The 144,179-nt window shown below is 44.2% G+C and overlaps 3 protein-coding genes across 8 annotated transcripts in view; 1 reads left to right on the top strand and 2 right to left on the bottom strand.

The window, feature by feature from the left end:
• Positions 1-31,584, bottom strand: part of RBM25 (RNA binding motif protein 25) — a 66,858-nt gene extending 35,274 nt beyond the window's left edge. For 2 of the 6 annotated variants that reach the window (XM_068254112.1, XM_068254115.1), the window contains exons 1-8: positions 31,386-31,584; positions 23,672-23,786; positions 19,802-19,851; positions 16,162-16,329; positions 15,606-15,663; positions 11,551-11,711; positions 7,926-8,114; positions 6,595-6,675 (exon numbers count right to left, since the gene is read on the bottom strand). In XM_068254112.1, coding sequence (XP_068110213.1) covers positions 6,595-6,675; positions 7,926-8,114; positions 11,551-11,711; positions 15,606-15,663; positions 16,162-16,329; positions 19,802-19,851; positions 23,672-23,771 — 807 coding nt within the window. In that variant the 5' untranslated portion in view covers positions 23,772-23,786; positions 31,386-31,584. The remainder of the gene's footprint in view (positions 1-6,594; positions 6,676-7,925; positions 8,115-11,550; positions 11,712-15,605; positions 15,664-16,161; positions 16,330-19,801; positions 19,852-23,671; positions 23,787-31,385) is intronic. The other 4 variants (XM_068254116.1, XM_068254117.1, XM_068254114.1 and 1 more) reach the window with 3 other exon arrangements.
• A 29,734-nt stretch (positions 31,585-61,318) lies between these two features.
• Positions 61,319-96,035, top strand: ZFYVE1 (zinc finger FYVE-type containing 1). Its single transcript, XM_068254111.1, has 11 exons — positions 61,319-63,434; positions 66,186-66,690; positions 76,934-77,148; positions 79,200-79,306; positions 83,726-83,834; positions 84,896-84,993; positions 85,069-85,186; positions 86,356-86,526; positions 86,614-86,794; positions 92,389-92,502; positions 92,860-96,035. Exons 1-11 carry the CDS (start codon positions 62,943-62,945, stop codon positions 93,090-93,092), a joined length of 2,343 nt encoding a protein of 780 aa, XP_068110212.1. The 5' UTR covers positions 61,319-62,942; the 3' UTR covers positions 93,093-96,035.
• A 10,798-nt stretch (positions 96,036-106,833) lies between these two features.
• On the bottom strand, positions 106,834-134,631 carry DCAF4 (DDB1 and CUL4 associated factor 4). The gene is made up of 14 exons (XM_068254110.1): positions 134,475-134,631; positions 132,532-132,626; positions 130,326-130,411; positions 127,966-128,120; positions 127,783-127,865; positions 124,315-124,417; positions 124,036-124,179; positions 120,445-120,494; positions 117,290-117,366; positions 114,313-114,408; positions 114,105-114,202; positions 110,779-110,958; positions 110,530-110,644; positions 106,834-107,233 (listed from the first exon to the last, which is right to left on the bottom strand). The coding sequence occupies exons 2-14, from the start codon at positions 132,597-132,599 to the stop codon at positions 107,025-107,027; spliced, it is 1,464 nt and encodes a 487-aa protein (XP_068110211.1). The 5' UTR covers positions 132,600-132,626; positions 134,475-134,631; the 3' UTR covers positions 106,834-107,024.
• Between the last annotated feature and the right edge of the window lie 9,548 nt (positions 134,632-144,179).

Here is a 144,179-nt window from a genome sequence, read left to right as displayed (position 1 = left end):
TATAGATTATATTTCATTTTTTTTTATACATTTACATAGCATTGGCATTTTCTGCAGTTTTACCCAGAAAACTATGCAAATCTAGTCACTCATTATCCCCAAATGGGGAAGCCAACTTACACACCACTATGTTTATGGGTGAAAATCGACAATACAGGACAATTCAAACTCCACGCAAGAAGTCTCTAGGCCTGGATTCAGGTGCTACAAAAGTAACTGAGCACTCCCTGGATCTGATAAGACACTACAAATTTCTAGTTTCTGTAGAACTAAAATTTAGATATTGGTAATTTTTCTTTGTGAAGAAGGCTGTTCACACCTCAGAAATTTCATGTGTTGCACATTTTTTCTGCATTGCATTTGTACTGAGTTTTTCTGGTTTTTGTGCATTTCGCAATTTTCCAGTGTTTCAAAAATCGCACATCAGCATTGATGTGTTTAATGCAAGCCAATGTGGGATACAAAAAAATGCAGTTGTGTGAAAAATCGCAATTAGATACAGTGTCATGTAAATTAACTTGATTAGTAACTCATGGGGGGAGAAAAAAAACGGAGGAAAAAAATTAAGGAACACACCCAAAAAATTGTAATCACACATGCAAAAAAACAAACAAAAAAACCCCGTAGGGAATTGCATGTGAAATTCACATGGTTAAGTGTGAACACTACCCAACACTACTTGCACCATATGCAAGTAGTGTTGGGCAGTGTTCACGCTTATGGTAACTTACATCTAGGGATGGTAAATTAGATTAATACATCTGCGTTAATGCTAATTTATTGTATGTAGTTTTAAAGGACAACTGAGGTGACGTGTCATGATGAGACAGACACGTGTATGTACAGTGCGAAGCACAGAAATTACTAGGCGGTGTTTCTTTCTCTGTCTGAAAGAGTTAATAATCAAGTATACAGATTAATGGAGGTCTGGGCCTACCTGACCCCAAGACCTATTATAGAGCTATGGCACTTAACAGATTACTCGACTGGACCCATGGGCTGACCTCTAAAGGGTGGGTGATATTAGAGAAAACCCTGGCAGGAAGGGATCTGGCTAAAGCCCAGTGGGTACCTAAAGAATCTAGAGGATTCTCTAACTTATGCCCGCCATGGGTATTTCATGCACTAAAAATAGGGGACCTCTCTAACAAACACTATAAATGGTTCCCCCCAATCTCATTACTCTCCCCACTAGAAGGATTCCCATTATTCCCCCCGGGTATGGAAAGAGGATTTTTTGGAACCTGGAAGGGAGATCAACTATTATGCCTGGGTCATATCTGGAAAAGAGATAGACTCAAAACAATATTTGAATTAAGGGCTGAAAGAGGCAAATTCCCGCTAGACATATGGCGTTTAGCACAAATTAAAGCATGGTGTAGAACACTCAAGATCTCTCTAGACGACGAAGCCCAAGCAGGTGATTGGGTTGCCTTATTCATCTGCACCCAAAAAAAGGAACACGCAATCTCATTCCTGTATAAACTTCTTAGGGACAGAGAGGACTACTTCACTTTACCATACCTCAGAGCTTGGGAGAGAGAGATAGAAACCCCTTTGGCAGCTGGAGATAAAGAACTAATCCTGAGTAATGCACATACTACAACAATTAATACAAAAATGCAAGAAACTAATTATAAGATATTATCGCGATGGTATAGGACCCCTGCCAGGCTGGCTCAGATCTCCTCCTCAAGCTCTGACAGATGCTGGAGAGAATGTGGGGAAAAAGGGACTATGCTACATATATTTTGGGCTTGCCCCAAGTTAAAGGGCTTTTGGACGCAGGTATTAGACATCAGTAGAAGGGTGACTGCTTGGAAGGTAGAGGACTCCCCATGGCAAGCACTCCTACATCTTAACAGCTCCAAAAATTATAAGAAAACTGTTCTACCACACCTACTTAACGCGGCAAAAGGCCTAATCCCAATCAAATGGAAAGCAGCTAACCCACCCTCGGTAAGGGAATGGATTGCGAAAGTAAATGAGACGGAGGCTATAGAGGACACCGTTATGACCAGCAGAGACCAATACCGAAAACATTACACTAAATGGGCGGTATGGCTAGACTTCAAGGAATCCCAGGAATACCTAACCTTAACGCAACAATAAATCTAATATAACACAATGTCTGATACTAAAAACCAAAACAAAGTAAAAAGCCAGGGGAATTGGATTCTACGGTTCTGTTGTAAAGTTCATAGATTTAGAATGTTATAGATTAGAAATATTTTATAATGGAGTCAGTTGAGTGGTACTTCATCACCAACAGAAGCAATTGAGTATAAGAACAGGATAGATCAGGAGCAATGGGGCCGTATTTAATACTATATTAAAGAGACATATACAGGAGACTTTGCCTAAAAATAACTTGCTCTCTATGCAAAAGGTCCATGTATTAGCAACGTGTTTCTAAGATCACTATGTTCTCTGCTGTATTTAATGTAAGCAATTTATCCCCTGCGAGGGAACCTTTGACATGCTAAGACCTTGTACCATCTTTTCTACTCCGAATAAACATTACATTAAAAAAAAAAATAATCAAGTATACAAGTGACAGTTTCTGTCTGGGTCGGATTGGGTCAGACTATAGCATAACCCTGATTAGTAATTACATCCATAAAATATTTTTCTGTCAGTAAATGGCTTCTGAGAACAGGAAAGAAACAAAAAGTGTCAATAATTCATAGATTTGATCTCTAGCATACTTCAATGAAGGTGTCATTGATCAGAGACAAACCGTAAAAACTTAAAAACTAGATTTAAAAATAAAATAAAAAACTGTGGGAAAAAAAAAAAAGGTCCTTTTTAGAAGGAGGATGGATACAATGGTTTTTCTCATCAGTTTACTTTCACCTCGGATGTCCTTTAAAATGGAGCAATCCAAGCTGCATATATCTGCATAAAATTATGATAAAATATGCATCAAGTTAGAATTACTTCCAATCCACGGATCCTCTCTACTAACAAACATTGATACTATTCCGTTAGCCGGGCGCAACCACTAGGTGGCGTTAATTACTATTCCCCCTCCAGGCCGCCATGAATAGTAGGGAAAGATGTAACTCTGGTAAAGTTTTATCGCCACCTAGTGGATGCGCCCGGCTAACGGAAAAGAACCTAAACATTTTCATCAACTTGCAATTATATCAGCAACTGTTAAATTGCAGCAAATGTTAAAAATTAGGAAGGAATGCATATGGTTTACACTAGCCAATCAGCAGCTTTTATGTTTTCCTTCTAGTTGTGGTCAGGTATCTCAGGCAACCATATTGTGAAATCCTTCAGTGACTTTTTGATCAAATTACTGAAAAAACAAATGGTTAGAGAATTCCGTTTTTATGAATCATTGCAGTGCAGGAAAGCACGGAATGCAAGGGAAAGTGGCAAGCAATGAACAGTTGCATAGCTTTGCCACTGCAATGAGTAGTGCAATCCTAGCAGTGGCATCAGAAATCAGCTGAAGTCTGTCCTGAAAGGTATCCAAGATAAGATAGAAGCAGCACTCAAATGACCAGGTGTCAAATAGCGTGCCAAGGATCACACCAGTGTACCAGCAGGTCAAAGGTCCACACTGCACACAGGATCCGGCACAGCTTCAGTAAAAATAGCTCTCTTTACTGAAACAAGATTAAAACATTGGGAGACAAAAAGGCTGGAGAGTGACTACGGCTCTCTGTTTCAGGACTCTGCCCTGGGTCACGCCACATGGGAAAGGGGGTGGGCGAAGATTGATATTTCTATCAAGGATATTGATTGTTTAGCACCTCATGTGCATCTAGCTTTAATCTCAAATCTATGATTCAATAGACCAGATATTCTCATCTCTTGAGGGGATGCATAAAATGGTAGGGATGACATAGTGGCCTTCATTCAATTACCATACCCACGTGTGTACAGTACTTCGATTGTCAGTTAATGCACAACAATTTTGTTAATATCTCCGTTTTGCACTGAAAAGTGCAAAAACAGGACGTCATTTTTCATTAACTAGTCAACGGTTTCTTCTTTTTAAGGTGAAGATTACAGGAGGTGGTGAGTGAATGTATGAAATAAATGAGAAAGCAGAGTCAAACATTACTGCTAAGCAGCATGCTTGGTGAATGTTGTATGGATGTTGACATTGGACTAAAATATGTGTGTATAAATTGAGTATGGGACCCATGCCAGAGCCCTGAAATACTTCAACAGACAGAGGGAGTGATAAAAAAATATTTGGTCCAATTAAAGAAATTGAAACACCTTCCAGAAATGTAAAGGAAATTTAAGAAACAGCAAAGGCTCTTTATACCTTAAGTTAAGTGCCTGGAGGAGTAGAAAAGTACATCATTAAAAAGTTAGCGCAGTGATGAAGATTGAGGAGAATTGAAGAATGAAGTAGAAAGAATAGAGTTCATGGTACAAGCAAAAAGGGTGGACATGGAGGTTAAAAAGGAGAGCCTTTGTTCAGAGAGGGGAATGAAACCTGATGCAAAGCAGCAGTTTGGTCCACAGCACATTTTCTTGTAATCCTTGCCGGATAACATCCACATACTAATCCACCATCTAACAGTAATGTCTGAGGACGGAGATGGCCACTACTGCAGTGGAGATCAGGCTTTGCTTTCCCTATCACCAGCTATGTGGGGATTTGAAGTAGCCAGTGTAAAAAAGTGCTGAACTAGCAGTGCTAACCATTTTTTTTTGTTTCAGATTGGCTTTAACGTAAAAAGGAGCAATGTATTAATTGTTCTCGCCCAGGCAGGACCATTTTATTTAAATGTTCTGTTGGGAAAATCCCAATCTATTCAATTTTTACAAAGAAGAAAGTCCTATTGCTACTAATGATCGCGTATGCAAAAATCGCATTGCGCGAGATTTTTCTGCATGTCTCATCCGAAAAATATTAACATGCTTGTCAGTTTTTATTATGGATGCCAATTTTGCATTTAGTGGAAATAGTCCCATAGAAAATCATTACTGTGCAAATTTGTTTGCTGAAAAAAAGAGCAAATTCTTTCCTAGTGTAAACAGGCCCTTACAGTTGATAAGAAAAAGCTGACAGGTTTTGGACTATTCCATCTCCTCTTGGGGAAGTCTCAGGGTTGTCTTTCTTTCCAAAAGCCCTTACTGAGACGCAGTTGCTCAGTCCAACTGCAAAAATAATGTGCAAACGAAAAGGTTAGCATCTTCCTACGCATCCTTTCCAGGGAGTGATATTTGTAAAAAAGTAAAGGAAATACTGTGAATGCCCCATGAAGAGATTGACTAGTCCAAAACCTGTCATTTATACTACCTACTGTGGCAGTGACAGGAAAAAAATGTATAGTGTATTTTACACATTTTTTTTTTGCGATAATAGTTCTTGAAAGGGTACCTGTATGGAAAAAAAGTGCCCCAAATAGGAACTCGCTTGCATAGAGACAAGACTGGATAATCCAGAGGCTTCCCATGACATCCACCACTAAGCAACTCCAGTGCGGAGTCCCCAGAGAGGGTACACAAGGTTTGCGCAGAAGCACAGACCTAATCGGATTAGATTATTTTTGTCAAAGCCCGAGCGGGTTCGTGCTACTGAGCAGGCGCAGTATGGCCACAAGCTTCGGGGGTATCAGCGCTGGAACGGCCTGGCGGACGACAACAGGGGGCCTTTGGAGGATCCAGAAGCTTCTCTCAGTTTTTATTGTTTGCAAACCTCACTGGTGTGCTTTAATGTGTGTGCCATTTACATATTGCATTCTACCTTTATCAAAACCAAAAAAAAAATGTATTTGATTAATAATGGTCCTTGGCAGGATAATTTGGCTACAAATGCTGACAATTGTTAGCAAGTAAGTGCAATGAACATTTGCCATTGCTAGTAAGTGCAATAAACATTTTTTTTAAATGCTTGCAGCTTTATAGGAACTGAAAATTGGAAAAACAAAAATAAAAAAAGTCCCCCAGGCTGGTAAAACTTTCTGGTTATGCTGGCCATATAATGATCAGCTGTTTTCTAACAATGGTTGTTATGAATACTGTATAATAGCTACATTAAATGCTGGGCATAAATTAACCATATATTTTTTACTAGAAATTAGATTTTCAATTTTATGATTTAATCAATTATAAATTGACCCACCTCCCCTAAATTGACCGAATTTATATGCAATTTTCATACATGTGATTTCTTAATTAACTGAATAATGATTTGTGGTCATCGTTTAGTAAAGAACCACTTTCAGGTTTTAAAATGGAAATTGTTTACCATACTTGCTCATCTGTGACTAGTTCTCTTTAAAGCAAAGCTGTATCCAACAGTCAGAGTCAGGCTTGTACCGGCCCCTCCCACCCTTTATTAAACTGCACCCATTGGCCAACTGTCACTAGACTGGTGCCCAGTAATCCTATACCAATATCAGATGGCTACAGGTGTGGACAGCTGACCAATGGGAGCAGCTTATTGAACAAGGGGTGGGCACAATTTACCACTCAAGTCTCAGACTTGCTCCATAAATAGTTGGACACTGGTTCACCGTAAAGAGTATCTAGCTTCCATGGAGTAGGGCAAAAATCCTCCAAGGACAACCGTATACATTGCAAGGATTTTCCCAAACAGCGCAGCAGTGAGCTTACCTCTGACTGTAGCTCTCTTTCTGATAGCCTTTGTCCAGGTGATTTTCCCAGCTGTGAGTGGAAGTAGTAAAAAGGGAGTGTCTACAAAGAAATAACTTAGACTTGTAAAACATACATTTGACATCCACAGATCCCTTTAGCTGTTCAAGGTCTGCCACCAAATAAATAAAACAAACACTGCAAAAAGAAAAAAAAAAGTGTAGGATTTTCCTAATCACACAAGACAAAAAGACAACTTGAAAAGTTCTGCAAACCAAATTTTGTGCCAAATTGTTGCCACAGTTGCAAGGAAAACATACTTTGAATCATCTGTCATTTCGAAAAAATCTGTTATCTGCAGCTTGAAATGGAAGAGTTAGTTTAATAACATTCAATTGCAAAATACCCAGTGTGTCATTGGAATACGTTATAGCTTTTTTTTTTTTTTTTTTTTTAGTTAAGTTCCAAAACTCTAAAAACACTTAATACTCAATGAACAATGCATAATGCAATTTACAGACTCAGGGATACAAATATACAGTTCACATAACTGGCAGTGATGGGATACCATTCTCTGCTGGTGGACCTACCTCTGCCTTTCTAGTGGGTTGACTCAACAGACTTTTACTGAAAGAGTTAGCAAATAAAGATCACTGATCATTTCTAGTCTCTTCCTAAATGATTAATCTAGGCAGCTCTTTAGACTTAGTTATTGACAGTATAAAGGGCTTGTGTAGGAAGTTTACTGCTGCAAAAAATACAGCATATATATATATATATATATATATATATATATATATATATATATATATATATATATATATATATATATAAAAACTTAACACAGAATAATGAGAAGCACTCCTAAAACATGGAGACTGCTCTTGGTGGCCTATCCACACGTAGTTATCGGCTTGTGACTGTAGGCACTGTGGGATGTGCTTCAGAATGTCCTCGTTCCAGCTTGCATCCTCTAGTGTCCCCAGTAGCTCTCTGAACTGGTCACTAGAGAGCCAGGCTCACTGTGGTCACATGACAGTGAGCCTGGAGCTATAGTGGCCAGTTCAGAGAGCTGCTGGGGACACTAGATTAGTGACTAAAGGATGCAAGCCAAAGGGAGGAAAGGTAGATACACATGCTGAAGCATGCTCCTATGCAGGGGGGAGGTTTGCATATGCACGGGAGAGCTTATCTGCATGTCTACGCAGTAAGTGTTTAGAACACCACAGCACAACGATGTAGATCTACCTATATCTCTATGTATATCCATGATGGCAGCCATTTCTACACAGCTGAAATAAGCCTTCTTTACAATTGAACTGTTAACAAGCAAAAATGATGTATGCACTTACCGATAGTTCTTCCTTCTTATCCTTTCGTTTCTTTTTGGGATGGGAGTCAGAATCTAAAGATGGGGCATTTAATTCACTTGAATACTCTTTTATTAAGAGCTCTATAGCACCTTTAATGACTCCATCCCGTCTTTTTGTTTCCTCATCAAGATCGTCGTCATCCTCTGCAGTGGACTCAGGTCGAGCATTCTAATTTATGAAAAACAATGCTAAGCTTTTGGTCTTAAACATGAAACACATTTATTTCAAAAGTACATTCCAAGAGAAGCTGGTAAACACCAACTAACATTCTACAGTGTGAGCTAAAGGCTAGTGGTTGGTTGTAGATGCCCATAACTGGGTGTTTTGCGCAATGTACTGTCCCTTTTTTTAAGCCCTGTACAGATATTTGCAAGCCAAAGTGATTGTTTCAGCTAACAATCTGAACTCATCCCTGTACTTGTTCATGCACACTCTGCTTGGTTGAGTTTATTGTACTTTACCAAGGAGACCGGAAGAGGTGGCCAAAAATGTAGACGGGCTGGCTAATTGCGTCTTGTCTTTGCTTAGACAGGCACAGAATATGGGAGAGGCCTATACAGATATCAAATTGTTTGCTGCAATTCAGGGCTGTTGAGTCCGAGTTGAAGTCGGAGTCGAGGAGTCTGAGCAATTTTGGGTACCTGGTGGGTTCGTATACTGAGTCTGGAGTTGAATGATTTTTGTACCAAATCCTCAGCCCTGGTAAGTAGTAGACTAAGGTGTCGGAGTCATTTTGGGTATCTGGAGTTGGAGTCTGTGGTTTTATAAACTAAGGAGTCGGAATTGGATGATTTTTGTACTGACTCCACAGCCCTGCTGCAATTAGAACGATTGTTTCGCAGTTTCATGTCTCTGTGAGCTGGATAGTGTACTGGTTAAGTGCTCTGCCTCTGACACGGGAGACTTTCCCTGTTCAGTAAGTCAGCACCTATTCAATGAGGAAACCTTGGGCAACACTCCCTAACACTACTACTGCCTATAGGGGGCACCCTAGTGGCTGCAGCTTTGGCGCTTTGAATCTGCCAGGAGAAAAGCGCAATATAAATGTTCTGCGTCTTGTCTATTTCTTAATTGGTTAAAGGACTACAAATCACAGGAAATATCTGCTTTCACAGGCAGCACAAAAGACGGGGCTTTTACCAATGTCATCTATTTATCTCGCCATGTGCTGCAAGGAAGGGAAAAACAGTATTTAATCAAAGTTTATCTGAGAAATCATCTGTTTGTTTCCTGCAGCCTTAAGCTTCATACACACACTTTGACTAAAGCGGGCTGAGACGACCGATAACGACCGCCTCAGCCAATAATCAGGCGTGTGTACAATGGTGCCTGATCCAGTGTGCAAGAAACTCGCCGAGCGGATCAACTCACCTCCAGCAACGGCCAACTTTAATGTGCACGCTGCCTGCCAAGTGACGTCACACACGTTCCATCGTCGTGCCCCCCCCCCCCCTTTTGCATAGCAACACAGAGCATCAAAGCTACACAGCTGGCTCGTGTCTGTGCAGCCTTGCCTAGCAAGGTCACCCAAGGGGATCGGTTTCTGAACCGATGGGTGACATCCATAAAAGGTGTGTACACACCTTTGAAGTGGACCTTAACTCAAAATTTCCTCTCTGCTCTAAAAGATAATCAGCATAACCACCTTAAAATAAAAACATTTCTTTATTAACTCCTACAAAAAACTTGCAGTGTTTACTTCCTGTATATTCCTGGGAGCACAGAAAGGGTTCATCTGTTTACATATTAGCACAGAACAATGGCACACCATTCTGACAGCCCTGATTCAGGGCTGGTTTCCACTAGCAGCCACTTCCGATTTCTGTTGTATTGCGAAGACGCAGCCTGAATCGCTAAGCAGTGCCATGCACGGCTATAGTGATTAAGGTGCGTGCTTCGGAAATCTGCAGCATGCCTTTCAGATTCGCACAGCAGTGCAATTGGAACGGCAAAGCCGTAAAAAAAAGATAGCCAGATAGTTTCCCCGACCCTCTCGCCTGCGGGAAACGCTGAAGATTCGTACAGAATTCAGCACGAGTGGAAACTTGCTGATTACTTGCGGATAAGGGGGAATTAGACAGACTGTCCTCTAAAAACACACAGGGTGGATTTCTTAGCAACTATATGTGTTTTCCTTGTCTGCTGTGCTAGAGTTTAGGTCCACATTAATGCTCCACATAGATGTGGTACCTTTGTAGGCTCAAATGAAGATAATCTAAATTTCAGTTGACCATCTTCTGACAGAAAGAGCTTTCATTACTGGAACAAAAGATCTTTCTCCGCTAAAAACCCAATCTGTCAAGATAGGTCAAGCTTCAGCGGAAGGTCCTGTAATCATGACGGGCTACCAATCAGTGAATGTGAGTCACTATGGAATCTCCTGAGATACTAGGTGTACTGGGACAAAATGCCATGGGCAGTGACAAAGCCACACACTTCGTTTTAAGCAGAAAATAAGTATATCTATCACACACTTATACACAGTGCATTCGCAAAGTATTAACAGCGCATCACTTTTTCCATATTTTGTTATTTTTTCCCCAGAATTCTACACATAACACCCATAATTGCAACATGACAAAATTTTACTTGCGATTTTTGCAAATTTATTGAAATTTTTTTTGCAAAGCACATGTACACAAATATTTACAACCTTTGCCATGAAGCTCAAACTTGAGCTCAGGTAAATCTGGTTTCCCCTGATCATCCTTGAGATTTTTCTGCAGCACAAATTCAAAGGAATTATCCGTAGACCTCCGAGACAGGATTGTCACGAGGCACAAATCTGGTAAAGGTTCTAGAAAAATTCCTGCTGCTTTGAAGGTCCCATCGAGCACAGTGGCCTCCATCATCCCTAAGTGCAAGACGTTCAAAACCACCAGGACTCTTCCTACAGATGGCCGGCCATCTAAACTGAGCGATCGGGGGAGAGGGGCTTTAGTCAGTGATGTGACCAAGAACCCCGATAGTCACTCTGTCAAAGGAGAACCTTTCAGAAGGAAAACCATACCTGCAGCAAACCACCAATCAGGCATGTATAGTAGAGTGTCCAGACTGAAACCACTGCTTAGTAGAAGGCACATGGCAGCCTGCCTGGAGTTTGCTAAAAGGCACCTGAAAGACTCTCAGACTATGAGAAACAAATTCTCCAGTCTGATGAGATAAAGACTGAACTCTTTAGTGTGAATGCCAGGCATCACGTTTGTAGGAAATCAGGCATTACTCAGCCACAAGCCGATACCATCCCTGCAGTGAAGCATGGTGGCAGCATCATACTGTGTAACAGTACAGCAAACAGGAATATATATCCATCAGGTTTTAATCGCTGCCAAAAGGTGCATCGACAAAGTATTGAGCAAAGGTTGCGAATAAGTATGTATACGTGATCTCTCTGTTTTTAATAAATTCGCTTAAACCTCAAGTAACCCTTTTTCAAACTGTCATTATGGGGTGATGTGTGTAGAATTTTGTACATACAGTAGAATCTCATTATAGTTAATGCTAATATAGTAAACCTCTGGATATAGTAAACTCAGTGCTCAGCTCCCTTGGCGATTACTATAAAGGGATTCTACTGTATCTGTTTTATGAATTTGTTTCCTACCCCATTGGAAGCACGCCTGCTTGCCTTCCATTCATCCAGTTGGGCTTTAGTCTTAGCATCAACTTTCACAAGTAGTTTCTTCTCTCCAATCTGCAGGTCATGGAGCAAACGGAGGGCTCGAAGAGTAGACTCAGGCTCTTTATACTCACAAAACCCAAAAGCTGAAGAAACATAGAAAACACAAATCTGAGAGACATTCAAAGCCCAGTGCCATATCACGACAGTGCAGTTTGTGCCTTTAACACAGATATTAATATATTAATTGGAGAAAAGCATATATCCAGGTTACATTTTCTTTAAAGTGACCATGAAGTAGGGAGAAAAAATGCCCCTAGAAAGTGGTCTTCAACTGTGGCCCGCTGATGCTTTCTCACCGGCCCCCAGACAGACAAAATGTATTTTAAATATCGGCAGCCCGCATGTAGAATAGCAGTGCTGACACCATCCATCCACATAGAAGTCAGCAAGCAGTCACTTGCTGGCTTCCAATCCAATTCCGCGTCAGGTGACACTGCTGTCCAATTGGACGGCAGGTTGTCACCTGGGTATGCGTCAATGTTGGTTCAGAAAGACATTCTTCAGGCGCCGTGTGACTGAATGGCTGCTACTGGGAGTTCCCCTCTGGGCATGATTGGAGAAGAGGGGGAGGGGGAGCAGTTGGAACCAATACCTAGATTAAATGTAATGTTTTTCAACATCATTTTATGTATGCTCTAGCCCCCCAGCAGTCTGAAGTATGAAGGCCCTTGACCAAAAAAGTTTGGGGATACATACCATGGCAGAATTTATGATATGAATAAAACAAACTTTTCTTTCACTCATGATTAGTGGTTAGCTAAAGCCATTAATTGTCAAACAACCGTGTTTACTCTTTTTCAATAATTATCACTGTACAAACTAGCAAAATTACTCTAATCAAAAGTTTACTTACCCCAGTTCTTAAAGTAAAGCTAAAGTCAATTAAAAAAAAAAATCCAAAATAACCTAAATGGGGCTTCTACAGGCCCCCTGCAGCTGCCCTGTACCAGCGCCAGGACATACCAAGCCTCTGGTCCCCTGCAGCGATTCAGTTAAGTTTTCGGCAACACAGCTTGCTCAATCTACGCATGCGCAAGACGATGATGCACATGGCCAGGGCCGCACAGGCGCAGTGGCCATCGACTGGCAGAGTTGCCAAAAACGAAATTGGGTCACTGCGGAGGACCGGAGTATAAGTAAGTCACGGCGCGGGCACGGGGAGGCTGCAGGGGGCCGGTAGAAGCCCAGGTAAGTGAATCTGGATTTTTTTTAAATTGAATTTAGGTTCACTTTAATACAGTGTATTGCCCCCTTGAACATCAGTAACAGCTTGAAGTATTATGTGGCAGTTGTGGATGAGGATCTTTGTCTTATCAGACGGTAAACCTGCTAATTCTTCCTGGCAAGAACACTTCAGTTATTCTTGGGCTTTCTTGGATGAACTGCATGTTTGAGGTCTCCACAGAGTGGCTCAATGATACTGAGCTCAGGAGACTGAGATGGTGACTCCAGAACCTTCACTGATTTGTGCTGTAGCGAATGACAGGACAACTTGGCATTATGTTTTGGATCATTGACCTGTTGGAATATCCAAGTACATCCCATGTTCAGCTTCTTGGCTGATGAGCGCAAATTATCCTTCAGTATGTGGTTATTTACTGCATTCACATTGCCATCAATTCTGACTATCCTGTGCCTTTGTAGCTCACACATCTGCAAAACATCAGTGATCCACCACCATGTTTCACAGTAGGATTAGCGTATCTTTCATCTTAGGCCTTGTTGACTCCTTTCCAAATGTAGCATTTATAGTTGTGGCCAAAAATTAAAAATTTAGTCTCATCACTCCAAACCACTTAGTACCAAGTTTCAGAATTGTCTCTGCGCTGTTTGGCATATTGTAAGAGGGATTCTTTGTTGCATTCGCATAGTAATGGTTTTCTTCTGAAAACTCAACCATGCAGCCCATCCAATAAGTGCCTTATTATGCATCTTGAAAGTGCCACACCACTTTTTTTTTTCATAGAGTCCTGTATTTTACCTGAAGTTATTTGTGAGATTAGCCTTACATCACAAACATTTCATTCTTGCAGTTGTGGCTGAAATCTTAGTTGGTCTACCTGACCATGGTTTGGTTTCAACAGAAGCCATCATTTTCCACTTTAATTAAAGTTTGAACACTGCTGATTGGAATTCTCAATTACTTCGATATTTTCCTATAACCCATCCGTCTTATAGAGTTCACTACCTTTTCCCACAGATCCTTGACATTTATTTCATTTTTCCCATAACTTAGAATCATCTCACACCCCTCCCCCCAAAAAAAATAATGAAATCCGTGCAATACTGGATAAAAAATGCAAGGGTGTGTCAGGGGAACACGTGGAATACAGCGCAGGAGATTTGGCCGCAGTCGGCGCCACCATAGACCGTAATAGGAATTACGGCTATAGCAGCGCACAGGCGCTTAAATTACTTTTAGAATACTGTAATTCGGCCGCCAGCAATAGCTGCGATTTCATTTGTACACCCGTCAAGAGTCCAGAAAGCCATTGACCTTTTTATACACACCCACCAATTACTAGCAAATAGATCACAGGTAAAGAGGATTCAATTTAATAACTAGATTATGCAGAGTTGTGTGCATGTTATCAGGCCAAATCACCAGGGAATGTAACCTTATCAAGGTCATTTGAGTAGTTTGTAGTGATTATAAAAACCTACCGTTTAGCCGTGATCAGCCCCGGTAACTGGCTCAGTCACAGCCTTCTGCGCATGCACCTGCCTTTTTTTGTCAGCTAGAAGGGGACAGAGCTCTCATGCACATAAATTCTGGGATGATCGGCCCAATCGTTTAGTGTTGAATTAAAGATAATAGGCCTTCTACAATTGATAGGAAAGGGTATTTTTTTTTCTTCTTATCCGTTTTGTTATAAATATTAACAGATACTAAAATTTAGCGAAACACAATCAACTACCCACATTTTCAACATATTCTTTAGGGCACACACACACACACACTGAATTAAAAAAATGCATATGCAAGCAATACTCAGAGACAGACAGATAGAACTCACTGTCTGATGGTCACAGCGTTCAAAGAACACTCTGCTCCATACATTTTTGTCTACAATGGAAAGTCGTGAGTTTCTGTGACATGCACCGCCACCTACGTGGCATAATAGTGTGAAAGTGTGCTAAAACCCTTAAAAAGACTCTGAAGTCTCATAAAAATCATCTTTTTATTTCAAAAATGTCTTTAACATGATAGCCCTAACTAAAACACTGCATCCCCGTGGCTGTAATCTAACTAAATCCCCCTAAACTACCCGGGGGGAAATCCGGGCAGCGCTTCCGAGAGAGGCAGAGCTTTCAGCTGCAGCTCTGCCTCTCCACGCGTCTATCAGCGCCAGATCACCCTGCCTCCGCCCGCCCCTCTCAGTCTTCCTTCACTGAGAGGGGCAGGGGGTGAGGCGGAGATACGCGCTGATTGAAGCGTAAGGAAGCAGAGCTGTGGCTGAAAGCTCTGCCTCCTCCAGCAGCAAAATCCATGACCAAGAAAGTCGTGGATTTTGCGGGGGAAAGGGAGGGAGGGGGGGAGTTAGGAGGGATTTAGTTAGATTTCAGCCACGGGGATGCAGCATTTAGTTAGGGCTATCATGTTAAAGACATTTTTGAAATAAAAAGATGATTTTTATGAGACTTCAGTGTCTCTAAGACGTATTCACATTTGTCTGTTAGTTTTCTGCATGTGTTTTCTGCCGCATTTGTATGTGGATATAATGAGCATTTTTCACAGCAGATGTACCGTAATGGATTGGAAAAAAAACCAACACACACATTGTATGGAATTATGCTGCACTGATGTTTTTTTTTCTGCATGCGAAAACACATGTAAGTTTAAACTAGCCCATTGAGTAACATGGGTTCTCCAGTTAAATGTGTTTCCCTATGCAGAAAACACAAGTATGCTGCCCCAATTTTGTCACTAAAGGGTGGAAGGAAATAAAAACTAAACATTTACAGGCCCCTCATACCTTGCAACTTTCCAGAAGCACCTTGCACGCGTTTCCAACTTAAGACTAGGCCACATTTCTGTATAAAATACATACATGAGGTTAAGCACACACAAAAAAAAAAACTTGATAAAAACACTTATAAGACATGCTACACTGCTTAAAAAAAAAAAAAAAAAAAAAAAAAAAAGCAGAAATGGAAAGAGGAGAGAGAGGACGTAATGCAAAGTTGTAGTTTTAGGTTTTACCTATAAGGAAACTAAGAAGTTTGCATATGGTTCTCCCTATTTATTCTTGATGATCCTTTTACACTGAATGTGTTGCATCACGTCCCATTTGCCACTGTCACTGGTTGTCCTGATTGTACAGTATGCTGAACTGCGCATAAATCTATGCTATTTGTTTATTGTACAGCGCTACAAAATATGTTAGTGCTCTATAAATAAAACAATAACTAATAGTTACACCAAGATAAAAGTAGAGGTGCTATGCAGCTACGCTTTGTCTTCTCAATCTATTTGCATTAAAAATAAAAATGGAAAAGCAAAGTTGCATTGTTTCTTGAACATATACCTACCGCTAAAAGCTGTCTGATAAGCATGTCAGAAGCCTTCTCAGAAATGTTTCCAACAAAAACAGTGGTAGTTGGTCCACAGTTCTCATCATTTTCTTTGTTCTTAAAACCCATCAAATCCTTCCGGGGTCCGAGGTGTTTTCCAACCATAGACACTGTTGGTAACAAAACCTTGGGGTGCAAGAAAAAAAAAGTACACATTACACAGTTGACGGTTAATGTAGACCAAACATCACAGTTATTACTGAAAGATACAGAAAATACTTTATTCAAACTGGGTTGTATGTTAATTTTTTTTAACCTATTAGTAACCTCAATAGAGTTATCTCGTTTGAGATACAGTGGTTTGCAAAAGTATTCGGCCCCTTGAAGTTTTCCACATTTTGTCATATTACTGCCACAAACATGAATCAATTTTATTGAAATTCCACATGAAAGACCAATACAAAGTGGTGTACACGTGAGAAGTGGAACGAAAATAATACGATTCAAAACATTTAAAAAACAAACAAACTGCAAAGTGGGGTGCGTGTTACAGCTGCCGGTCTTTTAGGGTATGTCTACCAGCTTTGCACATCTAGAGACTGAAATCCTTACCCATTCTTCTTTGCAAAACAGCTCCAGCTCAGTCAGATTAGTTGGACAGCATTTGTGAACAGCAGTTTTCAGATCTTGCCACAGATTCTCGATTGGATTTAGAGCTGGACTTTGACTGGGCCATTCTAACGCATGGATTTGTTTTGTTTTAAACCATTCCATTGTTGCCCTGGCTTTATGTTTAGGGTCGTTGTCCTGCTGGAAGGTGAACCTTTGCCCCAGTCTCAAGTCTTTTGCAGACTCCGAGAGGTTTTCTTCCAAGATTGCCCTGTATTTGGCTCCATCCATCTTCCCATCAACTCTGACCAGCTTCCCTGTCCCTGATGAAGAGAAGCACCCCCAGAGCATGATGTGGAAAACTTCAAGGGGGCCGAATACTTTTGCAAACCACAGTAAGTGCACTGCACTTGACTTCAGTTGGGAGAACACATTGTGTTGTAAATTCTTGGAATGCTTTGATCTCTTTCTACCAGCAGAAAATAGAGAAACTAAAATCAGAAGTCCTCTGTTATTGTCTCACACTGCCTCCTAGTGACAAGTGGCCATAAATACACATTACACCACTACTAAAGTGGCCCCTACACTCAGCCGATTTTCGACCGATTGATCGAAAATCGATTGCTCGATTGATAGATTTGCGGCCATCTGACATGATGGAAAATCTAGGTCGATCGGAAGAGATTGCTTATCAATTTGCATGGGACCTACATACACATCAGATCGATTTTCAACAGATTTCATACTGAAATCTATTGGAAATCTGTTCATAGTAAAAAATGTTCCTAAACACATCAGATAGATCAGAAAATCTATCTGATGATCTGTCTGCTGCTAATCTAACGAGTGTATGGCCACCTTAACTGGAAGCAGGAAAATGTAAAAAATTAAAAAAAATTTCTAAAATAAATTGGCCTGGAGCACTTGCAAGCCTCCAAATTAATTGGCTGCTAAAGGGTTAATTAAATCTCATAAAAAGAAAACATTCTCACAATTGAACAAAGCTAATTTTTGAGCAGTAAGATTAAAAGGGCAGCACGGTGGCATAGTGGGCAGCCCGGTGGCGTAGTTGCTAAAGCTGTTGCCTTGCAGCCAGGGCCGGAGCTACCATAGGACAAAATAGGCAACTGCCCCAGAGCCTGTAGGGGCCCCCAAGGTGTCCCTCCCCGTGTTAACTGTTGCTCCCCAGGGTCTCTGCAGAGTCTGTTAAGTTGGGAGGTGATTGAGGGAGGGTCAGCAGCCAGCTCAGGGGCCCAGGAGGGAAGTTTGGCTGCAACAAAGGGCCTCTAATGACGCTTTTTGGTCGGGGGGTGTCTGTTGGGGGGGCTAATTTTGCCCTAGGGCCCAACTGTTACTTGAACCGGCCCTGCTTGCAGCGCTGGGTCCCCGGTTCAAATCCCAGCCAGGTCAACATCTGCAAGGAGTTTATATGTTCTCCCCGTGTCTGCGCGGGTTTCCTCTGGGCACCCAAGTTTCCTCTTACACCCAAAAAACACACAGATAAGTCAATTGGCCCTAGATTATGATACATACACTACACGATACATACATACAGACAGACATACGAGTATGGTAGGGATTAGATTGTGAGCGCTGCGTAATACGTCTGCACTAAATAAATTGAGTAAAAAGATGAATATCCGCACACAGCAAGTTGAAGTCATAGCATGTATACTTGCTCTATAAGCCAAATACGATGTCAAAATGTTATTTCTATTTGCATCCTGTCCTCTTTAAACACAACCAGAGGGCGGGTCATTTAGGTGTGACTCTCAAAGTAGGAAGAACACTAGATGCAGGACTAGATTTCAAAGCATCCCTGCATTCTTTGTTTGATCAGTGAGCAGGGCCTGCTTGTGTTCTTCCCGTAATATCGCTATCTCAGATCACAATTTTGGAAGCTCACACTGATAGTGTAGTGGCAAGATGGTAGTACAAGAATGTGGCGTTTACAGCCATATCAGGATAATAATGAAAGTGCCCACCTGCATGCTGGGCATGTATAAGTACTTACTGCACTAGGACAAAGTGCTAACTATAGTTTCTCATCCATACTGAACAGCATGTACAAGAAATGGGTGGGAGCGCAAATCAACCACTATAATAGCACTGCTTTAACTTAAAGGAAACCTGTAAAATGGAGAAGAAAAAAAAAAAAAAAAGCATTTAACTTATCTGGGGCTTCTACCGACACCCCTGCAGACGTCCTGTGCCCGCGCTGGGGCAAAACGATCCTCCAGTCCCTCGCCACGGCTCAGTTTATGTATGTGAATCCCCATGCTACTGCGTCTGCGCGACCCTGGCCGCGAACATCCTCGCTCCCGTCACCGGAAGCGACCTGCACAGGCGCAGTAAGACATTCTCATACTGCACAGGATGGTCCCGGCGACGTGAGCAAGGATGCGCACAGTGGCCTTCGACTTGTAAGTTGGAAGTAAAGAAAGGGAGCCATGCTGGGGGAATCGGAGGATCATTTGGTAACATCTCGTGCAAAGGGCAGCCCCAGGAAAGCGAAACTTTATTTTTACTTACTTCTGGTCCGCTTTAAGCAAAGATTTATGCTTTACAGTAAGTATTGAGCAATTGTACGACCTCAGCCTGCTCATAGAAAACTACTTGGGCTTTAGAGAACCAGCTCACACAGGATTTTTTTTAGATTGAAATGCTCAGATCCAAAAAGATCCAATGCTTATAAATTGACTGTATAAAAACCATGATTAATTTTAGAAATTGTTCATTATTGGGTTTAGGTGGGCTCTACAAAGTAAATGGTACCAAAAACCTAAAAAATAAAACACTGATTTACTGACACTTGTAATGGGAAAAAATAAATAGGAAATCGACAGTTCTGAACAGGATTTGTATTATATTTACTTATGTAACTTAAGGAACACTTTAAGTGATCTTTCAAAGTGGATTTTAAGCAAAGGATTAATAAATTGTGAACAACTGATATAACCCAAAATATACGTTTATTTAATGCTTTGCAAAATTCTTCTTTGGAGCGCAAGATCACCATATGAAAAAGCTAGAGTAAGAATAGACTTACAGTTGGTCCTGGAGCCATTAAACCCATTGGTACAGGTATCATCGGAGTTCCTATGTAAAAAAAAAAAAGTTATAAATATTTAAACCTAAATGTTTTTACAAATTATTAGTATATCACCAGCCATACATTTAGTTGAATGAGCATTTTCAAATTTTCATTTAAGGTCAGGAGCCAATGAAATCAGCTCCTGACAGGGTTACGGAGCTCTGCTGTCATAGTAATAGCAGAGCGAGTGGGCTTCTGCTGCACAATCAACATTAGTGTGCGACGCGGTAATTGAAATCTACGTCCTGGCAGGGATTACAGGTTTCAAACAGAGCATAGATTTCAATTAGCAAGGTCCGGAGACAGTTAACATTTGAAAATTGTAATTTTGATAACCAAACTATGTTGGTAAAATTCTAAATTAGCCGAGTCAAATAAGCACGTCTACTCCACCAAAAATCATCAGCCTGAAAAGCTCCTTAGCTAACCTTGTGCACAATATGGTTATCCAGAGGTTTCCTGCCACTGAGGTAAGGATCTAATTTTCAACTTTCATTTTGCATTAGGAATAAGCAGGCTGTCTCTGATACTTCTTTATTTGCACAACTTGCCGACCCATTCGGGTCTAAGCACCAGAGATGGGTGAGAGCTTCTGTCTGTCTCTATACTGGCCCAGTCTGTTTTACATCCAGATGCAGACTTGTAGTTCACAAGCAGCTCACCCCTGTTCTGTACTCTAATGCAAAACTGGTCTATGTTCATGTGGCCAAAGCTGTGGCTCCTGTACCAGGAAGTACACTTTCAGGTAGAGTCCTGTTAGTTTTTTTTTTAAAGCTATCACTGTAAGTAGGCATGTAAGACTGTGTACAAATACAGTCTTATGCTACAGTACAAATACCTCTTCATTAGAAAATGAAGTTAAAACTATTACCCTTTCTGGCACTTTTTATGAAAACACAAGTTTATACTTAGAATAGTGTAGTTAATCTATTGGAGCAAAGGGGGGAATTCTAAGTTTCACTTTAAGGCACAACTGATTACAATACAGAAACTAGTGGTAAGGCAGCATTCCAGGCTCTCAACACTGCCTAAAGTGAAGAACTTGACCAAGCACAGGGGAACTCTGCAAACAGGTAGATCTCCATGCAGGGAAATCTAGCCCCACCTACTATCCAAAGCCACATGGGTTGAATTGCATTTAGCTTAAGCATGGTGTACACTTTAAATTATGATTGGCCAATCAAACAATTTTACCACCTCCATGTAATAGTAGTAGTAGCCATGACAACAGTTAACTCGTCACACATTAACTACTTAGACCGCCTCACGCCAATGGGCGCGAACGCGGCGGCAGCCCCAGGACCGCCTAACGCCAATTGGCGTCAAGTCCTGGGGCTGCAGTTTCACAGGGAACAGCCGCGCGCATGTGCGATCATTCCCTGCCCGTTCATGGAACAGAGCTCCGTGATTAGCCTGCTAGCCGCCGATCGCGGCTAGCAGGCTGCTTGCAAACGAGAGAGGAAAGAAATCCCCTTTGTTTACATGCGTACATCGCTGTGGTCCGCGGCAGCGCTGTACGAGATCGACGATCCCCGGCCTCTGATTGGCCGGGGATCGCCGTCCTCTCATAGGCTGATGCCTATAAGAGGCGGAACAGGACGGATTGCCGTCCTGTTCCAATTCCAGTGCACGGAGGGGAGGAAGGAAAGGGGAGAGGGGAGGAGGGAAGGGGAGGGAGGAGGAGGGAGGGAGAGAGAGACTCATAGAGGCAAAAAAAAAACAAATACAAAAAAAAAAAAACAAATACAAAAAAAAAAAACATCAAACTGCTGCAGCAATCGGACCCCTCCGGTGGAATGTCCCCTTAGGGCCCTTTTCCACTAGAGCGATTGTGATTGCTGAATCGCAAAATCGCAAATCGCTAGTGATTTTTAAATCGCTAGGGTTGTTACTTTATCATATAAATCATGAGAAGTATTTTCCACTACAGTGATTCGATTTGGAAATCGCTAATCGCAAATCGCAATCGCTTGCTGGAGCGATTTTTACAATAATAATGCAATCGCAAATCGCAATCGCATAACAGAATTAATGAAAAATCGCAATCGCAATCACTGGCGTTTGTGATTTGTGATTGCGATTGCTAGTGGAAAAGGGCCCTTAGGGACAAAAAAAGGAGGCGAGTCTGATCGCTGGGCTCCTTTGCTGGGCTGTGTAGGAGGCTGAAAAGCCTGCACAGCAAAAAACAGCCTAGTCTTTAGAGGGGCGTAGCACTGTGGGCGTCAAGTGGTTAATGGGCTAAACTGGCCTGAACATGCAGTCAGTCACAGTCAAGAGTTCCCTAATGGGAGTTTCATCCTGCTTTAAAGTGGCCCTGAACTCAGAGCTCCTCTCTGCTTCTAAAGGCTCGTTCACACTAGGAATCGCAAAACGCTAGCGATTACCACTAGCGGTTGGCGGGCGTGATTTTTCCACAATAAACGCAGAAAAATCACTGGACAAATTAGCATTTTGGGAATGATCGTGATTAGCAGTTCTATACATGCTAATTGCGATCGCTCCAGAATCGCCTGCAAACTGTACAGGTAACCGGTTTGCAAAAATCGCATGGTTTTACCACCTCGCGTGATACCCGCTTAGGTGTGAACAGGGCCTAAAAGATACACAACAGCATAACCACCTTTAAAGGAAAACTTAAGTAAAAAAAAAAAAAAATGACATTTACTCACCTGGGGCATCCCTCAGCACCCCGAAGCTGGATGGTGCCCTCGCAGCCCCGCTCCGATCGTCCTGTCCCCGCCGGCGGCTACTTCCGGTTCAGCGACAGCCGCCGACAGGCTGGGAACGCGGCTGTTTTTCCGCGTTCCCAGCCGCTGCTATCACCCTCTATGCTGCTATAGCATATATATATACGCTATAGCAGCATTGAGGGTGATAGCAGCGGCTGGGAACGCGGAAAAACAGCCGCGTTCCCAGCCTGTCGGCGGCTGTCGCCGAACCGGAAGTAGCCGCCGGCGGGGACAGGACGATGGGAGCGGGGCTGCGAGGGCACCATCCAGCTTTGGGGTGCTGAGGGATGCCCCAGGTGAGTAAATGTCTTTTTTTTTTTACTTAAGTTTTCCTTTAAACAAAAAAAACATTTCTTTGTTACAACTGATACAAATCCTAATATAAATCTGCACAGTTTCTACTTCCTGATTCATGGAAGCAGACATATTGTTTACAGCCTGTGCATTCAAATGCGCTTATCTGCTTATCTTTTATTTAGGAAGAAGGTTTGCACACCTGACACACAATGCAGTTTATAATAACAATGGGTGCTTAGTCCATAAGTTGGGCCATAGCCCTACATGTATCAACTACTAAATATTGACTCACACAACAGCAAGTGAATTTGCAAAAGCATTTGTATTCGTTGAATATACACAATAGTAGCAAAAAAGCAATACATCACAAAAGAAGACAAAATATCAATGGGACATACACATGACTGACAGCAGGTCAGGATATAAGTGGAGTCAATACTGATATAAGTCACAGAGCAAAGTATAGCAAATCTGTAGCAAGAGCATGCAAGATACACATATGAAGCAGTTGAGCATTCAATTAAACAACAGTGTGACCCCATCTCAAAAAAGTGGTATACCCCGACAGTGCCGCCTCAGGGGAAACCTTCGTCAGAGGTTATATGCACAAGGCTCCCTCCTAGACAGTTATGTGACATGGGGGGAGATCAAATTACAACTAGTGATTAGACACAAATGAGGGGGAATTACACAGGCTAAACTACATACAGGGTGCATTAATGTTATTTTTTTCCTTGTGTCCAGCAGACGATGTTTAATAAGCAGTAAGGTAAACTGAAGAGAATATAAATATACTTACCAGGTGGAGGAGGGAATCCTGGAAACTGTGGGGGAGGTATTCCTGGAGGGAGTGTAGGAATTCCCATTGGGGGTCGATTCAGATGTGGTGGGTAAGACATGTTTGTAAAACCAACCTAAAGAGTAAAAAATATACGGATGTTAAAAATAAAATACTGGAAAACAGTTGATGAAAAACACACCGCTAATGATAAATTGGTCCTCCTTCAGATTTAATCAAAGCTATAATTCTTCATGCCATAGGTTTTACAAGGAGCGAGAATATTGAACCATGCTGATATAATAGCAGCTCTTAGTTGGTTCAAAGTGGATAGTAGAGCTTCTAGTGGCTCTTTCATGGGGTTAAGATGTAGTAACTATGCCAACAAATGAAGCAACAGGAAGTAAGAGCCATGTTCACTGAAAAAACTGAACACAGCGATAGGGCGCACTGTAGCTATAAAAATTGGTACACCTGGGGCTTGATTCTTTAGACGTGCTAACCACGGTGCTAAGTAGGTTAGCACCGAATTTCTGAATCAGATCGCGCGCTAAGTATCGTGCGCAAAGTTTTACGCACGCAAAGTCCTATGCGCGCGCTAAGTTTCATAGGCTTTAAAGGGCACTCCGCGCGGAACGCCCTGTGCAGTGCGTGCGTAAAGTTTTACGCAAATAAAGTTTTGCGCGCAAAAAGCTTGTTTAGACGTGCTAAGGGGGTTTTCATAGGCGTGCTAACAGTTAGCACCGCTTTGTGAATCAAGCACCTGGTCTGCAACAATGCCGACGTAGCCAGTGATATCAAAAGTTGCTTACAGGGCCATTTCCAAGGGTGTCCCAAGAGAATATTACCCTGACCATTTTCACCTACTTTTGGGGTTGTGTGTCTCTCAGCAATACGTTCTGCTTGTGCTATATTCTGATCATGGCATCTGCATCACGAAGAACGTACTTAGACTTTATGGGCCAAACAACTTCTTTCCCACTCATCAAGTGTCCAACTGCAATATTCCTGGGCCCACAGCAGATGTGTTTCCTGTTTATCTAGGATAGCAAAGCACCATCAATGGTCTCCAAGTGTTGAATCCAATCTGGGACAAGGTCCATTGTAGTGCATGTTTGGATTTGCTTTTGGTGTGCCTGTATTGTACTAGCACTCTCGCCCAGCCAGGTCACTACCTGCACGCAGTTTATATGTTCTCCTGTGTCTGTTTCCTCCCACGTTCCAAAAACATACAGATGAGTTAGTTGACTTCCCCCCCCTAAATTGGCCCTAGACTACATCACATAGAGACGACATGATACATACGTAGACATGAGTATGGTAGGGATTAGATTGTGAGCCCCTCTGAGTGACAAGACAATGTACATTACTGCATGAGATATTGGAGCACTATAAATACGAAATAATAATATCACAGTAAGCTGCTATCTGTTGAGCCCCTTGGGGTACTCCTGTCAGGAGGGGGAGGCCTCTGGATCCTAATGTGGTTTCCCCCTTCCTCCTGTGCAGCACGGATCCAGCGCTTGTCCAACAGACACGTTTTTACGATAGTTGGGCAGAAAAGTTGCACGCGTGTACGAATTTTTAGTGTGTTCTTGGCTGAGGCCATCTCTACCAAAAATTTAGTAAACTGGTCCAAAGTGTCACCAAAATATCTTAAGTGCTGGATCATCTTGGCAAGCACATTGCTCCCCTACGTATATCACCCACTCGAAGTCACTTTCATCTCTCCACCCCCTCCCTAGCAACAGAATCCATCACAGGGCCGAAGCTTAGTGAAGTATCTGTACGGCAGCTGGCCTTGCTTTGCTGCAGGTGGGATTGAACAACAATCACTGCGTGTGTACACACCAAGTGATGCCCCAGGTAGATTCAAAAACAACAAAATCAAAGCAATAACTTGGGGCTTCCCCATCCTGCTTGACCCCACCGATCCAGCCTTGGGACCCTCTGAACATAGTAAACAAGAGCTTGTTGAATCCGTTCACATGGCCACTTTCCCATCCATGTATGAGCGCAGCCATGCAGTCCAGGTGTCATTGTAGTCTGCAGCGTAAGTTAAGTATCAAACTTTTCTTTTTTGGCGCTCACAGAAGCCTCTGACTCCTAATGAGGCTTCCCCTGTCCTATTCACAGACTGGGATCCAGCACTGGCACACTAGCAGCTGAAATAATTACCTTCCACGCTCCTACACAGGCAAAGTAGAGGCTCCCCGTTGGGCCCCGGCCGAAATAGCCAAGCCTGATTGGGTCTGCAGTAGAGCGGACACGATCAGGCTCAACTATTTCAGCCAGAAATATATAATGGATATACTGTGCCTGCGCAGGAGGTAAATATATCTATTGCTGCTGTTCGGGGGCTGCCAGCGATGGATCCTGAAAGGTGAAGAGGACGAAGGAAGCCACATTAGGATACAGATGCATCCACCACCTGAGGTAAGTTGGGGGAACCACCCATCCCCTCCCAGCTGTTTTTTGTTACAGATCCGGTGGGTCGGGAGTGCGTCGTTAGCGGCGTTTGAATGCCCGACGACCGACGCAATACTGCGGGTATACATTACATGCTCCGGCCGGCGCAAGTCCCCTGGTCTCTGCGGTCGTCTTCTCCGCTCCGTGCCATTCCTGCTACACAGAATTTCCTGTCCCGGCAGGAAGTTTAAACAGTAGAGCGCCCTCTACTGTTTAAACTTCCCCTGGACAGGAAATTCAGTAGCGGAAGCGGAGAAGAAGACAGCAGAGACCAGGGGACTCGCGCCGGCCGGAGCAGGTAATATATGCAGGGAGGGCGGCAGCTCCACAGATTGTGATCGGTTTCAGGCTGAAATCGATTCATAATCTGTTTGCAGTAAAGGTGGCCATACGATCCCTCTCTGATCAGATTTGATCAGAGAGGGATCCATCTGTTGGTCGAATCTGATGGCAAATCGACCAGTGTATAGCCACCTTAAATGGTACTCTTCAGTACCAATCTAAATCAATCCAGAATCATTGCAAAAATGATCACTGTTCTTCACTCAATATTTCAAAGCTGGTAGATAATTTAATGCAGACTCACAAAACCTCACGGTCCACCCACAACCCTACAGCTTAATTCCAGATCAAACTCGTGATAAATACACTGAACAAATGTATATATTAAGTCTGTTGGTACATGCATCTTTATGAACATTGCCTTAAAGTGTACCAGAGCTGAGTAAAAATAAGTGTTATACATACCTGGGGCTGCCTCCAGCCCCATCTATACGGATCGGTCCCACGCCGCCATCCTCAGCCTGCTCCGGTATCGGGTCCCGTAACTTCCTCCAGTTGCGGCCAGTCTGACGCAAGAGAAGTGCGCTCTTTACATATCTCTCCAGCAGCCACCGGAGAGATATGTAGAGGGTGCACTTCTCTTGCGCAGACTGGCCACAACTGGGGGAAGTTACAGGACCCGGTACGGGCGCAAGAGAAGGCTGAGAACGTAGGCGTGGGAGCGATCTGTGCAGATGGGGCTAAAGGAAGTCCCAGGTATGTATAACACTTATTTTTACTCAGCTCTGGTTTCCTTTAATGAGATGTTCATAAGCTGTCAATCCAGCTATTATCAGTAGTTGACACCAGACTCCCTTACCACCTCAGGACTGCTGCTGAAACTGTCACCAGTTCAGGCACACTTTACGCAGATCCCTCTGCTAATCTCTGTAGAAAACATTTTGGCGCTAGTCTAGTTTGGGGAAGCCAGCAAGAAACCTCATAGGGAACAGTTCTCCAATCACAGCACTAAGTATTGTTATTGGTCGAATAGCGTAGGCATAGTTCGCTATAACCTACAGTATATGAAACCTAGCAGAGGATATCAAACGCCCAATCACGTTTGCAGAATTTCCTTATGAGTATCTTGCTGGGTCCGCTAAACTAGATTAGTGCCTTTCATTAAAAGGACAAATTAGCAAACAAAAAGGTTTCACACAAAGTCCATTATCTTAAGTAAAGTATGTTTAATAAGGAATAATTGCTTTACTTTTTTTTGTGGGTTTTGCTTTTATTGCATGTCTGAAAAATGCACTCCACTAAAAGAAGATTGCATTCCACTTGATTCAGCTAAGTGCACATTGTATTAGTGCACCTGCGGACTATATTTTTTATCATTTTTATGAGCACGTCATAGAGAGTTTTTGTTATAATATTGCCAACAGCTTCCCTGAAGACAATTTTTTGCATGTGCATTTTTTTTCCCTCACTGCATGGGAAGCACTTGTAAGGTGAGTGAAAGTCCATGGGTTTTAACTATCATCTGTATGCAGATGACACCCAAATCTACCTCCACACCCCTGACATATCCACCACTACCATGGACAAGGTCTCCTCCTGCCTATCAGCCATCTCCTCCTGGATGTCCGCTATGTTTCTGAAACTAAATCTAGAGAAAACGGAATTTATGATCTTTCCACCCCCGGCCATCCATGAACCTCCCAGATGTGCATGTCACTGTTAACCCCACTACCATTCGCCCTACCTCTCAAGCTCACTGTCTGGGTGTCACCCTGGACTCCACACTCTCCTTCACTCCCCACATCCAAGACCTCACAAAGTCCTGCAACTTTCATCTTAGTAACATCTGTAAGATTCGCCCTTTCCTGACCTCTGCCACCACCAAACTCCTCATCCATGCCCTCATAATTTCCCGCCTTGACTACTGCAATGCCCTTCTGTGTGGTCTCCCTATGACCCAAATAGCCCCACTGCAGTCCATAATGAATGCGGCAGCCAGAATTATCCACTCCTCCCATCGCTCCACCATGGCGGCTCCCCTCTGTTAATCCCTCCACTGGCTTCCTATCCAGTCCAGAATCAGATTCAAGATACTGTGTCTGACCTACAAATCCGTCCACAAAACCTGTGCAACCTACATTTCCGATCTTACTCAGGAGGTACACACCTAGCTGCTCACTCTGCTCTTCCAATGAACTTCGCAAGACACCCCCCCCCCCAGTCCCATGCACGCCTCCAGGACTTCTCAAGAGCTGCTCCAACACTATGGAACTCCCTACCTCCACCCATTAGTGCAGCCCCCTCCTTTAACATCTTCAAGAAGGCCCTCAAAACTCACCTTTTCACTCTGGCCTACTACCTCTCACACGTGCTCTAAACCAAAAACTCAACTCTGGTCCCCTACCTTTCGTGTCCCTACCTCTCCCTCTAGATTGTAAGCCTTTGGGCAGGGTCCTCCTCCTTTTGTGTCCTACCTGATCATGCACCTCCATTACTGTGAACCCATGCTATGCATTTGAGTGAACCTAACTTGCCTAATCTCCATGCTCCATCCCGTGACTAAGTATTACCTTGTACTCATATTGTGCTGCGTGATCTGTTTTTTCTTGTATTGTCATATTGCTGTATGTCACCCCTATATATTGTCTGTAACTTAAACTAATGTCCAGCGCTGTGTAATATGTTGGCACTTTATAAATACAATAAATAAATGTGTCTTTTGCTAGGACTTTCTTTTAGTTTAAATATACAGTATCTGTTAAGTCAGGCTAATTTTATTATAAAATACAAATATTTTATGAGCTCTCTGACCCTACGTGATCAGAATATATGTGCAGCCTCAGGTGATGGCAATAGCTTCATTTGAGGATATCTGCACCTACTTATTTTACCACCACAAACACATGCTATTCCACTCAACTCTAAGTAGGACAAGTCTAAAAAAAGTTGTGTGCCTGGAGTATCAATTAGTAGCAAAAATGTAAGTGAGATTCCATTTAAAATGATCTATGCACTGTTAGCAGTGCTCCGACAAATACATTTATCCTAGTCAAACACTTACCTATTTGGTCATCTTCCTGCTAAACTTCAACACGGTCTCTATTCTGTGCCCAAGCAACCATCTAACCACTTACTCTGACAGTGACATTCATATGATAGATATTGCTGTATCAGAACAATGTGGGCCAGATGTTATCAGAGACATAAGCGCTAGTCTAGTTGAGTGGTCACAGCAGGAAACATCAGAACAATCCAATCACAGAACCCTATACAGCATAAAGTGTCGTGATTGGCCAGAGTGTGGATGTAGTTTACTACAACCTATAGGTGTGTACACACGCACTACCAAATGCAACGACGGGTCCGCCGCACCCTCCCGCTGGGCGGTCTTTAGCCGACGTGTACACGCTGTCGGCAGATTGATAAGGCTGTTTCTGAACGATCCACTCAGCGGATCGTTTAGAAACAGCCTTATCAGTCCGCCGACAGCGCATACACACGCACTACTGTCGGCTGAACGTCCGCCCAGCGGGAGGGTCCGGCGGACTCGTCGTTGCTGGTGGTAGTGCGTGTGTACGCACCTTTTAAGTGCGAGCGGGCGCTGTCCACGCATTCAAGTTCCAGGAATTTCCCTGAGATTTCCTGCTGGGTCCCCTCAAGTAGCCTACCACAGTACCATAAACACCACAACACTGGTGCTAGCTTGTCCAAGTAAGAAGGCACATTTAGCACAAACACTGCACTCAGAGGCATCAAACCCATTGCTATATACCTCAGGCTGCTTTCACACATGCTGCGGTACAATTATCCTGCGGCAGGAGAGCCCATCGCAGAACAATTGCACTGCACCATTTTGTGTTAGATTGCTGCTGTACCACTGACTCCAATGCAATTGCGTCTCAAGCGGTACCACTCAGCAACGCACTGCAGAGTCTGCGTCGTTGGAAGCACTTTCGTCACACCCTTGCCAGTCTCATCGAGACTACAGGCTGCAGCGGGGCAGACTAAAAAGCGGTAAGATTGAAAGGGGCCTAAAAGGTAAACAAATGCACTCATTGGACCCCTTTTACACCTGATCCACTGCGTTAGTACGCGTTGTTTCCCCGAATGAAATAGAAAACCATTTGTTGCAATCCCCACACACTGGCATCCACAAAAACTGTACTTGTGTGAGGATTGTAACAAATAGGTTTTCTACACATTTGGGGGGAAAACACATACTAACGCATACGCAGCGGATCATGTGTTAAAGGAGCCTTGTTCCTTTTACACTTAATCAGTTGGTGTGCGTTAGTACGCGTTTTTTCCATAGCAGTGCATTGGGAAGAAGATTTCAGTTAAAATGCGTTAAGTGTAAAAGAGGCCATAGGAAAACATGGGCATTACATTGAAAATCAGTTTTCTTTCAGTTATAACTGAGAGCAACTGATTAAGTGTAAAAGGGCCCTTAGAGAAAAATATTCACAGTATCTATTCAAATTGATATATATTACTGAAGTTATACTATGCATGCATATGCAGAGGTCTAAACAGCAAATCACTGCTAGAATCACACACAGGTGCATGCAGTGAGCAAAAGAAAACCTGTGCTGAACTTTATGGGCGTAAAAGCTGGAAGCTGCTGTGAAGTTGCCTCTGCTAGAGGCCTCGTTGTGAGTTACATATTGCACAGGCCTGGCAGAGAGCAGGTCAGGAGCTGCACGGTGGATGCAGCACCCAGCAGAAGCACACAGGCGGCAGCACAGCTGCAATGTATATAGACAGGTAATGGGGCTGCAGCGAGGTCGGCCTCCCTCCCGCCATGCTCTGAAGATGCGGTCAGGCTGCCATCTCGTTTCCTCTCATACAGAGTAGCTGCAGTAAATTACATCCACTATGCTCCATGGAGCGCAGAATAATACAAGGCCCTCTAGCCATACGCCCGCCGCCCTCACAGCCTCACACAGAGCCAAGCACCGCGCCGTGCGGCCGCCTCATAACTCACCCGCCCCGGCTGGGAAGGAGCCGCCCGGCTGGCACAGATCTGAGCGCTTCTTCTCTCTCCTCACGCTCTGCCGGGGGATCAGGCGCTCCTCTGCTCCGGTCAGCGTTCGGTAGATTCGTACGAGAGGCGGGTCTGCAATACACAACTAGGCCGCACTCACGCCGCAGAGCCTCTCTCCAGGCCCGGCATGCACCGCGCAGTGAGAGGGTGGAGAGTGGGCGTTCACTCAGGCAGGCGGGACTAGCCAGTCCTGCTGTCCTACTGAAGGAGGCGAAGAGAAGACTGCAAGAGATGTGTTGGGAGAGGTGGACCATGGATGGTCCAGGATGGGTGTTGGTCCTCCATACTTAGGGAATGGAAGGTTTTTAGAACTGGCTTACTAGATAAGACCATATGTAGGCAGCAGAGATTAAAAAAGGGAGCCAATACAATTTGACATAAAGGACACCTGAACAGAGAGAGAGATATGGAGGCTTACATATTTCCTTTTGAAAAATGCAGATTGCCTGGCTGTCCTGCTGAGCCTCTGTCTCCAATACCCTTAGTTCACGCTCACAGCGCCAGAGCCGGGAAAAGGTCCTCCAGCACCCAAGGCTGAGACACCAAAGTGCGTCCCTCCATCCCTGCCAACCCAGCCATCACACACTGATTGCTATTAGACTAAGAGGCGCCACAGGGCCCACAACCTCCCAAACACCTTAATATCTAGTTATATGGCTTGCAGTCACTGCCATGTATCCCCTTTTCTTCTTTCTTTCTGCTTCAAACACAATTAGGAATGACAGCTGAATGAATTCTGCGCCCCCTCCTACACTGCGCCCTGAGGCTGGAGCCTCTCCAGCCTATGCCTCGGCCCGGCCCTGCACAGCGCACATTGCGCAGAGCTGGGACAAGGTCCTCCAGCACCCAAGGGTGAGACAACAAACTGCGCCCACCCCAGCCGTCACACACTGATTGCTATTAGAGGAAGAGGCGCCCCAGAGTCCCCAACCCCGCCAACACCTCAATCTCTAGTTATCTGGCTTGCAGTCACTGCCATGTATCCCCTTTTCTTATTTTTCTATGCTTGAAACACAATAGGAGAATGATAGCTGAGTGGGTTGTGCACCCCCTCCTACACTGCGCCCTGAGGCTGGAGCCTCTCTCGGCCCGGCCCTGGCATTGCGTTCCCTGTAGGAGCAGGAACAAAACGGATCGAGACAGCAGCTTCATGTGTTACGCTTGCGTTGCATCAGGTACAATGAAGAATATAGTAAATGAAAAGTATGGTTCACTTCTACTGTTAATGCATGTCTTTACCGGTAACGCACTACATGCAGTGCTTACCATACCAAGACCCATTAATACTGGAACACACCCACCACACTGCGTACATCGCATAGGTGGTGCAGTGCGGTAAGCCGCTTTACATTGTGTATGTTACAACGCAGAACAGGGCCTAACCCATTGTCCTTGAATCAGCATTCAGATCAGGTCTTTCTGGCTGAAGTTTGACTAGATTTAGGGGTGTATCTGGGCAATACAGTGCCCATTGTAAACGCTGAATTTGTGCCCCCAACCACACCAATACTAATAGGTAGCCAGATGTGCCACCAATATTAGGACAGAGGTGTCCCTCCAATATATGCATCTAGAGCTATCCTCCCCAGTATAGGTAGCCAAAGGTGCCCAGTATAAGCAGCCCCCACTCACGGTGAAGGTAGTGAGAGGTGTCCTCCTCCCCCCCCCCCCTTTTCCACCCAAGCTCCTCTTAGTATAAGTAGCCCCCTCCCTCCCCCCATTAGGGCATTGCATTGGTGTTAGTTGGATCTCCAGACCTCAGATCACCGGCAACCAAAGAGAGAGCACACAGTACTTGTGACTGAAGTCACAGCGACCTCTTTTTCTTTGGTCAACGCAGATCTGAGTTCTGACTGATGGGAAAACGCCAGAGCAGGCATAGCAGAGCAAAGTATTTTATGGCTGTAATTTCTTATCAGTAGTCTGACTGGGTCCCCACTGGAGAAAAACTGTCAGCTGCATAGTAGAATACAGTATTAACTCTTTTAGGCAGATAAAGAAGAAAAGCATCACAGCATATTTATTTGTGTGCTAGGCACTGTACATACACATGTCTATCTCATCATGTCAAATGTCACTTAAGGTTCCCTTTAAGGGACACAGGTATGTCTTTGCAAAAGACAGACCAAATGAATGACATTCATCCAGATGATATTGTGCTAAGTATGGATGCAGAGCAATGGTGGTTACTAATTAAGACTTTATTTTGATTTATCCCATCATCAAAGTAAATGTATTATTAATCTGCTCTGGTTGGTGTTACATTTTTTATTTTTTTTAGGCTTATTAATTATATTTTTTGTATGTGGTTAGCACTGTTAACTCTGACACTGGTAGTAGGCAAGGATCTCGCAGGGTGAGGATTTTAAAGAGGAACTGCAGTGAAAATAACATGAATACAATTGCTTATTTTTTGCAGTATTCATTTATAAAGTATTTACTCAGTGTTTGGCCATTGTAAAATCTTTTCTCACCCCGACTTACATTCTGAAATTTATCACAGGTGGCAACATCTAATAGTCCTGCCAGGTGATCTCTGCGGAATGTTCGTTTACTGACAGTTCTATGCAGAAAGGGAGATACTGCTTGCTTGGCAGTTGGAAACAGCCATTATGTCCCACAATGCAACAAGGTTCACTGACAGCAAACTGTCATCACACTGTGGGAAAGGTTTCTCCACGATATCAGCCACACAGACCCCCCCCCCGATGATCTAATCCAGAAAAGGTAAAGATTTCTCATGGGAAAAGAAGTATCAGCAACGGCTTGGAATGACGTTAAATCCTGGGTTAAAGTTCCTCTTTAAAGTACCCCTGAACTGTGGTTTTTTTTTTAATAAAGTTTTATCTGCAGTGCTGTTACATATGTCACAGCACCCCTCCAGCGCCCCCTGTAGTCTCCACACTGCTCAACTGTAATATTCAATTATGGATGGGGAGGAAGTGGCAGTTCCCCTCCTCTCAGCCCGTCCTTAGAAATGCCCCTTTCAATCCCCACTTATCGATCCCGATACTGTGTCACTGCAAACAGTGCGCAGAAGCGCTGCAATGTGTGGGTCTGACTATAAGGAACTATGCTGCACAAGCAATAACTGCACAGTATCGGGAACGATAAGCGGGGAGAGGAGGAGTACTGCCACTTCCTCCCTGCCCACAATCGACATTCTACTGAGTCGAATATGACAGCTAAGCAGTGCGGGGGCTACAGAGGGCGCTGAAGGGTGAGGACTATGCTGTACCATCATCATTATAGACAAGAAAAAAGAACTTGGTTCAGGGGGACTTTATGCAGCAGCAGGTCCTCACTAGAACATCATGCAAGGGTCGATGAGCCATTACCCTTAGTGGGCAATGGTACTGCATCTGGCTACTAGCTTGCAGCCCCTGGGATCACCCCACCAGGTACATGGAGAACAAATGAGCCACAGTAGAGAAATGGCTGGTGGGTTATAGATCTAAGTGTGAGGCTATCTTCACAGTGGTCAGTTGCATAGTGCACGCATTATAATGCGTCATAATGACTGAACTGCAATAGAGACTGTACATAGACTTTAATAAAAGACTGCATGCAGCGAGTTAAAATGATGTGATCAGTTACTATGCAGTGCTGTGTACAGGCCCATAGAATTGTATGGGCATTGAGTTGACATATAGAATTATTCTGCAATACAACTGACCACTGTGAGTCGCGTTCAAGCTAATGTGTAGGAACAGCTAGAGTTATTGTATAAGAACACAATTTTACACACAGGTCAAATCTTATGTCAGCAGTAACCTTCATAACATCTCAAATGTAGCTACATTTTTATTTCCTGAGGGTGAGTTTCTGTGCCTCTCTGCAATATAAAGGGACTTACAAAGGCTTACCACCCAAACCAAGACTATGCGATATATTTTATTTATTTAAGTATTTATATAGCACCGACATATTACGCAACGCTGTACAGAGTTTTATTGTCTTGTCACTAACTGTCCCTCAGTGGGGCTCACAATCTAGTCCCTACCATAGTCATATGTCTATGCATGTATCATAGTCTAGGGCCAATTTAGGGGGAAGCCAATTAACTTATCTGTATGTTTTTGGGATGTGGGAGGACACCAGAGTGCCCGGAGAAAACCCACACAGATACGGGGAGAACATACAAACTCTTTGCAGATGTTGTAGGGATTATTAAACTCCATATTATAGAAGGAAATAATGTGGTTTGGAAAACAATAGTGAAAATTGGAGAGACTCACACGCCATTTCATGTTAAATATGAATTTAATATTCATTACATAACTCCCCCCGAAGGTTATAAACCCCAGAGGTTGGGTTTAATTTGGGACACATTGACATGGCTAATCTTTGTCTTGCATATTTGTCCTCCATTGCATGTCTGTTATGTTAATGGAGGTTTTTTGGCATATAAGCATGTGTATGTGAAATACTTTCAATAAAATGTTTTGTGTTTTTTTTGTTTGTTTTTTTAAAAAGAAGCAGCAGGAAGTCTGGATATAATCGGAAAACGAGGTCGAGGCGCACAAAAGGCATAGTCCAATTACATGCAGAGGCTGAGACAGTAGTCAGGTAACAGGCAAAGGTCAGGTACTGGTGGCAGGCAAACTATAGTCAGAAACCAGCAGGAAGTGGCAACAAGGTATCTGGAATGCTATGAGTAAGGTTGTTTACACCACAGAAGCTTCCTGGTACTAACAGCATTGACTGCTGTGAGAGGGTGCTTTAAATAGGCAGAGATTTGCACTCAATCATTTATGCACGTTTGCAGGTGTGTAAATGTTTGCTCATGCGCATTTAAGGCTGGTTTCATATATTGTATGGTGCAATCGTCCTGTGGCAGGAGAGCCCGGGGCAGGACGATCACACCACACATTACCCTGCAGCAGAGCGTGCCGACTGGGTAATATGCGTAGCACCGCACCCCACTTAGTGACATAGACCCTACTGAACAGGCAGTACGTCACTGAAGTGGTGTCGCTTTGCTTATGTGCGCCGCTAACGCGATCAGGGATTTACACTTACAGCGTCGCCATAAACTTACATTGCTGCATAATGCTCTGCAGTAGGCATGCATCATATGGGAACGCAGGGCAGAGTTTGCAGCAGCCTTGTATCGATTTTGCTGCTTACATTGCACCACATTGCATCGCCATAGTGTGTAAGTCTCCATAGACTTACATTGCCCTTGCGGCGGGGGAGAGTACCGAGATGCAACAAAACACTGTAAGTGTGAAAGTAGCCTAAAGCAAACCTGTGACAGGCATCTTTGCTGCCCAGGACACTCTTCTTCTTCTGGCCACACTTCCAGCCATGTTTGAGTTGACAATTGGGTGGATCGCACGTGGTTTTTTCTCATGCAGAATTGCATCAGATGTAACAGACCATGCTAATTAATGGACTGGCTCGCATCAATTGTGGTTTCTGCATATGAGAAACAAAACAACTTGCTGCATGCAACATAAAATCGTTACGTTAAAACGTGTATTACAAACAGTAGAATTGTCTATTGAAAAACTGCAGTTGTTTTACATCGACATATATGTGAACCTTTCCTTTAAGTTGTCCGGGTATTACGTTTCCAAAACATGAAGATAAAGAATGTGTGAGTTTGTATACAATGGTTATGTAAAAAGGAGGATACGCTGGTAACTGATTTTGTTTGTAAATCTGACTGAAATTTGTTTCTGAACTGTAGAGGAGTCCATCCAAATTTTGTCCAGGATAACAGAACTATTACTTAGTTTTGGAGAATAAAATAATAGTTAAAGTGAGTCTGAAGTGTAATAAAAATAAAAAAACAAATACCTAAGGAGAGGGAAGGCTCTGATTGCTATACAGCCTTCCTGTTCCTCTCCTCGTCTCCTCGCTCCCCCACAGGCTCCTCTGTTTAAATCTTCCACCACAGGAGGCTTTCGGAAGTATTTAGGCGCACTGCAGTGTGTTTAAAATGCTGCCAGAAATCTCTCCCTGCAAGTACAAGCTCTCCAATCTATTCAGAAATCTCTCTTCTGTTATTATATTTTCTCAGTCCCCCAGACTCTTTTCTGTGCCATTGCCAATGACCCTCCCACCTTCCTGCTTCTCACTGATTGGCTGAGTAGACTGCTGTCCATCTGAAACATGATCCGCTGCTCACTCCTGTTTACAAGCAAGGCTGAGGTGACTCAGTGATTGGAAGAGAAAAGAAAAAAAGTTAAGGGAAGAATTGACATCAGGATTTAGCCTCAAACTGTGGGCAAAAGACATGGTCAACACCAAGAACAGAATTCTCTTCATTTACTGTATAAAATTCACAGAAATCAAAATGTGGACAGTACAATACATGTGTTATGTAAGTAGATCAAGTATTTATCTACTTATATATATGTGGGTTTTTTTCCCCTGGCATAGTATGGCTAATCCTCCTGCTTTAAATGTTTAGATGGTAGATTGGGCCCCTACAAAAGAAGAGAAAGGACAGGAATAGGGATGTATTAAAAATGAAGCATAATGGAATAAATACATACCAGTGGCCTGAAAAGAGGCTTAATATAGGTCTTTGATTGTAGATAGTTTTTTTAACTCGTGATTAAAGAAGTAGTTCATTATGGATATTGTTTGTATGTAAATAGATGACTTGGGCTTCAGTGCAAGTAATAAATGTTTCCAGCAGAGGGGGATATTAAGGTTTAAATGCATAAACCAGAACTAGAAAAAGAGAAGTGTAACAAAATTGGAATTTAGTCAGATGTTATCATTGTTACCTTTTAGCAATGGTACAGCAAAGTTTGGTGGCAAACTTATAGAGAAGCTTTTTTTTGTGGTACAGGCAGCTGTGAGAAATTATTATTATTCAACACTTGTTATAGTAAACTCTGATAGCTTTCTTGCCATCCTCAGGCCCCAGCAAATGCGTCTGTATAAATATACAATGTATGATGACCAATTCTTATATAGTAAACTTCTCACATAGTAACTACTGTTCCTTGTCCCTACTGTATTTTCTGCATCACTTTACAAAGAAGTCTTGTCACTGGTTTCTTTTTGAACAGATAAAGTAGGGAATACACACACACACACACACACACACACACACACACACACACACACACACACACACACACACACACACACACACACACACACACACACACACACACACACACACACACACACACACACACACACACACACACACACACACACACACACACACACACACACACACACACACACACACACACACACACACACACACACACACACACACACACACACACACACACACTTTATTGTATTAAGAAATGTGCATATGACTGTATTTGCAATTACAGTATTCGCAATTTGGAGGTGGTTTTCTTTTTGTGCTAATATGACATATGGGGTAGATATACATGCACCTCATTATTTGCATATTAAGGGTTTTAGTGCTTCATCTGGTCTGTTTTTAATTGTTGCAATTGCTGAGATGCAGAGAGATGTTTTAACACATGCATGTCAAACTCCGGCCTGCAGGCCAAATCTGGCCCTCAGAGCCATTAAATTTGGCCATCAAATGGTTTCCCCCACTTTGCATTATGTTTGGCCCACTCTAGACCACCAGAGAGGCTATATTGGAGGTGAAGCCCTAGAACACCTGAAAAGCCATATTGGGGAGGGAGGGGGAAAACTACTAAACACCAGGGAAATGCATAGGGGAGGGAGGGGAGCCACCTGGGGACTTTATAAGGGAGGAAGGTGGCCACTAGACATTGAGGTTGACCCGCGACTAGGTCCCAGTATACAATTTCGTCCCACTTTGTATTTGAGTTTAAAAACCTGTTTTAACACTAGATATGTGCACAAAAAAATGACTTCTGATTGCTACCATATATACTGTACTTTTCAAATTGTATCAACTCCTTTTTGGAGAAAAAAAGTTGTTTTGTTCTGTTAAGATTCTCACACAGTTAGGTATAAGTTCTGCAATTTTAAAACCAGTGCTTAGTAAAAGCAGGTTAGGGCCCGTTTCCACTGTTGCGACACGATTTCGCCGGCATCCCGACGCTTGTAAAAACGCATGCGTTTTTACCCGCGATTTCGCGTGCGATTTCGCATGGCAGGGTGCCATGCGAAATTAACCATGACTCTGCCAGGGCAAAATAACATTGAAAAAGGTGCAAAATCGCACGCGAATCGCGGGTAAAAACGCATGTAAAAAACGCATGCGTTTTTCCTATTAAATACATTAGCGGCGATTCGCATGGATTCCCGACGCAGGCGAATTCTGTGGGACCCGTCGTGCAGATTTGGCCCGCCGCCAAATCGCTCCCGCACGCCGCAGATATGGAAACAGCCCCGGCCACTTCAATGTACCAAGCGAATCCGCATGTCGGCGCCGCATGCGGATTCGCTATGGTGGAAACGAGCCCTAAAATGAAGATCGTTTCCCTTCATGTAGGACACAAATGTCGAACTCCAGTTCTCGATGGACATATTCATGATGTGTTTAGGATGGACTGAGCAATGGAGAAATGTTTTCTACTTGATGAACCACATCTTTCTTGCTTCAGACCCATCAATTAATTTGAGCTGTGCAAAAAATATGTGTATACCTTGGCCCTTGAGGACTGGAGTTCGACATCCCTTATGTAGGAGTATGTTGTCAATGCCAGATGGGTTTGGTTGCCTGGCACTGGTGCTCGGTTTTCATTGGTTAATTGTTTGGGATTGTTTTATATGACTAATTAGAGGGAAGACATGCTATATGCTGGATGGCTTGAGAAAAATATAGTCAAAAAAACAAAACATGGCCTCAGACACCACAAACACATCTCTCTGAATACTCTTCCTCTAGAATCGACTCCTCACATTCACGTACACAAGATTTCTCATGTGCTTCACCCCTCCTCTTGAATCCCCTTTCACAACACAACACTCCAAACTTTGAAATCTTTAAACGTTCCCTTAAAACTTACTTTTTTCGACAAGCATACACTCTAACTTAGGCCATTTCCCTTTCAACCTCTGGCCAAGTTGTACTCTTTACTAGATAACCTATAAACACACTGCATCCAGGTATACATATTGTATACTACTTACCTCTTGTTCCTCTCATTCCTTTAGATTGAAAGCTCATAAGGGTAGGGCTCTCTTACCCTTTTGTTTCTTGGAATTTGTTATTCATTTTGTGTCTGGCAATTTTGTATACATTTTATTGATCATGTTACATTTGTCACTGTAATTATCAATTCTGTATTTTGTACCAGTGTTTATATTTGGTGTAAACCATTGTCCGTATTATTATGTACCCCATGTTTGTTTCTTACTTCGTACAGCGCTGTAGAATATGTTGGCACCTTATACTATATTATAAGGACCTCCATAGTGCTTTGCAGGAGGTTAAAGAGAATCTGAGGTGGCTTGTAAGAATCCTACTAGCACACAGAGGCTGGGTCTGCATATAATGCCCAGCTTCTGTTGCTATACTGTTTCCCCCCAGGACCCCTCTGTGCTCTGCTGTCCCCATAAATCAAACGCCGTGCTAGCGACACGCAGCGTGTCAATAGCAGGCTGTTTACCTCTGCACTGTCACTCTCGTCACACCCCCACCTCCTCTATATCGCCGCTGCCCGTCTGTGTCCCTTTCCTTCAAATCAGTGGGGAGGGACGCAGGTGGGGAGCAGCTACATAGAGGAGGCGGGGGAGCGGCGAGAGTAACAGTGCAGATGTAAACAGCCTGCTAGCGATGTCGCTAGCACAGCGTTTGATTTATGGGGGACAGCAGAACGCAGGGAGGGCCTGGGAGGAAACAGTATAACAGAGGCTGCGTTGCGTTTTTTAGGTAAACAATCAGTAAACCACTAAAAGATAGCCTCAGCAAAATCGCAAGCACATCACAAGTGCACAAAAATCGCAAGTAAAAATTTGATTAAATTGCATCTGCACTGATTTTCATTGTGTACAAGCCCTTAGTAATTCCTCCTGGTTTCAAAGGACAAAAGCATATTTGCAAAAGAATGAATCTATATACACATGGTATAACATGCACAATCTATCAGCATTTACCATCACATACAATTACTTAACTGATACAGTGATCGCTTACTGGTAATTTCTGATTGATCAACAGAAGAATTAATTCTAGATTATTGGACAATCCAATCATTTGACCAGATCTCTTGATAGATCAGAAGTGAAGTTTAGCTTTTGCACATCAAAGTAATTCTTTGGAATAGGACTAAGCGTAAGAGAAGGGGAGTTAGCCAAAAGTGTCAAGACAATATTGTAGTATCCCCCATAGTCAGGGGTGTAACAACAGCCCATGAGGCCCCCTGCAAAATTGCCATGGGGCCCCCTGGAATCTAAACTTCTCCCCGCCATACCTGATCTCCCCCTCCCCCATGCACACCCCTTGCCCCGACACATATGCAGAATAGCGCAGGGACCAGAGTAATATCTACCTGCTCCAGTGATGCTGGTCTCCTCTATGCAACACAGCCGCACACTCTTGCCTGCCATTTGCTGACTCCTATCACGTGACTCACATCAGTCATGTGATTGGAGCCAGCGAATGGCCACAGAAAGTATCCAGCTGTGATGCATGGAGGAGACTCACAGTGCTGGAGCAGGTAAATATTTCTCCACTACCTGTGCTACTCTACATGTGGGTAAGGAGAGGGAGGAGGTATGCTTGCAGGGGCTATTGTTACGCCCTGGTGCATAGTACATCAGCTCTTTGTGGTTTCCCCCAAAGACTGTCCCATAATGCTGCTGCTCAGGAAATTTCAATACATGGATTATGGAGATAATATATCTGGGCAAGCAAGCAACTCCATATCACCCTTCAAACGTTATCCAACTCTAAAGGACAGGGAGGCAAGGCCATTCCAAACCCCTAAATGTACGAGATTGCCATAAAACTAACTAGAATTGTAGCTGGCATTCATGGTCATGAGAATAAAATCTGGATTAAAGAGAATCTGTATTGTTAAAATCGCACAAAAGTAAACATACCAGTGCGTTAGGGGACATCTCCTATTACCCTCTGTCACAATTTCGCCGCTCCTCGCCGCATTAAAAGTGGTTAAAAACAGTTTTAAAAAGTGTGTTTATAAACAAACAAAATGGCCACCAAAACAGGAAGTAGGTTGATGTACAGTATGTCCACACATAGAAAATACATTCATACACAAGCAGGCTGTATACAGCCTTCCTTTTGAATCTCAAGAGATCATTTGTGTGTTTCTTTCCCCCTGCAGCTATCTTCCACTGAAGTGACAAGCTGTTTCTTCCTGCAGAGTGCAGACAGCTCTGCCTGTATAATTCCTCAGTATGTGAAAGTCCAGCCAGCTCAGAGGAGGATTTATCCAGCTTGTAAAAGATAATAGAGCAGAGAGAAGCTGCACTAATCTAAATAACACACAGGCAGTGTGCAGAGGGGCCTGGAGGGGGGAGATGCATCACAGAACCACAACACTGAAGAACTTGGCAGCCTTCCAGACACAGGCTGACAAGTCTGACAAGAGAGAGATAAGTTGATTTATTACAGAGATGGTGATAGTAGAACGTGCTGCAGTAAGCCAGAACACATTAGAATAGCTTTTGGAACTTGTAGGATGATAAAAAACAGGATGCAATTTTTGTTACGGAGTCTCTTTAAACTAGAAAAACAAACCTCAATGACCATAGAGTATCCTCCCAGATTGCCCACCTGACTCCAGCAATTTTCCCAACAGAACAACATAATATTTCACACTCATCAAATCTTTATCAAAAAATAATAAAGGTTTTTAAAGGACCACTGTCGCAAAAATCTTAAAATTGAAAATATATTTAAACACATATAAATAAGAAGCATGTTTCTTCCAGAAGAAAATGAGCCATAAATTACTTTTCTCCTATGTTGCTGTCACTTACAGTAAGTAGTAGAAATCTGACATTACCGACAGGTTTTGGGCTAGTCCATCCCTCCATAGGGGATTCTCATCATAGCTTTTATCCTGTATAAAAACACTCCAGGAAAAAGATTTATACAAAGATGCTGGGCAGCCTCCCTGCTCACTGTACTTTTTTGGCAGTTGAACAGAGCAACCGCCATTCACTAAGTGCTGTTGAAAATAAAGAAAACCCTGAGAACCCCCCATGAGGAGATGGGCTAGTCCAAAACCTGTCATTTCTTTCAGATTTATACTACTTACTGTAAGTGACAGCAACATAGGAGAAAAGTAATTTATTGCTCATTTTACTCTGGAAGAAATGTACATCTTATTTGTACATGTTTACATGTGTTATACATTTTAAGATTTTTGACAAAAATCTAAATCTGGCCCAGCTCTTCACAAATGCCAACTTCTCACAAATGGAATATCTATAAACTCAGATACAGCACACTACATTAATTCCTAGTGAAAACAGATTATATGATTGAGCCCATAATAAAGCATGGGTATATACTACTTCATTGGTCCTCTGCTTTGTGCGCCAGAAGATGGTCCAGCAGCAGACCTAACATGAACCGATCCTCAAAATTACAATTATCAGTGGCTTGTCTGCTTTCTTTGATGCCCTTGTCACTTGTGACAATCTTCAGATCTCTCAGAACAGTTAATCTGTAATCTGTAGTGGATAGAAGTAGAGTTCCACTTTAGGATCTAAATTTCATATTGGAAGCATTATCCTTTTGAACTTTTGCTAGAAGCATCTTTAAGAAAAATTCAACCATAAAATCTTGTTTTCATATTGCTATTACTTCAGCCAGAATGATTGGACTAAGCACTATAAGCAATATTGTTTGGATATCCCTTTACACTTATCTCAGAGGATCATATCACTTCAAAATCCCTCCTAATTTTGTTCCTACGGTGGTATCAGAATTCACACTATGGACCCAAACCAAATAACTTTTTCTCCCTATTTTTTTTTCCTAGGTGATATCTTCACTTCTTATTAATAAAATCCGCTTCAAAGCGGTCCTGAACTCAGAATGTCCTCTCTGCTCTAAAAGATGCGCAAGAGCATAATAACCTTTAAAGAAAAAACATATCTTTGTTACAGCTGATACAAATCCTAAAATAAAGCTGCATGGTTTCTACTTCCTGATTCATGAAAGCGAACATATTGTTAACATCCTGTGCTTTCAAATGAGCTTATCTGCCATCTCTGCCATGGCAGTCATTTGACAAGGGAGAGATCAAATTACAACTTGTGATTAGACACAAACTAATGGGAATTAAACAGGCTAAACTCTCTAAGTACATACAGGGTGCATTTCTCTATATTTTCCTTCTGTCCTGTACAAGAGTCCAAGTCCACTTTAAAGAGACTCAGAGAAGAATACAATAATAGATTTATACATACCTGGGGCTTCCTCCAGCCCCATCTGCATGGATCTCTCCCATGTCGCTGTCCTCAGCCATCTCTATCGCAGGTCATGTCACTACGCCAGTCAATGCAAGCTCAGTGCGCTCCCTCCATACTGCGCAGGCGCTTGCGTAAGGAAGGCGCCGGAGAGACGGAGGTTGTCACTGTGCATGCTGAAAACTGGTCGCGTCTGGCTGAAGTTACGAGACCCGTTACCGGCGATAGAGACGGCTGAGGACGACGGCGTGGGAGCGATCCATCGGATGGGGCTGGAGGAAGCCCCAGTTATATATCTATTATTTTAAATGGTCTCCGAGTCTCTTTAAGCCACCAGCAACAAGAAAAGTTAAAGAGGTACTGAAGCGAAAAAAAAAAAATTATGATATATTGAATTGTATGTGTAATACGGATAATTACTAAAACATTAGTAGCAAAGAAAATATTCTCATTTTTATCTTCAGTTATCGGTTTTTTTTTGTCTATAAGATTGCATCGTTTTCTAATATTTGCAGTTTACACACTACTTCGCATTCTAAATGATTTTACAGAGCAGCCTACTTTTGAACCCCTTCTCTGCAGAGAAAAAGAAGATACAGTGACTGACAGTTGAGATAACAAGCTTCAGAAGACAGAGCTCTCGTGGAGCTCAATGGCTCTTTTGGATAAATAACTGGAGTTTCTTAACTCTTCCTGTAATGGAAACTATATTAGACTTATGTCTGCTCCTAATGTTTTATTTCTTAGCTGTACTACATTTACAAATCATTATATCATATTTTTTTTTTTCGTTTCAGTGTCTCTTTAATTTAAACAGAAAAAGAAAAATTATCTCCCAGGAATAAAAAAAACTGTGAGTGGGTGGTGGAACTACTAGACTACAAGAGAATACTGGGAGTGGACTACTGGGGGGGGGGGGAGAGTGTGTGTGTGTGCGTGCGTGCGTGCGTGCGTGCGTGCACACTAGACTACCAGGGAATACTGTGTGTGTCGTGGGGGATACACTTTGGAATCTCTGCCTCTTGTGCTGGAGCACCTTGTCCCAGCCCTGATATTAGCCTAAGATTTTGCTCACGTAAGAGCTAATGTTTTATAACAAAAGCATCACTCGTGAACTGCAGCCACATGAACATTCATTTTATGGCTACTGCAGCATGAGAAGATTTTTGATGGTGCTTGATGTACTCAGCAACACGAAAAGCCAACAGAGCAGAGTTCTAGGTCCATCTGCAGAGGTTGTAGCACATGATATGGAATGGCGGCATATGCCCTACTCCAGTCAAAGCTCTTTCTCCACCACTGGTGTGTACAGGGGCTCTACCAGCAAATCCCCATGCCAGGTGGGTCTCCTTCATAGAAACCAGGGTTTATGGTGCAATCTGATTACCTGAATTCTGAGTGATCAGGTTGGCGCCTCAGCCCTGGAAAATGTGTATAGGGGGGTCTCCTGACACCTCATACACATAGGCCCTTTGTGTAACAGTTAACAGCCAATAAACCACACAGTTGTAATTATTTATTTTGATGTCTTTAGGCTTCTTCTCTTGGACCGCCATCTTTATTTGTGGCATTATTTAGTAAGGCTCCTTGTTGAGAGAAGGCTTCTCTTGTGTTGCTTTCAATCTTCTGCTCTCCTAAAGTGAATGGGAATCTGTACATAAAAAAAGCAGATACTTACCTAAGGAGAGGAAAGGCTCTGGGACCTACAGAGCCTTCCTGTTCCTCTCACAGATCCCTCATTCCAGCTCTGGCTCCCCTGTAGCAGTATTCTACCAAATTGGTCATATACTGCTTTCCACCGCTGAATGAGGGTGTAAGATCCGGTGGCCGCTCATGGAGGCGGAACGTCGAGACCCATGGTGAGGCACAAGCCTCTGGGTCTTGGCCTGTCTCTGACGTCACTGAGCACATGGCGCTCAGCTCCCATTGGTTAAGCGGCGGACGCGCTCTCAGTACACGCTCCGCCGCTGTAAACATTAACCACATGTGTGCATTGTGTGTCAGCCTCCCTGCTGACACACTCTCTGTTGATTGGTTACTTTGGATTCCTTTACTTTCTGATTGGTTAGACCTTGTAAAAATGTAAAGTGAGCGCCCTCTGTCATCGCCCGTGATAGCCTATGCTGGGCTTTTTGCTAAGACTGCGCTCATACTAAGTTGCCTGTCTTGCTGCTGACTTGTGTCTTTTTTCTTGACTAAGCTTCTTTCAGACTGCCTTATCGTTGCCGACCTCTGCCTGTACCTGACCACGCTTCTCTATTGGATTACCTGTTGCCGACATAGCTAGTACCTGGATTCCCCTACTGCCGCCTGGATCGACCCCTGCTTGTAAAACGGACTTCCATGAACTCTGCCTAGACTGACTCTAGCCCAGGGGTTCTCAAACTGGGTGCCGCGGCTACCTTTCAGGGGTGCATCGGCATTCATCCCGATCCTTTATGCAATACCATCAGGTAATGCAACCGCACATTGATATACAACGTGGCTGCATTACCTGCTAGTTAACCTTTAGTCCCCGCAACCATGGTTGAAGTTGAACATGAGAGGGAGCTAGTCTACTTTAGGGGACCCACCGCAAATCCCCATAGACACCATGAAAGGAATCGCGGTGCCTAATAAGCATCACTAGCTACTTGGAGTGAGTTGTCACCTGATAAGGGTCATAACGGCATTTCGGTTCTTGTTTTTGCCGAGGGGTGCCTTGAGAAAATTTCAAAGCCACCAAGGGTGCCCTCATCCCAAAAAGTTTGGTAACCACTGCTCTAGACTGTTATTGACCACGCATCTGTCTAGTGATTATACTTCATATACTTCAGCCACAACCTGCTATCTTGCCATCATCTGGACTGCCTCAGCCTATATGCCTCAAGTGACTAGTGACTGTGTTTGCATTGCTAATTGCTGTGTTTGGTGATTGCTGCCTATCAGTTTGTATGCTACATCTGCCTGCAGGGTACTATAGCTTGTATTAGGCAGGAGTTTCCGCAGGCGTTAGGGCTGGGCTATAGGTCAGACATATGGGCATACAGCCTGACTTATAGCAGGTAACCAGACAAGCCTGACAGAGGGTTTCAGAAGTCAGGAGGCTTTCAGAAGACAGGCGGCTCCATACTGTACCTGCGCAAGCACACACTCTCACACGTTCATGCAACCGCAGTATGGAGTGGCCTGTCTGCAGGAGCACTCGGGCTCTCAAAGACTTCCAAAGTCCCCCACGCTGGGGGATTCAAACGGGGGAGCTGCCGCTAAAACGAAAGGTCCAAGAGAGGTGCAGGAAGGTTTTGTAAGACCCAAAGCCTCCCCTCTCCTTAGGTAAGTATCTGGCTGATTTTTTTTTTATTTTTTTTAAGCTCCCATTGACTTTAAAGGGAATGTCCAAGCAGCTTAAAAAAGTAATTTACTTACCCGGGGCTTCCTGCGGAGCTGCAGCGATTGACAAAGTGGCTGCTAGGGACTGGAGGAAGCCCCGGTTAAGTAAATGACTTTTTTTTAAGCTGCATGGACCATCCTTTTAAAGAGGGTGTAGTGCATACATGCCAAATCTGGCCATCAGAGCCATTAAATTGGGCCCTCAAATTGTTTCCCCACCTTGCATTATTTTTGGCTCTCTCTAGACCACCAAGAAAGCTATATTAGAGGTGAAGCCCTAGAACACCAGGGAAGCAATATGGGGAGGTAGGGGAAAACCACTAAACATTAGGGAACTGTATAGGGGAGGGTGGGGGCCTCTAGACACCAGGGAACTGTATTAGGGTAAGGAGGATCAATAGGCACCATGGAACTGTATAGGGGTTGGAAGAGGGCCATTAGAAACCAGGGAACTTTATAAGGTGGCCAGTAGACATTGAGTTTGGCCCGCGACTAGGTCCTATTGTACAATTTCGGCCCACTTTGCATTTGAGTTTGACACCCCTGGTGTTGTTAGAAGTCCCTGCTCTTATGCTCAGCTAACAGCTTGCCCCTGGCTTCCCTCCATTTATAGATACGGTTGTGTCTCTTCATTGTGTGGTTCAGTCAAACCCAGGGGCGTTGGTAGAATCCTAAGAGATCCGGGGCACTTTTGGACACTCCAGATGAAAAATGGGTGTGGCCATGCACCAGAATGTGGGTGTGGTCATATAGGTGGAGCCAAATTTACATGAACTTAACAGTGGTCTAAGTAGGCCTGCCCAGCAAAATGTTGGATGAAGCCCACACACCATTAATTAAAAAAAAATGCAGCATATCACATAGTCGGTGTCACTTAAAGCCAATGGGTACCACATTAAAAATAAAAAAGTCAGATACTCACCTAAGGAGAGGGAAGGCTCGGTCCTAATGAGCCTTCCCTCTCCTCTACCGGTGCCCTCGGTGCTGCGCTGGCTCCTCCGTTCGCGTCCGTCGCCGCAGGGACTTCGGAGGTCTTCGGGAGCACTCGGGCTTCCGAAGACGGGCGCTCCATACTACGCACGCGCGAGTGCGTCATAGAGGGCGCTCGCGCATGCGTAGTATGGAGCGGCCCGTCTTCGGGAGCCCGAGTGCTCCCAAAGGCCTCCGAAAGCTCCCTTCGGCATGCGGAAGTGGCAGTATTTGACCGAACTGGTCGAATACTGCCACGGGGGATCCTGCGCGGGACCGGGCACCGGGAGAGGAGAGGGAAGGCTCATTAGGACCGAGCCTTCCCTCTCCTTAGGTGAGTATCCGACTTTTTTATTTTTTAAATGGTAAACACTCACTTTAAACATAATTAGGCAGAGTTACCTGGCTTCTGTGCTGGGTGGTTTTGATTTCTGATGGGCGTGCTGGCCTGATGCCAGGTTGTCTGTGTTATGATCGCTGCTGCAGCAGGGATTGCTGGCAGTAGTAGTGCTGCAGCTCAGGCAGTTCTGATCTCTTTCCATGCAAGCTGCATAGCTTTGTCTGCCTTTCCCTGCTGTCAGCTTGTGACTGATTATCATTCACCTGTGTGGGAATCTGCATGTCTGCTCCTATTGGATGACCTCAGTATAAAGATCTGCTTCCTGCAGGGTTTCCTCGGGCTATCATAGTTTCAGTGTAAGCTAGTCTTGCTGTTGCTCAGCCCCAGACCGTGTTTCTTGTTCTAAAGATACTTTGCTGGTTTTGCATCATATATTGGTTCATTGCCCATATATATGCATACCAGCACGTTTATTATTTTCCTTGTATTCGTGTTACGTTGATACATCAGTGACGCTGATATATACGTACACAAACTGTTTATATCCTGTGTTCAGTTAGTCAGTTCCAGCACGTTTTGGTGGTTGCGCGTATCGTGATCACCCGTGCTAAGCTAGTTATCCTGTTCCTGGTCCTGTTTGTGGATTGCGTTCATCTCTGCGAAGAGATAGCGAATCCTTCTGAGTCCTGTTCCCTGTATCGTTCCAGTCCTAAGTCAGTGTTCCTGCTTATGTCATATATCGGTTCATTGCCGATATATACCGTATTTGTCGCCGTATAAGACGCACTTTTTCTCCCCCAAAAATGGGGAGAAAAAGTCCCTGCGTCTTATACGGCAAAGGCAGGGAATCCCCAACTTAATAACGCCCGCCGATCCGAACCGCCGACCCGCCGCCACGTTGGGGATTCCCTGCCTTTCTGTGCCTGCCTTTCTGTGCCCGCCTGCGTCTCCTGGCCCCCAGATTGAGTGTTAATAGTGGCGGCAACTTACCTTTGCCAGGCTCCCGCGCTGATCCTAGATCATTGCGCTGCCCCCCGCTAGCTTCCTCTGCCTCCCCCCTCTGTATCTGGCCCCCCGGGTGAAGGTATAAGTATCGGCAGCTTACCTCCGCAGTGCGCCCGCGATGACTGCAGACGTCCGTCTTCCAGGCACTTCTCGCTCTAGTGGCTGGCTTTGAACTGCGCGTCATCAGTTCAAGCCGGCCACTAGAGCGAGAAGTGCCTGGAAGACGGACGTCTGCAGTCATCGCGGGCGCACTGCGGAGGTAAGCTGCCGATACTTATTTCTACACCCGGGGGGGCCAGATACAGAAGGGGGAGGCAGAGGAGGCTAGCGGGGGGCAGCGCAATGATCTAGGATCAGCGCGGGAGCCTGGCAAAGGTAAGTTGTTGCCGCTATTAACACTCAATCTGGGGGCCAGGAGACTCGGGCAGGTGGGAGGGAGGAAGGCAGGGGGGAAAATGAGGGCACATGGGGGCACCGGAGCACACATGAGGCACCAGAAAAACACATGGGGGCACAGGAGGACACATGGGGGGGCACAGGAGCACACATGGGGGGCACAGGAGGACACATGGGGGCACAGGTCACATGGGGGGCACAGGACACCTGGGGGCAGATGAGGACACACAGGAGAACCCATGGGGGGCACATAAGGGCACATGAGGACACAGGAAAACACATGGGGGGCACAGGAGGACACATGGGGGCACAGGAGGACACACAGGAGAACACATGGGGGGCACAGGAGGACACATGGGGGGCACAGAAGGACACAGGAAAACACATGGGGGGCACAGGAGGACACATGGGGGCACAGGAGGACACACAGGAGAACACATGGGGGGCACAGGAGGACACATGGGGGGCACAGAAGGACACACGAGAACACATGGGGGGCACAGGAGGACACATGGGGGGCACAGAAGGACACACAGGAGGACACATGGGGGGCACAGAAGGACACATGGGGGCACAGGAGGACACATGGGGGCACAGGAGGACACATGGGGGCACAGAAGGACACATAGGGATATGGGGGGCACAGGAGCACACATGAGGACACACAGAAGGACATGTACAAGACGCTCCTGGAATATGGACGCACCAGGTTTAGTATTTTTTTTTTTCCCTGGTTTTTGCCCTCTAAACCTGGGTGCGTCTTATATTCCGGAGCGTCTTATACGGCGCGAAATACGGTACATATGTTAGTCAGACGTTACAAATAGTTTCATTGATAGCTGTAATTGTAATACGTTAGGAAATCATACTTATTGTATATTTATCTGTGTTACGTTCATCTATCTTGATCCTGCTATTTCCTGACTATCCTATCCTGTCTTTGTGAGGCACGCCATCGCTGCAACGCATTGGCTGCCTCATTCCAGTCTGTTTTATTGTGGACGCTTGCTGTCACTAAGTAGTGGCTAGTTAAGCAAGCGTTCATTCTGTCTACCTGTCCTGATCTCCTCAGTTCTGGTTATGCGCTCAGCGCTACTTTGCGCTGAGACGTTATCACGAAAGTATTGTTTGTGGCTGTTCGGATCTGCACCGGTGTTCCAACTAACTAGCATACATTGACAGAATAGCATACATTTAAAGTGATATACCCCTTGTTAGTAGAATCAGTGTCCCCTTGCCCGCTCGCTTCGCTCGCTGGGCTGCGGGCTCGGTTCTCGCTTCGCTCGGACAACTTTTTATTCTAACTCTATGTCCACTTGGATAGTGGAGATTGCACACCAGCACACAGGCAGCTAACTGGGGTTGAAAAGGTTAATGCTGCTAATGGGTATTATGGGGTTAATGTATGCCCTGCATGACTTTGCACATGCTCAGTAGCATTTGTATGCTATTCTGTCGGGTATGCTAAAATGTTGGAACACCGGCTCTGTGCGCCACAATCTCCTATTGGAGTCAGTCCTCTCCTCCACTAAACTGGGGATATCCTGATTCCTTGTGCTGGTGTGTGTACCTCCTTCACGTCAGCTTATGCATCGCGTGCTGACCGTGGAGAATACACCACCAAGCCTAACAGTCTGGCAGTCCCTCCATAGCGTTCCCTGACCTTTTAGTGGACCCCCTCCCATCATGCTCCCGCAGGCCTCCTATTGAGGCACCACAACTCCCATCATATGCCCCCATGGTAGAACCACAGCTTCCCGCATGCTCCCATAAGGCATCACAGCACCCAGCATGGCACCACAGCACCTAGTAGGTCCTGCCCTGTGGTGCCATGCTGGTTGCAGTGGTGCCTCTATTGGGCATGCTGGGTGTTGTGGTGGAGAATGGAAAGAAGCCTGAAAGAGATGTCTGCAGAATCTAGAGACCAAGTGGCCAGAAGTGAGTACTGCCGCCCGCTGGCTGACTCTGCCTGAGGGACATCCGGGCAGGGCCGGTTCAAGTAACAATTGGGCCCTAGGGCAAAATTAGCCTGGGGGCCCCCCAACAGACACCCCCCGACCAAAAAGCGTCATTAGAGGCCCTTTGTTGCAGCCAAATTTCCCTCCTGGGCCCCTGAGCTGGCTGCTGACCCTCCCTCAATCACCTCCCAACTTAACAGACTCTGCAGAGTCCCTGCGAAGCAACAGTTAAGATGGGGGAGGGACACCTTGGGGGCCCTTACAGGCTCTGGGGCCATTGCCCATTTTTTCCTATGGAAGCTCCGGCCCTGCATCCGGGGCACCCCAGAATAAATCTGGGGCACGTGCCACTGATCTTTGAGGCTTGCAACACCCCTGGCCAAACCTAAACAGAAGAGAAGCCTGAGCAGCGATTTTTCTTTAACACTCAGAGAGCTTTGGCCTATAAACTGTGTACCACACCCCTCCATATCAGTGGTGCTCACCGCCAGGTCGTGATCACGCTTACGCGTGGATTCACGACCATTTTGTCGCATTCCGCATCGGACACGAAAATCCGTGAATAGATTTTCAACCACGAAAATCTACTTCGGCTTTGCGTGAATGCGAACAGAAATCCGCATTCACGCTCGTGAAACCTGGCGCTGAAGTCGTGGTTTGCGGAAATGCGTCAAACTATGCGGAAGTGACACATTGCAGGCCAATCAGAGTGCCCCAGCCAGGCCCTAGCAACCAATCACAGGAGGGGAGCTATGCCCTCCCCTCCTGAATATAAAGCGGCGGCCATGATGGAAAAGCTCTGTCCTTGCTAGACTGTGGTGCTGAGAGGATTATCTCCAGGCCATTGTTGTTTGAGCAAGTGCATTTATTGTGTTAAAAACAAAGCGGTTTTTTTGCTAACACTGCTCTTATACTGTACACAGTTAGCTAGTCAGTGAGTGATTGCTGTAGTTAGTTGTAGTCAGTGTAGTGTAGTGGGAGTGTGGGAGTCTAGTGATTATTTAAAGGGGAACTGAAGAGAGAGGTATATGGAGGCTGTCATGTTTATTTCCTTTTAGACAATACCAGTTGCCTGGCAGCCCTGCTGAACCTCTGCCTCTAATACTATTAGCCATAGCCCCTGAACAAGCATGCAGCAGATCAGGTGTTTCAGTGGTTCAGACTTATAAGTCTGATCTGACAAGACTAGCTGCATGCTTGTTTCTGGTTTTAATCAGATACTACTGCAGAGAAATAGACCAGCAGGGCTGCCAGGCAACTGGTATTGATTAAAAGGAAATAAACATGACAGCCTCCATATACCTCTCTTTTCAGTTCCCCTTTAACTGTGTGTAGTGCAGGCAGGTTCAGTGCTGCAGTGTAGTCAGTGTAGTGGGAGTGGGGATTATCTGTGTGTAGTGCAGGCAGGTTAGTGCAACTGCAGTGTTCACTTGTATATTCCAGTGACAGTTATACACTTGTACTATTTGCAGGCAGCCAGTCACACCGCCGGCGCCGCCACTCTCTGCCAGCGCTGTTCATTCATTCTGTCAGTGACCTTGTGCCGTGCCCAGTGCCCACTGCTCGCTCGCTGGCATATGAGCATCTCATTACACAGTGTGACATCCTTGTGTGCCCACTGCATCCTTCAGTGACCTAGTTGTATATCCAGTGCCCACTGCTGTGCCCACTGCATCCTTCAGTGACCTTGTACTGTGCCCACTGCATCCTTCAGTGACCTAGTTGTATATCCAGTGCCCACTGCTGTGCCCACTGCATCCTTCAGTGACCGTGTACTGTGCCCACTGCATCCTTCAGTGACCTAGTTGTATATCCAGTGCCCACTGCTGTGCCCACTGCATCCTTCAGTGACCTTGTGCTGTGCCCACTGCATCCTTCAGTGACCTTGTACCGTGCCCACTGCATCCTTCAGTGACCTTGTACCGTGCCTACTGCATCCTTCAGTGACCTTGTACTGTGCCCACTGCATCCTTCAGTGACCTAGTTGTATATCCAGTGCCCACTGCTGTGCCCACTGCATCCTTCAGTGACCTTGTACTGTGCCCACTGCATCCTTCAGTGACCTAGGTGTATATCCAGTGCCCACTGCATCCTTCAGTGACCTTGTACTGTGCCCACTGCATCCTTCAGTGACCTTGTACTGTGCCCACTGCATCCTTCAGTGACCTTGTACTGTGCCCACTGCATCCTTCAGTGACCTAGTTGTATATCCAGTGCCCACTGCATCCTTCAGTGACCTTGTACTGTGCCCACTGCATCCTTCAGTGACCTAGTTGTATATCCAGTGCCCACTGCTGTGCCCACTGCATCCTTCAGTGACCTTGTACTGTGCCCACTGCATCCTTCAGTGACCTAGTTGTATATCCAGTGCCCACTGCTGTGCCCACTGCATCCTTCAGTGACCTTGTACTGTGCCCACTGCATCCTTCAGTGCCGTTGTACTGTGCCTGGTGCATCCTTCAGTGACCTTGTACTGTGCCCACTGCATCCAGTGATTCATTACTAGCAACATGTCTGGCAGGGTTTCGCGGGGTGAGAGGAAAGGGAGTTCAATTGCCTCAGCCACTTCTGGGACTGCTCCACGTCCAGGGAGAGGACGCCCAGCTGTACGTGGTCGTGATGCAGCAGAAAGGGGGGCAGCAAAGCCTGGGCCGAGTCAGCGGACGCCATTGTCCAAATATTTTAAAGTTTCTGGTCCCCGTGTGGTGGTTGAGCAAATGGAACCTGACGTACTCATGGACATCATGACTTCCTCCCAGACCTCTACTGTGAGCACCACTCCAAGCAGCAGCAGCAGCCAATGTCCCACGCTTGTTGTGACATCCACCCCAGCACCCACTGGTCAGCAGCCCTCCCAGGATGACAGCGTTCTGTCCCTCAGTCCGGCTTCTGGGAACCTGCTGATGCAAGAAGCTCAGGACTTACTGGGGACTGATGTGGCAGAGATTGAGATCGGGCCACAATCACAAGCGTTGTTGAGTTCTGGTGATGAAGAAGAGGGGTCTGTGTCTGGGGATGTAGGGACAGAAGAGGAGGCGGTGGAGTCAGAGGAAGAGCTGGATTATGAAGATGCTGCTGATGATGACGACGTTGTGGACCCTAACTATGTGCAGCCTGCTGAGTCCGTGGAAGAATGGTCAGAGGCAGAGCAGGATGACGAGTCACCTGGGCCTAGGCAAGGATATCGCCATATGTCAGGCAGGGGCATCGGCAGCAGTGGGCGTGGAGGAAGTAGACAGGACACTGCTTCAGCCGGCACCACCACCATGCAACCCCCGGCAACTACTACCACACATTGTTCCGCTGCACCCCCTGCTAGTGGGGGCCGCAGTAAATTAAAGTCACCAGTGTGGGATTGCTTTGAGGAATGTACTGATGACAAAAGGTATGCGGTGTGCAGGTTATGCAGCAAAAGATTGAGCCGTGGGAAAAGTCTGAGCAAGATGGGTACCTCATCCCTCCAGGGCCACCTGAGAAGCCGCCACTGCCGCGAGTATGCGGACTTTAAGAGGAAGCAGGCACTGCTGGCAGGGGTTCCTGAGAGCAGAAGGCCCACCAGCGCAGCAGCATCATCCCTCCCTCAGGGTCGTGAATCCCCCACAGCAGCAGCAGTAGTAGCACGCAAGCGCTCTTCCACCTCGGCTACTCAGGACACAGACATTGAGGCTGGCAGCCAGTGTTCGTCTCTCTCCTCTGTCTCCCCTGCATCCCAGCGTCGTCAGACACTGCTGAGCGACACCTTTCAGGGTCTGACCAAGCCTCTGCCTCCAAGCCACAGGCGGATCCGCAAACTAAATGGCTTGCTGGCCCGGGCCATGGCATCACAGCTGCTTCCCTACTCCCTGGTGCAGGAGGGGAGCGCCATGCGGACGCTGCTCCAATTTGGCATCCCCGAGTGGCAAGTCCCCAGTCGCCACTATTTCAGCAGGAGCGCGATCCCAGCACTCCACAAGTTTGCGGTGGAAAACGTGGCCCGTTCCCTGGACTACTCTGTGGGCAAGCGGGTCCACGTGACCATGGACTCGTGGAGTAGCAGATTTGGGACAGGTCGCTACCTGTCCTTTACGGCCCACTGGGTGACACTGATGGAAGGGAGGGAGGACAAGAGCGCATTAGCCCAGCTAGTGGTGCCACCACGCGGGATCAGGGGGGATGCAGAAGGGTCCTGTCACGAAACTCCCTCTGCACCCGGAAAGCAAGCCCGCCTCGGCAGCAGCAGCGCCAAGCCTCGGCACTGCCAAGCACTTTTAAAATTGGTGACCCTGGGGAAGGAGAGGCTTACGGTCACCAACGTCCTGGCCGCCCTCAGGAAGCAGGAGCGGAGGTGGCTGACCCCCAGAGGCCTGGAAGTGGGGTATGTGGCAGCCGATAATGGGGCCAACCTGGTGGCAGCAGTGCAGCAGGGAAACCTCCAGAACATCCCCTGCTTGGCCCACGTGCTCAATCTTGTGGTGCAGCGCTTCTTGCGCACCTACCAGGGGATGAGCAAGCTGCTGCAGGATGCCCGGGCGGTGGTACGCTTTTTCCGCCTGTCAGCCACTGCCTCTGCACTCTTGTCCACCTTACAGCAGCAGTATGGAAGGCCACAACACCGGATGATCATCGACATGCCAGTTCGCTGGAATTCGACTCTGGCCATGTTGGAGCGGCTGTGTCAGCACAGGCTGGCTCTTAGGACCTACATGCTAGACCCAAGTGTCCCCAGCAACCAGCAAGTCCCCATGATTACTGCCACGCAGTGGACACTGATGCAGCAAGTATGCCTGGTGCTGAGTCCCTTCCTGGAGGCAACCAAGATGGTCAGTGAGGAGCGGGCCTCTGTGTGCCAGTGGGTGCCCTTGGTTTGTCTACTGGAGCAGGCAATGGACAATTTAATTGAGCGTGGGGATGAAGCCCTGAGGCAGTTGGAAGAACAGGAGCAGATGGCAGCACAGTCCAGCTCAGAGGAGGGCTCACAGCAGGTAGTGGAAGAGTTGGAGGTCCCTAACCTGAATGAGGAGGAGGAGCAGAGTGCAGCAGGCGTTGTACGTGGATGGCGGTTTGAGGAGGACAACGACATGGCACAGGAAGAGGACAGGCATGCGTTATGGGACAATGGCGAGGACGAGGAAGATCTTGCTGGCAGGGCCCACTTGTTTCCCATGGCTGTGCACATGTTGCGCTGCCTTCGCAGGGACCCCCGGGTGATCCAGATGCGTTCAAGGGAGGACATCTGGATTACCTTGATGCTTGATCCCCGTCTGAAAGGGAAGCTGGGAGACTTAATGACGCCATCCACCACCGAGCAACGCACAAGGGAGTTGAAGGAGGCCCTTGTGCGCAGACTACTGGAAGCATTCCCCCAGCCTTCCACCCCCACTGTAACTGCTCTCCCAAGCCAGCAAGAGGTGCCTGCCATTGCCACTAGCAACACAACAACAACCACCAGCAGCAGCAGCAGCAACTGGCGCCCCGGAGACCTGAAGAGCCTAAGCAAGAGCCTGTATGCAGTGCAGCAGCCCAGAACAGAGGTGCCCGCCACAGCATCCACCACCAACCAGCACAAGCAACGACTGACCACCATGGTGTCTGACTATATGGGGTCATCCAGCGGGCTCAATGACACCGACAGCCCCGTGGACCCCTTGGAGTACTGGGTCAAGAGACTGGACATCTGGAGCGAGCTTTCCCAGTACGCCCTGGAACTCCTATCCTGCCCTCCTTCCAGTGTCCTCTCAGAGAGATGCTTTAGTGCGGCCGGTGGCGTGGTCACAGAGAAGCGCTCTCGGCTCTCCCACGCCTCTGTGGACAAACTCACCTTCCTGAAAATCAACCAGGCTTGGGTGGAAGGTGAGTTCCTGGCCCCTATTGTCGGACACAGGGGGACATGAAGTGGCTGCTGCATGTGCTGTTGTTAACTATGCCTGCCTTTATAAAGACAGTTACTACCTGCCTAGTGCCTACCTTGGTTAATATTTTGGTGTTATGGTACTACTACCAGTAAGTTGCCATGGTCCTCCTTCTGAGCTGCTGAACTGACCGCCCGCTTTGTCCTCCTGACTCAGTCGCTACTACACTCTGCGTTCACACTGCCCGGGTCACTGGATGCATTTAATTTTTTGGCCAGCACTAAGACGCTGTGCTGCTACTGCTACTACTACCACCAGTATGTTGCCATGGTCCTTCTGTGCTGCTGCTGAACTGAACGCCCGCTTTGTCCTCCTCCTCCTCCTGACTCAGTCGCTACCACGGTACCACCAATGCACTCTGTCTGCGTTATCACTGCCCGGGTCACCGGGTGCATTTAATTTTTTGGCCAGCACTATGACGCTGTGCTGCTACTGCTACTACTACCACCAGTATGTTGGCATGGTCCTTCTGTGCTGCTGCTGCTGAACTGACCGCCCGCATTGTCCTCCTCCTCTTGACTCAGTCGCTTCCCGCTGCTGCACTCTGCGTTCACACTGCCCGGGTCACCGGGTGCATTTAATTTTTTGGCCAGCACTATGACGCTGTGCTGCTACTACTACCACCAGTATGTTGCCATGGTCCTTCTGTGCTGCTGCTGCTGCACTGAACGCCCGCTTTGTCCTCCTCCTCCTCCTGACTCAGTCGCTACCACGGTACCACCAATGTACTCTGTCTGCGTTATCACTGCCCGGGTCACCAGGTGCATTTAATTTTTTGGCCAGCACTATGACGCTGTGCTGCTACTGCTACTACTACCACCAGTATGTTGCCATGGTCCTTCTGTGCTGCTGATCTGACCGCCCGCATTGTCCTCCTCCTCCTGACTCAGTCGCTTCCACCAATGTACTCTGTCTGCGTTCACACTGCCCGGGTCACCGGGTGCATTTAATTTTTTGGCCAGCACTATGACGCTGTGCTGCTACTACTAGCACCAGTACGTTGCTATGGTCCTTCTGTGCTGCTGAATTAACCGCCGGCATTGTCCTCCTCCTCCTGACTCACTCGCTTCCACCAATGTACTATGTCTGCGTTCACACTGCCCGGGTCACCGGGTGCATTTAATTTTTTGGCCAGCACTATGACGCTGTGCTGCTACTACTACCAGTATGTTGCCGTGGTCCTTCTGTGCTGCTGAACTGACCGCCCGCATAGTCCGTCTCCTGACTCAGTCGCTACCACCACTGCACTCTGCGTTCACACTGCCCGTGTCCACTGACAACTCTGCTGCGATGTCATTGCCAATTGCTGCAAAAAAAAAACAAAAAAAAAAATTACAAAAACCTCTCTGGGGCCTTTTTGGCGTCAGCCACTCATCCTCCTCCAGCGGTACCTTCGCCGCCAAGTGCCATTGGAACTCACCTTCACCTCTTTGACTGCTTAACGCGTATATCCCTTTTTAAAACCACTTATTACCAATTAATAGCCCCATTTAAAGTGTTGATTTCACTTTAAAATCCATTTTCTCTAGAAAAAAAAATGTTTGGGGAATTTTTTATGTTGAAGTTATGTTGCCCCTTATCACCTCGATAATCCATGCAATTTGGGGGATTGTAGCATGTATGGGGGCTTTGTTATTAATGTTAAAAGAAAATCCGCCTCCGGGCGGGAATCCACGCGTGATTACTCCATTCACAGCAGAAAATCCGCGTGGTTGCGTGGACGCGAACGAAAATCCGCATGCGGCGGGGCCGAATGCGGATTTTTTTTTTCAACCACGCGGATTTCGAATTCGTGGATGAGGCACATCCGAGCATCCCTGCTCCATATGGCTAGAAACCCACTAGGAGCGCTTTTTAAGCGCTAGTGATTTGAAAAAGCTCTCACTAATGCAATGCTATGGGGGATTTTTTTAAAAAAATCACATCCCTCTAGTGGGATCACACCCATAGCAATACATTAGCAAGAGCTTTTCAAATCAGAAAGCGCTCAGAAAAGCGCTCCTAGTGGGTTTCTGGCCTATGTGTTTTTCTGCAGCTCCGTTGTGTCCCGGGATCCCCTCCGTTGCAGATGTCGACCTCGTCAGGTCTGCATCTTTTGTGCTTGTGCAGGGGTGAAGCCGCACCGCTCACGTGGTCTGGACCGTTCTACACAGGTGCAGAGCTCCAGACCAGGTAAGTGCGATCACAAGCGGCGTGGCCACGCGCCCTCATAGGTGCATAAGTTGCTGACCTGGCGAGGTTGGCATCTGCAATGGAGGGGATCCCAGGTCACCGGAGATGTGGCGAGTGCCACATAGGCTGCCAGGGGCTAGCAGAAGCCCCAGGTAGGTAGTTCTTATTTTATTTTTTTCTGCTCGCACCTGTTCTAGCTGAAATCTCTGTACTGTATATCTTGTTCGCTGAAGAACGTACCACCTACAGCAAAAATCTACTTGCAAATATTGAGCTACAGCGTAGGTTACATGATACGCATTCACCTAGTTTTTATTGAGGCTTTACCTATTGGTCAGTGGAAACTAACATTCCCGTCAGCCTTCAGTAGCCGCGCAGGTTGATGGGAGGGGAAGTTTATTGAGCCTGGTTATGAATAACAGAAAGAACAGCGGTAAACTACAACTCCCGGCGACCCGCGGGGCGGACCTTTGCGTGACGTTGTGTGTGTAATTCTGTCACGGTAAATAAGCCCGAAGTTCAGAGCGATCAGCTGATTGGAGGAGTCAGTGGGGACCTGACCTGGGAGCAGCCGTCTCCCCGTTTCATGAAGCTGTCCGCCTGTCTTCTAGGGCCCGGGTAACGTTGTGTGTCTCTCCAGGTCCAGCTGGGAAGCCCTGGCCGATGTCCAGCAGGAGCTGCTGTGCGATTCCTGAGTCACTGCCGGCTCCTGGCTCCAATTGTAAACAATAGGTGTCTGCAGTAGGTTCTTTATCCGGCTGATGTTGTGGATCCTTCTTCTGGCTCCGTCCTCCGCTTATTAGCAGCAGCAGAGCTCCGGTGCTTCCATAATAAACCTCTTCTGGCCTATGCTGCACAGCCTGCCCTGTCCTGTGTCTATCTGCTGTCATTCTTCTATTATTTATATCCGCCCCAGCTAGCTGCTTCCAGTGGCTCTCCACTTGTCTGTTCCATCACTATCCTTACATGAACACACAAGACCTGTTTGCTTTGGACTTTATTTAGGTGGAGCTGGTTTCTCACCTCTCATCACTGTGGATGTCCTCAGAAGACCCTGATCTGGCTGGATTCCTGTCCGCAGAAAAACTCAGAGTACTTGAAGAATTCTAGGCAGTCTGGAGAATTTTTTTTTCTATAATTTAATTTTGTTTTCAGAAGTTTCCTGTTTAAAAGTCTTCTTTTAAAAAGAACTGGGATCTCTTATATGTTCTCAAGGCTATTACACCCCATCCCGGTTTATTGGACTGAATGACTGATATGGAAATGGTGACGAAAGCTTTCCTTTAAAGAGAACCCCTCTTATAGAAGGCAAATTGGTATTTTAATACGCTAGCAACAAGTCTCCAAAAAGCTCATTTTTGTTTCAAAGAAATTTTCTGTAACTGGAGCAAAATTAACAAAATAATGCTACTATAGTGGATGGATTTTAGATTCTGGAATCTTGTGTGAGGGTGGTATCTTGGTAGATGCCTCCTATACTAAGCACAGCTCAACCATTTTCCCTTTGAAAGTACAGATAAACTATTTGATTATTATTTTTTCAATTATTAGCAGCCTGTGCTTTCGGAAGAACAACACTCTTGGCCTCGGGGAACAACTCTTTGCGGTCAACATGCTGAATAATATCTAAATGGTTATTATTATTCTTCCTGGTCTTACTGGATGAGCTGCCCAGTGACACATCCGTCGTCAAAACAGGAAATAGCATCTCAGGTAGCCCAGTTCAAGCTGCATTCTTAGCTGATGTCATTTCATCTTTGAACAAATCTTTTCATTAGCCATTCAAAAACGACATCTGCTCTGTTATAGTCAATTCTTTAACATCTGTATGTTTGTTTAGAGTTTGGTGAGGCCTCTAATTTTACAGGTGTAATATTTATATCTTTAATTGCTGATATATACATTCAGCCTGAATTTTAATTAACTTATATACATTTTTACATAAGCGGTTGTGCCACAAGATCGAACGGTGGTCAACAGAGCTGTATATATTTTTTTTCTTCGTTACATAAGATAACTATCCTGGACATCGTGAAAACTAACCAATTTGAAGCTATTTACATTTTCCGCCTAAGCATAGAAGATGAGCACCCAGGCAGCAGCTGTTGAAAGACCTGTAGGAACTGGTTTGATGTGCCAAGAAAATTATGCTTGTTCGGGCAATGATGAAGCTGTGTTTGAATGTGACGAGTGTAATACCTTACAGTGCCAACGATGTGAGGAAGTTCTTCACAAGCAGGAGAAACTCCAGAATCATGAGCGGAACCGTATACCACCTGGATATGTTCCTTTTTGCTCCTCATGTAAAGGGACGAATAATATGCAGAGCGGGACAAGTGGCACTAGGCAGCGGGCAGCTGTCAGGTGCCTGTCTTGTAAGATTGACCTCTGTGCTGACTGTCAAAAGCGTACTCACTCTGGAGGGAACAAAAGAAAGCATCCATTAACCTATTACCAAGCCATCAAGGCTCCAGAACCTCAGGAAGGTGGGATGTTGGATGATGAAACTCGAAGAAAGAAGATGACCGAGAAAGTTGTCAGTTTCCTTTTGGTGGACGAAACAGAACAGATTCAGGTATGGCATGTTTATATAGGTGAAAATGTACATAGATATTATGAATGATAACACTATCAAGCTCTAGATCTTCTCTTGTTGTGGCCTGTAAGCTTTTCATGGTATATTTGAGGACTCTGATTTCTGACTTGGATTTCAGGAAGTAGAAGTGTATGTTGTGTTTGGATTATACAGATCTCATGGCTCTGTATATTATTAGTAGGGTAGTAGATGTATTTAAGTGTTTGATTCTCTGCACTGCACTTTATATAGTTAAAAGTAACGTCCTGGCCCAAAAACTACAATGTATTCTAACTTAAGCCTGGTACACACCATGCACTGTTCACTTCAGAACCTATTTGAGTGATCACATTAATATTCAGATCAATCAGATATGGTAGAAAGCTAGTTTACACACGGATGTGGTTTTTCCAAATTTTTAGCAGATTTCCGATCATGTTTCTGTTTGGACATTGATAACAAATTTACCAAAAAGTCATACACATGATCAATATCTTCTAGCATGGGATTGGTCGTTGGCAATCAGTAGGATATATAAATATTATTATTATTATTATTATTATTATATTGTATGTTTTTTTTTTTTTTTTTCTTTTTCCCCGATCCAATAATTTTCTCAAATGGATGTAGGATCTGAAGTGAAAATTGTGTAGTGTGTACCAGGCCTAAAGTTATTTCTAGTGAGGAGGAAATCTAGTTCTCAGCTGAATTAGTGTCATCTTTTCTACCAACATTGGCGGGAATTCATTAATCTCATCTCCCTCAGGATGAACACAAATAATGTTAATGAAAATCTGGTGCTTCATGTATGAGGGAATGAGTCTCCAACACAATGTGCATCTCCCAGGGAAAGGGGTTGCCTAAGGTAGAGCTTCCCATCCCTGTCCGCAGGTACCACCTACAATGCATGCTTTATGGAAATTGACAGAGGTAGATAATCAGCTCTGCTGAGACACTAATTACCTTACCTGTGAGGCCCGGTGCACACCAAAAACCGCTAGCAGATCCGCAAAACGCTAGCAGTTTTTGAAACGCTTTTTCTTTTTCTGTAGCGTTTTACCTAGCGTTTTGCAGTTTTGGGAAGCGTTTTTGGTGTAGTAGATTTCATATATTGTTACAGTAAAGCTGTTACTGAACAGCTTCTGTAACAAAAAACGCCTGCAAAACCGCTCTGAACTGCAGTTTTTCAGAGCGGTTTGCGTTTTTCCTATACTTAACATTGGAGGCAGAAACGCCTCCAATCCAAAAAATGCCTCACCCCGGGAGTATGCGTTTCAGAATAACACCTCCTGCTCTGGTGTGAACCACCCCATTGAAATACATTACCCTAGCGTATCCGCAGCCGCAAGCGGCTGTAAAAACGTGAGAAAACCTGCTCGGTGTGCACCAGCCTTTTATTTTTGCAAAACATGCACTGTTGGTGGTACTTGAGGACAGGGTTGGGAAGTCCTGGTGTAACAGATCTTAGAGACAAGGGTAAAGTGGTTGGTCAAACTATAAAGGGAGCATAAAGTGTATAAATGCGTACTCTGCTAATGTAACCTGTGAGGATCTGATTGTCTAATATGATTCTACCGTTAAAATGCATGATCGGCATGTTGATCAGATGCGAATGCTGCTTCAGTGTACACGTGTGCAGTGGCTCTTCTGCATGCTCAGAAATTCCTGTTCCAGTTCCACGGTAATTGCCAGCATGTCTGATCACTGAAAGAAGAATGTTGTGGATTGTTTGCAATTTACTTCAGTCTTTTGAGCAGCCATGCTACTTGAGCAATAGAAGTATTAACATCCACACTCCTTTATTTTGATAATGACAAAAAGAAATGGTCCACGCCACCATAACACAGCTCAGTGTTCTCCCCAGAATTTCTTTCCAGCCGGGTGGCATGAAAAAGTAGCATGGGTAGGGTGCAATGAGAGAATGCAGGGCTAGCGCTTCTCTGTACAACTGCTTACAGCATAGGAGAAGGTGAGCAAATGACAGCCGGGTGCTCACCAAAATTAGACGGGTGGAGCACCCGGCTAAAAGAGCCTGGGGAGGACACTACAGCTAACATATTTCAGGCCCCAATGGATACTTGCACAGTTGTGGTGAAGGGTGGACATTGTCAGGGGTAATTTAAAGTTACAGTAGCAAGAAATGGTATGTGAAGCCTTTGGAATTATATGGGTGCCTGCACAAATTGGTCATAAAATGTGATCTGATCTTCATCTAAGTCACAGCAGTAGACAATCAGTCTGCTTAACCTAATACCACACAAATAATTAAATGTTTCCATTTTTTTGACCTCTACAAGAGCTAATTGGAGTGAGGTGTCAGCCAACTGAAGTCCAATCAATGAGATGAGATTGGAGGTGTTGGTAACAGCTGCCCTGTAAAAAAAAACAACACATACCTTACCTTCCCTGCCCTTAAATTGACTAATATTTTTGCTTGGCGGTCTTCTGTATGCCTATTAATAACATGGCATTCCCCTGATCTGTGAAATCTGCATAGCAAGGAAATTCTCCCTGGAGTTCCCCAATATTCTGTTGATTTCACTTTTATATGTGATCTAATCCCTGTGTAGTTTTTGCTGTAAATGTAAATTACATTCTTTAGAACTTGTATAACCCACTGGCAGATTATAGTTTGTTCAGTTTAACCTTCTAAGTAGAGTTGTTGTTGTTATTATTATTATTATTATTATTATTATTATTATTATTATTACTCTTAGCAATGTATGATGTGGTTTTTGTCTGACTTCACAGGTGGAAGATGAAGATGAGTTTGTGAAAAAATTGGATTGCAATGCAGAAGACTTACTGAAAGTCGTGTCAATATTTGGCAACACTGGTGACGGCAAGTCACATACTCTTAACCATACATTTTTCTATGGGCGTGAAGTTTTTAAGACCTCCCCAGCTCAAGAGTCCTGCACGGTTGGTGTCTGGGCAGCTTTTGATCCCGTCCATAAAGTTGTAGTTATTGACACAGAAGGACTTCTTGGAGCCACTGTTAACCTGAGTCAGAGGACACGATTGCTGTTGAAAGTCTTAGCCATTTCTGATCTAGTCATTTATAGAACACATGCTGATCGTTTACACAATGATCTATTTAAGTTTCTTGGTGATGCATCTGAAGCCTACTTGAAACATTTCACTAAGGAGCTGAAAGCTACTACTGCTCGCTGTGGGTTAGATGTTCCTCTTTCTACTCTGGGGCCTGGAGTCATCATCTTCCATGAAACCGTACACACAAAGCTGTTGGGTTCAGGTAACCTTTCAAAATTTTATTTTAAAGCATATCTATTGTTTCTTTGCCCATTCAAGTTATACAGTTAAAGGACACCTGAAGTGAGAGGGATATAGGGCGCTTAGTACCTGGTTCAAGTCCCAGCCAGGGCACTAACTGCATATAATTTGTATGTTCTCCCTGTGTCTGCATGGTTTTCCTCTGGGCATTCAGGTTTCCTCCCACATATCAGAAAACCTAAATATACGTTAATTGGCTTTCCCTAAAATTGGTCTAGATTATGAGCTCCATTGAGGGAAAGTTAGTGAGAAGATTACATACTCTGTAAAGCGCTGTGGAAGATGGCGAGGATATATAAATACTAAAAATAATTTATTTTTAAACAATACCAGTATCTTTTTGATTTGTAGTTACAGATTGCCCAGCAAGCTCATGATGAACCAGAACACCTAGGAGTGTGTAATGGGTGATTTTAGTAAGAGGGCTTTTTGGTCCTTTTAAGCCCCTTACACACTCCAATGAGTTCTGGTTCACCATGAGTTTGCTGGGTAATCTATAACTTTGGGTGTTTTAAATCCTACCCCATAGAGCCATATTAATCCATGCCATGCACTGATGAGGACCAACCAATCCGAAACAGTCTGTGTGAATGTTGGATTAATGTGGCTCTGTACAGGGCAGTTTCTAGGCTAAATTGCACCCAGGGTGAGGGTGTAAAAATTGCGCCCTCTTCCCCCCCCACCCCCGTGGACTCGGGAACCATTACTATTTAAGAACAGTCACACAGCCACAGGTCACAAGTAGATCTGCCTACTTTCTAGTGACCAGCCACTCATCCAGGAGGAAGCAGGAAAACATCCAGGCGAGGAGAGCCCGGAAAGCCGACTCCTCCATGGGTGCCGCGCAATCACAGCCTGCAGTACCGATACAAGACATCAGGTGTCATCACAGGGTGGTGACATTATGATGACTTGAAGTCTGACACAGGCAGTCGTCAAGGAAGGTGATTGCGCTGGTAATCTTCTTTCTTCTTCCATTTGGCTGCACCGCACGTCACCAGCTCCCTAGCGGTAATGTCCTTATGCCTGCGCCCCCCTTCATCTACTTGCTGGTCTGCACCCAGTGCGGTCGCCCTGCCCGCACTGCCCAAGAAACGGCCCTGGCTCTGTACAGTTAACGAGTTGAGACATCATTGCATTCCAGCGGTTCTGGAGGTGTGGTTAGCTTTCAGGGACAACAAAACGGAAAATTGTTACTTACCTATCGGTAATTTTCCTTTCCCGATGCTTACATGTCATCACACCTGGGTAGATGCCCCGCCCACTCTACCCCACAGGATCTCAATTAGTATAAATTTTGGCAGTTGCTGGCCCCCCCAGTCTCCGTAAGCCTCGACTTACCGAAGCTCACAGGAAGGGAGGGACCAGTGTGATGACATGTAAGCATCGGGAAAGGAAAATTACCGATAGGTAAGTAACAATTTTCCGTTTTCCCTATGCTTCCATGTCATCACACCTGGGATTTAACTAGGAAATAAGAAGGGAGGGACACCATTTTTGATGCTTAATCAAAGAAATATTTAATTATCCATATGTTGTGAATTTTCCAGTACAACCTTACCAAACATTAAAGTAGACTGAGAAGACAAGTCCACCCTATAGTGCCGCATAAATGTGTTAATTGATGACCAGTTAGCGGCCTGACACACTTTCTCTGCGGGTACTTTATTTAAAGCTGCCCAAGAAGTTGACATACTCCTGGTGGAGTGGGCATTTAATTGTCGAGGGGGTTCTAGTCCCTCTGATTTGTAGGCGGTTTGAATAGTTTTCACTATCCATGTAGATATTGTTCTGGCGGAGGCCGGTTGGCCTTTGCGATAGCCTGCTGGGATTACCCATAGTCTATCAGTCTTCCTTATGTCCGCCGTTAGGTGTAAATAGTCCCTTAGTGCTTGCCCTACATCAAGAGGGTGAACGTCCACCCCTTCTTCTTGGGTAAATGTTGGAAGTGTCCATTCCTGGTTGAGGTGATGGGTCGATGTTACCTTTGGGATAAACTGCTGAATAGGTCTGATCAGTACTCGGTCAGGGAAAAAGGTCAGGTATGGTTCGTTATATCCTAACGCTTGAAGCTCCGACACTCTTCTCGCTGAGGATATTGCTACTAAGAAAACAGTTCTTAAAGTTATGTTCCATAGCGAGTTGTCTGTTACAGGGTAAAAGGGTTGTTTTGTAAGGGCGTCTAGGACTAAGGGTAAGTCCCATTTTGGAAAGATATTTCTCTTTGGGGGTTTTATCTTTAGTACCCCCTTTAGAAACTGTTTAATTAAGGGATTTAAGGCCCATTGGGTGCCCGTCATTGCTGATAGGGCAGAGACGTGCGTCTTCAGCGTGTGGTATCCTAGCTGCATAGTTAGACCTCTCTGAAGGAACTCGAGAATATGATAAGGTTCCGGTTTTGTAGGTTGGAAATGCAGTTCCTGTGCTAGGTTTAGAAACTTGGTCCAGACCCTTTGATAGGTGGCATTTGTAGTAGGTTTTCTTGCGCTGAGAATAGTCTTGATTACTTCTTGTGAGCATCCAGCCAGTTCCAACCTCCTCCCTTCAACAGCCAGGCCATCAGATTCAACCTCTTGGGATTCGGATGGAGGACTTCTCCCTGTGATAGTAGTTCCCTGTTGTCTGGGAGAGGCAGAGGTGACTGTAGCCTCATTCCCCATAGTAGGGGGAACCATGGCCGATTCGGCCAGTACGGAATTATTGCAATCACTAGGACCTTCTCTTTGTGGAGTCTTGATAAGAAGCGTTGTATCATAGGTATTGGGGGAAACACATATGCTGTTGTAAAGTTCCAGTCCGCTGTCAGTGCATCCACTGACAGGGCTTCTTTGCAATAAACTCTGGAATAGAAGTGTCTGCATTTGGTGTTCGATGGCGTTGCCATCAGGTCTAGTTCGGGCTTGCCAAGATGTTTGCATACCCAGTGGTACACCTCCGTGGACAGGCTCCATTCGTTGTTGTCCAACGTGTGTCTGCTCAAATAGTCCGCTAGAATATTCTCCTTCCCCGGTATATGCAATGCTGACAGATTCCACAGATGTTGTTCCGCATATTGGAAGATAGTTGCCGTCTCCTGGAGTAGTGCTATACTTCTTGTCCCCCCCTGTCTCCTTATATATGAGACAGCCGTGCTGTTGTCTATACGTAGGATTACCGTTCTGTTCTGAATCAGATGAGTGAAACTCAGGAGTGCCTGGTAAACAGCTCTTATCTCTAAGATGTTCGACTGTGTGTGAGGATCTGTGTTTTTCCAAAGGCCCTGCGCTGTTAGCGTGCCACAGTGTGCTCCCCAGCCCCGTAGACTGGCATCCGTGGTAATTGTGATCGAGTTCGTGACTTCGATCAAATGTCCTCTGGATAGGTTGTTGATATCCGTCCACCATGCAAGGCTGTTTTTCATCAGAGTGGTGATCTGTATTGACTGATTCCAGTTTTTCTTGTTCCATTGAGTTAAGAAACCCCATTGGAATGGCCTTATATGCCAATGTGCCCATCTTACTACTTGAAACGTCGAGGTCATTGAACCCATTAGACTGACACATTGTCTTGCCTTCAACTCGTTCAGGGAGATGACTTGGGTTATTTTCTGTATCAGCGATGCTATCTTGTGTTGTGGCAGACTCACTAAGTTCTGTTTCGTTTGAAAAAATGCCCCCAGGAAAATCATTGATTGGGTCGGCTCCAATTGGCTCTTGTCTTTGTTTATTCTCCAACCAAAGTGAATGAGTGTATCTAGGAGAATTCCTTTCTGGGTGGTTAACGTCTCCTTGTCTGCCGCCAGTAAAAGTAGGTCGTCCAAGTAATGAAACAAGCGCAATCCCCTTGTTCGCAGAAGGGCTACTAAGGAGAGCAGGATCTTGGTGAAGGTTCGTGGTGCCGTACAGATTCCGAATGGTAAGCAATTGAACTGATAGTGACTTGGGCCTATTGCAAACCTTAGATATTTCTGGAATCTCGAATGTATGGGGACGTGCAAATAGGCGTCCTCCAGGTCCGCCGAAAGCATCCAATCTGATTGTTTTACTACTTGAATTATCGAATGCAACGTCTCCATTCTGAATTTCTTGAGTTTTATGTGTCTGTTTAGGTAACGGAGGTCGAGGACCGGTCGGTAGTCTCCAGTTTTTTTGAGTACAAAGAATAAGGGGGAGTAAACCCCCTTTTCCCTCTGGTGTTCTGGCACTGGCACCACAGCTTCTTTGTCTAGAAGTGTCTGTACATATTCTTGTAGAAGGAGTGCTTTCTCTCGGTTTCTTGGAATCCTGGTTGGTACGAAGTGTGCTCTTGGAGGTTTTTTCAGGAAGCTCCAACGATGTCCCTGGGTTATTATCCTTATTACCCACGGGTTGTTTATTTCTTCCATCCAAATTTGTCCGAATTTCTTCAATCTGCCGCCTACCGGACAAGTTTGGACGGCCCTCCTGTCAAAAAGACTTCTGTTGGCTAGGGGCTGAAGTAGTGGTCTTCTGGCGTGTAATTCTTTGCAGATTGCTGTGACTGCTCTGCCAGTTTTTCTTGAATTCCCTGCCCGGTCTGTATGATCTGGCTGCTCGAAGTCTTGACTGTTGGAACCGGTTTGCTTGATAATTAGGTTTTCTATTCTTCCTGTCCTGAGGTAATAGTCCGGATTTACCCCCGGTTACTCTCTGGATAGCGTTTTCTAACTCCTTCCCGAATAGGTTGTCTCCATCATAAGGTATTTTGCACCATTCTTGACGTGATGACTGATCAGCCGACCATGATTTAAGCCATAAGGCTCTCTTTGCGACTACTGATGACGCCATAGTTCTTGCTGTACATCTTATTATATCTACGGCGGCTTCCCCCACATAGTCTGCCGTCAGGTTGAAGTCATCAAGAGCTCTTATTATAGCATCTTTGTCGGCATCAGCTCTCACGGCGTCTTCTATATTTATAGTCCACGCTCTGATCGCTCTTGCTACCGAGGTTAGTGCTACCGCTGGTTTTGTGGCACTACCCGCTAGAGTATAGATTTTCTTCAATTCGGAATCCATTTTTTTCTCCATCACATCTTTAAATGTCGTTACATTGTCCCTTGGCAGTGTGATATGCTTCGCTAGTCGGGTGACCGATGCGTCCACTGTCGATGGATTATCTAAAGACTTTGAATTCTTGGCTTTCATGGGATATAGTTTCGTGAGTCGATTGTTTAACGGCGGTTTCTTGTCAATCTTCTCCCATTCCTCCTTAATGATCTCCGCGATCTCATCCATCATGGGAAATGAGGTAGTCTTTTTCTTAAGGTGAGTATAGTACTCCTTATGCTTTCTGGAACTGGTAGAGGGTTGTTCTTCATCCGAACTTTCCCACTCAATTGCTTCCCTTATTGCATGCAAGTACGGCTGGACTAGGGCAAAGTCAAACCCTCCTGCAATCTCCTCCGACTCATTAATCGTGGTAGATTGTTCCGTAGACTGAGGCGCCTGAGAGGGAAGTGTTGCAACATATTCCCTCATAGACTCTTGCACAGCGTCTTTTATCATCTGTGTAACGTCCATAGGAGTCTGTGCCGTCTGTCTAGCCATGTCAGAGAAGCATGATCTGCATACGCTTTTGTCTGGCAAAGCTTCCCTGTTGCAGGCCCAGCAGGTCTTGTGCGAGTGGCTCCTGAGAGGGGATCTGCTTCTTTCTCTATAGTCAGTACTGGGGACATTGGCCCGTGTCTTTGACTTGGATCTCGACTTTTTCTTTCGATGTTTTCTAGGACTAAAAGAGACACTGTATAAGTATAGTGTCTGTCACTATGCAGGGCTTAAGAACCTACCTTAACCCCCCCCCCCCTACCTTGAAGCCCTGTGCTGGTCTGCTGGGTGCGCTGGAGGATCCATAGAATCAGCTAACACAGCTGAAAGGAAGAAACACAGATAGGAGAGTTTCAGTAAACATACAGAAAATACTCTCTGCGTCGCATAGGGCGGGCAGGAGAGGCACCTACGTCTAAGTTGTTCACTGGTCCCCGAATGAGAAGCTCCCGGCTGCTGCAGCTCCATCGCTTCCCGCCCCGCATCCGCGTCCATCCTCTACCCCTATGCGCAGAGAGAGAGAGGAACCCAGCGAGCGACCGCCGCCATAGTTTTAAATGCAGAGCGTGGCGCTGAAAGATACAGCCTACCCACTTCCGCCTACGTACGGCCAATCAGGGGAGGTAGGACGCGGAGCGCCTTCTGGACCCTGTAGGATGCGGAAATGCGAGCTGGAGCGCACGCTAGAGCAATGCGGAAGTCCAGGGAGAAGACAGAGGCGGACCTCCCTGCCCGCACAGCGAGGCAGAGCCACCACCGCTAGCAGAGGGAAAACAAGGTGAGAAGGGATCCCCAGCTTAGCTACACTGCATTTAGCAATGTAATACCGAACCTAGGTACCGGGCGGCCGAAAGGTGGGGGGCGCAACCCGCAGGTTATTTAAACCTTAATAATATACCTGCGCCCCCCGTTCCCCCTGAGAGCCAGCAGAGTGGGGGATTCCCCAACTAATTTATAGTTGCAATGGGAAAGGAAAAAAAAAAAAATTTCACTGTAAAAACAGTGTGGCAGGGGGGGAAAAATAAAAAAATTGCAGGCAAATCTTGCCCTACTCACGTAGACCCAGTAGACCCTGTGAGGTGAGGAAGTCGAGGACAAAAAAAAGACTGGGGGGGGGCCAGCAACTGCCAAAATTTATACTAATTGAGATCCTGTGGGGTAGAGTGGGCGGGGCATCTACCCAGGTGTGATGACATGGAAGCATAGGGAAATGGAAAGTTTGCACATTCAGCAGTGATGCATTGTGGGAGATCTCATATGCTAACTCCAAACGGAACAATCCCAAATGCCTTCTGTTTTAAGGAGGCAAATTTCTGTTTTTTATTCGTAAATAGCAGTACTGCTTTTTCGTTTGTAATGTAAGTTCTGCATAGTTTAGAAAGGGGTTAAAACGATTTTTAGTTTGACCAAATGAGAAGAATTCACAGCTCATTTTTAGACTATGTTCACGCTTGACATCCCATAATATAATTCTGAAAATAAACTATAGACAAAACTTTTTGCTTACATCACTACTAAATATTGGTAACCGAGCAGGAGGCGCAGCTGCAGGTGAGACTGCCCTAATGTCCGCCGCTTCTCCTTTCAGTTTTCCCATCTGCCACTGCATCCACAGACAGGGAGTAAGCCAGGCAAATATTGTAAAAACAGTGAAGCACGTAGCATGGAGCGTCTCATGTGCGGGTTTTCCCTCTATGCATAACTGGCTTTGTGCTACTGTGCAGGCGCTTGCCATACTTGCACCTGCACAGTGCACCCACACTCGTGTACAGACAGTAGCGTGGCCATGAAAAAGTGAAGGGTCCTAGAAAGCCGTGCGAGTAGTGGAGGACTGGAGAATCCCCTGGGTTATCTTATTATACCACACAGCCTTAGCCTTTGCTTTGCATCAAACAAAACTCAGATGTAAAATCTGGTAAGGAATAATGTAACAGAATGCCTAGAAGGAATATCTGTATTTTTATAGAACATCAGTGTGAACAAGCCCGGCGGACATACAAACCTTTCAGATAGTGTCCTGGTTGGGATTTGAACTGGGATTTCCACTACGCCACAGTAACGCCGCACCCCACAAAGTTTCTTTGAGGTCCCTTCACATATAGCACTTCGCGGTACTCTTTCCCAACACAACACCAGCAGCTTGCCGCAGTAGCCATTCATCTCAATGAGACAGGACACCGTACCTGTGGTGTGACATGATGTTGCGAAAGTGATTCAGGTGACACAGAGGCTACAGAGCATTGCCAGGCGCTACCGCCCAGCACAGGATTGCATGACAGTCAATGTTACTGCAACAATCTCAAGTGTGCACGTGACTCGGGACAGACGCAAGTGATGTCTGATGTCTCTTGTATACACGTTCGGGGGTGGGGGCATGCAGATTTCCCTGTCCGATGACAGATAATCCAGCCACTCCTACATTTGTCAACCATCCTGTAAGCAGTAGTGATAGTGTTTGAATTCAGAACATCATCCTGAATTCACCTGACCACCACAGTCCAGCACCATCCAGCACTGACCCTGCCGACGGGGTCAGGGGGAGGTCACTTAATTTTGCTTCACTACACGTTTCTCGTGATTCCATGCTTCCTCCTTCCAAAGCCAAAAGGAAAAAGGGTCAGAGGTACATTAGATGAAACGCGCTGTGAAGTGCAAGTAAGTGACCTCCCCCTGACCCTGTCCACAGGTTCAATGCTGAATGGTGCTGAAGTGTGGTGTTTGGGTGAATTTGGAAAGATATATTCTGGGTTAAAATATCAACACTAATAAGCAGATAAGGATCAATGAGACTGCTGTTAGTCAGCAACTCCTGAAATTGCAGTTACAATGTTATTCTCTCATCCTTGGCATTGGAATAGCACAACAAAACATGTAAAACCTCTTCTTCTTTTTTTTTATTTTTTTTATTTTTATTCCAATTATCAAAAAAGTGCTGCATGCTGCTACATTTTTTTTTTAATCGGAATAAAAAATGTTATTGTATAAAAAATCGGAATCGCACGTAGTGTGCAAGAGGCCATACTCTGTATAAGAATACAACAATGCCTCGTCCATTTTCTTATCCATTTGATTAAATGGGAGTTGTGTGGCTTCCAACCCAATATCCCCCACTTTAGCTTTGTGACCGAATGACATTTATTCAGTTAGGCGGGTGAAAGCAGGAGTACCAGTGGCCTCTCCTAGTCTTGTGAACACCACCCCCGCTTTACAAATAATCCTATTATCACAACATAACACTGTATTTCAATACGTAAAAATAGTTATGCTGTCAGATAACTCTCTTTCCAGTTATGAAAGCTGTAGAGGTACGAAAGTTTCATTGGAACGCTTCAGTGAGGAATATGGCCATAGCATGTGATCTATTTATTTCTATGAATAAAGATCTCTGCAAAGGCAGGTTTTACTACTTACAGTGAGGGAAGTGACTAACTTCAGTATTATGTTCCTGGTATAAAGCCAACAGCGTGTTTACGCCATGTATCTCTGAATCCTAAGCTGTCTTGTCCACTGGTGTAATGACAAGCTCATGGTTCAGGCTGAGTCACACGAGCTGTTATAAAAAGTCATGATTTGTCACACTTTTTTTGTTTTGTTTATAGTGTTTGGGAACCATTTAGAACTTGGTACCCAGCATATAAATGCATTAAAACGCTCAATATTAATGACAACCTAGAAATGTTGTGATATCCAATCTTTAGTTTAAAAGTCTATTTTGATAAAAGGTCTGTAGATTTCAAATTGGTATTTCAATGTTGGGGGGGATGTGGGCAGGTTAAATGCTGACTATCTCCTTAATAAAAAAGAAGAAAACAAATCTGTATGGTGGCATGAGTGGAAAATTCTCTTAAGAGGCAACCCAATTACCTTTAGTAGAATATAATACATTATTCAGGGTGAGCACATATAGTTGCCAATCTCCATTTGGATGAACTGTTCCACTCTTTAGGGCTGGTTCAGACGGACACTTGCGGAGCGTTTACCGCAAGTGTTCGGAATGTCGCGGTAAACGCTCCCATTCAAGTGAATGGGAGCGTTTACACCGAGCTTTTGCGCGCTTTTACCCGAACGCGGCGTTCGCGACCCGATTTTCGTTAGCGTTTGAGCTGCCCCTGGAAGCGACATGTTGCTTCCAGGGAGCGGCCAACCGTGGCGGCTAATGTTTCCCTAGGGGGGAAAAAAAACCGCGACCGCATCGGAACGCGACCGAAGGCTACTGAAAGCCTGAACGCGCAGCCGCCGCAACGCTCCCAGACGCAACGCTATGCAGACGTCCGTCTGAACCAGCCCTTACATTGTCATTTTAAGTTTGGCTTAGTACTGATATATGTAGTAGATAAGAATTCCGCTGCACTGATCTCAGGATAAAAGTCCAATTTGTATTGAAGCAATTGTGGACAAACAGCATACAGCTCACGCGTATCGGGGCAAACTTATGGCTCCTTAGTCATAGCTATGCCATAAGTTTGCTCCGATATGTGTGAGCTATATTGCTGTTTGTCCACAATTGCGTCAATACAAATTGGACTTTTATTCTGAGATCGGTGCAGCGGAATTCTTATCTACTACATTTTCCTGGCTTCTCCCGATCACAGTAGGTGCAGTGGTTGCAGCGACCTGTTTCCTGGATAGTGCTGATATTATATGTTTGTACTTCTGTTGCAGAAAAGGCTTCAGAAATGCCAGAGAAGGTGATTCAAGAGCGTTTCCGTAAGCTTGGCCGGTTCCCAGAAGCCTTCAGCTCTATACATTACAAAGGGACGCGAACCTACAACCCTCCCACTGATTTCTCAGGCCTAAGACGTGCTGTGGAGCACCAGCTGGAGAACAATACCACCCGATCATCCCGTCATCCTGGGGTCATCTATAAGGCTCTGAAGGTAACATATACACACAGTCCATCAAACCATATTCTTCTGTTTTTTCTTTCTGTCCTACAGTTCTATAATTTTGGGAACCAATTTTGTACATTTTAATAAAACATCTCTTATTTGACTTCTAATGACCAACATATGTTAGGATGGCCATACATTAGTTGATCTGCCATTAAATGAATCCCTCTCTAATCCGGACTCATCAGAGCAGGATCTATTGTCTGCCCATACACCGCACACCGATTTTAGCATGAAATCTATTGGAAATTATCCTGCTGCTGCCCTATACATTTACTTATCTAATCAGATTTATCAGATAAATCTATCAGATTTATTTCATGTAGCTTCCTTCTCACCATATTCTCTGCATACTCTGTGAATTTGGAAACGTTATACATTTCTACTGGGTCTCCAGGCCTCTCCCTCCCTGAATGCCAGGCTTTTCCATACCCTTAGATAGGTAAGAAGGATGCAGAGAGGCACACTTGTCCTAGTAATAACTTCGGGTGCATGACCTAGGATGCTAAGCAACATCCAAAGTAGTATCACAGTAGTAGAAAGGTTGGTCAGCACACCAGCTTCTTCAATGAGCAAGGTTTAATCAATCACATGTCAACACTAAGATTAACAGTGCAGTTTGTCTGCACTGTTCTGATGAAGGGGACCCCTTGTGGCCCCGAAACAATTGTTAACCTTAGTGTTGACATGTGATTGATTAAACCTTGCTCATTGAAGAAGCTGGTGTGCTGACCAACCTTTCTACTACTGTTTTCCATACCCTTGTCTTTCCTCCTGGGACTACTGACAAATTGGTTTGGTTGGCTGGCCTTAATTATCTAATATTTAAGGATTTCCTAAAGTTAGGTAAATTGATTCTTCTCGCCACTTTGGCTGAGGATATCCATTGCAGACCTCAGTTCTTTCACCTGCAGCAGATTTATCATTATTGGTCTTCCTTGTGCCTGCTGATGCCACCTTTACTTCTTTTGAACGGTGGTGTCTTGACTGTTGCTTAGAGGGCGGATTTATATGAGCTGCTTGACATCTGCCCTAAGCAATACCATGGATCTGATCCTGGCTAAATGGGAAGAGGAATTGGGTACTGCACTGTCTCCTGCCAGGTGGATGCGTAGTTTTGAGACCCTAATGAACAGTACTGTAGTTACTCTTATATTACACACACACAGGGCTTACCTTACCCCGTTTCGGAATTCCTCTATGTATCCATTCATCTGACTTATGTTATAGGGGTTGTGGCCCACGTGGTTCTCGTTACCACATGTGCTGGTCTTGTCAGGTAGTTACCACCTTTTGGTCTCAAGTTTGTGACCTGATTGCCCAAGTTTTTCAAGTTCCTATTGATAAAGATCCATTGATCTTTTTATTGGGTAATAAGCCCAGCTCTTTGAAACATCCTGCACATAGAATGGTCCAGCACCTTGTGAACAGTGCTAAGGTTTATCTAGCCTCTAGCTGGAAGAGTTCTTATTTAGATGTCAACCATGTTCTATCCCGGGTCAAGACCACAATGATCCATGAACAGGTGATAGCTGTTGCTGAAAAACCTGGACCCCGTAGGTGGACTACGCGGATAATGCTGGGTTGCGATATTTGTTGTTTTCCTGATCCTTTCTGGGCCTTTTGTTTTTTGGTTGGGGCCTGTTTTATGTTCTGCCCTGGGATTGCTAGAGCCCTTTATTGGTTTTTATTACAGCCCTACTTAATTGCGCTGTTTTAGTTGTCTGAGAACTGTTTGCTATTGATAAATAAGCTGACTATTGTGTCCTTACTATAGGCCATTTGGTTTTTTTCCTTTGTTCCTTTTTTTTTCTTTTTTCTTTTTAATTTTCTGGTATATCTGGCTGGACAATTTATACCTTGTGGTTTATTGTCTAATTGGACATCAGCCCCCTGCGTGGGGCCACTTTTTTTTTTTTTTTCTTCTGCTGGTATGTTGTCTCATTTGCTCTTTCAATTAGAACATATTTAAACAAAAACCCATTTCATAGAGTGTTGTTAAAAACTACATTTTTTATTTTTACATGTCTGTTTTCCAGGCCCTGAGTGACCGCTTTAGTGGTGAGATCCCAGATGACCAAATGACCCATAGCTGCTTCTTCCCTGATGAGTACTTCACCTGCTCTTCTGTGTGTCTCAGCTGTGGGTGAGTCTTCACCTTGTTCAAGGCTGAAACCTGAATGAGTGAAGTGTGGGTTTAGGTTTCGGAATATTGATCTTCTCTGCTGTGAGCTGGTTCTATTTATATTTTCTCACACAAGAGCTCAGCTAGATCTCCCTGGCAGTGTGCTTGAAATCTGTGTCACTAGAACACGGTGTCCTTCTTTTGCTGTATTGACCTATTATCATTGTCCTTTTAGTACAGAATAAACAATATATTCAAACGCCTGTTTCTTCAGTACAAACAGTGGATACAGATTAAGTCATGAACATTTTTCTTTTAATACGCATGATTAGTTGGCTCTGTTAGCAAATAATTACATAATCTAACAGTTATTTGGTACTTGGTTGGATTTTGAGAGAGTGGATGGTGTTGAAACACCCCATGTTGAATCTTTGACATCCCTACAAGTTCTGGATTCTTTTAACTTCTGCTGCCTGCTTCACGTGTGTAAACCAAGTAAACTATCTTGTAGTGCCTTCTAAAAGCAGCATGACTGCTAGTTGGTGATTACATATGATGTCAGAAGTAGTCGTATTCAGGCTCTGAGACATACGCACTCCACCTACACGTATTCCCACCACTACAACTAAACACCACACACGTCCAACATTAAAGAGAACCTGTACTGAGTAAAAATATTTAAAATAAACACATGAGGTAACTTCAAATGAACATTCCATAGTTACCTTGCCATCAGTTCCTCTCAGAAGCTCACTATTTTCTTCTGACAATGATCCCTTCCAGTTCTGACATTTTGTCAGAACTGAAATATATCAGTTGTGTCAGGTATATGTCAGTTGCTGTCAGTTATAGCTGAGAGGAAAACTGATGTCCATGTTTCCCTATGGCTCAAGTGGGCGATGTTACAGTTAAACTCTGTGCTGACCAGAAATCTGTTATGGGTAATGGCCATTTTCAAAATGGAGGACGGAAAATTCCCTTGATCACAGTCAACAAACAGGACGCAGGACAGGAGAAAGAGACTGAGGAGTAGACTACACGGGAGGTAAGTATGACTTGTGTATGCTTATTTTGGCTTTTAATTTTCAGTTCAGGTTTTCTTTAATCTATGCCCACATATATAATGCCCCGATCACTGGACACTGAAAACAGATGGTCAAGATCAGCAGCAACAAAACATTAGTTATATTGTAGCATCTTCCTATGTATGTCTGTTTCACCTATGTATCCAGTATTGCTTTACTATCATTTATTATTTGTATTATTTAAAACATGTATTTTTATGCTTAAAGGAATACTGTAGGGGGGTCAGAGGAAAATGAGTTGAACTTACCCGGGGCTTTTAATGGTCCCCCGCAGACGTCCTGTGCCCGCGCAGCCATTCACCGATGCTTCGGCCCCGCCTCCGGTTCACTTCTGTAATTTGACTTTAAAGTCTGTGCCTGTGCAGTATGCTCCTGGTGACATCAGCGGGAGCGAGGACACGGCAACGCAGGCGCAGTGGTTTTCAGACTTTAAAGTCTGAAATTCCAGAAGTGAACCGGAGGCGGGGCCAGAGCATCGGTGAGTGGCTGCGCGGCACAGGATGTCTGCGGGGGTCCATTAGAAGCCCCGGGTAAATTCAACTCATTTCCCCTGACCCCCCCCTCCCCCCCCTCCCCTTACAGTATTATTATTATTATTATTATTATTATTATTGTATTTATAAAGCGCCAACATATTACGCAGTGCTGGAGAATAAATATACAATGATACAAGGATGACAGACATAGGGTTATACACATAGAACAAAGTTATACTTGCAAATTGTACAAAATACATGATCATGCAATATGGGCTGGTTAGGTAGGCCCAGTAATACAAGTACAGGCTGTCATAGGACAGGAACACATGATCCTGTAGGTTACACTAGGGAGTGGAGGACCCTGCCAGAGGCTTACAATCTGAAGAGAGGGGTGGAAACACTAGGTGGGGCTGTTAAATATTCCTTAGAGAGTTACTGTGTGGTAGGAGGTGGGTAGGCCATCATAAAGAAGTGGGTTTTGAGGGCTTGCTTGAATGTGTTGAAAGAGGGAGCAAGTCTGATGGGTGGTGGAAGGGCATTCCAGAGGGTGGGGGCAGCTCTTGAGAAATCCTGCAGGCGGGCATGGGAGAGTGAAATGCGTGGGGTGGTGAGGCGAAGGTCGTTGGAGGAACGGAGGGGGCGGCCTGGTGTATACCTGTGAACAAGCTCCGATATGTAGGTAGGGCAGGTTTTGTGCACAGATTTATACGCCAGGCATAGAATCTTGAAACTTATCCTGAAACGGATAGGGAGCCAGTGCAGGGATTCACACGGGGAGATGTGGATGCAGAGCGGTGCGAAGAATGGATGTCTTGCAGCCGCGTTCATCACTGATTGAAGGGGGGCAGTGCATTTCAGGGGGAGGCCAGAAAGGAGGGAGTTACAGTAATCAAGGCGGGAGATGATGAGGGCATGGATGAGCAGTTTGGTCGTGTCCGGGGTTAAGAAGGGGCGGATCTTGGAGATATTACGGAGGTGGAAATTGCAGGCTCTAGTGATGTTTTGGATGTGTGGGATGAAGGAGAGGTCAGAGTCCAAGGTGACACCCAGACAGCGGGCCTGGGAGGTAGGGAGAATGGTTGTGTTGTCGATTGTGAGGTGGAAATCTGGGAGAGGTGCAGCAGCATGGGGTGGAAAGATCAGGAGCTCAGTTTTGTCTAGGTTAAGCTTTAGGAACCTAGCTGACATCCAGGAGGAAATTGCTGAGAGACACGAGGAGACCTTGTTTATGGTGGTGGATGAGAGATCGGGGGTATGGAGGTAAATCTGAGTGTCATCTGCATAAAGGTGGTAATTGAAGCCCAGGGAGGAGATAAGCTTGCCAATTGAGGAAGTGTATATGGAGAAAAGAAGGGGGCCTAGAACAGAGCCCTGGGGGACCCCAACTGAGAAGGGGGCAGGGGTTGAGGAGGAGCCATTGAAGGAAGTGGTGAAGGAGCGATTGGATAGGTAGGAGGAGATCCAGGCCAAGGCAAGACCATGGATGCCCATGGACTGTAGTGATTGGAGGAGGAGGGAGTGGTCAACAGTGTCAAATGCTGCAGAGAGGTCAAGGAGGAGCAGGATGGAATAACTGCCTTTGGCCCTGGCAAGGGTAAGGTCGTTGACCACCTTGGCGAGGGCTGTTTCAGTTGAGTGTGCAGGTCGGAATCCAGACTGTAGGGGGTCAAGTAGGGTATTGGTGTTGATGTTTTGGGTAATGTGTGGGTGGACTAGGCGTTCGAGGAGTTTAGAAGCATAGGGAAGGAGGGAGATTGGGCGGTAGTTTGAGGGTAGGGATGGGTCGAGTGAGGGTTTTTTCAGCAGGGGAAGTACAGTGGCCTGTTTGAATGCTTTGGGGAAGATGCCTGTGGAAAGGGAGAGATTGAACAAGGTGGTGAGGACTGGGGCCAGGTCAAAGAAGTGGGGACGAAGAGTATTCGTAGGTACCGAATCACAGGGAGAGGATGTGGGGGGGGGGGGGGGGGGAAGCCACTAGCAGCAGGCTGACTTCATCAATGGTGGCAGGAGCAAAAGAGGCAAGGGGTGGATGAGACAGGGGAGCAGCTGGGAGGGAAGGCAAGGGGACAACCTGAGAGGCGTTGGGAAGGGAGGGATGGAGGAGGGGAATTTCATTGCGTATTGTTGCAATTTTAGTGGTGAAGTGGTTGGCAAAGTCGTTGGCTGAGAGGGAGGAGCTGGGAGGGGGAGGAGTGGGGTTGAGGAGGGAATTGAAGGTAGCAAAAAGCTGTCGAGGGTTGGAAGCTTTGAAATATATTAATGTAGTCCTTGTAAAGTTCACCTTGTATTCACAGTTGCATAGTTAGTTTGGTTGAAGAATAGATTGATTTTCTGTAAGTTGATCTCGGGGTGGGGCTAAGATTAGCAAATATGTGGGATCAGAAACACAGTGGGAAATGAATTGCTATTCGCATCTTATGGCTGCACACAACATTCTATAGTTTTTATCTAATATTTTTATATACATGGGGAGACCCCTGGCTTTGAAAGAAATTAGCTTACAAAGAACCCAAGGTGAGAGACATAAAGAGGCTTGAATATTTATTTCCTTTTAAACAATACCAGTTGCCTGGAAGTCCTGCGGATCTCTTTGGCTGCAGTAGTGTCTGAATCGCACAAGAAACAAACATGCAGCTAATCTTGTCAGATTTTTCATAGAAACAACTGATCTGCATGCTTGTTTAGGGTCTATGTTTAAAAGTATTAAAGGCCGTGAATCAGCAGAACAGCCAGGCAATGTGCATTGTTTCAAAGGTAATAAATATGGCAGCCTCCATATGTCAATTACCTTAGGTTCCCTGTAAGTTTCCAGGCAGTTACGAATAGGGCTTACATTTCTGTTTCTGCAATCTGACTGTGATATTCTGTAATTTTAGAGCAGGATGTAAGAACAGCATGAACCACTCCAAAGAAGGACTTTCACATGAAACCCCAAGACGTTGCAGATACTCCCACCAGTATGACAACAGGGTGTTTACTTGTAAGGTAAGCAGTGAAGACATGTTAGAGGGCTGGTCAAGATGTTCATGTTTAGAGCTTCTGTAGACCTAGAACACCTGACATTGAAACTTCAGCAGATGCCACACCCTAGGTCACCTGCCCCCATGTATGTTGACCTACCACAAGGAAGGTCCACACGGCATATGCATGAAACCGTCAATTTATTGTTCCATTGCCACAAATAAAAATCTGGCCAATCGCCATTAGTTAGGGTCAAGCACCTGTGGAATTATAGAGGTCTGTGATCAGTCAACTAATTAGATACTTTGTGTACTAACTCAAAAAAATGATGCTGCTGAAATTAACTTGAAAGTGTACTGGAGCGGAAGCTCTGGTACAAAATCACATACTTGCCTAAGAAAAGGGAAGCCTCTGGATCCTAATGAGGCTTTCTTCGCTGTCCTCCAGTCCCCTTGTCGTGGAGCATGAACGCACCAAAGATTACAGACAAGAGCTTGATGGTAATCTGATCAGGGCTGCGCTCCTTTTCAAGCGTAGCCGTACTGTGCCTGCGCGAGTATGGCCATATCTGCACACTAAGCTGGAGCGGCTTGTGCACAAAGCTCATGCCAGAGGAGGAACGTGGCCCCGATCAGCTGGAGGATCCACGAGCGGCAACTGGACCAGAGGACACCGAATGAAGCCTCCTTGGGATCCAGAAGTTTCCCTCTCCTTAGGCAAGTATGTGTTTCTGAGCCTGAGCTGTGGCTCTCTGTAAAGTAATAGAGATAATGATGGTATACATAAGCCATTGCATGTGCCGTAGTAGCCACATGTATTAATGCACATTTTCGTACAATTTTTTTTTTTACTGGGAGGCAAGAGAGAAGGCAGGAAAGGGCAGGACTGGACATTTTCAGTTGTCTTTTTGCTTTAGGCACTTTTTTAGGTGTGTGCGTACTGTGGCTTTTGGTAGATCCAACCCTGCCTGTATAGATTGTTGAACTGCAATACTATAGGTTGGTCTTGACCTGTACAGGTCACAATGACTTGCTACAGCTAAGTAAAGTTGTTCTAATAGATGGATAACTGACTTCTTCTTCTAGGTGTGCTATGAAAGTGGAAGGGAGGTGAATGTGGTCCCTAAAACCTCAGCATCTACAGACTCACCCTGGCTTGGCCTTGCCAAGTATGCCTGGTCTGGGTAAGTGTTCTGTTTAATGTTCATTTCTAAACCAGGAAGTCTTCTACTAACTAACGCTCCTCTTGTTGCTTGTAGGTATGTCATAGAGTGCCCAAACTGTGGGGTGATTTATCGCAGTCGCCAGTACTGGTTTGGAAACCAAGACCCTGTGGACACCGTTGTGCGCACTGAAATACAACACGTGTGGCCTGGAGTAAGCTGAAGTTATTAATTTGTGTAGCAGCCAGGGAGACCTGGTGTCTATTCTGCCTTTGTGACAAGACTACACTGTATTTGTCATGTGGCAAAATATCTATTTTAAAAACCTCAGATGGAACATGAAATTAGCTTAACTTTTATTTTGAAAAACCATGACATAATTTACAAAGAACCTAAACAAAGGTTTATTCTCATTGCTCTTTAGTTGTAATGCACTTTAACCAGTTAATGATAGCAAGACAATATATTCAGACCCATTTTCTGTGTAGTTATAACACAGGGTTGCAGATACAGTAAAGTCCCTGTTACCCGGCACAGGTGGGGATTGTCTGATGCCAGATATGTGTGCTTGCCGGCTGCTTGTGAATTCCCGCTCTCTTCGCATCTCTCTGTCTCCATGTGGATCTCTCTCTCGAGACCTGATACTTTGCGGGGCTGAGGCTGGCTTGTGGCATTCTCTGTTACTATGCAGGGTTTAGGAGGAGCGGCGCGCGAGTGATGTCACACAGTGACCGGGGTGAGTGGGGAGAATAGTGCTCTCAGCCAGCATTGATCCGGCAGGTTGATCACTGCTAGATTCTCGGCAAAGGTGGTAGTTATTGGTCACCATAGCCGAGTTTAATCTATGTATGCACTGGCTAATGTTAACTCCCTGTCTTCTCTCTCATGTTTTATCAAAATATGAGTCATACAGGAATTCCCCTTCACCACACTGGAAAATACATAAAATGTCATAGGCTGGCTATTTTCACACTTGTATAAATCAAATTATACATTATTTCAACAATGTTATTATATCTTCAAAAAAGAGAAATACTAAAGCAATCCTCAAAAATAAAGACTATAATGCATTTTTTTTTTTCACAAGAAGTTTTAAAAAATGGCAGGGAGCAGCATTGGGGAATTTAAAATTCCAGAGAATTTATTGCGGACGGCATTGCACTAAGCTCTCCCTCACTGGCAAAATACATGTGGATTTATTCAAAATTGTTTACATTCAGTTGGCATGAGATTGCTGAAAGGTTATTTGGTGGCTGTTTAAATACCTGTGATCGATCAGAAAATATCGATTGGCCTTGAAATTGAACTGCTAATAGGCACCTTTTAATGAGGTCACTGTTAGTGCAGCATGTGTAACTTTTTCCATGGATTCAATTTATTTAGGCAGATGGATTTTCTAAGGATAACAACAATGCAGCTCAGCGTCTTCTGGACGGGATGAACTTCATGGCACAGTCTGTCACTGAGCTGAGTATTGGTCCCACCAAAGCCGTCACATCCTGGCTGACTGATCAGATCGCTCCAGCCTACTGGAAGCCTAACTCCCAAATCCTGGTATGGAATGGCTCGTGTCCAGCTCTGGATATACAGGTGCACAGGTGCTAATGTTTAAAGCCTTTAATTATGGTTCGTTATTTACAGGAATGTACCAAGTGCAGAATCCCCTTTAAAGAAAATGACACCAAACATCACTGTCGGGCCTGTGGGGAAGGCTTCTGCGACAGCTGCTCATCCAAAAGCCGTCCAGTACCTGAGCGGGGGTGGGGCTTGTCCCCAGTGCGTGTGTGCGATTGCTGCTATGACCTGAGAGGCGCACAGGCTGGTAAGTCTCATAGAGGAGCCATTGTGGGATTAGAGCTTTGTGGTACTATTTGATTTATTTTGCATAAAGTTTTCTAACCCATAATCGGTCTATAAAAAAACCCAGGAGTGTCATTTGATATTTTTTAATTTGAGACTTTAGTCGTCACCCAGGGTTCCAGCAGTCAATGCTTCCTGTTACATATACAGGTCTATTGCTCCACATCTAACTACATACAAGTACGGTGTATGTGAGCCCACTTGTGTGTATGTGTCCATTAAAGTATACAGGTTCCAGGTTGGATTGCTCATTTACTCTCATATCACCACACAGAAATGTAACACTATAGGAGAGCCTACTCTGTAGCGACAGGGAGGGCCAGGGCTATGCAGGGTGTTACCAACTACTCACTGTCTGTCTTTCGGAGGGTCCTCCACTCTAGAGCAGGTGCTGCGGCCAAATTGTTAAGGTCGCAGTAGATCTATGATCCTGGCAGATTAGCCTCCTGGTTGTAGGAGACTCCACAGGGAAAGGGGTTGTTTACATTGGGGGCATCATTTAGTTAGGACCCCGCCCCTACACATGATAAATGGTGCATATTTGCCAACCTTAATAAATTTGAAATGCGCTTTTTTATTTTTTATTTTATAGGAGTGTTTCGCATATTGCAGAACTATCCTCCTTTCCTGCTGACTTCTACTGTGCGATATAATTTCCTTTCTCAGCTGCTATAAAACCCTCTGTGTGGGTGTTGCTGGGATCGGTGTAGGAAAAGTAGGAGTGGAAGTAGGCTGAGCTCTCTATTCTCTAAACAAAAAAGTAGGTAGTCACCGACTTAAATTCAATTCAATCAAATTGGACTTAGTTTTTGAGAAAATCGATTTTGAAAAATTCAAATAAAAAATGGCTTTTAAAGTTGTATAAGCAGGTCCAGAGGGCAGAGGTGACACGAAAAAAAAAAAAGAGCTTTACTCACTTGGGGCTTTCTCCCGACTGTCCCACGCTGACCTCTCCGCTTTCTGTCGCCGTCCCAGACTCTCCGCACGGTGCAGAGGCCGACCGTGGGTCGGCCTTACTGCACCTGCGCAGACCGCCGCTGTCCATCATCGTCACATGGCCCGTGGCGCAGCCACAGAACTTCTGAGTGTGCGCCGCGGACCACGTGGCGATGATTGACTGCGGCAATTCGCGCAGGCGCAGCAAGGTCGAATCCGCGGTCAGCTTCTGCACCTGGCGGGGAGCTCGGGAAGGCGGCGGAGAGGTTGGCGTGGGACAGTCGGCAGCAAGAGGCTGGAGAATGCCCCAGGTGAGTAAAGCTCCTTTTTTTTTTTTTTTTTTTTTTTTTTTTTTTTTCGGCTGATAACTCCTTTAAGAACAGATGCGGGTTAAGAACGAACTTACAGTCCCTATCTCGTTCGTTAACCGGGGACTACCTGTACACACAATCGGACGTGGATAAATAGGGTAATTTTATTATGCATTCTGTTGACCTCATTCAGACGTGAAGGAAGAAATACTTAGGTTAACTTACATAACTGAGGCTGGTGTGCAGCATACATGTAATTAAAGGGAACCAGAAGTGAGAGGGATATGGAGGCTGCCATATTTATTTCCTTGTAAACAATGCCAGTTGCCTGGCAGCCCTGCTGATAATCTGGCATAAGAAGTGTCTGATTTGAAACAAATTACCCAAGAGAAACTTGACCAATGGGTCTAGTCAAGTATACATACTAGAATATGTAGAAGTGATCCCCATTTGTGTCCACTTTTAAGATGTAAGTCTTATTAGTGGGTAGACGGGGACCTTAAAGGGGATGGATTATAAACAAAACCTTGTCCTTAACCTCAATAGGTACAGTGGTTTGCAAAAGTATTCGGCTCCCTTGAAGTTTTCCATATTTTTCTCATATTACTGCCACAAACATGAATCGATCTTATTGGAATTCCACGTGAAAGACCAATACAAAGTGGTGTACATGTGAGAAGTGGAACTAAAATCATACATGATTCCAAACATAAAAAAAAAGAAGCCCCGAGTCAATACTTAGTAGAACCACCTTTTTGCTGCAATTGCAGCTGCCAGTCTTTTAGGGTATGTCTCTACCAACTTTGTACATCTAGAGACTGAAATCCTTGCCCATTCTTCTTTGCAAAACAGCTCCAGCTCAGTCAGATTAGATGGACAGCGTTTGCGAACAGCAGTTTTTAGATCTTGTCGCAGATTCTCGATTGGATTTAGATCTGGACTTTGACTGGGCCATTCTAAGACATGGATATGTTTTGTTTTCAAACCTTTCCATTGCTGTCCAGCTGGAAGGTGAACCTCCGCCCCAGTCTCAAGTCTTTTGCAGACTCCAAGAGGTTTTCTTCCAAGATTGTATTTGGCTCCATCCATCTTCCCATCAACTCTGACCAGCTTCCCTGTCCCTGCTGAAGAGAAGCACTCCCAGTGCATGAAGCCGCCACCACCATATTTGACAGTGGGGATGGTGTGTTCAGAGTGATGTGCAGTGTTAGTTTTCTGCATTTTGGCCAAAAAGATTCATTTTGGCCTCATCTGACCAGAGCACCTTCTTCCACATGGTTGCTGTGTCCCCCACATGGCTTGTGGCAAACTGCAAAACGGGACTTATGCTTTTCTGTTAACAATGGCTTTCTTCTTGCCACTCTTCCATAAAGGCCAACTTTGTGCAGTGCATGACTAATAGTTGTCCTATGGACAGATTCCCCCACCTGAGCTGTAGATCTCTGCAACTCGTCCAGAGTCACCATGGGCCTTATGACTGCATATCTGATCAGCGCTCTCCTTGTTTGGCCTGTGAGTTTAGGTGGATGGCCTTGTCTTGGTAGGTTTACAGTTGTGCAATACTCCTTCCATTTCTGACTGATCGCTTGAACAGTGCTCCGTGGGATGTTCAAGGCTTTGGAAATCTTTTTGTAGCCTATGCCTGCTTTAAACTTTTCAATAACTTCAGTGTTCTTTGGACTTCATGGTGTTGTTGCTCCCAATATTCTCTTAGACAACCTCTGAGGCCGTCACAGAGCAGCTGTATTTGTACTGACATTAGATTACACACAGGTGCACTCTATTTAGTCATTAGCACTCATCAGGCAATGTCTATGGGCAACTGACTGCACTCAGACCAAAGGGTGCTGAATAATTACGCTCACCCCACTTTGCAGTTATTTATTGTAAAAAATGTTTGGAATCATGTATGATTTCCGTTCCACTTCTCACGTGTACACCACTTTGTATTGGTCTTTCACGTGGAATTCCAATAAAATTGATTCATGTTTGTGGCAGTACTATGACAAAATGTGGAAAACTTCAAGGGGGGCGAATACTTTTGTAAACCACTGTAAGTATTGACCCAAATCATTTAACCTCCTTAGCGGTAACCCCGTGTGTGACATGGGGTAAGCCGCCGGAGGGTGCCGCTCAGACCCTGCTGGGCCGATTTACATAATTTTTTTTTTTTTTTTTGCTGGACGCAGCTAGCACTTTGCTAGCTGCGCCAGCACCCCGATCGCCGCCGCCGCGCGCCCCCCCCAGACCCCTGCGCTGCCTGGCCAATCAGTGCCAGGCAGCGCCAAGGGGTGGATCGGGTCTCCCAATGACGTCCCGACGTCGCTGACGTCATTCCGCCCCGTCGCCATGGCGACGGGGGAAGCCCTCCAGGAAATCCCGTTCTTTGAACGGGATTTCCTGATCGCCTTGCCGGAGGTGATCGGCGGGGCTGGGGGGATGCCGCTGAGCAGCGGCTATCATGTAGCGAGCCCTCGGCTCGCTACATGATTTAAAAAAATAAAAAAAAAACTGCTGCGCTGCCCCCTGGCGGTATTTTTCATACCGCCAAGGGGGTTAATAACCAATTAAAACATCCATTTTTGTATACATCTTTAAAAAAAATATTCACATAAATACAAATACACTGTATCCACATAGCCATTACAGCAAAGTCATGATTAAACAGATTACAAACATTATGCATAGTTCCCAATAAGGGTACCATGAAACTGGAAATTGTCCCTTTTTATATCATGTCCACCATTATATAAGCATCATGGAAATCCTCTTTGGGACAAATATATCCATATATTTGACACTTAGTTTATCTACAGCCGATATAAACAATCAATTTTCTCAACGCATCTTTGTGAAACATCGGTCCATATAATATTCACTTCTTCAGGAGTAATGAATTTCCCGGCTAAATTCTATTGCGTAATTGGCTGGAATCAATCAAAATCTCAGGAAAAAGGTATGCTTCATAGCAGGATTCAAATAATCGCAGTTATGTCAAATTAGAGGTACATGAAGAACCCACAGTACGCAGGTAACTTCCTTATTATGATGATTTAAGTTAGCCAATGTTTGCTGTCTGCTGTCTGCATGACAGCATGGAGTCTGAAGATATGGCTCAGCGTGCATTTGTCTGAGACAAAACCCTAGAACAAGCATATGTCAGAGTACCTATTCTGCTACATGTTTGTTAAGGGTTTACGGCTAAAAGTATTAGAAACACAGGATCAGGAGGACTGCCAAGCAACTGGTATTGTTTAAAAGGAAATAAATATGGCAGCTCCATATCCCTTTCACCTCTGGTTCTCTTTAAAGTGGGATTGTCACCATAAAAATCAAATTTCAACAGCAACTGGTCTGAGTGTATTAAGTGATAAAGATGCTAATCCTGCATTCAAAACTTGCAAACCTTTTTCTGCTGTTATGATTTGGCGTTATCATATACTTAACCTCCTTAGCGGTATGCCCGACACTGTGTTGGGCATACCGCTCTGTGCTCATATTTTTTTGGGGCCCAAATGAGTGTAAATCCTTTAGCTAGCACTAGGCTAGCTAGTTCAAGTGTCGGGCACCCGCCGCTCTTCTGCGATTTCACCCCCCCATCTGGATCCAGCGATCGCGCAGCCTACCGGCACAGCTCCGGTCTCTCTATGGGGAGGATTGGGTTTGGGCATGACGTCGGTGACGACATGACGTCGGTGACGACATGACGTCATATACGATCTTCCCCATAGTGAAGACCGGAGCTGTCCGGGGAGGCTGCGCCGATTGCTGGATCCAGGCTGGGTAAAGTATAAACTGGGGGGACTGGCGGGCAAAAAATTGCGAAACCTCCTGAGCAGCGTAACACTCAGGAGGTTAGGGAGCACTGGCCCTTTAGCTGTCAGTACCAAACAGTTACATGCTGGGGGTTCTTTTTATCTATAATATATTCCTCCTCTTCCATTTATTTCCCTGCCTGGGTGCCTATCTGAAACACAATCCCCCTGCTCACTTGTGTTTACAAGCAAGGCTGAGGTGACCCAGTGATTGGAGGAGAAAAGAAAAAAGTAAAGGGCAGAAATTTATTCAGGATTTAGCCTAAACTGTGGGCAAAAGTCATGGTTCCCACCAGGAAGACAATGTGTCTACAAGCAGTGCTGCTAAAGCTAAGCATTGCTTACCTGGCTTGGCTACCAGCAGATCATCAGTTATGATCACATATGATTGTATACCTTGCGTTTCTCACTTTATACTGCAAGTTTTTGTCATTCATGTCCAGCCTTTACAATGCAGTACAATCATTTTGGAGTGATCTTTGTGTTTTGTTTAGCAGTCGGTGAAGCCACGGAGGATGAGGAAGGCAGCACTCTGATTGCAAGGAAAGTTGGTGAGGCTGTACAGAACACACTGGGAGCTGTAGCCACGGCCATTGACATTCCTTTAGGTACTCTTATTTTACTTCATTTGTATAGCACTAAAAGTTTCCTCAGTGTTTTACACAAATGTTTTTATGCTGAATTAATAAAATTGATTAGTGTCATGTGAAATGGAGAAGGGGATTAGTTACACGTAATTCTTGGTTTGTTTTTTTAAGAAAGGGAAGCATGAAAATGTGGTTTTGAAGGTCAATCTTTTCTATCCTGCCTGTACCTAATGTGCCCAATTGACACTCCTCACCCATCATCGGTTAAACAGAAGTAGTTGTCTGCACAGATTGAATGACTGTCATCCCTGCGATGTATTTGTTTTGAGTAGATACCATGTTTAACTTTTTTTTTTTTTCACCTCTTCATAAATTTAGGGCTTATGAAAGATGCTGCGAGACCTACATACTGGATTCCAGACCATGAAATTACACAGTGCTTCAACTGCAGAAAAGAATTTAACATAAAACTTTCCAAACACCACTGTCGGGCCTGTGGACAAGGTTTCTGTGGTGACTGTTCAAGTGATAGGAGACCGGTACCTTCTCGGGGTTGGGACCACCCTGTCCGCGTCTGCGTTGGCTGCAATAAGAAACCTGGCGACCTTTAACACTTCCTTCCCATTACTATCACTGTTTGGTACCTTCTCAGGGCTAGATTATAAAGGATCCACTCTTCCCCCATAGGCTTCAGGGCCAGTGCATGCTATGAACTCTCAGCTGTGTTCTCCCCATGACTGTGCCATCTTATTAAACAAAACCGCACCAAAATTGCTCTGTCCAGGAGACAGGACAACCGATAATCAGCACTTTTTTATTACTGAAAGAAAAGTTTGATTGAAGATTACGAATCAATGCAAAATTACATAAACACCTTGGATGCTGGATCTCATCTGGTGATGCCCTTTAGTAACAAAATTGGAACCACCTTACCCCTGCCAGAGGCCGGTTGTAGTATTACAGTGTCTTACCAACATGAGAAGAACCTCTTGAAAGTCCAATGTCCCACCATGTCTAAATTTAATCACATGCAGAGAGAATTATGGAGGTGGGGGGGGGGAGGATATATTTTAACGGGCTTCTATGTATTTAAGGACAGTAATGTTTTCTTTTTAAGCAAGGGTGACCTTGTTTTGCCTTGTCGCAATGGTCATTTAGCTATTACATGGATCATTTGAGTGAATGTTTGTGCTGCAATGTAATGAATGTTAGGCCAGATTTAAAAGGTTTTCATATATAGAAAGCATATTTATTGCTCTTGTTCCCAGAATATATATATAGGTAATGATGAATAATGAACTGAATGCTGCTTATAGTCTGTTTTAAAAGAGTCATCCAAGGTAGTATTTGCGTTTAAAACAAGTGTTAGACATCAGTGTGATATAGTTTTTATTTTGGCAACTTTAACACAGTCTAGCGAAACAAGGAAAGATAATGTACTACTGCCATCACCTTCTCCTGGACTGAAATCAATAGCAGTACTGGCATGTTCAGCAAAACTTAAGTCAGGTTAAGAAAGCAGTTCAGCATACAGTATAGTGACGATCGTTAACCTCTACTAGATGTAGTTAAAGGACAATTGAAGCTAGAGGTATGTGTAAGCTGCCACATTTATTTCCATTTAAGCAATACCAGTTCCCTGGCTATCCTGCTGATCCTCTGCCTCTAATACTTTTATTGTCAGATCTGACTTGATTATCTGCTTGTTTGTTTCTGGTGTTATTCAGACACTACTACAACCAAATAGATCAGCAGGGCTGCCAGGCAACTGGTATTTTTAAAAGGAAAATATGGCAGCCTCCATATACTTCTCACTTCGGTTGTCCTTGAATGATCCGTATTCACCTGATCAATAGTCAATAGTTTGCCACCTGGCACTACTCAATATCTTATCAGATCTTAATGGAGCCTATCATATGCACTGTTACCCACAATAGCTTTGTGCTGGTCGATATAGTACATAGCTATTGCAGCCTTGCTCAAATTCTACTTTGCATAACTCCCCCCCCCAAACCATGCACATACATACATATATAAATAGACGCATGCGCTGTAGCCACAATGATCTGCACATAGAACAGCTTCGCCAATTAATACTGGAGCAACAAAACAATGGAAAATTGAGGTGGCCTTCATTTTTAGGATATTCTCATTACGTTTTGATGTTTTTATGGAATTTTATGTCGAATTAGATGTTAATATATGCCTGCCTTTAGTGTATTTATGGCAAAATGCAGATTAATAGCTTCCCAGGAGAAGAACCTGTGTGGGAGGAGTTTAATTTGCTGTATGTCACCTCACTATTTCCACATTCGAGGAATCACTTGTTCTCCAGCCTTAGTAATCAACCTATACATGCTTAAAGGAAAAAAAATGCAGGGGGCTGGTAGAAGCCCCAGGTGAGAAAAACTTTTTTTTTTTTTTTCTGGCTTAAGGTTCACTTTAAGAGAGCTTTAGCAGAAGCTCCTTATCTGTTTGTTTGCTGGCGTGAATTTAGCATAGCATGTCTCCCCATACTGTGCTACAGAAGGTGCAGACTTGAAATTCTCAGTATGTTTATGGAAGTAAGAAAAATATATTGAGTTATAGAAAAAGGAAGGGGGTGGAATAGTCTTTAGAGGACAATATTCATTTTCAGACTGTAAAATGTAGTACAGTGACTTGGCACCAGGCTTACCTGCTTTCTTTACTTGACTTTAGATCTGCTTTGAGGTGGGGACATTGCATTGACTGAATATTGTTGCATATAACTAACATTATATTTGTATGCAAGCCAGAAATATTGGCATCTAATTGACCATCTCTGTTGTGCAGCAATACTGGGATAGCCCCAGGTGCACCTAGAAAGTTCAGCAAGCACTGAATATTTGTAGGAACTTTTTCTATTGTCAGTGGAAGCCCATGTTCCCACTCCTGATGTACACATTTCTACAAGCTTTCTAGCTATGGGCTTATTCATAAAAATCGTCAATCATTATATTCTACGTTATGTTCCTGCTATCCCAGGAAGTAGACCTGGAAGAAGCTTAGTCCTACACCCAAGCTGTAGAGTTTGCAATCAAGTGCCTAGTACAGGCGATGCAATTTCACATCAGATTGTCGAATCGATAATTTCCGATAGGTCCAATCTCATTTCCATTTGTTTTTCTTATCAATTTTGTATAGAATTGATCAGAAAACCGATTAGAGATTAGATCAGACCTGTCAGAAATTATTGATACGACTGTCAGTCTGAATGGAAATTGCATTGTGTGCACCAGGCATAAGCCTGAGGTAATATCAAGATCAGTCACAACATTCCTTTCTGTTTCATGAACTGGTTGCTTGTATTTAATTTATTGCCACATTATATCTTGTTTGTAATCATTTTATTAATTTCTGATCTATACTGAAGTAGTAATATATTTTTTGTTTATCTGTAAGTGCCTTTTCACCTGTCTCTAAATGAGTCATGCTTTTTTTTTGTTGGTTCATCTTCATCTCTTCACCTCCCTCCTCGATTTTTTTCCCCCTCCCTTTTTTTTCTTTGCAGGTCTACGGCTATAAAAGGTTCAGATCACATGACTATGGTGTTTTTTTATTATTTTTATTAATAATCCCATTTAAAATAGCTGTGGTATTCAGCAGTCAAAAAGGTATTTAGGAGGCAAATGTTTTTACACTGAGATACAAATCGCCTTTCCTTCAAGCTATGATGGTTCTTGGTACATGTGTAATTTGTAACTTAAAATCCAGTTCTGTGGATGCAGCTAAAAGAATCCCTTCCTTTATTATCGTTTTCTAATTCCCAGTTCATATTGATGAAGATGCAAGATCTGGCTAGTTAATATTTTGAGAAAAGTAGATTTGAGTTTGTCAACTTTTTTCTCTGACTTTATTATTGCTGCTTTAAGACAGTCCTGTATTTGTAAATGTGTGCATACTGAGGGCACTGTTACACTGGACAGTGTTTTTCATGTCTCTCGTTTAAAAAAAAAAAAACTTTCCCATTGACTTGTATCAAAATCGTGGCAAAAGAGCTCCAATCGCGATTCTAAAAAAAAACAAAAAAAACAGTTATGGTAGTAGTTATCTTGGTGCTCATTTCCCACTAGAATTGCAGTAATCGGGTTTGACGATTCTTGCTGCAATCGTGCTCCGTTCACAGTGTGCTATGTGGTGCAATTGTGGGTTGCACAGTCATGATCACGCTTCCCTGTGGGAAAAGGGCCCTTTAGTCAGGGGACACACTTGGCTGCACACTGCATAGATTTAAATGGAAAACTAATGTTAATCAAATGGGCTAGCTCACAATATAGTTTTTCATGCGCAGAAAAATATTTGACATCCTGTAGCATAATTTCGAACGTTTTGTCAGTAACTATAAGCTACTGTGAAAAAGCACTGTTTTTCTGCATACACACACGGGGCTTGATTCACAAAGCCGTGCAAACTGTTTAGCATGGGTGTGCTAAACAGTTAGCACGTGAAGTGCTATTCGTGGACTTTTGTGCGTGTAAAGTGCTGCGATTCGCACGACCGTGGACTTTTGCGCGTGCAATTTGCTGCGAATTGCGGCAAATTGCGCACTCAAAAGTCCACGCTCGCGTGAATCGCGGCACTTTGTGCGCACAAGTCGGCGAACGGGACTTCACGTGCTAACTGTTTAGCACACCCCTGCTGAATAGTTTGCACGGCTTTGTGAATCAAGCCCATGGTGTGCAGAAAATGGAAAGACAAGTGTGTCCCCTGAAGGTAGGAATAATTTTATCATTCAAATCTGAGTTGGTATGGCTGCATTTATAAAGACTGCTACACAAGGCAACAATTCCTATCAGTTTCAAGCAAGTTTGATCTTCCCACAAGAATCTGGATTTGAAGTCTTCAACCAATTATGGTAATAAGTCCATCAATTTTGAGGTTAAACCCAGTTAGGAGTGGTGGGAAAAGTCTATCTTGATGCTGCAGTGTTTTGTATCAATGGTATATGGTGGCAGGCAAGTTCAAATACAATGTGGTGCGTAGGCCAGCAGTTGCTGGTCCACTATTAAAAAAAAAAAAACTTTCACTATTAAAAAACTTTGCACAACACAGTGGGGTTCATCAAGTAAAAGCTGGTAGAATCTAAGTGATCCATCAATCTGGACTAGAGCTATGGTACAAGATCCGTAAAGTTCTTTCAAAAATCAAGTTAGTTGATTCATCTACTGGCTCTGTGAAGGTCATCAAATTTGTGGATGACACCACCATCTTCTGCATGATTGGCAAAAATGGAGCTCACGTGTACCGCAGCGAGGTGGAGTGAATCTGTAATTGGTGCAAGGATAACAACCTGGTATTCTATACAGCAAAGACTGTCGATCTGATTGTTGATTTTAGGAGGCACCCACCTCCCCTCTAATCAGTCCTCATAGGTGATACCGAAGTCTCGAAGATAACATCTGTGCGCTTCCTTAGCACAACCCTCACCAATGACCTGAAATGGGGACAGAACACGAGCAAAATTGAAATCACAGCAGAGACTGTTCTTCCTGCGTCAACTGAAAATTTTTTGCATGCCACGGGAGCTACTGACCAGCTTCTATACTGCAACCATTGAGTCCATACTTTGTTCTTCAGTCATTGTCTGGTATGATAGGGCGACAGCCAGTGACAGGTATAAGCTGCAGAGAGAATCATCGGATCTCCGCTGCCACCTCTCGATCTCCTCCACGCTGCTAGGATGAAGATGAGGGCCACCAGGATCTCTCTCGACCCCTCCCACCCTGGCAGTCGCTACTTTGATCTCCCGTTGGGTCGCCGCTATAGAACTATCCCATCCAAAACCACCAGGTGCAGGAACTCGTTCTTCCATCAAGCAGTCCTGATGCTAAACTAGGCGAGTAATCACTTTCAGGTCAAGAAGTCTCTTATTGATCCTCACACCACTCTGAACAATAAGTCCACGCAGCCAGCTTTCTGATACCTTTTGAAATTAATGACTCTACGCAGGCCACGCAGCCAGCTTTTTGATACTTCCTGAAACCTTTTGTACGTAATGACTCTACGCAGGCTTCCCAGGCCTGCTCATAATGTTGATCTACAGCACGTGTAGAACTCCGGTCTAGAGGGCCAGATCCATGCCAGTGTTTGGGATGGACTGAGAAAGAGAGGAATGTGTTCTACCTGATGGACCACACCTTTCCTGATTCAGACCCATCAATTAGTTTGAGCCATGTCAAAAATGTGTGAGGACTAGAGATGTAGCGAACGGTACCAGGGGAATTTCGGTGGTTAGCGTTGGCCATGCAAAGGCGAACTTTTGTGGAAGTTCGATTCGCCCCATAATGCTTTATGGAGCAGAACTTTGACCCTCTACATCACAGTCAGCAGGCATATTGTTGCCAATCAGACTGCACTCACGCCTGAAGCCCCACCCCCCCCCTTGTAAAAGGCAAGGTCCTTGTGCTGTTTTACTCACTCGTCTGCCTACACTAATTAGTTAAGGGACAGCTGCTACACACACTCTGCTAGGGAGAGTTTAATTAGGCTCTTGTATATTACTCACTCCCTCCACCCTCCTACCTATTCCCTCATCTGCCAGGGAATTATAGTATTTCAAAAGCCAGCTTACATACCGTGGCTGGGAATTGAACCCAGGTCTCACTGTGTGGTGGACAAGTACCTTAACCGCTGTACCACCAACACTACTAACTGAAGCTAGCCTAGCATGTACTATTTCTGCTCAATCCAAGAGAAACATTAGGTTGCTGAAAGGGAATCTTAACTGAGAGTGATATGGATGTATCCTGTTAAACAATACCAGTTGCCTGTCCAGCTGATCTCTGTGGCTGCAATAATGGCTGAATCACACCCTGAAACAAGCATGCAGCTAATCCAGTCTGACTTCAGTCAGAGCACCTGATCTGCATGCTTGTTCAGGGGCTGTGGCTAAAAGTATTAGAGACACAGGATCAGCAGGCGATTCAGGCAACTGGTATTATTTTAACCCTCCTGGCGATTTGGCAAAATCCGCCAGGGGGCAGCAAATACGTTTTTTTTTTTTTCCATGTAGCGAGACAAGGTCTCGCTACATGATGATAGCCGCTGCTCAGAAAATCAGAGGTTCGCAACATCACTAGTGAGGACCTCAGCCCTCGTAGGACTGGTTTGACATCCCTAATCTACTAGAAATGTCTATATACTTTTGCACACCGGCAATGTCTGTCTCGTCTGCCTGTGTATCTGTTTGCCTGTCTTTGAACTTGCCTACACAATGTGAACCATATAATTCCAAATACAACTCCCATTGCACTTGGCGAATAAAACTGATTCTGAGTGGGCATTGCTTCCCCAGCTAGTGAACAGAACTACCCCACCCAAAAACAGCCATTACTGACCTTGCCCACCTCCTTTCTCTTCTGTTGAGAGATTTTGTGACTAGCACAGTGGAGTAGTTTGATAGTTTTGGGATATTTGAATTTAAAACTTTGTACAGAATCCTGCCGTACAGAAGTGTAAGATTCAGTGAGAAGAATTCAGAATATTCAAATTCAGAACTTTCTTCCGAACATATAAACACTACAACACTCTTATTCTGTTCAGTTCCACCTTGAACCCTCTCCCTTGGTCTATAAAACCCTTTATCGATGGTCAAAGAGATGCTTAATAATTCTGACTTAAATACAAAGTTAATGCAACTCGGACCAACCTAAATCAGCAGGCAGTGTACTTGTTTTGGCCCAGTTCCCAGCTGCATGGAAACATAGAATTTTTAAAATAGCCTTGGCCATCTCTGTAATTGTTCACACTACGGCCTAGTGCACACCAGAGCGGTTCGGCTGCGTTTTGCAATCCGTTTGCAGCTGCGGATACGCTTGGGTAATGTATTTCAATGGGCTGGTGCACACCAGAGCGGGAGGCGTTTTGCAGAAAAGCATACTACCGGGATAATGCATTTTTTGGATTGCGGATGCGTTTCTGCCTCAATGTTAAGTATAGGAAAACCGCAAACCGCTCTGAAAAACGCCTGTTCAGAGCGGTTTTGCCAGCGTTTTTGTTACAGAAGCTGTTCAGTAACAGCTTTACTGTTAGGCCCCGTTCACACTTGCGGTTCAAGTCCACAAGTGTCCGGAGGTCCAGGTCCCGCAAAGAGACTGTACGGGTCTCTGCAGTGGCCACAAGTTTCAGATCCGGAATGTATCAGTTCCGGCTACAATAAAGTAGCCGGAACTAGATACATTGCAGTGCCAGAAAGGCACCGCAAGCATGGGGGATACCGGCATGTAGTCCAGGCCCCCCAAGTGGCATAGGACCGGTGCTGGAAGCATCCGGTCCTATTGCCAGTGTGATGAGAAACATCAGTTTCTCATTGCACAGCATGGCCGCATGTTCGGGTCAGGATCCGTCCCGGGTCCGCAGCCGCACCGGGACGGACTGAAAAATGGAGCATGTTGGAAAAAAGCCAATCGTCGTGGAGCTGCGTTCCCGGATCGGGACGGTCGCACGAGTGTGAATGGATACATTGATTAACAATGTATCCATTCACCATCCGCTGTGTACAGAGCGGAACCGGGCCTAACAATATATGAAATCTACTACACCAAAACCGCTACACAAAACCGCAAAATGCTAGCTGAAACGCTACAGAAAAAGAATAAAAAGTGTTTCAAAATCTGCTAGCATTTTGCGGATCTGCTAGCGGTCTTTGGTGTGCACCAGGCCTATCAGGGCTTTTTTTTTTTGTGCTAGTGATATGAAAAGTTCTTGCTAAGACAATGCTATGGTTGACTTTTATAAAATCACATCACTCCAGTAAGAACACACACATAGCATTACTTTAGCAAGAGCTTTTCAAATCTCAAGTGCATAGTAAGTTCTTGCAGTGTGAACCAGCCCTTAGACCTTGAACCCACTTCAGCATTTAGGGAGTGCTGTAAATCGCAAGTGATTTCCCTAAATGCTCTGCCAATGTAAATGGATGGGACAAATTCTACTACAGCGATAGAGATTGCAATTAACCACCTTAGCGGTAAGGACGAGCTCAGCTCGTCCATTACCACCGCAGTGGATATCTCCTGCCCCTGTGGGCCGATTTTGACAATTTTTTTTTAATACACGCAGCTAGCACTTTGCTAGCTGCGTGTGGGGTCCGATCACCGCTCTGATTTGCCGCTAGCGGCGGCGTAAAGGAGCCCCCCCGCCCAGACCCCTTGCACAGCGCTATGGGGCTGGATCAGGCCCCCCCCGATGCCATGACGTGGATGATGTCATCCCATGGCTACGAGGGAAGCCAAGCAGAAAATCCCATTTACAACAGGATTTTCTGCTTGCTGTAAAAGCTGGCGGCGATCGGACTAGATGGGCAGATGCGCCCTCTAGTGGTGAATCATGTAGCTAACTTTCAGTTAGCTACAATAATTCAGAAAAAAAGTAATTGAAAAAAAACTGTCTGTACGCCACCCTGGCGATTTTAATGTAACGCCAGGGTGGTTAAGCAAATCGTACGAGATGCAACATTTTAGGAGTGTTTCCATTCTAATGAATTGTATAGGAGCAGGAAAATTGCTTGCAAAATGCTATCACAAATTGCTAGCGATTGCACTTTCTAGTGGGTTCCAGGCCTGAGAAATGTCATGCAGCTGTTTGTTTTTCTCTCTCCTTTAATTATTTTAAGGAAAGAGAGTAAAGCTGGACTCACAACATTGCGTAGCATAATGCATGCATTACATGTGTGAACTGCAAGTGTGTTATACCTTACACATCAATTCAAAGCCTGCATACAGCAAGTTAGAATAACATCATTTGCTACAATGCATATGTGTGAACAGGCTATGGGCAGTGAGTTGACACGCAGAATCCTTCTGCAATGCTAAAGACATGTGAAATCCAAAGAAGTGCTTCCCAATCTTGGGTTAGAGAGAAAAAAATAAGGAAGGCAAAAGGGGGAGAGATGGATGGTAAGGCTCCTGTGATACTCCAGTACAATCCCATAAGAATTAGAGCCTAGGACAGAGAAACTTGCTCCTAGCTCATGCTAGATTTAGCTTAACTATCTTTGTTGCAAAGAGGCTACATCTGGATTAAAGTAATTGCTGTAGTGTCGTTCCAAAAGTTTTGTGCAGTTTAGTAAAGCATCTTCAGAGATTCTGCTCATCTTCCTGTGGTGTCCTCTCCAGCATTTTGTTAGGAAGGGCTAGTCCCCAACTTCCTTCAACATTAGCGCTTTTCTGGATTCCTGTCCTAGTCGTGCCCCCGTATATAATTAAGACTCTTGCTGAAAATCTTTCAAGGTTTCAGAGGGGACAAAAAAGGAAAAGTTCCCTTCTAATTACCTCACATGGGGAAGAGTATAGACCAGGCATGGGCAAACAAAGCCCTCCAGCTTTGAAGGATGTACAAATCCCACAATGCATTTGCCTTTATGCATCATGACTGTGGCTGTCAGACTCCTGCAATGCATTGTGGGACTTGTAATTCCTTAACAGCTGGAGGGCCAAGTTTGCCTATGCCTGGTATAGACTGCCAACACCCTGCTGTTCTATTAGTCAAGCACCATCTGGCTGTGGCATAGGAAAATCATTTTACAAATCCACCAAACCAGGTAAAAACAAGACAATACAACAATGCATTAACAATTTCACAATATATAACATACACAAACCTGAACTGTGGCTGTAGGCGACTGTACACCTAAACATCTGAGCTTAAAAATTCATACAACAAACAGTTGCACAGCTACAGTAGTGTGGAACTCTAATTATTACATATGGGTGAGATTAACACATTTTACAGTTCCATATCCAACATCAGTATGAGTGTTGCACAGGAGAAAGAAAAGGGGTGTGTACTCAGACCAGGCAGCACCTAACTTATAATGGCTGCAGAAATGTCTAGGTGACAAATTTAGGAACACAGCATGTGCAAACTGCATCTGCCTACCAGAATATACAAGGTCTAAACTAACTTTAGATCAGGATAACGATCAGGAGTTTTGTTTTTAATTAGTAAAAATTATACACATCTTTTTAATTTCAGAGGCATATTTAAAGCAGTCCTGAACTGTACAAAAAACAAACTATATATATATATATATATATATATATATATAAAAATTTCTTTACTTAATTGGGACTTCTTCCAACCCACTGAAGTCTTTTAGGTTCCATGGTGTCCTCAGAAATATTGCGGACTATTCTACTTGTAGGCTACTGAGCAAGCTCCAGTCTGTCTCTGCGCCACCTCAATTGTGCACCTATTGCCAGGAGCGTTTCATGCACAAGTGGTACAATTCTTTTACGAGCCGTACATGCACAGAATGCTCTTGGGTACAGCGCATGTGCAGTAGCCAGGTACTAGAATAGTTGGAGATGTTTCTAAGGGGCACAACAAAGGAGACAGAGGGACATGAAAAAACTATGGGGGGAGGAGGAAGCTCCAGATAAGGAAAAATCAATTTTTTATTAATATTTTTTACAGTTCAGGAGTGCTTTAAGGATCAACTAAATATGTAAAGATAACAATTTTGCAAATTATCTTACAATCAGGTCAGCTTTTTTTTATTTATTTTTTTTAAAGTGTTTTGGTATCAAAATGACCAGCTAATTCAGCAGTTGACTTTCTTTTTAAGTAAATTTCTGCAGCATGTATACTTTTACAGCTTAAACTAAGGTATGTACAAAAAGCAGCAACATTAGTTTTAAGCAGTACATAAAAAAATAAATCCTCAAAACCTACTCATAAATATTGTCCTATTGCTTGTTAAAGAAAATACGCTGTTTATTAACAGATTTTGGACAATTTTTTTCAGAACTGTGGCTTTCTTGTTAGAGCCCTTTTTCCCTGAAAATCAAACACATTGCAATGTTATTTTTCTAAATTTCAATGTATTTCTTCCTTCCTATAGCGGCGCATAGTGCGTAACTTTTCAAAGAAAAGTATGCCTCACTGATTTTTTTTTTGCACCGCAACAGTGTAAAAGGGGCCTTAGCAGTGGAGGTCATTGACTGCTTTAACTAGTGACTGGGACAAAAGCCAGTCTGGAGATGATCAGTGAGTTGGCAGTAAGGTGACATACAACTTCTAAGTGGACACGAGGCTCAAGGATTTTGGAGGTGAAGGGAAGGAGAGAGAATGGCCTGTAGTTGGAGAGGGTAATGAGGTCCAGAGAAGGTTTTTTGAGTATACCTGTTACAAGGATTTGCTTGAAAGTAGATGACAAAGTACTGAAAAGGGAGCGGTTAGGTCAGGTAAAATGAAGGAAGAAAGGTGAGTTTAGGCGAAAGGGGATAAGATCAAAGGGCCGGTGGTAAGACATGATTTATTGATGAGAGTGTGTGTTCAAGTAAGTTAGGGGAGACTAGGGGTCTGGATGAGCAGACTGGGTTGCTGGGTGAAGCAGGTTGCCGATTTTGTCATTAAAGAATGAGGCAATGTCCTCAGCTGAGATGGAGGGAGTGGGAGGTTAGACAAGGGAATTGAAGGTGGAAAACGGGCATTTGGTATTTTGGGACTGGGAGAAGATGAGAGGAGTAGGTATGTTTAGCTACTGTGAGGGCCTGTCTGAGTTTATGAAGAGCATCGTTGTAGCTCTGGAAAAGCTAATGCAAATCATTTTCATCAGCGCTGGTTAGTTACCTGGGAGCAGCACTGCAGTTTTGATTTGTTCAGTAAGCCATAGCTAATGATAGGCCCGGTGCAGGTGGGCCGTAAATTGAGGGGAAGCAGCTGAAAGAGTTTGGAGGTTAAGGTTGCAGCTATTTTTGCACGTACACATGGTAGCCTGTTGAGGGGTTGCATGAAAAAAATCTGAGTAAACTGTGGTCAGAGAGTAGGGAATTTATGAATTTGGATAGAGAATAGCAGCATGTGAAAATCAGATCCAGTGTGTGACCGTTAACAAGAGTCGCAGCAGAAGTCTACTTTGTGAGGCCAAAGAAGGTAAGTGAGTGACAAAAACCCGGAAGCAAAAGAAAAAATACATTAGTAGTGTAGTGGCATCAATGGGGGGATGTTGAAATACCCAATAACTGAGGATAAGTTGGTGGACAGGAAGCGCATGAGCCACGCCAAGAAAGGGTGGCTGGGTGTGGAGAACGGTTGATCATAGTACTATGGAAGTGAAAGGGGAAGTAGATGCCAACTGCATGGGCTTCAGAACATGAAAAGGAGAAGGCAGGTGCCAGATGGAGGGTGTTAAATGAGCAGTGTGAAGAAGAGAAGGATCCCCACACCTCAACCATGTTTATTAACAAGTCTAGGTGTGTGGATAAACTGCAAGACACAGCTGTGTGTGGGACAGTGTCTAGGGAAGATAACCAGGTTTCTGTACTGCCAAGAAAAGTGAGGTACTGCAAAATAAAGCACCAGGTACAAGAGATGGATGAATGGGGGCAAGGCGATTATGAGGTTCTGAGAAGGACCAGGCTGTGTGAAGGATAAATTGGTCTGGTCAAGGGTCCTGGTCCAGTGTAATGCAATGCATCTCCAGCTGCAAGTAGGAGAGGAGAGATTTTGATTTAAATGTAGCCTGTTGTAAGCTCAAGGTCTGTACACACACTAAACTCCGCTAAGCCTGGCGCTAAAGACTTCCTATGCCGAAAATCTAGTATGCCGACGTTGTGGATAGCTAACTTGCCTTGCAGAATTGGGTCCCTGGTTTGTATCTCAGCCAGGGCTCTATTTGCTGAATGTTCTCCCCATGTCCACATGGGTTTACTCCAGGCACACAGATTTCCTCACACAAACAAGTTAACTAGGCTCCCCTAAAAATTGGCCCCAGACTATGACGGACATATGACATAGGGTCAGTCAAGTTACAAGGCCATATACTGTGTACAGCGCTGTGGAAAATTGGGCATGACGGATCATCTTGCCCAAGCGCTGCCTGGCTGCATTGTTTTCTCTTCTGCTCCACCCTCTCCGTTGGTTGCTGCCCCTCATAGTGACAGGACTCATCACAAGCCTACATATTATACTATTGATATAAATATAGGCACACTTCAGGTGCTCTAAGTTCTGCACAGTACCTGCACTAAATATAAAATAATTATCTGTGTATTCAGTTTGTGGTCTATTTAAAAACCTTTTTCGTGGCACAAAGTATACTTTCAAATAATAAATCTAAAGCTTAGCCTAAATTCAGACTACTAGAGTGCAAAATCATGTATATGTGACAAGGACACCCCAAGGTTTTCTTTATCCTATTCTGTGCATTTTTGTTCCTCGCTCGCATTTTTGGAACTCAGGTAAATGGAAGAGCTGATCTATAAATACTTCATATGTATGTATGCAGTAGGCAGGTGGACTGAAAACGCCTGATATTTTAATGGCTGCCTTGAGATCAGAATACCGGATTATGCAGCCTTGCGAGCGATTCAGAGAAGTACATAAGGCTTTGAAAGCTACAATATGGCTTTATCATAACAAGCATTTCTTTTAAAAGTTTTAGTAATTATATAAAATATTGTTTTGTAAACATTACAAATATTCAAATAAAATTGGTTGAGAATCAGAATGGTTGTCTTGAAAATCTTTAAAGGCACAAGTTGATGTAAAAGGACTCCATGCAACTCCAGTTCTATCCATCACATGGTATTTGAGTTATACGTAAAGTAATACAGGTCTTTCTTGACAGCCATAAGTAAGCCAGGACGCATCTGCTTTGGCCCTCCTAATTGGGAAGAAAAGACCACACTTGGTATAGAGTTATTGGATGCTGGATGTGGAGATGGGATGGTCCTAAGTAGTTTGGCATCTGCTAGGCTCCAAATCCTTGTGCAACAATCCTGACCAACTAAACGAGAAGAAACAGAACGATTAACTACCAGTTTTAATGAGCTTACACACACAGTTCTTTTAATAACATTAGATACCTGCATCAAGTTATCTACAAATCACTGTATGCAACCATTTAGGTAGCCATACACTGGTCGATTTGCCATCAGATTCGACCAACAGATAGATCCCTCTCTGATCGAATCTGATCAGAGAGGGATCATATGGCTACCTTTACTGCAAACAGATTGTGAACCGATTTCAGCCTGAAACCGTTCACAATCTGTTGTGGTGGTGGTGGTGGTGATGATTCTGCCGCCGCTCCCCCCGCCCGCATACATTACCTGCTCCGCCGGCGCGACTCTAGTCCCCAGGTCTCCGCTGTCTTCTCCGCTCTGGTCTCCAGGTCCAGCATGCTTTACTTCTTCCTGCCCGGCAGGAAGTTTAAAGAGTAGAGCGCCCTCTACTGTTTAAACTTTCTGCCGGGCAGGAGGAACTGAAGCATGCCGGAGACCAGCGCGGACACGGAGCAGCGGTGACCGGGGGTAGTCGTGCCGGCGGAGCAGGTAATGTATGCGGCTCTATTGCGTCGGGTCGTCGGGTACTCGAACGCCGCTAGCGACGCACTCCCTACCCGCGGGCGATCAACGGTAATTTTCCGCACGGAGCGATCGGACGAAATGGATCGAAATTCGGCGTGTAGCGCAAACGATTGGCAGCAGATTCGATCCCAGTGATCGAATCTACTGTCGAAACGGCGGCAAATCGGGCCAGTGTATGGTCCGCTTTTAAGTTGCATTAACATTTCCCAATTAAGTAGCTTTGCAAACCAGCCACTTCACTTACAATTCAGGACCATATACTGTAAAACTGTTTCAAGTTATTTTATGCAAGCAGAGCACACTAAAAAAAAAAATATTGTAAAGGCAAGTTATTTCATTTTATTGATCCCCTATCCTTTGCAGTCTGAGCTTAAAGAGGAACTCCAGTGAAAATTATGTCATAAAAAAAAGTAAAAGAGAAAACCGAGAGCCCAATATGGTGTAGTATGTTAAGATAGTTGATTTAGTGATTTAAGTGAGAAAAATTACACTCACAAACATGGGTTACCATTCAGGCAACCACTGTAAAGGCAGGTGAGGAGATTAGGCCTGTCCTTACTCAGGACTAAGAAGTCGCTCTCTGTAGAAAGAAACCAAGATAGGGCGTAGCACTCCCCTCCACCAGGAGTGCACACAGTGTGTTTTTAGATATGGAACAGAGGTGCCAGCAGGATAAAAATTCATAAAAAAAACTTTTAAAAGTGCTTGGAGGAAGTGGTGGGCTTGCCTCCCAAAAGCAAACAAGAGATCCTGTTTTATATAGATTAACACATTTATTGTACGGTACCCCAAATGATTCGCTGAATCCATTACTACAGATCTCCTGTTGACCCCATTTTTGCCTGATGAAGCGGGCTTGACCTGCGAAACGCGTTGCATTTTCATTTGGGGTACCGTACAATAAATGTGTTAATCTATATAAAACAGGATCTCTTGTTTGCTTTTGGGAGGCAAACCCACCACTTCCTCCAAGCACTTTTAAAAGTTTTATGAATTTTTATCCTGCTGGCGCCTCTGTTCCATATCTAATTAAAAAAAAAAGTGTACAATAATCACGTATAAAGGATTTAGGCAGTGTTTGCCCATTGTAAAAGCTTTCCTCTCCTTGATTTACATGCTGACATTTATCACATGGTGACATTTTTACTGCTGGCAGGTGATGTAGCTGCCGCTTGCTTTCTTGGCAGTTGGAAACAGCTGTAAACAGCTATTTCCCACAATGCAGCGAGGTTCACAGACAGGAAACTGACAGGAAAATGGTCCCCAGTCTCCTGTGGGAAAGGCTTCACCACAATAAGTGCCATACAGAGCCCCCTGATGATCAATTTGTAAAAAGGAATAGATTTCTCATGTAAAATGGGGTATCAGCTACTTATTGGGATGAAGTTCAATTCTTGGTCATGGTTGCTCTTTAAGGCAAATGGCAGAAGTGGTACAAAATCGGACAGCATGGAGAGAGCTAACCCGTAGAATTGCCAAGAGTCAGAAACGACTAAATGGATAACATCAGCATCATCATCCTTTGCGGTCAATAGCATTCTGTGAGGGGGAGGTGTGGACATCCTCCCACTTACCACCTTTTTTCCATCAGGACACCAGAGGGGGAGTGGTTAAGGTGCCACTCAACCCCCCTCCCACTGGGTTGAATAGCAGTAGGTAGTGAATAAACCCACTGATGATATAGACTCTGAAACAGATATGAAACACATTGTAAGGCTGTTCAGCTGCAGGTGGGTTCTGCTTGTGATATCACCTTCAGGTAGACCACCTTTTCCTTCAGTTTGCATTGTATTTGTGCAGGAGCCTGGTGGATGCTAGCCCCCACCAAATCTAACTAAAAAAGCCAGGTGACCATCAGCAGTGAGCAAAATGCCTAGGGCCTCATTTCATCTGAATCCTTTTCTTAACATGTCTTCGGTAGGCCAATGAGTCGAAACGAGAAAGTCACAGCCCCCAAGCTTTCATTGTATCTCCATGGAATCCTTATTCAATAAGCCTGTGACTAATGATATGGGCATTCCCCACTGCTAACTCTTTGCAGGTCTATTTACAAACCCACTCTTCCCTCCAGTGGTGTAATGATTAGCACTCTTGCCTTGCAGCCCTGGGTCCCCAGTACAAATCCCAGCCAGAGCAATATATCTGCACGGAGTTGTATGTCCTCCCTTTTATACAGATAAGTTAATTGGCTTCCCCCCTTAATTGGCCCTAGACTACGGTACATACACTACACAATACATAGACATATGACTATAGCAGGGATTACATTGTGAGCCCCTCTGAGGGACAAGACAATATACTTAGTACAGCGCTGCAGAAAATGTCTGTGCTATATAAATAATAAATTATAATAATTACTTTATTTACAGACATGCTGGATACAAAGGAATGTTATGGCAAGAATTCCTGCAGCAAAACTTGTAACTTGTCCCCTGTTGGAGGATTATTTGAAGATTTGATATGTAAGATTTTTAATTCTGCTTTAACCTCCTTAGCAGTAACCCCGAGTCAGGCTCGGGACGGAAAGCCACAGCACAGAGTTATAATCCTCAATTGGATCCATCGGATCCAGGTGTGGAATGTGCAGAGCTGTCGCAGATCTATCTAGCAGTATGTTTTTTAGGGTCTAAAAGCTTGAGGGAAAATTGCACCGCTTTTTGACAATAAATTTGGAAGTAATCATACCGCCAGGGAGGTTAAAGGCGAGGCTTACCTGCCAATAGCAATCCTTCTTCTTCTTTCACATGCAAAGGTAAATGAGCATAACTATTCTTATGTCCCTCATATTGCTGCACACACTTCACCATCCGCAAGTCCCACAATTTTATCTGTATGAAAAAAAAAACAGACCTGATATTTTGAGAGATACAATGTTTGCAAGTGTAGGAACATATTTGCAACTACTGTATAGCTGTTGTTTGTGTGGTAGAAGTTCTATGACACGATGTAAGTAGTTGTATACCTCTCCGGACATATCAGAAACCATGAGGTAATTTTCATCTTGGAGAAGACGCAGACATGTGATGGCAGAACTCTGGTTGAAAGAGGTCTCCTTTTTCCAATGGGAAGGTGAACTTGATGGAACACGCAGGTCTATAGAGAAGACTTCTCCTGAGCGACAGCCATTGAATAACAGCACTTTCTGCAATTACAATAAAAACATGCCAGTCAAAAACGCAGTGAAAACTAGGTAAAAAACCCATTCTAAAAAGGTATCTTCAATGAGTTGACGTGAAAAAAAAAGTTTGACACTTAAGGCTCATACACACATCAGACTATGGTCTTTGGAAAATGAAAGACCACAGACCAATCTTACCACCCTTCATGTAGTATGAGAGCCATACTCTACACAGTCTTTTCTATGGAGCTGAACTCCACATCAGAAAAAAATCTTTGCAAGATGCTGCACACACAGATGCTGTACAGACACAAAAGATCAGTATCTGCAAAAGATCTGTTCCTGACAAAAATCCATTCCTGCAAATTGCAATGATAGTCTATGAGATCTGCAGATCATCATACACACATGATTTAACTGACATTCATCTGCAGATCAAGCAATCATCCGCAGATCTGAAAATCCATCCTGGTGGATCTGATCTGCAGATGAATGTCAGTTAAATCATGTGTGTATGATGATCTGCAGATCTCATAGACTATCATTGCAATTTGCAGGAATGGATTCTTGGCAGGAACAGATCTTTTGCAGATACTGATCTTTTGTGTCTGTACAGATCTGTGTGTGCAGCATCTTGCAAAGATTTTTTTTCTGATGGGGAGTTCAGCTCCATAGAATAGACTGTGTAGGCATGGCTCTCATACTACATGAAGGGTGGTAAGATTGGTCTGTGATCTTTCATTTTCAAAAGACTATGGTCTGATGTGTGTATGTGGCCTTAGAGTAGAGAGAAACTTCTAGATCACAGATGTCAAACACAAGGCCTGCGAGCCAAATGCAGCCCTCCTTGCCATTTTATGTGGCCCTTCAGAGCTTCAAATGTGCATCATTGTAAACAGTAAAAGAACCACAGCACACCGATGCTTTCCTATTCAGGGGAGCACACCGATGACAGTGTTACTGGATAAAACCTTGTCAGTTTGAGGTGGAGTGCAGCAACAACCCATGGGAGACCTTAGCAAAATTACCTTGGGGCCCCTCTTGGGATCCAAATCCCTTCATGTGTCTAGTAAAACACACTCTCCCACCACTACCTAAGCTTACCAAAAAGACTATGGGGACGTGAAGGCTTGCATCTTGCCTTGGGCCACATTTCATCTCGAGCTTTCTGCCAAAGCAGCACTGGCGCAAGTACATATTAAATAGTTCCCCTGTGCTACACTGCAGAAGGGGGAGGAGCTGCCCCAATGTTCACTATAGTTACTCCACTTAGTTGGAGGCTGTACAATAAATGTTAAATCGTAAAACAAATTTGCCCGCCACTTAGACTATAATAGCTCCCAACTGTCCCTCTTTTCGATGGACAGTCCCTTTTTGAGAGCAATGTGCCTCTTTCTTCCTCATTTGTCCCTCTTTCAGGACTGCTGTACAGATCTATGTAAATAGATGTATTTTTCTACTGAAAAAAAATGTGTTTAATTGGCTCTAAACCTTGTGCCTATCTTTTAAATTGATACATTTCTTATTTTCAAATGTTAATATGAAGAAAAATGAACCAGGATATAAAGGACCAGTGTGGTTTGAATTATAAAACAACGTTATTCTTATCAAATCTTTATGATATGCATGACTAGGGGTATGTTGGGGTGTGGCTAGAGGCTTAAGTGTCTCTTTCTGACCTCAAAAAGTTGGAAGGTATGGACTACATTTTCGATTTTGGGCTATTACATGATTGAGTTTGACACCCCTAGTCCAGAGACTTCCTATATCTTCCTCAACCCCACTGTTCCTGTGCAGGTTCCCTCTTAGCACGTGTTCTCGTGGCTTTGCACCTCTCAGTGTACGAGTACAGCCTTTGCGCATGCACACACTCATACACTCAGCTGAATAGAGGAAGAGGGCCCCTATGAGCAGACGTGGGATTGAAAAGGACATGGAAAGCCCCAAGAGCAACTAGAGTCTTTCCTCTGCAGATGTAAGTATCAAACATTTATTTTTTGGTTCTTAAAGGTTCACTTTAAATGCAACTCCAGCCAAAACCTGTTTTTTATTCTTGGTGCTTCAGAATGCCTGAAAAGTAGCCTGGTCCTCTACTGCCTCTCGTCATGACCACACCCTTTCAAATGATGCACACCAACTTGCACCCTCCTTATTCGATCACTCAACCACTCCCATACCCTGCATTTGTGCAGTAGGTGGGTCTGAAGTGTCCAAACAGCGTGGCTTTTCCTTGAGGTGACACACACCATATCATGATCACACGCATGCATGCATATACAAAGGGGCACAGGACCAGAACAGATGGGGCCACGGAGCAGTACAGAAACAGCTTAGCTGCAGGGGATGCAGCTGCAGGAGCTCAATGAAGCTATTAACCTTCCACTGCAATGTAAAAATTAAGAAATATCTCCCATGATGCAAAGGGCAGCACTCTGGAATTAACTATGGTGTTAATGAGTACAAAAGCTTGACTTTTAGCCTTGTCATCTACACCTGGCTATATAGAGAAAGATTATTATTATATATATATATATATATATATATATATATATATATATATATATATATATATATATATATATATATATATATAAAAAGCTAGTCTGCATCATCTTACATCGCTTACATTCAAAATTGCCGGTGACACATTTTGGCACGGGGTGAAGCCGAAAGACTGCTCACCCTGCTGGTAAACATCCGGGTGGTGTTAATGCTATTACCCATCTGAGTTGTCGCAAAACCTCTGGGGGGGGGGGGGGGGGGGGGAGGGGGCAATAATTGGGGCACCGGCAGCCGAATTAGCTCCTTTTTTCGAATCTGAGCCCCAGCAAACTCCAGCGCCCTTATTAGTCACTGGGTGCCGTTATAGCCGTAATTCTCAACTGCACACAAAAGATGCCTTACCACCAGTTAAGTGTAGAATAATGCCAGTATAGCATTGTTACAAACTGGTCTTTAAATCCCAAAAAACTGCATGTTACTGCAGGTCCTCTTCCGTTACGCAAAGATGAGTAATTAGTGTCCCAAGCAAGGGGGATAATTACTACTTTAGCTATCCGCTGTCTCTGTTCACTCACACACAGCGATTGCTCTGACATGTACAGTTTTGTAAAGATAAATTTCAGCTGTATAATATATAAAATGTAACAGTAAAAAAAAAATTACTGTACCTCTAAAGCAAACTGCTGGGCCAAAACATCACTATTTGTTTTAAAAGTTCTCCGGCTATCTGTTGCAGCACTGATGACCAAAACTTGATTACTCAGCCCTACAGAGCAAGGAAACAAGTCAAGAAATAAAAATGTTAAAAATATAAAAAATGAATAAAAAAAAAAAAAAAAAAAAAAAAGGAGAGGGAAAAAAAAAAAAGCTACAAACCTGCAGAAAAGGTGCGTTGCAGTCGGGGATTATTGCACCAAGAGCAGCACCATACGTGGGAGATGTTGATGTTGTACCATACCATAGGGTCGCCATCTATAGATTAATAAACATTATTTTAAAGCACAGTGAAGAACATTAAAGTGGACCTGAGCCCTGCAATCACTCCACTTAAAGTGAACCTCCGGACTAAAAATCGACTCGGCAGCACTGAAAAGGCCTGGTGTTTCTTAAACAGTTTTACAGCATCAGAACTTTGTTTCTCTTATACAAGCCTCATTTTTAGCTGCACAGAAGAAAACTGCCCGGGCTTTTTTCCCCTGATGCTGTGCAAAGCATGATGGGATTTCTGATTTTGTTGTTCTCGTTCTGCTGTTTTGGTGCAATTTTTTTCCCCTTACATTTTGAATTTGACATTTGAAGCCTAGCGTGTGCAGCTGGGAGGGGTTATCAGTACACAGGACAGTTGGAACTGTGTCTCCTGCTCCTTGTCATCTCCTTTCAACCAAAAAGATGGCTGCCCCCATGATAAAGATGGCAGCCCCCATGAATCACAAACCTTTGCCAGCTCTTTTAAAACGGGGTGGGTAAGAGATTATATTACCTATCTATTCTAATTAACATAACTAATGTAACTTGATGACAGTATGTTTGTTTAGGCTGAAGTTCCCCTTTAAAGGATACCAGAACTGACATGTGACATGATGAGATAGACGTGTATGTACAGTGCCTAGCACACAAATAACTATGCTGTGTTCCTTTTTTTTTATTTCTCTGCCTGAAAGAGTTAAATATCAGGTATGCAAGTGGCTGACTCAGTCCTGACTCACTGGACTGATAAGAAATTCCCCTTTTTTTTACCCCTTTCTTGCTCTCAGAAGCCATTTTCTGCTATGAAAATATTTTATAGTTGGAATTTCTTATCAGTGTGGGTCACACTGTAGTCACTTCCTGTCTGAGTCAGGACTGAGTCAGCCACTTGCATACCTAATATTTAACTCTTTTAGGCAGAGTAAGAAAAAAGGAACACAACATCTACAGAGAGTGACATCTTAACCCGAGTGGGGTCGGGTCTAATCTCCCCCTCTTCACCTGCCAATACAGTGATTACCTTGTTGGTAACGTGTCTTGAGTACCATTTCACTATATTTAAATCAGATATTGTCTAATTCAACACACTGCACTATCAAGGACTCTCAATTGTCTCCTTTTGTCTTAAGCTGGGTCTACACGTGCCGATCTTACTTATTAATCGAGCCGCTGATGCGGCTCGATTGATAAGATCCAACAGGTCCGATCTCACCGCGGCCAATTCCCCGCTCGACCCCCGCGAGCGGACAATAGCGGGGAATCGAGCGGAAGATAAGCGGCGCCGGCGGGGACGAGCGGGTCTCGAATCCGACGCGGACGCGGCAGGGATGCGGAAGAGTCGATCCGGCGGCTAGCCTAGCCGCCGGATCGCTCCGTCTAGATGGGGCTTAACAAACATATTGGATTGAGATTGTGGAGTCCATTGGCTTACAAGAAACTGATTGTCAGGTTCAGGAAACCAGGCCTGAAATGATTTGAGGTTTCTGGTGTGGTGCATTATCCTGCTGGAAGGAGCCATCAGAAGATGGGTACACTGTGGTCATAAATGCATGGACATGGTCAACAACAATACTCAAGTAGTCTGTGGAGTTTAACCACAATGTAAATAGACATTTACATCAATTACCTATTGGCACTAATAGTGTAAAAATAGGATGTTTAAGTGGTTAAATTTAAAGAAAGCCAAAGTGTGCCAATTATGTTCCCCACATCATTACCAGCCTGAATGGTTGATAGAGATGGCCTGACCCATCTGCTAAGGGTTGACATGATGTGTGTTAAGTGATGGTATTCTGTAGACTATGCTTGTAATAAGTGGCTATTTGAGCTACTGTTGCTTTTCGATCTCCCAAAACCAATCTACTTATGACATTTTCATCCACACAACTGCTGCTCAATGGATATTTTCTCTTTTTTTCATACCACAGTGTGAACTAAAAATGGTTGCATTTGAAAATCCCAGATTAGTCATTTTTAAAATATAGTCGGACCAGCCTTTTGGGCACCGACAATTATGCCACATTCAATCCCACTTAAAGCAGATCCGTTGTCTAAAACTGTATCCTAAAGAGGCTTCCCACGTTATCCTGCATAGTCTCGTTCCAGCACTGGGCCTCCAAACTGTGGCCTCCCTGCACATGCATGGTAGCTCCGTCCCGCTTGCCTTTCTTCAGCAACAGCTGGACCAGATCAGGTACGCTCTACTGTGCAGGCCCGAATAAAAACAAAGCGGATGGAGTTGGCACATAGGCATTGACATGCGGACTTTTGAGGGTCTTACAGCTGGAATGAGATTGCAGAAAAGGACAGGTGAAGCCTCTTTAGGATCCAGAGGCTTCCACCTTCCGAGGTGAGTACCCCATAGGGGCAGTTTTAAGTCTCACAGGTACCTGTATCCAGTCTTCCCCATTATAATGCTCTGTTTAAACTTCAGCCACCTGTTGTCACTACCTGTAGATGCCTAAATGCATAGAGTTGCTGCCGTGTGATTGGCTGATTAGCTATTTGTGTTAGCAAGGTGTACGTAGTAAGGTGGCCAGTGAGTGTGGTTTGTACTCGTTACTGTACTGTGCACTGTACAGTACAGTGTGCTGAACTATATACATATCTGTGGTCTGTTGTCTAAAACTACTGTCCATTTTATTTACTCTGTGCAGAACCAAGAAAAGTGTTGGCACTACATAAATAAAAATAATGTTAAAGAGCTGAATGTCAAACACAAGTATATGTTTAAACAAATAATCAGACACATGCACATCATTATTTGATCCCATTAAAAATTGTGGCCAGATTAAAACAATGGCCATGTCGCTGAGTTTTTAGTAAGCTCAATGGCTCATGTTCTGTAATGGTGTTTTATCTGATCGTGCGCAGATTAAACAGTTACCAAAATCATCGGGGGACCGATTAGCTCGTACAAGGTTGATGCAATTTTTTGTCCCTTGCCTGAAAAAAAGAGAGATACTGAAATATCATTAAGGAGTATTTAAGCCAGTGTGAAAAAGTGAGAAATTATAAAGATATTAAGTGAGAAATTATAATGATATTAAATACACAACCGGAGTAGACATACAATGCTCAGCCCTGCAAATTATTTTATATTTAATATAGTAATGTTAAAATTGCATAGCTCTTTTCTCCTGTCGGTCTCAAAGCGCTTTGGAGCTGCAGGCACTACAAGCACGCTCTGTAAGCCACCCTAGAGCGTTAGAGTCTTGCCCAGGTACTCCTTAGTGAATAGGTAATTGGCTGCAGCCAGGATTTGAGCTTTGGTCAGTACACTATCCAGTCACCATTTTGACTGATAATGTACATTGATGGTTTAAAAAGCTATTTTTGGCTTTTAGTAATGTTTTTCAATGGAACCGCAGTGAAAACAGTTTGCAAAAAACTTTTTAACCACTTCTGGACCACACTGATGGAAATCTATGCCCTGTTTGGGAGCGGTTATTCCTGCCAGGGCATGGATTTCAATCATCTCTGCTTGCTCTCACATCACTGTACCCACTCACATTGCTGTCACACTGACTGCAGAACTTTTGTATATCAGTCCTGACCCTGTGAGTGCTGTGAGCCAATCACAGCAATCACATCAATTAAAAGAGCAGAGCAGTCCGGTCTGCAAAACGATTGCAAGAATAAATGACAGTATGTTTGTTGTACAGGGGAAAGAAGGGGTATGTGCTCAGGGCAAGCAGCACCTGACTTATGATGACAGTAGAAAAGTCTACTTGACAAATTTAAAAGGCACAGCAAGTTAGGCCATGCAAAGAGCCACGCAGGTACGCCTTCTCATGCCCCCAAGAATGTAGAGCACGCTCGTCGCCTAAAGGTGCTACAACTGTGTCGGGGAGGAGGGTCAGAAAAAGACAGACAGAGGGCTTGGAAGATTTCCTTGCATTGAAGGGAAGCTACGGCTATAATTGCTAGGTAATTCCTGGGAGAGTTAATCCAGGGATTTGTCTGACTGCCATCTGGAGTTGGGAAGGAATTTTGCCCTTTTAAAGTGTACCTGAGATAAGGGGAGTATAAAGAAAATATACATACCTGGGGCTTCCTCCAGCCCGCTCCGCACAGATTGCTCCCACGCCATCCTCTTCTGTCTCTCCGTTCACCCGCAAGTGGCCCCGGAAATTCCTCTAGTCGGCACATGCGCAGTCCGGCCAGGCGCGCTGTCCTGTCTCGCGCCCTTTGCCAGGAGGGTTCTGCGCTGTAGTACTGCGCAGGTGCAGAAAGCTCCTGGCGGCAGGAGAGAGACAGGAAAACACGCGCGGCTGGACCGTGCGTGCGCAGTTAGCCCCAGACCGAATAACTTTCCGGGGCCAATTGTGGGCGAACGGAGAGGCAGAAGAGGACAACATGGGAGCGATCAGGCTGGAGAAAAACCCAGGTATGTATATTTTCTTTATACACCCCCCATCTCAGGTTCCCTTCAAGGCCAATCGGCCCAGGCCTTGTAAGGTTTTTTCGCCTTCCCCTGAATTAACTTAAGACATGTGCAGGTTCAGGATTCTTCTGGGTGAACTTGGACATTTTTTTCATCCCAACTTACTATGTAACTGAGTTCCTCTTGTGCAATAATGACGTATGTTGAATCACAGAATATGACATTTAGCTAACAGTACAATTCTAACGTCAAAAAGGTAATAGGAGGCATGAATGAAATTCAAACTCCCTGGCGGTAACCCAGAGCTACACTCTGGGTAGCTGCCGCAGAGGATTTCTCTGCCCGGGAGGGATTTTTTTAAAATAAAAGTGGTTTCATCCTTTGTAGCTAGCACCTCTCTAGCTATCATTGTCCCCCAAGTCCCTCCGCTCTTTATTGATCGCCCCCGTTATACGTAGCCCCCCCCCCCCAGACCCCGTGATGGCGCAGCCTCTCCAATCAGCTCCAGACTTCGCTAAGGGGAGGATCGGGATCCATGACGTCAGACGTCATGTCCGATCGTCGCCATAGCGACAACTGAAATCATTGGGGAGGCTGCGGCTCTCGCGGTATCGCAGCTAGGTAACATATAGCGCCGGCGATTGGGGGGGGGGATCAGAAGGGTGCGGGGGGACTTGGGGGACAATGGTACCTAGCCTAGTGCTAGCTACAAAAATTCAAAAAATCCCTCCCACGGATGCAGCTTCAGAAACTGCGTACCGCCAGGGAGGTTAAAAGGAGTAGAAATGGACAAGTCATCTGCTCTATTCATTAAAATACATTGCCTGTCTAAACCCATGCAGATATTTTTATTTTTATTTTTTTTATTTAAAGAAAACCTGTGAAAAGTGAAAATAAACTGATAAGTGATTGTCTCTATAGTCCTAATCTTGAATTTGATTTTGGACAAATATCATTGCTATATTAGCAATATATTAAATTAGTGTATTAAATATATTAAAATTAGAGTATATTAAATTGGGGGAATTGGAATCCCGCAGTCTGATTTTGGTTTCAAAAGTTAAAAATGCATCGGTTACTTAAAGATAGTTTTGTATTGTTACTCAGCTCCCAGTCAGGCAAATCTTGAACAATTGAACTTGTTATTTGTTCCATGCAATCAAATTTGTATTCCATCAGCAATGCAGAGATTTACAACTCTAATTAGTTATCAGTGAGTTACACTACTGTACGACTGCAAACCACTGCACCGAAAGTGTCATTTAGGCTGGGTTCACACTACTACAAGCTCGTGCCATGGACGGTGACATCGGATTTGTTGTCCCCATACACAGCAAATGTTTACAGTAGTCTGTTGCAGTTGAAATGTCCCAGATGCGTGCCATCTATGTCATGCTCATTTTCCGTCTGGTGTCTAATAAAAAACGTGCATGTCAGGACTTTGCGTTCCATCACTGTAATGGACAGCAGACAGGGTTCGGTCCGTGAAAGAGTTTTAGCCCAACATAAAAGCTCTGTACACATATGCAATTAACTTTTTCTCCTGAGTTTTCTCCTAGGTGATATTTTTACACCTTGTCAATAAAATACCTTTTTTAACTGCCAGCCAGCAAGAAAATACTCAGGATAATTTCGCTTATTTTGAGAAAGGATACAGGATATGGGAGTCCGGTTCGTTGAGTGTGGCCCAGCATGCATCGTTCACCTTCAGAGGGAAATAAACTCATTAGGCGAGATATATTATACAACCATGTTCATCTGGCATTTGCAAGAATTATTATGTAGAACTACCCTGGGGTGCAAATTTCCATTTGTTTTCTTCCAATTGTAAACAAACAGAAAAATGAATATTATAGAGTCTGAAGCCTCCAAAAATACCTGTTACCACCTGTCAGTTCTCTTCAGCATTATTACCATAGCTGAAACGCTGCATCCCCGCGACTGAACGCTCAATTAATACCCCCTTTCCAGGTCGTGGATTTTGCTGCCCGTCAATCTCCACGGATCTCCGCCTCCTCCCACCCCTCTCAGTGAATGACGACAGAGGGGTGGGAGGAGGCGGAGATCCACTGAGATTGACACAAGTAGGCACAGCCCTAAGCTCTGCCTCCACCAGGAAGGAGCCCCAAAATTTGCCCCGGGGATTTCAGGGGTATTAAATGAGCCTTCCGCCACCTGGATGCAGCGTTTCAGCTATGGCATTAAAGTGGAATATAACCCAGTATTTCTTCTTTGCTCTAAAACAGCATTTAAAGGGTTACATCACAGGACTGACTTTTTCTCCTGCAGGGGCAGCCTGCTTCTGAACTAGTGATAAGCTTATATTTTGTATACATTCTTTACTTAATACAATTAAAAGAGCACTACAGCGAAAAACTGTAAAATTTAAAACATGTGCAAACATACAAATAAGAAGTACGTTTCTTCCAGAGTAAAATGAGCCATAAATTACTTTTCTCCTATGTTGCTGTCACTTACAGTAGGCAGTAGAAATCTGACAGAAGTGACAGTTTTTGGACTAGTCCATCTCTTCATAGGGGATTCTCAGCAAGGCTTTTATTCTTTATAAAGATATTCCCTAAAAAGGATTTAAAGAGAATCTGTACTCTAAAATTCTTACTATAAAAAAGCATACCATTCTATTCATTATGTTCTCATGGGCCCCTCTTTGCTGTTTCTGCCACTCCCTGCTGCAATCCTGGCTTTTAATTGTCAGTTATAGGCAGTGTTTACAAACAAAAAACATGGCTGCTAACTAGCATGTGATAGGCTGAGAGCTCAGTCTGTGACTCATACAGTGCCTGGAGGGGGTGTGGAGAGGGTGTGTATAACTTCTACCTATCACAGCAGAGCAGCACATTCCTGCCTGAGCCGACAAAGCTGAAAAAAGAAAGAAGATTAGATTATATAACAGAGATAATACAGCCAATGTGCAACTAGGAAAGGCTGCAGTAAGACAGACCACATTAGAACAGGTATAGGAACTTATAGGATATAATAAATAAAGCTGAAGATTTTGTTACAGAGTCTTTTTAAACAATGATGCTGGCCAGCTTCCCTGCTCCCTGCACAGTTTTTTGGCAGTTGGACAGAGCAACTGCCATTCACTAAGTGCTTTTGAAATTAAAAATATCCCTGAGAATCCCCTATAAAGAGATGAACTTGTCCAAAACCTGTCACTTCTGTTAGATTTCTACAACCTACTGTAAGTGACAGCAACATAGGAAAAGTAATTTATGGCTCATTTCACTCTGGAAAAAAATGTACTTCTTATTTGTATATGTTTGCACATATTTTAAATTTTACAGTTTTTCTATGTAGTGCCCCTTTAAGTAAACATTCTCTGGCTGTGCAGCAACTTATGCTAATGAGTCCTGAAGTGAAACACAGGTCAAAAATCACTGCTGGCTGAATTTACAATAGAAATACAACAGTTATGAATAAAATGCACCAGCAGCTTTCAAAGTAAATAAAGTGAACTTTGGGAAGTTATAATTTCTAAATGAATTATAATACTTGTGCACAAAAGTAAATATGATAATTGTATGGATTATAACAAGTAGGAAAACACTTTTTTGTTCAATATTTTGTCAGAGTTTGAAACCGCATGCTGAAGAAAACTGACAAGTAAAAACAGGTATTTTTGGAACTTCAGACTCTCTTTAAGGAGCACATTAATAAAAAGCAATAGAATAGGAAGATCGTAAAAAAAAAGCGGCACCGTAATAAGTGGTAGTGTAATAAAGAGTCCTGCTATAGTCCCCCCTTCCCCCGCACTAAGGCAGGGGTTTCTTGAGATCAGAAAATTATTTGTAAAAGGTGGAGAAAGACAGCAATTAATAGAGTTTTGTTCCAGGCTCATAAATTGACAAGGCAATTCTGGACTGATGTTCGTTGACATTAAAAGGTGTCGAACTCCAGTCCTCGAGGGCCACATCCATGCCAGTGTTTAGGATGGACTGAGAAATGGAGAGATGTGTTCTACTTTTTCCTTTCCTGATTCTGTCCCATCAATTAATTTTAGCTGTGCAAAAATGTCTGAGGACCTTGTGCCTTGAGGACTGGAGTTCATCAACCCTGTAATGGGTAGATCAGATGAGCGCCACACTTAATTGGAAAATAATCGTGTTTGCCCACAGATTATGTTCTCAGACATTTGAAACATCCAATACACCCGAAGTGACAGATTTCAACCTGGTCAGAGGCAGGCTGGGTTTGTAGGCCAATTAGGGGTACTTTGTGATTCTTTAATAATTGAAGCGGTCAGCGTTGAGTATATACAACTATAAGAAGCAGCGATTGTGGCATTTGGCCTACCCCCCCCCCTCCCCCCTAATCCTTGGGGAATATAGCTGTAAATAAACAGTATGTATAAAGTCATGGTAAATACCTCTATACAGTCAATGCTTTATTAGTATCCCCTGGCTTGATTGTTATTATTATTAATGTCTTGATATTGCATTGCAAATTCCTGTACATTATTTTGTAATTTCTTGAATAAAAGTTTTCAATATGAAAAGAAATAACACGACCACAGATGCTTTCATGGTGCAAATGCACCTGTAAGGGGAAAAGCAGTCCTGCAGAATCAAACACTGACAATGATAATGATTCAACTTGCATAAAAACTGATCAATGACAGCTAACAGATCGCCTGTGATGTGTTGGGAGACGCCAATTTCAACCTGCCCTAACAAGCAGCTGTGAGGGAGTTTGTGCACAAGTACCCCAAGAATTGGTTTCATCAAGCAATACAGACACTGCTGAGAAATGGCAATGGTGCATTGATCTCCAGGGAAAATATGTGGAACAAGCTAAAGTGTAATCCAAGCGTTCAGTGAGTTCATATGATTCCTCTATGAACCTGTAAAACTGATACACTTACATTGCTATTTTACTGCATTTTTTAAGCTATTTTCATTCCCTCCCACATCGCTGTGCTAGTGTTTCAGGTCTACTACAGTCTCTCTGGTAAACTCAGACGAGTGGCCAACTCCAGCAACCAGGGGGATCTACCCAGCAACAGGGGTCATCAGGCTCCACCCACTCAAGGGCACACAAAGTATGACTACAGAAGATATATACCACTAGTATCCGGAACATTTTGTGTTCTTATTTGCTGAAAAACTATTAGCTACAATAAGTTATGCAACTAGATAAAGAGAAGTACTAGAAAACACCCAAAATCAGTGCTGAAGGTGTAATACAGTCTGACGCATCAGGCCTCTAATTGCAGACCAGAATACCTGTAAATCTGTGTAGTCCCAATCGACGACATGTTGCACAGTAGGCGCATCTTTCCACAGTCCATTAAGATTCAGAAAACCATATTTAGAGAAACCACTCTCAACTTCATGCACTGCAAGTAATCTCTGACACGCTGAATCTGGCTGAAATACAGTAAGTGAGAACATGTTATACAAAAAGAAAAAAAAAAGAAAAAAAATATTTTATGCAAGCACAGACAGCATTTATTATGTATGGCATATGAGAATATAGGTTACATCCTAAAAGCATTTACTTACCAAAATAAAATTATATTTCTTTGATCGTAGCGTAAAAGGGTGCGGGTCAACAACTTGTACCTTCTTTCTTTGCATACAATTTGCTTTCAGTTCATGGACACGCCTTGAATGTAAAGCAGAAAGAAACTACAGTATAACAATACCACCGTTATCTAGACGATAGTATACATCTAAAGGGTATTTCAATAATAAAGCTGGTGCTTAGGTTGTATGGTATCTCGTCTTAACACTGTGCTTATTTACAAAAATGGAGTTCTCTTAAGCCCCAGCAAGTCCATGAAGGTTGCCTAAAATCGGACTGGGACCCATGTAAAGTGCACGAAAGAGCAGAACGGAGCAGAGTAGGGAGAGTATAACAATGGACTCGGCTTGCAATCAGACGAGATGATGCGGCAGTCAGGATCGCTCGCCCATGGAAAACACACACTCACTCCTCACGGCAGAAAAGGACCCAACTGGCCTTCTCAGTTAAGAACCATCTAGCATGTGTATGAAGCCTAAAGCTGCATAAAGGGGAAAATTAATCAAAGCCAGTGCCAGGCAAAACTGATGCAAAAATAAAGCAGTTGCTCAAAGAGACCAGTCACATGACTTTTGCTCCAATTTTCCCTGTGCTAGTTGTGATAACTACACCTTAAAGAGACACTGAAGCGAAAAAAATATATATGATATAATGAATTGGTTGTGTACTATGAATAATTACTAGAAGATTAGCAGCAAAGAAAATATTCTCATATTTTTATTTTCAGGTATATAGTGTTTTTCTAACATTGCATCATTCTATAATATGTGCAGATTACACAACATTCAGCATTCAAAATGATTCTTTCAGAGCAGTCTGTGAACTAATGACCTCTCCTCTGGCAGAGAAAAAGTAAAAAGTTCAATAACAGTTGAGATAATAAAAGTCAGAAAACAGCCCTCTCCACGACTTTGAAAGTCGTAGAGCTTAATGGCTTTTTTGCATAGAGATAACAACTGGAGTTTCTTAACTCTTCCTGTACTGGAAACAATTAGACTGATATATCAGATGTTTTATTTCTTAGCTGTACTACACATACAAATAAGATCATAATTTTTTTTCCGCTTCAGTGTCTCTTTAACCACTTTATGACAACCTTACTTATAAAAACATCCTGCTAGAGCCTCTTAATGGCTCCAGGACGTTTTTATAAGTCAGACAGTGCTGCTGCCGCTGTGCACGTGCGCTCCCGCGGGTGCACGTGCAAATTGTGAAAAAAAAAGTACACCTTTATTTCGAAATGATATATTGTCACCATACTTTGTACTAGGGACATAATTAAAATCTTGTGATAACCAGGACAAATTGGCAGATACAATGTGTGGGTTTTATACACAGTAGCAGTGTTTATATTAAAACCATAGGGGATGAAACTGGATTAAGTGTGTTTTTTCATTTTTTTTTTCCTTGTATTTCCCTTTAAAATGCATAGAAAATAAAGTAATTACTGAAAACAAATATCAACCCCAAAAAGCCCAATTTGTGGTGAAAAAAACAAGATATATATATATATATCATTTAATTGTGATTAGTAGTGATTAAGCCATTGGCAAATGAAAGGGATGAGCACTGAAAGGTGAAAATCACTCTTGTCCGTTAAGGTAAAAACCGCCTTGGGGTGAAGTGGTTAAAGGTAATCTGCGCCTGCGCAGTACAGCCCAACCTGGCAGCCGGCCTGGCCAGGTGCGCCACCGGAGGAGACCGGGAGCCTGCGGAGCGGCGCCAAGGGCACGGCCTGCCTGCCACGGGCTGGAGGAAGCCCCGGGTAAGTGGATTTGGATTTTAATTTTTTTTTACTGACCGTGAACCTTCTTTAATGTTTTGGGCTATTTTGTCCTAGACCAGGTGTCACCTGACCAATTGTTCTTCGATACCATAATGTACGGAAATAAATGGTTCCTTCCTAAGATCCAGGTCAATTTCCCAGAATATCTTTTTGCTGTTATATGACTTATCTGGGATGAATCCAGGTTCTTCTGCTGCAGGTGTGCAGGTCATCTGCAGAGACCACCAGCAGCTATCCGCTAATCGAAAACATTAAATCTCTGGGCCAGATTCATCAAAATCAGTGCAAGGAAAAGTGGAGCACAATTGGTGCAAAAAGGGAGCAGATGTCCAGAACAAGGATTCTGATTGGTGCTCTGAGCAACTGCTTCACTTTTGCACCAGTTTTGCTCTCACTTTCCTTGCACCGAGTTTGATGAATCTGTCCCCTTGCGCTTGGTTCCTTCCTTTATTAACTATAGCAAGATTCGGAATACTTAGAAAAAACATTTTAATAAAAAAAAAAAGAAAGAAAGAAAGGTACTTCTGATAAGAATAAGAACTGCTACAAGAACTGGACACAATGAATGTAAAACTGTGAGGAACAATCATCAAACCTAGCATATGAAAAACTGAAGCAGAAACGGTATAGAAGTTGAGCAGGTCAAAAATCTGATTAGTCACTGAGTAAATTCTACTCCTGAGTTGGACCAGGTCTACTCATATTCATCTTGCACTTGTTTTGATAAATCTCCCCTAGTGATGATACTAAGCACAGTGCTATAACAAACGGATTCTACCTTAAAGAGCACCCAAGGCGGTTTTTAAATCCCCCAAAAAAGCAGGACATGCCTCTGTGTGCCCTCCTCACGGCTCTCCACGCCCCACCGTCCCCATTGAATTTGCCAACATTCACATGTCGGCAAACCAACGGGGAATGGGAGTCCGACTGCAGGATAGGAATGCCTGCGTAATGCCCCTTCACCGCCTATCAGAGCCTTCTAACAGGCTCTTCTCTGCTTGCTTCCGCCTCTAGCCACTCTCTTCATGTGGATCAGCACTGTGCTCTCAGGAGAAAGCACAGACGCTGCTTCTCCAGCCTGGTGACCTCAAAGGTCACAAAACGGAAACCAATGGATTGCAGGAGAGAGGAGCGTCGGGAGAGGAGGTAATGGACGCTACCTGATCCAGCAGGCTGGTTTTACACTTATTTTTGTATTTTAGTGCGATGCTCCTGCTGTATTGCATACATATATAACCATGTAGACGGTCCTCAGCCTGTCCAGTCAATCTCTTTTGCACTCCTCAGGACTACTCACTTCCCAAAGGAGAACACATCCATCCTATGTCCATACTTGGGGACACAGGTAGTTCCAAAGGCTGCTCAAGGAGTGCTATAGACTTTGGGGGATGAGCAACTTTAACCAGGGGCGGTGCAGAAACCGCGGGTGGACTGAGGATGGGGAAGGCTATATGGCATCTAGAGCCTTTCCTCTACATAGGTATGTATGTGAGTGAATTTCCCACTTAAAATCTGCTTAATGCTCACAACATGGGTCACGTAGCAAACAGGTTGGGGGCTGCACATTTGGCCGTGATGTGCCACACAGGAGGCATATATCAAAGTACAACATTTAACATTTAAAAAGAGAAAATATCTTCAAGAATCATTTTACTCCCACCTGCAGTAAGTTTCAAATGGCATCAACCCAAGTTCTCTTTTCCATACAAGCAAGGTCGCATTTCCTACTGGCCTGGTGGCGTTCTGAATAAAAACAACAACAAAGTTTTCTCAGTGATTAAATTGCAGAGCTGGGAATACTTCACATCAATAATGTCAACTGTAAATGCAATAGAACACTCACTTTACTCTTCTGGTCTTCTTCAAGGAGCTGCAATCTCTTTTGCTCCAATTGCTTTTGCAGTATACTTTCCCTAGTCAAAGGGTTGCAGTTATTGTGTCCTGGTAGCAGGCGGAAGTACCTGTTCTTTTCTGGATCATAATAAAACCCGGGTAGTTCTAGAAAATGTAAAGACACCTGTTTACTAAGTGATAAAACAGTCTGCATGAAACAAATGATATTCAACTGTAGTAACTAAAGGGCCTATTTAAAAAGCTACAATAGAAAGTAGTCAGCCTTATAACTCTTCAAAACACTGTAAATCACAGTAGTTAGCTTAAAATTAACCGAACACCAGTAAAGTGTGCAGTTAAGTTTGACATCTGGCCGCCACTTCCGATTTGTTGAATAATGATGATCAAATGATCATCATTGTGCGACTAGCTGAGTTGTGAGAGTGTCCTGCCCTATCACTGAAAGAAATGGCCATGATCGGTTGGCTGGTAGCTGACTAAGTGGAAAAGGTTTTTCATTTATTGGCCATAACAAGCTCCTCCGCAAGTAGCAAAAAGGTGAGAAACAGCACCAGGGATGTGCCTAATTGCATCGTTACAAACAGGATGCCTGTGCAGTAGAAATTTGAAATAAAATTTCTCCCATTAACACTGTTTAACAAACTGACTTTCTAAACTTTTTTTTTTACTTTTGCCTATAACCCACGAATAAGTTATAGAAAGCATATCTGACAGCAAAAAAAATAAAAAATAAGAATAAAATAAAAAAGATATATATTTGCAAACTCAAATTGTTGTTAGGTGTAATTAATAAAACTCAGCAACTTTTCTCCTGGGAGAGTCCTTAGTAATTTGTATCGTTCCAGGTTTTCCACTTCCCATATTTTGTTGGATACATTCACACTGCAGCGGTTGCGATTTTGATTAATTGCAAACGCGCTGCATGCAGCGTTTTGGGGACCATTGCTCTGAAATTCTCGTTCTATTGAACGGGAATCACAAGTGCAAATCACGCTGAGTCGCGAGATTTTGCCCGCAAATCAAGCGCAGAGTGTGAACCGGCCCTCAGGGTAAGGCTTGGTTCGCAAAAAAGTAAAGTGCATGTGAATAAAAAAGCTAACTGATGCACATTTATTGCACACATAATTTAGACACATGACCACACAAATGTAAGACTCCATTCCCATCTGACTTCAGACCACGGGCAGCCAGGGCAAGCAGACAGTGTAGCGTTCGCTCTGATGGTCTGCTGTGGTCCGGCTGGAGCCCAGGGCAGAAGCGTTACACCCACAGGCTATATGGGTAACGCATCCACCTGTCCAGGATTATTAAAAGTGTGCACCCCCCCACACACTATTAACGCATGCATTTATCCCTAATGAACTGCAAGCAGTGCGTTATGATGCTGCAACTACTTATAGCGCAATGCAGCCACCGCACTAATAACGTTGCATAGGTGATGCATTGAAGTGCAGTAAGCCAAGATAAAAAGCACCTGTTATACCCCGCCACTGTGTACGTGGCCTTAATACTTTAAGCTGTAGGCCCTGAACAAGCATGCAGATCAGGTCCTCTGGCTGAAGTATGACTAGATTAAGGTAAAGACTGTTGCCTTTGATGCATGGTTTGAGCCTTTGACCAGCTCAAGCCAGTATGTAAAACATTAAGGAGTCTTTGGGTAAGGCTCCCTAGTGATCCTGGCCGTCCGTAGAGCCCCAAGTGGTTGCAACCCTAAAGTGCTTTGAGTCTGCCAGTAGAAATTTTTTTTTTTTTTTTTTTTTAGAAGATTAGCTGCATACTTGTTTCAGGTGTTTCATTCAGACACTACTGCAGCCAAACAGATCAACAGGACTTCCGGGCAACTGGTTTAAAAGAAAATAAATATGGCAACCTCCGTATCCCTCACCTCAGGTTCCCTTTAGTGTACCTGGGATGTAAACTACTTCAGCATTTATACTAACCTGGGGCTTCCTCCAGGCCCGTGCAGGCTCAGGGCTCCCCTACCGTCCTCCCCGGCTGCTCCTTTGTTCTGCAGTGAGCTCTTGTAAAATGGCCAGTCGCGCTCCTTTGCACATGCGCAGCCCAGCCGCACATGCTCCCCTATTGCGCTCAAGTAGCTGGGAGCGTTCTGCGTCTGCACAGTACTACAGTGGATGACAACTGGCCAAATTACAAAAGCTAACCAGAGGACAAGGGAGCGGCCCACGAGGATAGCGAGGGAGCTTGGGGCTGCAGGAAGCCCCAGGTAAGTATGAATACTGCAGTAGTTTACATCTAATGGCATGTTTTACAGTGAGCAGCATCATTTACTGGAAATAGGAATCCGTCTGGTTTCTATGAATTACTGTGATTTAACATTAGGGTTGTTACCTGGAGCTGAAGAACTCTGGCTAGCACTTGAGGATGAACTTGATGCACTATCTGCCTCCGACATCTCTGATTCTCCTGATTCATACCTAATAAAAGGTAAATAGTTACAATGTAAAAATGAATCTTATGACAATCTGTATTAAGTGACAGGTTGCTGTCTTGCTAAAACATCATAGCCTGAAACTGTGATGCTCAAATTGCAGTATGAGTGTGCGGTCTTCTCTTGATTCACCTGTGAGAGTTATTATTTATAACCCTGGGTATGTATTCTGCGCGACTGGTCGTATCACACAGGTTAAAATAAGAGCTGCTACATGCCGGATATTCCTTCATGTGACGATCTCCCTCATTCTAGCAATACAACAATTCAGCCATGTAGCAGAAACTAGAAGGAAACCCGAGCTGAGAGACGTATGGACAAACCATGCACATTGTCTGGCTGTCCTGCTAAATCGCTGCGCCTCTGCACCCTGAACAAGCATGCAGAAATCTAACAAGATTAGCTGCATTTTACTCACAACACAAATGCCCACTGCTTCAGGACTGATAAGTATCAATATATATTCACAGTAATAGGTTCGCCTCCTTTCACTTCTAAACAACAAAACAGACAGAGAGGTATGGCGCTACTTTTGAGACAGTGCAATATTGAGTAGCGCCATACCTCTCCGTTTTAAGATTAGCTGCATGCTTGTTTCAGGTGTGTGATTCAGACACTAGTGACCAGAAACATCAGCAGGACTACCAGGCAACTGGTATTGTTTAGAAGGCAACTGGTATTGTTCCTTGTCTGCTGTGCAAGAGTTTAGGGTCCGCTTTAAAAAATGCCCATACACTAACTGAATTTCCAGCCGATATACAGCAGATTCGATCACTGTGATCGAATCTGCTGGTAAATCGATAACGCAAACGCTGACAGATTTCCATCCAAAATCAATCCTGCCGATCTGTCCAGGGGAAAAATTTTGCTCAATCGATGGCGGGTCGGGAGCTCGCCGTTAGCGCTGTTGGATTCGGCGATGACCGACGCATAATCTCACCTGTTCCGGCGGAGCGAGTCCTCGGGCGTCCTTGCTGTCCCTTTCTCCGGCTGGCCTTCTTCATCTTCTCGTCACTTCCTGTCCCATCCTGTGACCAGCAGAAGTTCAAACATTAGCGGGCGCTCTACTGTTTGAACTTCCACTTCTGACAGGATGGGACAGGAAGTGAGGAGAAGGCGGCCAGTCGGAGAAAGGGAAAGCAAGGACCCGGGGACTCGCGCCGGCGGAACAGGTAATGTAATGATGCGGCCAGCAGGAGAGCAAATGGGGGCAGCAAGCAGGCAGCAGCAGCAGCTCCACAGGTTGTGAATAGATTTCATGCTGAAATAGATTCAAAATCGGTGTGCAGTGTATGGGCAGCCATTGGATCCCTCTCTGATCAGATTTGACCAGCGAGGGATCTGTTTGTCTATCTGGTGTCAACCAGTGTATGGCTGCCTTTTGCCTCATACACATGTGCAGGGCAAGTTGTCCAGCAGGAATTGGTATTCAGGGGCCGGCACCTGCTCGCGTGCTGAAGCTCCATCCCCTGCCCCCCCCCCCCCCCCATGTGTGTCAGCCTAATAAAGTTATTACGCAGCGCAGCTGATACCAACGTGTGTATGAAGGTAATTATTTACTCAAACAAGGCATTTCAACTGAACTTTTTTTTTCTTTTTAAAACAATTCCGAAGATGCCTCCCGGGGTCGTCGGAAAAAAACCATAAACGGACATTTCCTTTTCGACTTTGGTGAAGTAAGGGCTGGTTCAGACGGGCGTTTTTGTGGCGTTTAACGCAGCGTTTCAGACGCAGCGTTTTTTGGGATCTACTGCCATCCCATGCAAGTGAATGAGAGCGTTTAGAGCTGGCTTTTGCAGGCTTTCATGAAAGCCTGGCAGTAGATCCCAGCGTTGCGTCTAGTCTCAAAAGCAACATGCTGCTTTCAGTAAACGCGAGGAAACAATAGCAGAGACCAGAACTGCTAGCCTTGAACGCTTTTCAAAAGCTTTCAAAAGCTAGCTTTTAAACGCTGGCGTTTGAACGCAATGCCAAGCAAAAGCTCAGCAGACGCCCGTGTGAACCAGCCCTAATCATGATCTTTGTTAGTAACTAAGCATCCAAGAGTTCTGACATTCTGCAGTTACATATTTATAGAGAAAAAGAAAGGGAAATCAATGTATATACCGTCTATTATAGTGCCTCCATGAATTCCTCCTCCATCTCTTATGATTATTCTCTCTATTGGGATCCATCTTCTTGTCCTCCAATGGGAACGGACTCTAAAATCATCAGAAGAAATTGATAAAATTAAAGTTAAAGCAGTAGAGTAGTGCAATAAACCATGAGGTCAAAGGTGCTTCACCATTCCTGCTCATCCGATCAGAATTTACCACAAAAACGTACCACTTTTGATTAACTGTCCCAAATCAATTTGATCCATCAGTAATGCGTGGGCCAGTGGATCAGTGGGAGAGCTGATAAAATTAATTTAAAGTGCAAAAGAATCTATCAATGATATTGCAACTTAAAGGGAACCAAAACTGAGAGGGATATGGATTTTTTTATTTTAAACTATACCTGCTGCCTGGCAGCCCTGCTGATCTCTTTAGCTGCAATAGTGGCTGAATTACACACCTGAAACGAGCATGCAGCTAATCCAGTCTGACTTCAGTCAGAGCCCCTGATCTGCATGCTTGTTCAGGGGCTGTAGCTGAAGGTATTAGAGGCACAGGATCAGCAGGAGAGTCAGGCAACTGGTATTATTTTAAAAGGAAAAATCCATATCCTTCTCAGTTTAGGTTCCCTTTAAAGGGAACCTGAAGCGACAAGTATATGGAGGCTGCCATATTCATGTCCTTTCAAGCACTACTAGTTGCCTGGTTATCCCGCTGATCCTCTGCCTCTAATACGTTAAAAGCCATAGACCCTGAACAAGCATGCAAAAAAATGCCATCAGATCGAATTTCAATAGATTTCAAACTGAAATAAGGGGGGGGGGGGGGGGGGGGGTGGGGGGAGTCTAATCATCCTGCCTATTACCCGATCTGTGCTGCGGGCTGAAGAGCCCACGCAGCACAGATCTAGCAAAACGGCTGCGGTCCTTATGTGGTTAAAGGGAATGTCCAAGCAAAATAAAAAAATGAGTTTCACTTACCTGGGGCTTCTACCAGCCATCAGCTTTTAGATGCCGGCGATCCCCGGCCAATCAGAAGCCGGGGAGCGCCGATCTCCTTTACGGCGCTGCTGCAACATCAGCGCCATGCGACGTAAACACCGGGGATTATTTCCCTGCGTGCTTACATTTAGCCTGCGAGCCGCGATCGGAGGCTCGCAGGCTGTTCACGGAGACACACCTCCGTGAACTGACATGGAACGGCTGCTCGAACGTCGTTAAGTGGTTAAGCAACGCCCCATGACACACCACTAATCACACATACCATAAAGAATTCATAAGAAAAATATGTTTTATAATTCAAGCCACACTGGTCCTTTCTATCCTGGTTTATTTTTCTTCATATTAACATTTTAAAATTAGTAATATATCAATTTATAGGATGGGAATAAAGTCAATCGAACACATTTTTAGTATAGAAATATATATATATATATATATATATATATATATATATATATATATATATATATATATATATATATATTTATATAGACAGAGGGACAAAGTCCTGAAAGAGGGACACAGGAGGAAAGAGGGACAGGGCTCCCAAAATGGGACTGTCCCTCCGAATAAAGAGGGATAGTTGGGCGCTATGGTACAGGTGGTGTAATGAAGGCACACAGAATAATGATGGCTAACACAGGAGCTACAGGACGCTAAAATTAAAACACTAAAAACCCTTTTGTTTAGCTTTTTGTCATAAAAAAAGAAAAACCCCAAAAAGTCAGAGGACAGCACAGCCAACCTTGCTTTTAATTAAGCTCCTCTTTAAAAGGGGTTCAATGAAAACTCAAGAGGATGACGACAGTAAGGAAGGAGGGAGTAATAGCAGGCGAATGGGGGAGGGTGGTAATATGAGGAACAGAATACTGTGTAGGTGTGTATCCCTTGCAGCTGACCACACCGGAGGATTTGCAGCTGCACACTTCATTACCGGTTGTGTTTACTTTACCTAGATAGGCGAGGAAGCTCCTGGCCGTGCGGGGAGTCACGTGGCACCGAATTCTCTCCCACAGACGGATCTGGGCGGCCACAGAAAGCAATGCTGAGACCGAAACTGCCTCGCTGCCAGCACAACACAGCTGCACATTCCTCCGGCAGGAAACACACGTACACGTGCAACCAACAACAGTGCGCTTCCGGGTTCACAAGGAACACTCTCCTCTCAGCAGCTACTACTGCCATCTTGTGGCCCGATTGTCACACCATTTCTGCATTATTTACAGTATATTAATGATTTAATTTTTATTCTTTTTTTCTATATATAATTTATTTAAGAAGAGGAAAAAACGTGCATTCACATATAATGCAAAAAAGATACAGTAACTAATTAACAAGAAAAAAATAGAATACAACATTCTTCCCCATTTTTCTCCCACAGTTTAACTCTAGAGATGGGCCGAACGGTTCGCCCGCGAACGGTTCCAGGCGAACTTTAGGTGGTTCGCGTTCGCCGGAGAAGGCGAACTTTTGCGGAAGTTCGATTCGCCCCATAATGCTCTATTGAGCAGAACTTTGACCCTCTACATCACCCTCAGCAGGCACATTATCACCAATCAGACTGCACTCACTCTTGGAGGCCCCCCCCCCACCTTATAAAAGGCAAGGCTCTGCAGTCATTTTACTCACTCGTCTTCCTCCAGTAATTAGTTAAGGGACAGCTGCTGACAGACTCTGCTAGGGAGAGTTCAGTTAGGATCTTGAACTTTTTTTCCTAGCTGATTGTTATTCCTTCTCTCTCTCTCTCTCTCTCTCTCTCTCTCTCTCTCTCTCTCTCACACTCCCTCCTCCCGGATTAATTAGCTTGCTTAATCCACGGAATTGTACTATATCAAAAGCCAGCTTACATACCGTGGCTGGGAATTGAACCCACGCTGGGCTGGGAATTGAACCCAGGTCTCAGTGTGTGGTAGGTAACTCATTTAACCACTATACCACCAACAACACTACATGCTGAAACTTCTTGGAGCAGACTTACTTCCTCCCTCCAAAAGACACACATACATCCCCATAAAATCATTCAACAGCAACTGCATGCACAGTCTTTGTGGTACACAGTCTGTGTGGCACAATTGGTTAGTGCATTTGGCTGTTAACTGCAAGGTTGGTGGTTCAAGCCCACCCAGGCATGGCCTTGCCGTGTGTGTGTGTGTGTGTGTGTGAGAGAGAGAGAGATCATTTTTCTCTTGGGTATATCACAATGGTACATGCTAGGCTGGCTTCAGCATGTAGTGTGGTTGGTAGTATAGTGGTTAAATGAGTTACCTACCGCACACTGAGACCTGGGTTTAATTCCCAGCCCAGCCTGGGTTCAATTCCCAGCCACGGTATGTAAGCTGGCTTTTGATATAGTGCAATTCCGTGGATTAAGCAAGCTAATTTTTATCTTGGATTGATCATAATGGTACATGCTAGGCTGGCTTCAGCATGTAGTGTGGTTGGTGGTATAGTGGTTAAATGAGTTACCTACTGCACACTGAGACCTGGGTTCAATTCCCAGCCATGGTATGTAAGCTGGCTTTTGAAATACTACAATTCCCTGGAAGATGAGACCCTCCTTCCTCCGGGAGGAGGGAGAGAGGGAGGAGGGAGATTCCTGATGTCATAAAGCAGTGTAGGCCTGCAATTGAATTCAATGAGATTTCTGACCTTAAAACACTGCTTTGTATTAAATACAGATTTTTGGGGGGGACTTTTGATGTGTACTTTACTCAACCATGTCTTCCTCCAGGTATTAGACCCCATGAAACATCTTTTCTATCATTTTTCCAGTCAGCAGAAATGTTTTAAAATTTTGAAGTTCCCCTCCCCATTGAAGTCTATTGCGGTTCGCGAAAGTTCGTGAACCGAAAATCGGAGGTTCGGCCCATCTCTAAGCAGGGGCACCAAAGCAGCAGGCTAAACTGGTGCAGCATTTGCAAGTTGGTGCAATGCAGGTACTCTGCTGCTAGCTGCCTGTACAGCAGCCACCTTGCTCTCTGTGCATGTTTGCATTGTGGCCGGCGGCTATGGACTTGGTCAGCATTGGAGACGGAAAGGAAGAGGAAGCTTCTGCACTGGAGACAAGCAGAGAAATGAGTGATACTGATGGCTACTGCGATGGGAAGGTGAGCTGGCTATCTATACTGAAAGGTGCGGGGGTAGGAAAAAGAGGGATTAAGGAAGTCATCTGGCTACCTATACTGGAGGGAAAGGGGGGGGGGAACTCATCTAGCTACATATACTAGAGGGAAGGGGGAGGGGTCATCTGGCTATCTTTACTTGAGGGAAAGGGGGGGAGGAGTCATCTGGCTACCTATACTGGGGGGTCATAAGGCTACCTATACTAGAGGGAAGGGGGAGGGGTAATCTCGCTACCTATACTGAAGGGGGCGGCTGGTGATTGTGGCCTAAGGCGGTAAAGTGTACAAATCCGGCCCTGAGTGCAATGATGTGTCAGCTTGTTAATTGTACAGAGCAAAAATAATCCAACATGCATACAGACTGTTTCGAATTGATTGTTCCTCATCAGTGCATGGCATGGATTAATTTGGCTCTATGGAGTAGGACTTGAAACACCCAGAGGTACAGACTAACCAGCAAGCTTATGGTGAACCAGAACTCATTGGAGTGTGTAAGGGGCTATAATGGTCCAAAAAGCCCCCATCCAAGGTAAGGGGACTTTTTGGACCATTGTAGCCCCTTACAGACTCCAATGAGTTCTGGTTCACACTGAGCTTGCTGGTTAGTCTGTACCTCTAAAGTCTGCCAAGGAGCTCTGAAGGTGCAAATTTTGAATGGGGGACAGCGGTGGAACTAGAGCCTCGAGACAGGATCGGGAAGGTTCTATGAGATCCAGAGCCTTCTTGGGTAAGTATCTAATACTAAGTACACCATTTAATTTTGGGGCAGATCGACAGGTCAAAACAATTATTCCCCACATGTCCAATCAGTTCCTGAATGATGACAGGACCAATTTTTGCAGTAGTGAACAGAAAATCTATCCCATGTCAGAAATAATTGTTTCAACCTGTCGATCTGCCAGGAAATTGAATGGTGAGCACCTAGCATAAGTCTTTTTATTTACATCACTTCAGATTTGCTTCAAAGGATACACAAGTGAAATAAAAGAAAATCAGGTTTACTTACCTGGGGCTTCCTCCAGCCCTTAGGAGGCTATGCGCAGAAGCAGCTGACCTGCTCAGAAGGGGACCCCAGGACACTAGCAGAGAGTGGAGCTGCAGCGAGGGTCACATAGGGTTCTGGGGGTGGAGGAAGCCCCAGGTAAGTATCCTTTAAAGAACATCCAAGATAACATAAAAAAACTTCAGCTTTACTTGCCCACAGTTTCTTCTAGCCTCTAGAAGTCTATCAGTCCCAGTACTGCAGTTCTGCTGCTCTCTATGGTGCTGCTGTCAAGTCCGTAACATCGCTGATTCAGCATGGACTTATGCATGGGTGGCTTGTGCACCTCACATGATCACACTCCCGTGGCCAGGAGCATTCTGCGCTTGCACAGTTCACAAAGGCTTGAACTGCACAAGCAAACAACACTCCCAACCAGGGCTGTGGAGTTGGTACAAAAATCATCCGACTCGAACTCCTCAGTTTTTGAAACCTCCAAGTACCCAAAATGACTCAGACTCCTCGACTCCGACTCCTTAATCTAAAGCCTCATCTACACGATACAATTATTTGTGCGATTCGATTACGGTTCTATTTACGATCCGATTAAATCCGACATGTCCGATCAAGATTCAATTCGATTTGCCATTGTTTTCAATGGCAAATCAAATTTAATCGAATCAAATCCCGATCGGACATGTCGGATTTAATCGGATCGTAAATAGAATTGTAATGGAATCGCACAAAGAATCGTATCGTGTAGGTTGGGCTTAATACTTACCAGGGCTGTGGATTTGGTACAAAAATCACCCGCCTCTCGACTCCTCAGTTTATGAAACCTCAAACTATGACTCCAGGTACCCAAAATTACTCTGACTCCAACTCTGACTCCACAGCCCTGCTCCCAACCACAGAAACGTGATCGCAAGAGGTTTGCGCTGTCTGTCTACTGCTGGTCCCCCACTGCATCGGATTGACCAAAATAAATCTTCTGATTGTAACTCTGATTATTTTTTTTTTTTTTTGCCACAAATCCCTTGAAACTACAATAAATAAAGCTTGTTGTGCATCAAATATAAAAAATCGATGTGTGTATGGCCAGCTTAAGGCTACATACACACTTGAGATAAAAGTCTTTGGAAAAGGCAAGATCACAGACCAATTTTACCCCATTCCATGTAGTATGAGAGCATACTCTACACAGTCTATCCTATTGAGCTGAACTCCCCATCAGATAAAAATCTTTGCAAGATGCTGCACACAAAGATGCTGTACACATGCAAAAGATCAGTATCTGCAAAAGATCTGTTCCTGCAAACGTTCCGTTCCTGCAAAATGCATTCATAGTCTATCAGATCTGCAGATCCTCATACACACCTTGTTTAACAGACATCCTTCTGCATATCTGACAATTCTCTGCAGATCTGAAAATCCATCCTGGTGGATCTGATCTGCAGATGAATGTCTGTTAAACAAGGTGTGTATGAGGATCTGCAGATCTCATAGACTATGAATACATTTTGCAAGAACGGATCTTTTGCAGGAACTGATCTTTTGCAGATACTGATCTGTTGAATGTGTACAGCATCTTTGTTTCCAGCATCTTGCAAAGATTTTTGTCTGATGGGGAGTGCAGCTCAATAGAATAGACTGTGTAGAATATGGCTCTCATACTACATGGAAGGAGGTAAAATTGGTCTGTGATCTTTCATTTTCCAAAGACTTTTATCTCAAGTGTGTAATGCCTTAGTCATTAAAGGTATTACCTGAATCAATGTTTGTTGGTTTGATGTCTTCATACTGCTCCACGACTGACACCGGACAATACTTCACTTGCTTGACCTAGTGAGAGCAAATTGGATGTGTAATATATAATACCCCCACTAGATGGCAGACAGATTCCCTTATGAAACGATGTCTAATGTGTTAGTACTGTAATGGATTTCAGGTCACTGGGCGATCACATTGATAAACGTACAATAAAGGCTCGCTCACAATGCAGGCGTTTTCGGCTTTTTTTTCACCCGCGTGCGCTTTTTAAAAATGCCCCCCGACCACGTTTACAATGAATGTCTATGAGAAGGTTCATAGCGTAAGTCGTGTGATGTGCGGCTAGCAAAGCGGTGCGCGGACAATTTTCGGGGCGATTCGGCCTCAATGGAAGGTATAGGAAAATCAGAAAACGCAAAAAAAAGCTCAATAAGGCGATTACGCTCGCGGGTTTGCTTCAGCAGATATTTAAACAAAAAGTGTTTCCGGGTCAGCCTGCACTTCTTGTATGTTGGCAGAGCTGGCGCATGAGAAAAAGCAAAAATTAGTCGCAGGGGCTGGTTCAGCACGAAGGACCTGATTACGCAGGTTGAAAATTATCCATTTATTTATGACAAAAGGCATCCTGATTATAAAGATAACTGCAAGACCAATGAGGCCTGGGCTGATATCGCTGCTGTTTTTATGTAAGATGTATGGGACCAATTATCTGAACAGTCCAAGGGAGAGAAAAGTAAGTTATCTCTGATGTTGTCAATGATGTTTTTTTTTTCCTTAACATATGTAATGCTTGTTATGTTTAATTGAAGAAGGCAATACTTGTGATGTTATTTATATGCATAACGACTGCAATAGGCCTCAGAACCAGATACACATGTGTGGCATGTACTGCGCTGTCTTTTGAACAGCCGTGCTTATTAATAATGTAATTAGAGACCACTAACAGCAAATTCAGCACACTTTTCTATAAACAGAAAGAGGCAATGTGTGTTGTAAGATATATATATATTTTTAACCTGCAATGTGGAATAATATGCTATAATGCAATATGCTGAAATGTGCCTCTTTAACCTCAACATGGTAAGCAATATCTAATTTATAACACTAACATACCCGCCACTTGTTAGCAAGAATGACAAAGGTGTTTTTAAACATTTCCTTACTTTTTTAGTACCTTTTTTTAAATATTTGTACTTAAAGAGAATCTGTATTCACAAAATGAAGTATAAACAAACATCCCTGCCTGTTTGGGGTCATCTCCTAGCCCCCTCTGTAATATTTTTGCTGCTCTAAGCTGCAATAAAGAGGGTAAAAATACTGTTTTATAAACTGTTTTGTAAACAGAAAAGATGGCCACCAAAACAGGAAGTACATCAGCAGAGCAGTGAACTCAGTTAATACACAGTGAGTACACAGAGAATTCAGCTAGTTACACACTGAATTCAGTCTCCAGAGGTTATGTGCAAGTTGTGAAAGAGCTCTGTGTCAATGAAGCATGTCAAGCTGTGTCTGCTCTGCACTGGTGTCAGCCTGATAGGCAGCTTCCTCCTCAGCCAGCTATTCGTTGTTCAGTTTATCAGTCTGTGTTTATCAGCCTCACAGATAGCAGACAAGCTGACAGTGAGAGCAAGGGATATTGTCTGTGAGGAATAATCATCACAGGAGCACTGGAGGGGCTTGGAAGGAGTTAACTTGTTCACATTACTGAAGAGTTGGCAGCCTTCCAGACACAGCCGACAAATCCGACAGGGGAAAGATAAGTTGATTTATTACAGAGATGGTGCAAGTAGAAAGTGCTGCAGTAAGCCAGAGCACAATGGAACAGCCTTAGGAACTTGTAGGATAGGAGAAATACTGCTAAAATTTTTGTTACAGAGTCCCTTTAAAGCGGACTATAACCCTGCATTTCAACTTTGCTCTAAAACATTATTTATAGCATTATATATGCAACCAGCATTTTTTTTTACTAGACCAGCATTGGAAGGGTTACACACAGAGCTTTAAAGTTCCATGGATAGAAATGCAGACGTATCTGAAGTTTAGATAGATACATTTAAGTAAACACAATGTAACAAGTGTGGAATGTGACACACACTCTCTGACTGTGCAGGAGCTGGAGGACAGCCAGAGAGTGTGTAACATTCACCACTTGTTACATTGTGTTTACTTAAATGTATCTATCTAAACTTCGGATGCGTCTCATTTCTATCCAGGAACTTTAAAGCTCTGTGTGTAACCCTTCCAATGCTTGTCTAGTAAAAAAAAATGCTGGTTGCATATAATATGCTGTAAATAATGTTTTAGAGTAAAGTTGAAATGCAGGGTTATATTCTGCTTTAACTTGCATGATTCCATATGTGAAAGGCCTCATAGTATGATAACAAAGGTCAAAGGCCTCATCATACAGGAAGGTTTAAGGATAGGCAGGTGCATCGGTGTTAGGCCAATGCCATGGCCCATGGATGCGAAGCTGCCTCTCTAGTAGTTCCATCCACACATGTGTACAGGTGTACAACACTATGTTTTGGATGGTGGCCTTGAACCTGTATGTGCAATGTAGTGCTGCAAATGTATGTCCTGTTGCTAGTAATCTTCACATTTAAATAAATTAAAGCCATTAATGTATTGCTTTTTGAACAATTGAGGACCTGATGGAAGCCTGTTCGTGATATTTATAAGAAAGATGTGGAGAGACAAAAGAGGGAAGAAAGAAGTGGTGCTGGGGCTAGCAACTGCAAACCATACAAATTTGCCAAGTTCTTGGAGTTCCTCAAGCCACATATGACTATTGGAGTGTAAGTATGGGCACTGATGAAGGGGTAAGCCAGGGGCGTAGCTATAAATAACTGGGCCCCATAGCAAAAAAAAAAATATGGGCCCCCCATGACCTTCCAACCCCAGGGACCTCGGACCTCCCACCCAAACATTTTGTGGGGAAATCTGATTTCCCAACAAAATGCAACCAGATTGTCGGCAGATTTCACTACAACATGCAACCAGATTGACGGCAGATTTCCACACAATGGCCTCAATTCACTAAGCTATATCAAACACTTTATCAAACGTTTGATAATTTACCTAATTCAAAATCTAATTTTGAATTCACTAAGGTATTATAGATTTATTGAACATTTTATCTATAAACATTTCCATAAATCTATAACACCTTAGTGAATTCAAATTTAGATTTTACTCATGAGGTAAATTATCAAACGTTTGATAAAGTGTTTGATAAATCTTAGTGAATTGAGGCCAATATGCAACCAGATTGTCGGCAGATTTCCCCACAAAATGCAACCAGATTTTTGGCAGATTTCCCTACAATATGCAACCAGATTGTCGGCAGATTTCCCCACAAATTGCAATCAGATTATCGCCAAATTTCCCCACAAAATGCAATCAGATTGTCGCCAGATTTCCCCACAAAATGCAGTATATGTAGCCAGGTCTATAGTGGGCTAACATTAATTACCTTGAGGGAGGGTGGTTGGGCAGGCTGGCACACTATTTGCGGTGCAGGCACTGCACTGGGTAGGCAGTTAGGTAGCCGGATGGGAAGGTAGGCAGATAGGTAGACGGGTGGGAGGGTAGGCAGATAGGTAGATGGGTGGGCAGTTAGGTAGCTGGGTGGAAGGGTAGGCAGATAGGTAGATGGGTAGGCAGATAGGTAGCCAGGTGGGCAGCTAGGTAGCTGGGTGGCAGGGTAGGCAGATAGGTAGACGGGTTGGAGGGTAGGCAGTTAGGTAGCCAGGTGGGCAGCTAGGTAGCTGGGTGGCAAGGTAGGCAGATAGGTAGACGGGTGGGAGGGTAGTCAGTTAGGTAGCAGGGTAGGCAGATAGGTAGACGGGTAGGCAGTTAGGTAGCAGGGTAGACAGATAGGTGGCAGGGTAGGCAGATAGGTTGACGGGTAGGCAGTTAGGTAGCAGGGTAGGCAGATAGGTAGCTGGGTGGCAGGGTAGGCAGATAGGTAGCTGGGTGGCAGGGTAGGCAGATAGGTAGCTGGGTGGCAGGATAGGCAGATAGGTAGCTGGGTGGGCATTTAGGTAGCTGGGTGGCAGGGTGGGCAGTTAGGTAGCCGGGTTGGAGGGTGGGCAGTTAGGTAGTCGGGTAGGCAGTTAGGTAGCTGGGTGGGAGGGTAGGCAGTTAGGTAGCTGGGTGGGAGGGTAGGTAGCCGAGTAGCTTAGTGGGGTAGGGGCCCGACTCCTATCCCCCCTGCCTCACCTGGGGTATACCCTCCTTTTATCAGCGGCGGGAGAGCAGCGTATACAGCAGGCTCCGGCGGGGTAATCAGACACTAGAGGTTCAGCTGCTTTCGGGCTATGCTGTCTCCTCTGTATTGCTGCTCGCAATAAGCCTGGAAGCGGTGCGAGCAGCAATACAGAGGAGACAGCGTAGCCCGAAGGCAACTGAACCTCTAGCGTCTGATTAACCCACCGGAGCCTGCTGTATATGCTGCTCTCCCGCCGCTGATAAAAGGAGGGGGGCCCGCCGAGGTGAGGGAGGGGGGGCCCGGGCCGGCATAATTAAAAAACGCTATGGTTGCTATACCCATTGCTACGCCTCTGGGGTAAGCCATGATGCTTCCAATGAATAAGGTGAGGTTTATTACTATTCTCTTTTCTTAACAGTACTGAAGACAGTTTTTCGGATGAAGAGACCGCAGGACCTTCAAATGAAAATGTAGATATCAGTGACCCTTTATCACAGAGTACTAGCACAACATCTGTGCAGGAAGAAGAGTCCAACATGCCCATGCACTCCCCAGACAGCCCATCCACACATA

This window comes from Hyperolius riggenbachi, chromosome 9 (genome assembly GCF_040937935.1).
Source record: "Hyperolius riggenbachi isolate aHypRig1 chromosome 9, aHypRig1.pri, whole genome shotgun sequence".
Taxonomy (NCBI): domain Eukaryota; kingdom Metazoa; phylum Chordata; class Amphibia; order Anura; family Hyperoliidae; genus Hyperolius; species Hyperolius riggenbachi.
Note: the sequence above shows the minus strand (reverse complement) of the source record. Positions and strands in the feature narration are given on the sequence as shown.

Bases quoted from the DNA above. Each gene is read 5' to 3' on its own strand.
- DCAF4 (XM_068254110.1), bottom strand. From the start codon at position 132,599: ATGGATCCCAATAGAGAGAATAATCATAAGAGATGGAGGAGGAATTCA. The intron at 128,121-130,325 runs GTAACAACCCTA...TACATTTTCTAG, and splicing joins CCAGAGTTCTTCAGCTCCAG to AACTACCCGGGTTTTATTAT. The intron at 120,495-124,035 runs GTATTCTGGTCT...TTCCCTCTGAAG, and splicing joins GGGACTACACAGATTTACAG to GTGAACGATGCATGCTGGGC.
- ZFYVE1 (XM_068254111.1), top strand. From the start codon at position 62,943: ATGAGCACCCAGGCAGCAGCTGTTGAAAGACCTGTAGGAACTGGTTTG. The intron at 63,435-66,185 runs GTATGGCATGTT...CTGACTTCACAG, and splicing joins ACGAAACAGAACAGATTCAG to GTGGAAGATGAAGATGAGTT. The intron at 66,691-76,933 runs GTAACCTTTCAA...CTTCTGTTGCAG, and splicing joins CACAAAGCTGTTGGGTTCAG to AAAAGGCTTCAGAAATGCCA.